A 144179-nucleotide genomic window follows, 5' to 3' on the forward strand; every position below is an offset into this window, starting at 1 on the left:
CACTGCATCATCTCATTGCCCCCAAATAAATCTTAGCTGGGAGCAAGAAAGGAACATTAAAAACCTCCACTATCACTAAATCTAAGAAGGGCATCTTGTTCAACTTGAGTTTGATCAGGATTGGAAACAGCCCTGACAAGTGGTCACCCAGCCCATTTCACGGCCTCTGGTGATGTGTGATGCATTCCCTGCTGAGGCACCCCGTTCCCCATCTGTAAACAGCACCAGCTATTCCTCCCAGGGCTATTGTAAAGCTCAGACGAGATAATGTCTGTAAAATGCTTTGCGAAACTTAAAGCACTCTGTGAGAGTGAGTTGTTAGTATTACCATTAAAATAACAATTATTATTACATCAAGTGTAAATCTGTCTCCCTGTGACTTCTACCCATTACTTCTAGCTTTGGTCTTGTATGGGTCAAGCAGAACTAGCTTAATCCCTCTTTGAAATAATCATGCCTCAAATATTTGAAGTTAGCTATCTCTCGTCTATGTCGGCCTCTCTGAAAAGTGCCTCATGTTTCTGTTTCATCACAGGGCCCAATGAAGGTTGCCCAGGTTGTCTCTCTCTCGAATGTTTTCAACATGAGTTAGTTTCTCTCTCTCTCTCTCTCTCTCTCTCTCTCTCTCTCTCTCTCTCTCTCTCTTTTTGTGAGGCAATTGGGGTTAAGTGACTTGCCCAGGGTCACACAGCTAGTGAGTATCATGTGTCTGAGGCCGGATTTGAACTCAGGTCCTCCTGACTCCAGGGCTGGTGCTCTATCCACTGCACCATCTAGCTGCCCCCAACATGAGTTAGTTTTAAGCAGTTCTTGCACTCCTCCTCCTCCTCCTCCTCCTCCTCCTCCTCGAGCCTGCTGCTGGCTGAAGGTACCCCCAGACACTCTGGATGGTCAAGGCAGGGGTGGGTCCCCTCCCCCCCATCCCCCCTTGCTAAAGTCCAGTGATGAGGCAAAAGCTTTCCTTCAGCTCACACAAAAAAGGGTCTTGACAGTCATAGGAGTTAGAGCACAAGGGTGACTCTTGGGGGGTGGAACTGTGAGAAAACAAAATACAACATGTTAGCTGGTTGGACTTAGTCCCTGGACTTGGGACTGGACCTAAAGTTGTCATTCATATGACAAGATATCAGAGCTGGGCAGATCTTCAGAACACAGCAAGGCTCCTTCTAGCTCAGCCGCTCTGCATTCTAAGGTCTCTCTCCTCGGAGATGTTCTGTGTCCTAAGGCTCCCTCTCAGCTCTGACATTCTATGTTCTAAGGCTCCTCCTAGCTCTGACATTCAATATTCTCAGGTCTCTCTCACCTCAGATGTCCTGTGTCCTAAGGCTCCCTCTCAGCTCTGACATTCTATGTTCTAAGGCTCCTCCTAGCTCTGACATTCACTATTCTCAGGTCTCTCTCACCGCAGATGTTCTGTGTCCTAAGACTCCCTCTCAGCTCTGACATTCTATGTTCTAAAGCTCCTTCCAGCTCTATAAATACGTTCTGAGCTCTGACATACAATATTCTAAGGACCTTTCCAGACCAGACATTCTATGTTGTAAAGTCCCTTCCAACCCTGACATTCTACCTGTAAGAGTCCTTCCGGTCTTGACATTATATGTCCCTTGCAGCTCTGACATTCTTTGTTCTAAAATGCTTGTGTTTTTTTTTCCTCCAGACTAGACATTTTGTTTTCTAAGGCCTCTTCCAGCTATGACATTCCGTGTTTTATGATCCTTCCTAGCTCTACATTCTATGTTCCATGTTCCAAGTTCTCATCCATCTCTGCCCTTTGTTCTAGGTCCTCACCTGGTTCATCAAAAAAAATCCCATCTCTTGCCCTTCACATACAGGACAGGAAACATCAGGAAGATCGTCAAAGACTTCATTTCCCCCTAATCTTCAGCCGATAAAGAAAAGGTGGATTCAGTATTTCTAAATGAGGCCCCGTTGGTCAATATAAAACCAGCTTCCTTGGAGCTGCTGAATAGGCTAGCTGGCAATAACTCAAAGAAAGGGCTCCACAGACCAAGAAGGAAAACAGTAATGAGAGAGAGGGTTTCCCAGGAAGGGTAACCTGGAGCAGGGACAGCAGAGAAAGCTAAGCAGAGGGGTTTGGATGGCCTTCTGCCGGGAAACACTCCTCCCCCACCTCCACCCCCCACTCAAATGAGAATGGCCCATCTCCCCTTCCACTGCATTTCTAGATTATGAGAACTATCATGTCTCAGAAGGGGCCTAAAGGTTATTTAACTTCTTTTTTCCACTAAAGCCTGTGAATCACTGGCTAAAGGGGGCCTGCTGGGTGAGTACAGAAGGCAGGATTCAGGAGTGTCTTGAAAAGATACAGTGAGTTGTGTATTTCTTGCCTTCTCAAAGGGTAGAGGAGAGGTGGGGGTGGGGGAAGGAAGAGAATCTAGAACTGAAAATAAAATAAAATTTAATTTAAAAAAGAAGAAAAATGCCCCACGAGAATTCTAGGTGGGAAAAGGAGGCATCTCTAAGAACCCACACTTTCCTGCCTGGTAGAGTTCACTAGTCTTTGGTAGTCCCCGTGTTTAGCACACAGTGCCCTGCACGCAGCACAGGCTTAATAAATGCTTATGGATTGACACAGCTACGTCAGGTAGAGCATCTTCCTACCATGTCACTCATGTGCCTTGGCCCAGTCCACTTCCCACTTTCTACCACTTAACCTGAAAGTAGTAATTAAATCTCAGAAACCACTCCTGGAAATGGCGTGTCAGTCAATAGACCAATGAGTCACAGGGCTTTTTCCTTCCCTTTCCCAGAACCAGGTCTCTAGCTCTCTTCCTGGACACCAGCTTCATACCACTTAAACTAGGGTGTATGTTCTGTCCCTTCCCAAGCCTCCCACCCACCCTTTCCAGCTCCCTTTTACGTATTGTCTCTCCAAGGGTGGGGACTTCTTAGCTTGGCATGGTTATCTCTTCCCAAAGTGCCTGACACAAAGTAAGTGCTTAATACATCCATCCATCTCTAGCTCTCATTCTCTTTCTATTATCTACCCATCTATCCATCCCCTTCAGTCTTTCGCTGACTTTCTGTCTTCTGTCATCTATCTCTTTCTGTCATCTATCTGTCTGACTCTTTGTGACCCTGTACAGAGTTTTCTTGGCAAAGAATATTGGAATGGTTTACTGTTTCCTTCTACAGTGGATTAGGCAAACAGGGTTAAGTGACTTGCCCAGGGTCACATAGCTAGTGAGTGTCTGAAGCTGGATTTGAACTCAGATCTTCCTGAATCCGGGCCCAGCTCTCTATCCACCAAGCTACCTTGCTGCCTCCTACATATAAATGCTAGCTACTATTTATATCTGTCTCTCTGTTCACCATTCTTGTGATTTACCAGACTCCCTTTCACCTGTTTTCATTCTGATTTTGAATGTAAGCTTCTTGAAATCTGTATCCCCAGTCCTTAGCACAGATATGAAAGTAATATAATTTTTTTTCATCCATCCATTCATCTATTCACCCATTTGTTCCTATTATGAAATAGTAGAAAGAACCTTGCATTTGGAGGCAAAAAGATCTGGGTTCCAGGCTTGACTCTGCCTCCTCCTAGCTGTGTGACTGTGGACCAATAGCTTAGCATCTCTGAGCCTCAGTTTCCTCAAATACAAAACTGAGAGGATTGGACTAGAGAGTGGACAGAAGAAATGCTCTGAGTTCCCTTCCAGCCCTCATTTTTTTCCAGTCCTGTGATTGAAGCTTCACTGTTTTCACGGCCGGCATCTCTAACTATTATAAGAAGGTCTTGAACCTGAAGGCATCTAAGGTCCCTTCCCATTCTATCACCCTGGTCTACCACCTTCACCAGGCACCACCTGCTCATCCAGGACCCACTAGGGACCCTCCCGCAGGCCAGGTGCTCCTTGCTTCAGAGAGACACGATTCATTTGGGGACCTCTATGGCTGTCCTTATTGTGAGCCGGAATTATTCCCCCTAGAACCGTGTACCCTATGGTCCCAGTCCAGCCCTCTGGGACCAGTCCCTGGAACTGCCCCCAGAAGACCTTCCCCCTCCTCTCCCTCCCACCTTCCCGTCTCAACTCCCTCCCTTCCTCCCTCCCTCTTCCTTCCCAGCTCCTCCCACCTCTTCCCTCTCCCTCCCCTTCTTCCCTCCCCCTCTCTAAGCCCCCTTTCCCCATTTCTCCTCCTCCTCTCACTCTCCCCTTCTTTCTTCCCCTGCCCCTCTCCCTCCCCCTATCCCTTATGCTTTCCCCTCCCCATCTCCATTCCCCCTTCCCCACTCCCCTCTCCCAGACCTCACCCAGAAGGGAGCTGCAGCCAGAGTCTCTGCTGGGTTCAGGGCCCCCACTTCCTGGGAAGGCAGGCCCTGGCTGCCTGCACTCCCTCCCCTCAACCAGCAAGGGTCTTGCTCTCTCTGGAAACCTCCCCCTCCCTTGCAGGGATGACCCTTGGGAGGCAGAAGGCCCTTGCTGTGTGACCCTGGGCAAGTCCCTCTCCCTCTCTGGTCCCTGAGTCACCAGGGAATCCACATGTAAGGATCAGAGAGTTGGAGAGGTCCTCATAGGTCATCCAGTTCAACCCCCTCTTTTGACAGATGAGGAAACTGAGGCCTGGGAAAGCTAAGCAACTTGCCAAGGTCACAGGAAGACAGGATTTGAACCAAATCCTTCAGTGCCACAGTCAGAATTAGAGGAAGTCACAAAACTGAGCTGCCTGGTTCCATTAAAAATATGTGTTATATAACTCTGAGGTACCACCTCACACCCATCAGATTGACTAATATGAGAAAGAAGGAAAATGATAAATGCTGAAGAGGATGTAGGAACACTGGGACACTAATGCATTGTTGGTGGAGTTGTGAACTGATCCAACCACTCTGGAGAGCAATTTGGAGCAATGCCCCAAGGGCTATAAAATGGTGCATACCCTTTGATCCAGCCATACCACTACTAGGTCTATAGCCCAAAGACACACACACACACACACACACACACACACACCACAATGGGAAAGGGGAGAAAGGGCTTATTTGTACAAAAAATATTTACAGCAGCTCTTTTTGTGGTGGCAAAGAACTGGAAGTTGAGGGCATCTCCATCAACTGGGGAATGGCTGAACAAGCGATAGTACATGATTGTGCATAAGAAATACAAGCAGGATGATCTCAGAAAAACCTGAAAAGACTTACACGAGCTGATGCAAAGTGCAGGGAGCAGAATCTGGAGAACGTTGTACACAGATAACAGCAATGTTACACGATGAAGAACTGTGAATGACTTAGCTATTCTCAGCAATACAATGATCCGAGACCATCCCAGAGTACTAGTGATGAAGCTTGCTATCTGCCTCCAGAGAAAGAATCGATATTGTCTGAATAAAGACCGAAGCATGCTATTTTTCTCTTCCTTCCTCTTTTATCTCTTTCTCTCTCTCTCTCTTTTCTTTCTTCTTTCTTTCTTTCTTTCTTTCTTTCTTTCTTTCTTTCTTTCTTTCTTTCTTTCTTTTTGAGTCTTCTTGTATAAAATGACTAATATGGAAATGTTTTACATGATTGCACATATATAACCTATATCTGATTGCTTACTGTCTCAGGGAAAGGGGAGGGGAGAGAGGGAGGGAAGGATAGAATTTGGAGATCAAAACTTTAAAAAATGTTAAAAATTGCTTTAACATGTAATTGAGGAAAAATAAAACATTATATATTGGGGAAAAAAAATGTGTTATCTCATCCCAACTATGAGATGCAGCCAAGCAATTCTTTTACTCCAGTCCATCCTCCTCTCAGATGCCAAAGTGGGTCATATCAGGTCACTGCTCTCACTGAATAAACACCAGCAGTTCCTTATTACCTCTAAGATAAAATATGACAACCTCTGTTAGGCATTTGAAACTCTTCACAACTTGGCCACTTTCTACCTTTCCAATCTCTTTTTTAGGCAATTGGGGTTAAGTGACTTGCCCAGGGTCACACAGCTAGTAAGTGTCAAGTGTTTGATCTGAGGTCAGATTTGAACTCAGGTCCTCCTGACTTCAGGGCCCGTGCTCTATTCACTTTGCCACCTAGCTGCCCCCTCCGATCTTCTTACACATCACCACTGTCCATGGATTCTGTGATCCAGTAATCCTGGACTACTCTTATTCTCGCGTATATAACCCTCCATTTCCTACCTCCACGCTTTTGCTCTGGCTCCACCTCTTGCCCCCAGAGACTTGTTCTTTTCTCTTCGTTTCTCTGCTTCTCGAAATCTCTGGTTTTCTTCAAGATGAAGCTAGAGCATCCCTCCCAAAATTTCCTTGGTTCATTTTGTGCTTATTATACAAATACGGGTGTGTGTGTGTGTGTGTGTGTGTGTGTGTGTGTGTGTGTGTGTGTATTTCCCTCTCCCTAAAGAATGGGAGCTCTCGAAGGCAGAAATAATTTCACTTTTGTGTGTGACTCTTCATTTCTTAGCAAAGCGCCTGGCACAGGACAGGCACTTGATGCTCTTACTTTTCCAGCAGGAGCTGTGTTTGGTTTTGACTCTGCTGGCATCATGCCACCCCCTGCATATGCTCATCATTTGAAATCTCATCTTCTTGCTTTTCAGCACCCCCCCAGTGACCTCTCCCTTTCCATTGGAGGGCTGGAGGGTGAAGCAATAAACCCCTCCCACAACCTTCCTTTATAGAGGGCTCAGAACTTTCTAGGAAACTTCATTCAAGCATCTAGCCCTGGCCTTGGTGGGGGGGGCTGGGTACCCCCGGTCCTTCCCTCCCACTTTTTCAGCTCCCTTTCATTTATCATCTCCCCTCCCCCAATTAGATTATAGCTCCCAGAAGGCAGAGACTGTCTTTCTTTGTTTTGTTTGTATCTGCAGAGCTTAGCACATAGTAAATACTTACTTAATGTTTGGTGACTCCTGAATAAATGCTTTTTGACCAATGGCTTGCCAGATCCTGATACTGACTATTTTTATTTTTGTTTGTCTGAAAGCGTGGGGTTTGGGGATGACTGAATCCACCTTGAATCCACCTTTCTCATTTTTCCACTTTCTCATTTTCATTCTGCAGGTGTGTTTAATTTCAATATTTGTCTCTTGCGTAAAGCTGATTGTCGGGTTTGTTTTCTTATCCCTTCTGTCTCTAGCTTGTTTTATTAGGTTGTTTATAATCCTTTCACATTCAAAGTTATAATTGTTAGACTTGTATTTATTTCTTCAATACATTTTTAAAAAAATCTCCTTCCCTTAAGTCTGTATTTTATACCTGTCATTTATTTTGGTTAAATTATTTTGATGTTAGTATGATCCCAGTGGTTCTCCTCCTTCCCCACTCTTGTTTGCCTCCCCACCCCCAAGTGCTTTGATTTTGTGTAAAATATTTTCCCCTTGTCTTTATTTAATGAACTGTTTCCCTGCTCTTATCTTTCCCCACTAAGTAGAGGGATCAGTTGAAAATCTTTCCCCACCAACTTACTTTTTAATGATATTCTTTCAATTTTATAGCATCTCTATTTGGCATTCAAAGCTCTGGGGTTCCCTCTCCCAGCCCCACTCCCACCCTGAAACATTCCTGTCTTCTTACGCCAGATTCTCCCCAAGGAGACTGTTCTGTGATATGAGGATAATCTCCTTTCTTTTCCTCACACAAGACAGCTCCATCTTCCAACTCCAGGCATTTTCAATGGCTGTGGCATTGTCTCTCATCTCTGTCCCTGGCTAACCCTGGGCTTCCTTGAATCCCAGCTAACCCCCCCACCCAACTTCTTCTACAAGAAGCCTTTTCTGAGCCCTCTGAATTCTAACTCCTTCCCCTTCCATCTGCCGATTATCCCCAGTGGATCCTGAATGCACATGGTTGTTTGCACGTTGTCTTCATAGTTACACAGATGCTTGTTTTCTACCTCCCCCTCCCTCTCACGCCCTCCCCATCGTGTGCAAGGTGAGGAGAATTTAATTTTTTTTCTTCACATTCTCATTGCTCAGCAAAGTGTCTGGCACATTTGTTGTTTAGTTGTGTCTGACTTTTCATGACTCTGTAGAGGTTTTCCTTGGCAAAGATACTGAAATGGTTGGCCACTTCCTTCTCTAGTGAATTAAGGCAAATGGAGGTGCCCAAGGTCACACAGCTAGTGTGTATGTGAAAACTGGATTTGAACTCAGGCCTTCCTGACTCCAGACCCACTGCACCATCCATCTAGTTGCCTCTATAGCTGGCACATAGTAAGTGCTTAAGAAATGTTTATTGACTGACTGACCCTTTTCTAAGAAGTTTTTCTTTGTTTCCTTCTCCTAATTGTTTCTCTTCCTTTCCCAGGATAGTCTGAAATTTGCCTATCCTTTTTTATTTTTCTTTATTATTTGTTGCCCTTACAAGGATAAAGATTCTACAGAATCAGGCTTGCGCCCTTTCCTCTGATTTCTGTTTTTTTGACTTTGTACAGCTTGCCCCATGCTCCTTCACTTTTAGAAATATCCATTTGTGAGGGGGGGGATTCAGGACAGAAGCGATGCTGTGTGGCAGAAGGGACTCTGCTTCCCAAATCCTGGAGCCCTGAGTCACTGTGGCCGGCTGCAGTAAAGGTGGCTACCTTTGGGCAGAGGACCCACGCATAAGCCTGGTTCTTGCTGCTGAAGACACATGGTGGCTGGTGGGAGAGGGTCCCGAGTGAAACTCTAAGTATTAAAGCATTCAGCTGAACTGAGCTATCTATAAGGGTTAACCGGAGAAGCAAAGTTGTCAAGAGGATTCCAGGGACTTGATGACTCAGTATATGAGGGTTTTGGGAGATGACCAGCTTCCTGGCTATATCTGGCCATGTTCAATATAATTCAACACATTTATTGAGAACCTGCTTTGTGAAGGTTACCGTGTTGGGCGTTAGGGGAGGTAGAAAACTGAGCTGAGATATATTTCCTGCCCTCACAGAGCTTGCAATCTTATAGCTAATAATGGCTAGCATTGGTTACAAAGGCGTTTTCCTTCCAGCATCTTGTTTGATAAGAATTTCCCAGGTATGCTCCAAGACTTTGAGTCCTAGAGTATCACATTTTGAGAGAAAAAAAGACACATGCCCCCCACAAGAAATAAGGATGAAAATGCAATGGAAATTCTTCTTATTATTATCGTTACTATTAATCATACCAGTGAGCATTTATATAACACTTTCCAAACATCTCAAAGAAACATAAAGAACATAAGCCAGGGAAGGGCTCCTATGCTGGCTCTCAGGAGCTATGGGAAAGGCTTCCAGGGCCCCGGGTAGCTCTTTTCCAGAAGACATGGGTGAGAATTTCTTACTGAGAGGGACGTGGCGTGGGCAGGGTCTCAGAGGTCACAGTTCTATCCCAGCATCTCCTGGTCTGACCCTGAGAGTCCCGAAGAAGCTCGCTATGAATGCCATTGCCACCGCTTGGACACTAGCACAGAGCGCTCTGTGCCCGCTCCCCAGTCTTTTATAATTGCATAAGTCTTGGGCACAGCAGGCAAGGTACCCGTCACCTTCACTTCTTCCATGGAATCGCTCCATATACGGGCACGTTTCTGCACAGTACTTGATTACGTTGTACTCGTTTTTATCTTGAATGTTAAGAGGGAAAAGGAAAAAAATGGAAACATCCTTAGAATTCCACTGTTTTCACACAGGACGACCCATCTGCTTTGACTTGTATAAAACCTTTTCTGGGCCACTTTCTAGTATAATGTTCCTGAAAGGAGAGGCTAACAATCTGCTGTACCTAAAACATACCCAGGCTGAGCACTTGAGACTTTAAGAACACCAGAGGCAGGAAGGACTTTATCATAAAGAATCTTAGAACACAGAAGTCAGAGCTAAGAAGAACCTTAGAACATGGACTGTCAGGGCTGGGAGGGACCTTAGAACATGGACTGTCAGGGCTGGGAGGGACCTTAGAACATGGACTGTCAGGGCTGGGAGGGACCTTAGAACACAGAACATCAGGACTGCGAGGAACCTTAGTACATAGATGACTGTCAGAGCTGGGAAGGACTTTAGATCATAGAATGCTGGAGTCGCCAGGGGCCATAGAACATAACATATAAGAGGGCTGGAGCTAGAAGTCCTCTCAGAACACAGGGTACTAGATGTAGAAGATACTTTGTTTGGATTCCATGGATTTCAGACTTAGGATTTCATTGGCATGGGAACTCCCAGTATGGGAATTCTTTTCACTGATGCAGACCAGTAACCCACCTAGAACTTTTACTCTAGAGAGTTGACCTGGGGACCCAGAGGACAAATGACTTGCACGTGGTCCCCCAGCTAGTAGGTGGTGGAGACAGGACTCTACTGTTAGCTCTCTATTGTCTACACTAGAATGCATTTCCCAGAAAGGCCTTTGAATGCAGAAAGCCAGTGTCTGAGAGGATATCATAAAAAATCTAGTCCAGTCCCTTCACTTGACTTGAGACATAGAGAAGGAAAGAGAAAAATCCAAGGTCCCACCTTGGGTCAGGAGTCAGGAGTCCTGGGGTCTCCCAGATCTGTGTTTTTTTCCACTCTCTAGGCACAGCCTGAACAACACTGTCCTAAGTGGCATCCTTCCATAGTAGCGTTGTTGATGATTCGGCCCCCCACCCCATGAAGTTGGGGCCTAGCTCACTCTGTCCCCACCTCTGAGTGGTGGAGGGCAATGAGCCAGACCTAGGAGAAATCAGTTACTGAACCTACATCTCCCACCGCAAAAGGGGAGAGAATTCAGCTTGCTGCCCACTGCACTCTCCTCTCCTCTTTTAAGATTCCAAAATGTTTCCAGCTTGGGATGCATGACCTCAAGGGCAATGTAAGGAGATGCACAGATGGAATTGTGGGGGCTTGAGGAACTGGAGAAGCTGGAATTGGAGAGGGAATAAGAGACAGCAAGAGGGAAAGGGGAGAAGGAAGAAAGGAAGGAAGGAAGAGAGGGAGAGAGGGATGGAGGGAAGGAGAGGAAGGAGAGAAAAGATAGGGAGGAAGGAAAGGAAAGAGGGAGGGAAGGGGAGAGGAAAGGAAGAAATGAGGGAAAGAGGGAGGGAGGAAAAGAAGGAGGGAGGGAGGGAGAAAGGAGGGATGAAGGGAAAGGAAAAAGGAAAGAGAGAGGAAGGGAAGGAGGGAGGGAAGGGGAGGAAGGAGAGAAAAGATAGGGAAGAAGGAAAGGAAAGAGGGAGGGAAGGGGAGAGGAAAGGAGGAAATGAGGGAAAGAGACTCGGAGGGAGAAAAGGAAGGAGGGAGGGAGGAAGGAAGGAAGGATGAAGGGAAAGAAAGAGGGAAAGAGAGAGGGAGGGAAGGAGAAAGGATGGGAAAGAGGGAAGGAGAGAAGAAGGAAGGGAAGGAAGAAAGGGAAGGCAGGAAGAAGCATGTGCCAAGTACTGCATTTAGCAGTTATAAATATCTCATTTAATCTTCACAGTTACCCTGGGAGATAGATACTATTATTACCTCCATTTTACAGTTGAGGAAATTGAGGCAAGCAGCAGCTAAGTGGCTAACCAAGGGTCACACAGCTACTAAGTGTCTGAGGTCAGATTTGAACCCATGTATCCTGACTCCAGGCCCACTGGGAAGGACCTTAACACAGAACAAGCTGTATGCACTGTGCCTCCTAGCTGCCTAAAGGTAGACTAGATGGAGTCTGGGGCCCTCACCCTGAAATTCCCTCAGGCTCTGATTCTAGGATTGTAGAATTTTGGAATTAGAACTCACTTCCCTTGCCCCTTTGAGCATGTTTCTTCATCTGGCCAATGAGATCAGACTTCATGATTAACCTTTTCAGTCCAGGAGCTCCATGAGATAAGGCCCCTCAGCTAAGCTTTTCTCTGCACACAGTATGTTCTTAATAAATGGTATATGAATGAATGAGGAAAGGGAACAAGAATTTATTAAGTGCCTACTGTATGCCAGGCACCGTGCTAAGTGCTTCTTACAAATATGGTCTTATTTGATTGTCACAACACCCCTGAGAGGTAGGTGCTATTATTATCCCCATTTTACAGTTGAGGAAACTGAGGCAAACAGAGACTAAATGACTTGCCCAGAGTCATACCAAGCTAGGAACTATTTAAGGCTGGATTTGAACTCAAGTCTTCCTGACTCCAAACCCAATGCTCTATCCACTGAACCCTCAGTTGTCTGAATGAATCAATGAATGATTAAGAAAGGAGGGGAAGAACTCTGGGATGCTGGTGTGAGTCTTTGCTCTGCCCACAACGAGCTGGGTGACCTTGAGCAGTTGCTAAAACTCTAGGGACTCAGTTTCCTCATTTTTAAAATGAAGTTAAACTATGTCATCTCTAGGGACCCTCCTCTGCAGTCCTGACAGCCTACGATTCCAATGAAAGGACACCTAGTTCTTGCAGGTGCACCTTCCAGATACATTTTCATTCTGATCCTCACCTACATGTTGTTTTGAACACACATATACACACGCATCCCCCTATACATTCAACCACTGGGCCTCAGTTTCCTTATTTGCAAAATGAAAGAGTTAGACTAAATACGTCAGACACTCACTAGCTATGTGAGCCTGGGCAAATCACTTCACCACTGTTTGCCTCAGTTTCCTCAGCTGTAAAATGGAGGTAATAATAGTACCTATCTCACAGAGTTTTTGTGAAGATCGAATGAGATAAATATCTGTGAAGTGCTTAGCTTTGCACACTGCCTGGCACATAGTAGGTACCACACAAATGCTTATTTCTCCACCCCCCTCCCCTCATGACTTCTATGATCCTATGCCCTTGTCATAATGGAAAGTACATTAGACTTGGAGTCTAGTTCTAAATCCCAGTTCTGAGCCTTCCCACCTGAGTGACCTTGGGAAAGTCACTGCCCTCTCTCTAGACCACAATTTCTTTCTATGTCAAATGGTGTTGGGCTAAATAGATGATCTCCAATATCTCTCTCTACTCCGATATTCTATGTTCTAGGATTTAAGGTCACTTCCAGACAATGGTGTGGGCCAGAGCCAGCTCCTACCAACCCATGGGAACTAATTGTTAAAATTTCAGTGTGGCTGCTTACCCCTCAGAAATCAGCAAATGCTTACAGATCAAGATTGGAGTTACTGTTTTGCTGATTGTTTAGACTTAAGAAAATCATGGAGAAAATGTGAATAATGGAGATTAAACTCAAAAGTGCATTGTACATACATCTTCCCCTTAGTGAGCCAGCTGTTAAATGTTTACAGCACATCACTGTTTCCAGGTCTAAAGCTCTGGTTTAATGTGAAGGAACGAGATTTGGACCCCAGGTTTGGAGCTGGAAGGAATCTTAAAGTTCAGTGGTGTCAAATTCAAATAGAAATGGATTCCCAAAGGCCTCATACCGACCTCTTGTTCAGTCATATCTGACTCTATGTGACTCCATGGGCTTTGTCCATGGGGTTTTCATGGCAAAGATGCTGGAGTGCTTTGCCATTTCCTTCTCCAGTGTGACCCCATTTTACAGACAAGGAACTGAGGCAAATAGGTTAAGTGGCTTGTCTGGTGTCACACAGCCAGGAAGCATTTGAGGCCAGATCTGAACTCCAATCTTCCTGACTCCAGACCTGGTGCTCTATCCACTGTGCCATCTAGTTGCCCCTCCTAGTGACTTAGAAAACCACAAATTCACATTATCTATGTCATATTGTATTATTTTCACTACTGTATATATTTTTTATTTATTTTGTTAAACCATTCTCAATCATATTTTAATGGTTCTGGCCTGATTTCAGCCTACACATGACACATCTGATCTAATCCAACCCCATTATTTTACGGGTGAGGAAACCAGAGTGCACAGACATTCTATGGTTTCCACAAGGTCATCCAATTGATGAGTAGTGGTGTTTTATATCACCCTTCCCTCTTCCCACTGGCCTACTTGCTCAAAGTCAAGCAGCTAGTATACGGGACTTGAACCCAGACCTTCTTGACTCCCACTCCAAAGTGTTACAGGCTACGACCATCACCACCACCACCACCACCACCACCACTATGATGTGACCATTCACGAGAGGGCTTGGGGATCTTCCCTGGGAATGGGGAATGCCCTTATCTGCACCTATCTGCCTGGTGCAAGCCCTGACCTTGGGCAAGGATGGCATGGAGACAACCATGGACAGGGAGGAGGGAGGGCCGGGATGGAAGAAGGGGAAAGTTGTTACCGGTCTGAGCGATCATGCAGAATTTTTCGGTAGGGGCACATGTCTGTGGTGCTTGGCACTGGAAGTCTCCCATGCACACGTGACACTGGAGGCGTACTGTGAAGCGAAGACAAGAGCCAGTGAAGAACGTGGCACTCAGGAAGCCTGACCCTTCCACTAGCAGCTGGAAGCAACACCCCAATTTACCCAGACCAATGACTCGGATGTCAAGCACTCCATCAAATGAACACCAAGGGTGGTGGCTCTTGTTCCTGTGGGGGCTGGCAGTTTACAGGGTTTCCCTTACTTCAATCCTGTGAAGTGGGCAATGGATGCCTTGTTGCGCCCATTGTACAGATGAGGATAGTGAGGCTCAAATGAGTGCACTGTCCATGGATATTCAGCTAGTGAGTGTTGGAACAGGGAGCCACATGACAATATAATGGAAACAGCCCAGGATTTGGGGGGGGGGCGGGGAGGTGTTACAGGACCAGGATTTGAATTCCAAATTCTTTATTGCCCTATATGACTTTGGACATGTAAATCTCCCTTTCTGAGCCTTGTTTACCTCATTTATAAAGGTTGTGGTTGTATGTGGTTTGTCCTTCGTTCTCGAAGAGGACCATGACATCAGAGAGATGATGACATGACTTGCAATTAACTTTGCTTTGAGTGAGGGAGGGCTGTGCAAGCTCACCGGCCTCACTTTCTCCTCCAGAGCCATCTGGGTTCAGGGGCCACAAACTGACCAGAACAACCGGAGATGGCCCAGCCTCGTTCATAAAATAAGGAGATCAGACGAGTGATCTCTACTGTCCCAGTCAGTCAATAAACATTTATTAAGTATTTACCGTGTTCCAGGCACTGTCCTACGCTCTGAGGATAAAAAGGAAGGTAAGTGACAGTCTCTGCCCTTGAAGGTCTCCCAGGCTAGCTAGGATACAACATGCAAAGTACAAATGAGCTCCACGCAGGATAAATTAGAAATAATCAACAGAGAGAAGCCACTAGAATGAAGAAGGGTTGGAAAAGGCTTCCTATAGAAGGCGGGATTTTAGCTGGCACTTGGAGAAAACCAGAAGGCGGACATGAGGAGGGAGAGCTTTCTAGGCACGTAGGGGGAAACCAGAGAAAATGTCCAGAGTGGACAGAGGCAGTGTCTTGACCTAAATGTCCCATGATCCCAGGTCTTCTGATTCTCCCTTTTGGGGCTCTTTCTTCTATGCTACCATGGCATCCCATTGTGAGGGACTCAGCTGCATTTGGCCAAAATATTGCAATTTGGTTGTTGGGGGAGGCGACAGGGGTCCCTGGAAAGAGCATTGTAATTACAGTCAGGAGCCCTGAAATGGAATCCTGGTTACGTGATTTGATCAAGTCAGTTATTTACTTTTTGCCTCAGTTTCCCTCTATAAAATAAGGGGGTTGAAGCTTCTGGCAAAGGCATTTACTTTAAAGTTTCCTACCAAGCCCAGCTCTCCCCATAATTCCCTCGGGAATGGTAAAGAAGAGAACCAAGAAAGCAAAGGATCTAGAAACCCAGAGAAACACTAAGAATGCCTTCCTCCCCATTCAGGATTGCACCAGGAGATAGGCCCAAAGTCACTTAACTTCCCAACTTTCACAATGGAACTTCCCTGGGAAACAGGCCTGAGATAGTATATCTTCTTGGTTGGAGGATAAATCAGGGGGAAGTGACCTGGTCCCAATTTTGGCTCCCAGGCTAGGATTACAATAGGAGGCTAAAACCCAGAAATGTCCAAGATCTCACTTTGGCTACCATGCCCAGACTGTTAAAAGGAATGAGACACAGAGACTGTTGTTTAAAACTCAACTAAATTATCCAGTATTCTTATCTACACCTTAGTGTTCAGACTGAGTCTACTAGAAGGGACAGAAAAGTAACATGAACAGGCCTGCTTTAGGATAAGGATTGAGAGCTGGCTAATTGTGGTTTCTTGCAGGCTTTTTCCTATTGTGGACTGAACTTCACCTACTCTAGTAATTGCTAAGCCCAGAGAACCTTGAAAAAAAACCACAAGGTGTTATATTTCCAAGACAGTCCTAATGTAGAAGTTTAAGAAATGAGTGACTAGCAGAAAACTTCTTTATATGATGAGAAAATACTACAGGTTAAGAGAATCCCAGGATAAAATCCCAGAAGAAACAAATCATTCCTCAATAATTTCAAGCAGAACCCCAGCTTAATTTTTAAAGAAAGACAATGGATTAGTCACAAGTACTCTGAGAGTGACTGGGGAAAATGAAGGGAGAATTGAAACAAGAGATAAATGATGAGTTGTTTGAAAACAACTAACTGGAAAGAAAAGATGATAGGATGAAATTTAAAATGTTAGAATACTTATAAATCATGACAAAATTGAAAACTTACATACTGTATTTCAAGAAATCATAAAAGAAAACTCTATAAAACCATCTGAACTAGAGGCTGAATGAAATTAGGTTACCTCTGAAAGAAACCCAACATTAAACACATTTAGAAATGTAATTATTAAACTCCAGAGATTGGAGTTCAAAGGAAAAAAAAGTATTGTGAATAAGTAGGAAGAAGCAACCAAATACAAAAGAATATCAGTCACATTCACACAAAATTCTATAGCAATTCTAATAAGGAAAAGGAAAATTTTAAATATGATATATCAAAAGGCACAAAGAATAATTCATTCTACAAAGCTGAATATAATTATCCAATGAAAAATGAGACAGCTAACAGAACAGATGATTTTAAAATATTCTTGCTAAGAAAACAGAAGGTGGATAGAATCTTTGAAATACAAATGCATGCGATGAGAGAAACCTAGAAAGAAAAATAAATTTGAGCAACGTGAAAGGGTTAAAATGCCTTGGACAGAAGAGGCTCCGGGTGCGATTTGTTCTTACTGTCATTCTTGCTCTGTTTTGTATCAAGAGACAAAAGAAAACAGAGGAGAAAAGGAATACACCAAGGAAGAAATAAGAAATGAGAGGTGGGAACTTATTCATTTACATTGTTGAGGCACATCAGAAGGGTATGCAAACACGAAGATGATATCGGGAAGAATAAGCATCTCATGAATTTCACTCTTACCTGAACCTGGCAAAGGAAGGAAGAACACACTCTTAACCACATAAAAAGTAAAATGTAGGAATACAAGAAGTAGAGAGGGAGCAAGTCAGAGCCAAGTAGTGGAAAGAGGGGGTTTTCAGAGGGAGGATAAAGTTGGGGAGGGAAGAGTCACAGCAAAACAGACTTCAACCTCGGAAGCCTAATTTTAAAGGAATGAATAAAGGGAGGATATGAGAGGGATCTGGGTACGATCTGGGTAAAGAAAGGGAAGATAGAAGAATGGAATCATTCCACTCTATTGTCTGTTATTTAATATAGTTCTAGAAATTCTAGCTATACAACGATAAACAAAAGAAATTAACGGGATAAGGATGGACAAAGAAGATAACATTTTTTGTAGATGACACGACAGCCTTACCTAGAGGCCTCTAGAGTCAACTAAAAAAACTCGAAGTTACTGAAACAATAACTTCAGTAAAGTAGAAGAATATAAGTAAATCCACAAAAACCTTCTTGTATATTGCCAACAAAAACAAGAAGAAAGGAAGAGAGAAAAAAATTTCATTTGAGGTAACTTAAGACTATGTGCCAAGACATACACAGAAATTATGTGTGTGTGTGTGTATACACACATATGCATATACACGTACATATGTATACATATACATACATATGAATACCATATGACTATTCTTTGTAGAATAAAAGAAGATCTAAATGATTAGAGAAATATTAATTGCTTGTGTTTGGTCTACGGCAATATGAAATATGTATTTTTTTGGTAAATATTACTCAAATTAATTCACATATTCAGTGCCATATCAATTAAACTACCAACATTCTAGTTTAGTACAAGAAAAAAGTAATAACAAAATTCACCTGGGGGGACAAAAGGTCAAGAATCTCAAAAGAAATAATGGGAGGGAAGTGGGAAGGAAGACAGCCTAATAGTTCAGATCTCAAATTTTACTCTAAAAGAATAATGACCAAAACTACTCTTTAGTTGTTTAACAACAGAAATGTCAGTCAATAGAACAAATTAGGAAAACAAGAAGCAACTGAACATAGATCCTAGTGTTTGATAAAACCAAGGACACCAACTACTAGGTTGAGGAATCCCTATTCAAGAAAATATGCCTGGAAAATTGGGAAGCAAAATGGAACAAATGGATTTAGATCAACATCTTAAACCACGTACTGCCATACTACCCAAAGAGATATAAGACCTAAGCACAAAATATCACAGAATTTTTAAAAATAGAGGAGAATGGAAGGCAGATTTCGTAATTAGGGTTAGGGGACGAACTCTTAAGTAAACAAGAAATGGAGGTGATCATAAAAATAAAACAAGCAATTTCAATTGCATAAAAATTGAGAAACTTTTTTCCTGAACAAATCAATGTAATTAGAGTCACAAGAGAAGCACTGAATTGGAGTGGGGGGGTGGGGACCTGTAACAAACATCTTTGGTAAAAGTCTGATATCTAAGATACGTAGGAATTGGTAAAAATATGTAAGAACGAGAGTCATTCCTCAATTAACAAGGGGTCCAGTCAATCAAATAACAACCATGTACCCAGCACTATGTTAGGTGTTACGAAGTCAAAGACAAAAATGAACAGTATTTACATAGTGTGTGTGTGTGTCTGTGTGTGTCTGTGTGTGCCCCAAAGACTGGAGAGGTTATTTGGGGCCAATCAGGAAAGACTGTATCTGGTCTTAAAAGTAATGGGAGGGACAGCTAGGTGGTGCAGTGGATAGAGCACCAGCCCTGGAGTCAGGAGGACCTGAGTTCAAATTTGGCCTTAGACACATAACACTCACTAGCTGTGTGACCCTGGACAAGTCATTTAACCCCACTGTCTAACCAAAAAAAAAAAATTTTTTTTGGAAAAAAAATTCCTACTGCGTGGAAAAAAAATTTATGGAAAAAATTTAGGCATGATGTGCCAGGGTGGTGGCAGCATCAGAGGAGAGAAGGGGGAATAAATGAGAGATGTTATAAGCACCTTCTAAGCGCTAGGTACTGTGCTAATCACAAGGGAGATAAAAAGAGACAAAAGACAGTCACTTCTCTCAAGGAGCTTACTATCTAATGGAGGAGACAACATGCAAAAATGTATAGAAAGCCAGCTATATACAGGATAAATGAAAAATAATTCACAGAGGGAAGATACTGGAGCATGCATTTTTCTTTTTTCTTTCTTTTTTTTTTTTTTGGCAATTGGGGTTAAGTGACTTGACCTTATAACATCTCTCATTTATTCCCCCTTTTCTCCTCTGATGCTGCCATCACTTTTTTTTAAATTTTGAGTTCCAAATTCTATCCCTCCCTCCATCCCTGCCCTCTCCCTCTCCCTGAGACAGTAAGTAATCTGATATAGTTTATATATGTGCAATCATGTAAAACATTTACATATTGGTCATTTTGTACAAGATGACTCAAATTAAAATAAAAGAAACAAAAAAAGAAAGAGAGAGAGAGAGAGAGAGAGAGAGAGAGAGAGAGAGAGAGAGAGAGAGAGAGAGAATGCTTCAGTAATGCCTGGATTATTTCAACAGACTGCTAGCTGGTCTGCCTGCAACAAGTCTCTCCCCACTCCAGTCCATTCTCCACTCAACTGTCAAACTGATCTTCCTAAAGTATAATCTGACCATGTCACCCACCCACGACCTCCATTCAATCAACTCCACTGGATCTTTATTTCCTTCAGGACCAAATCCTTCCCCTGGCTTTTAAAACCCTTCATCATGCCCACTCCTCTCTTTCCAGTCTTCTTACACCTTACTCCCCTTCACATATTCTGTCATACAGTGACATGGGCCTCCTGGCTGTTCCTTGCACCAGACACTCCGTCTCTGGACTCCGGGCATTTTGACTGGTTGTCCCCCGTATCTGAAATGTTCTCCCTCCTTATCTCCACTTCCTGGCTTTCTTCAAGTCTCAGTTAAAAACTCACCTTCTTAGTGCCTTCCTCTGAGATTATTTCCAATTCTATGTGTGTGTGTGTGTATGTGTGTATATATACACATACATATATCTTTTTTGTACCTAGTTGTTTGCATGTCATCTCCCACGTTTGACTATAAGCTCCTTGAGGGCAGACTGTGTCTTGATTTTCTTTGTATTCCCAGCCCTTAGCCCAGTATCTGGCACATACCAGGCTCTTAAAACATGCTAGCTGATAGGACTGATATCTGAAAGAAGACTTTCAGGCCATCGAATTCAACCCCTTATTTTTCAGAGAAGGTAACTGAGGCCCAGAAAAAGGGAGCTCGTCATAATATGGCAGAGCTCATAAGAATGTAGATTTAGAACTGCAAGGGAACTTAGAGGTCATTTAGTCCAATCCCCCTCATTTTCCAAATAAGAAACCAAGGCTCAGAGAGGCTGCATGCCTTACTTCAAGTCACACAGGTATTAACTATCAGAGCCAGGAATCAAGATCCTATGTCTCCAGATCCAGTGATCTGTCCCATATATCCTGGTGCACGTGATGATCTTCCCATCCCTCCTCCACATTTCCTATTTCTGTTGGGGGCACTACAAGCCTGTTGTAACCCAAGCTCAGAAGCCCAAAGTCCTCCTGGAAATTTCCTCCCTTCACCCCCACTCCCCTCCCCCCTCCACAGTCAATCAGTTCATCAGAAATTCTGGGAGGAAAGGGGCTTCCAACTGTAAAATGCCCCAGAGCACACAGAGTTGTATTCTGTGGACCTCTCCTTGCCTTCCACAGGATGAACAGCCCAGGGCCGTACATGCCAGTTTCAAAGCCCATCCCAGGTTGATCTGACCTAAACTTGTTGTAGTCTCCGTGTCCAGCCCCCTCAATCGGATTATGTTGGTATTATTCAAAGCAGATGATACGTTCCCATTAAACACAGGGACGAAGTCGGTGTATAAGATGGCCAACATTGTGATACTCAGTAGAATCTTCATTTTCCTCATATCTCAGCCTGTGAAGAAAGATTGGATCAGCCTGGATCACCACGTTTTGCAGTTACTTAGAACTGAAGTCGCATATATCTGCCTTTTTTTTTTTTACAGGAAATGGCCATTGAACAGGATCATGGAATCACAAGTTGTCAGACGTCTACTATGTGCCAGGTACTGTGCTAAGTGCTTTATAAATATTATTTCATTTGATTCTTACAACAACACCAGAAGGCAGGGGCTATTTTTAACCCCCATTTCCACAGTTGAGGAAACAGACAAACAGAGGTTAAATGACTTGCCCAGGGCCACACAGTAAGAAAGGGTGTGAAGCTGGATTTGAACTCAGGCCTTCCTGACTCCAGGGCAAGCCTTCCTTGGAACACTAAACACTGAAGTTCACAGCATGGCCAGAGAGGATGGAAAATTCTGCCTTTGACTGTAAAGGCAAGTTCCACACAGTTCTCTTTAGCAAGACACCCGGAGCATATATACCCTTTGAAAACCGAGGTACTATAAAGGACAAAGGGGGGAATTATCTTTCCTGTTTTATAGATGATAAAACCAGCCCCACAGTGGCCTTGTATATAAAAATACTTTAAGAATATTTATTTAAGTTGAATCACTTTTGTTCATGCCAGGAGACAATGATTAGAACCCGAGTCTCTGACTACCCACAATGGGGAATCTTTCAACAGCAGTAAATTCCTTGGATCTTTCTAGAGGACTATGAGATGTCCTCAAAGATACACTATGGAAGGAAATGTATCGTAGTGAATGTTGAATTTGGGCTCAGAGGTCGGGGGTCCAGGTTTCCTGCCTTCTCCTTTAGCTGTGTGACCCTGGGCAAGTCCCTTCCCTTCTCCAGGCCTCAGTTTCCTCCTCTGTAAAATGAGACGGTTGGACTAGAGACTCTAACAGGATTCCCAGCTCTGACCCTCAGGGCCCCGGGGGAGATCTTGGCCATCCCCTCCCCCTCCATAGACGGTCCAACCATACCTGGCACTGCGTTCTGCTCAGTCCCGTGGCGACCTGGTTCTCAGTGCGGCTCCCTGGGTTCCTACCGGATGAATCGGCTTCCTGCAGCCCGAAGAGGCAGCGGGTCCTGGGTTACCCCTTCCCCTCCCCCAGTCTGAGCACGTGGAGAGCTAGAGGAAGTCATCTGCAAAGGCCTTCCCAGGACAGACTCGGGGTGGGGGAGGGGGTGGGGGCAGAGCCAAGGAGAGCAGAGGATGCCGTGGGGACCCTGGAGCAGACAGTGTCGGGGCTGGTGCAATCTCAGATTCTAGGATATAAACGGGATCTCAAAGCCCACTTGGTTCAAACTACTCATTTTAAACGTGATTCTTGGCATTTCCGGATACCCGGAAGAACTGTATCTCTAAGTTCCTTTATTTAATAAAGACGATGGAGACTAGGACAAAGTAGGGAAACTAGAGCCATTGCGCCCTCCCCGAACTCACGGTTAAAAAGCACGCATTCGGTGGGCTCCGGGCGGCGGCGGCGGCGGAGGAGGAGGAGGCGGAGGAGCGACTCCTTCCTCTTCCTCGTGTCCTCCCTCCTTTACGGCACCATGGCCCCTGGGGCGGCTGTCTCGGAGGGGTGGTCAAGGTGTTCAGCTACACGAAGGTTCGCAAGTCCTCGAAGCCCGAGGAGGTGAAGCAGCGCCGGAGTCGCCCTGTTCTGCCCGAGCAAGAAGGACGTGGCGCTGCTAGAGGGCGAGGAGGTCCTCGTGGGGACGCGGCGCACACTAGCAGTGTGTCTCTGGCAAGTCACTTAATCCTGTTTGCCTCAGTTTCCTCATCTGTAAAATGAGATGGAGAAGGAAATGGCAAACACTAAGTATCTTTGTGAAGAAAACCCGAAATGGGGTCACACGACTGAAATGACTATACAGCAACAGATCACACACGAGGTCTATTTGGTCTATATCGGTCTTTTCAGGTGCTTGCTGGGCATCATTTGGGAGAGCTAGTCTACAACTTTTGCATCACCATTTAAACCTGAAGGGAGGGATGTGTGTGTGTGTGTGTGTGTGTGTGTGTGTGTGTGTGTGTGTGTTTCAAACAGTGTCTAAGACCCCTGCACCACCCCTGCCAAGAGGCCGTTGGACGAGGACGACTGCTACGCCCTACGAGGCCACCTACGAGACCGAGGAGAGCGAGAAGGAGGCCGGTGTGCATCTCCTGGGCCCCCGAGGCGAACCGCTCAAGAGCGAGATGATCTCCGCGAGCTACGAGCACGCGGTCGAGAAGAAACTGACGGCAGTAAACGTCACACGCAGGACAAGCCAGCTGTTAGGAGGAAGTGAAGGACTGCTGGACCCAGGCCGAGAAATTGGGGGGGGGGGGCAAGGCCGTGATCCCCGTAGAGGGGAAGCCCTCGTGAGCCTGGCTCCGCTGCCGAGGCTGCCCAAGCCCAGTAGGGAGCAGGCTGTCTCCCTTCCTGCCAGCCCCGAGGGGCTGGGAGGATCCTAGCAGGGAGGATGCCCCGGACAACGGACCTCCCGGACTTCACCCTGTGCACCGGCCTTCTCAAACCGCCTTTGATGTTCTCATTCTCTTGAGTTGTAGCAGACCAAGGATCCCCCAGGATGCCCAGATGAGGCCGGTATTTTTCACTGACACCCCCAGTTTTCCCCCTTCCCTGGTGCTGCCAACTTCTAACCGAAATAATGGCGATGTGTTTGCTGTTTAGTTTTGTGTATAATTGGAATGTTGTGGAAGACCCCCTCCCCCATACAGCCGACTCCCCTCCCCCCCCTCGTTACTCATGTGGCCAGTAAAAAGGAAAGTTCAACTAAAAAAAAAAGACAGATAAAGAAAAGATGAGCTGCTAAAAAAAAAGCACTATTCCTCTATGGATATTCTATTCATACTCAACTCTCTAAACTTAGGAGGCTTGAGTATTGTGGAATTTTTGTGGAAAAATTTTTTTCCACTGTTGTTTGGTTTGTGTGTGTGTGTATGTGTATGTGTGTAAATGTACACCACCAGTAAAGGCTTCCTCTGTTGATTTATCATGCTGTGGAATTGATTCTGGGTTTTCAAAGGCTCCTACTATGTGACAAGGCACATAGTAGGTGCTTAATAAGGGTTTATTGAATTGAATTGAATCAAAATGTCAAGAGAACTAGAGGAAGACTACCAGTTTGTTAGGTGGCCTTCCCATGAAGAATTATAAGATCATAAACGTGGAGCTGGGAGTGCACGTGTTGGCAAGGTCATAGGTCACTGAAGCATTGCCATGTAAGTACGCTCCCATGCTTAGGTAAATCTGTGACCTTTTTAATGTGGGTGTTCCCTTTGGTGATATAGATGAAAACCCACCTAAGCCCTCTCATCCTGTGTGACTTTGTTCTGTGACCTGTAATTCTTCATTGGGAATCTACCCAACATGCTGGTACCTGTTGACTGCCAGTCTCTGACGTTTCAGTTCAATTCAGTAAAGACTTATTAAGCACCTACAATATGCCAGGCACCATCAGTTATTCATTCTTCTCACTACATGACCAGCTCACCTTTTTTCCAATCAAACATGGGATGACATCCTTTTCCTGCCTCTCTTGTACCTAGTTTGACTGGTAAGATGTTGCAGATTTGCACCCATCACACACTTCTCCATTGCCCTTTGGGTGACCCTCCATTCTTGAGTGACTCTGATATTCCCTGACTAGCGGCTATGCGGCATCACTGAAAGGGTAGAGTTGTTTAGAAAGTCCTTTGTTTCAAGAAGAGGCTAGAGCTCACTGAAAACTCGCTTCAATTTCCCAAAGGAAATCCGCCTTGCTCTGTTCTCCCTATTTGATGCTGGGTCCCTAGACAGTGTCCCTCTAAGATGTAGGTAGTGATGGACACCCAATAGGTTGTCCATCCAACTGCTTATCAAAGTCTGGAGAACAGACGTTCTTCACTCAGTTGTTTATTTTTTAATGTGAATGGTTATGCCAAGCTCTTGAGTAATTCTAATTTTTGCTTAATAAACTTATTATGTCTTTGGGTAGAGTTTTTTTTTAGTGTTTTATTGCTCTCACTTTTTCTGATTTTCTTTTTTTTGCTGGATTTCTTATTTGGTTGGTTTTTGTTTTTGTGTTTTAGATTGGGTTTCCAACCGCTAATTGACGCAGGAGCTTTGAATTCTAAACTGCCAAGGAATTTGACATATCAGTGCAGGCCTTTGGGCAGATACCTACCTGATCAACTTAAGCAGATGCAGCTCAGAACTCCTGAGCACCAGTGATCTACCAGCCTTAGCCTTCCTGGCAATAGAGATTATAGGGGTGTGCCCCCACACCTGGTTATAACTTCCTTTTGTCTTCTATCATTTCCCGGCCTTATCCTAGATTAAACCCTTCCTGTGACAGAAACACACACACACACACACACACACATGCACATGCACACACCCCTTCAGGTTTAAATCGTGATGCAAAATGGTGATGCAAAAGGTGATGCAAAAGACAAGCCTAGCTCTCCCAAATGATGCCCAGCAAGCATCTGAAAAGATGATATAGACCAAATAGACCAGTGATCTGTTGCTGTATAGTTATTTCAGTCATGTCCAACTCTGTGACCCCACTTGGGGTTTTCTTGACAAAGATACTGTAGTGTTTGCCATTTCCTTCTCTATCTCATTTTACAGATGAGGAAACTGAGGCAAACAGGATTAAGTGACTTGCCCAGGGTCACACAGCTAGTAAGTGTCTGAGACCAGATTTGAACTCGTGACAGTGAAAAAGCAAACAAAAATAAGCTTCTCGTTCCACTCCAGAAAAGCATGAAAGATGACTAGGAGTCTACAGGGATGGATGGGGAAAGGAAACATGCTGGAGAAGCCTGAGCATGTTAAGGTAAATAAGGTGAAGAGATGTGTGAGTTCCTATGGATGGACCTAAACCCAGCCAGGACACTAAACAGCCAATGACAGCTCTGTTAATTGAGGATCCAAAGTTAGGTCCTGGTCCTGGAATATTAGAACAGAAGTAGCTCCTAAAGGTAACTGCACAGGGAGGGAGAATGTGGCTATATGCTCCTCACAGTACTGAGAGCCGTTGCAGGAGATGGGACCAGGTGGGTACCTGGGCTTCAGTTACAGAGAGATTGTACAGTATACCTTGAGATCAGCCTGATTCAACATCCCTCCAAGCCTCATCCTCGTCACAGCCGGGGATAGCACCAACTCTGAACTGGAGATCATGCAAAGAAAAGGCAGAGTCTGGCCAGAGTAGCAGGAGGTGGAAATAGAAGGCAGAGATGGAGGCAAACAGTAGAGCCTAATACCAGGCGCTCCATCTAGATTGATGACATCAGTGACATCCATGCTATAGATTCTTAGGAAGATATTGAAGTTAAAATTTTGAAGGTGGCTTTTATGAATAGAAGTCTAGAATCCTAGGGATGGAAGAGATCTCAGAGACCATGTAATCAAACCTTTACCTAAACTGAGTAAACCAAAATCCAATTAATTGGGTATAACCAAATCCAATTTGTCAATGTATTTCCATAAGCATAGAATCTGGACTCAGACCCAGTACTCTAGCTGTAGCCTGCCCAGGTCAGACAGCAGTGGAACTATGAGGGAATCAGAGAACGAGAGAATCTCAGATGGAAAAGAACCTCAGAGGTCATCTCTCTATCCCCTCTATCGTGTGCCCACCGAGTGGTCCTCTAGCCTTCCTCTAAAGATCTCAAGGGTCTGAACCAGGAACATACTTCCGCCCAAGGCATCCCATTCCACTTTGGAACACCTACAATTTTTAGGAAACATATAACCTAGATTTGTCTCTGTTAACTTCAAGTCATTGCTCCACATGCTGCCTTGTGACACTTCACCAAAAAAAAAAAAACCACCTGATGTTTTCTATATATTCCCTTTAAATACTTGAATAGATTTGTTATGTCCTTTGAAGTATTTTCTTCCCCAGGCTAACCATTCTCAGTTCCAATACTAGTAGAACATGTTCTCTATCCATCTCCTTTGCCAGCCTGATGACCACTCTCCTTTGTCTATGTCCTTCCTAAATTGTGGCACATAAGTGACAAAGCTGATGGTCACGTATCAGGCCAGCACCCAAACTCATATCCCTCTGCCAAGGAACCACTGGATGGATCCCTGGTCTCATGGGGGAATGACTGCTTCTCAGGGGCCTTGTTGAGGTAGCTCTTCTTCAGGTATGACTTGGACCGGACAGCCTTTCAAGTCCCTTTGTGCTCTGAGAACACCGGATTTCGTGAATTTAGAAGCAGATATGGGCATGGAAGGACCAGGGATCAGAACATCCTTTGGACTTACAAAATCACAAATTAACATCATCTAAGCTTTTTTTCCATATTTTTCATTCATTTTATTACATATCTTCCAAGGATTCTGTGTACATAGGCCAAGACTGCATAATTGACACCTCTGCTAAAGAATATGAATGAATTTGGTCTTGAAATCAGGATGTCAACTTGAACTCCAGCTCTGCCAAGGACTTTCTGCAAGGCCTTGGGCAAGTCTGTCTAAGCTTCTATTTCCTCATCTACAAAACTGGGAAAAATAGTGCTTGCACTGAATGCTAGTGATGGTTGCTATGGAGAAGGAGTGTTGAAAACCCAAAAGCATTACACAAACAAGACAGTCAACCAACAGGTGCCCATGCTGCTTCTTGCTGTGGTTTTGGTTACAGGAAAGGCATACATGGAAGTGAAAAATGGCCCCTGCCCTCAGGACTTTGTAACCTCATGGAGGTGCTAGGAAGGAGAAGGAAAGAAATGGGAGCTGTGGACAAATAGGCAGCAATGTTCCCAGAAATATTCAACAAATTGGAGGATTCAGAGCCAGAGGTTCTGGCTTGGAATCCTGGGCTTATCACTGAAGGGGTTGTGTGATCTTAGACAAGTCATTGACCTTTCTAGGCCCCAGCTTTCTCCCTTTAAAGTATTGCAGGATTGGACTAGGCAATCTGAAAGGTCCCCTACAGCTCAAATGGTCACTAATTTTTATAAGTTTTGAATATAATGAGATCCAATGATCTAAAATTTGTAAAGCACTGCACTAAGGGCCTGGAACATAGTAGGGTCTTACTCAATGTTTCTTCCCTTCTCGCCTGACTTTCCCTTATTTCCCCCCTAGAATGGCTTGTAACTGCACAGACTTTTGAAATTAGTAGGTGTGGGGCTTTTTTGCAGAGGCAAGGATATATCCCGTGGTTTGGGGTTGAGACAGGTCTCAAAGGAAATACCACCAAAGAAGGGGACAGAAGAAGAGGTGACTGGTACATCCCCTCAGGCACACGGAATGACAGCCTGGCAGCTGTAGCAGCCACAAGCCGTCCCACTCTTCAAAACCAACTCTCCTCCTGGGACATGGGAAAGGTGAAAGCTTAAAGGGGAATGAGAAAAGGGCTGCTATGGTGAGGTGGGAGGTGTCTCCTCCCTTATGAGAAGTCTCCTAACCAAGGCTGAATTACTGCTTATCAAGTATATACTGTGGGCATACTGATCCCAAAATGGGTTGATCTGGGTGGCTACTGAGGTCCCTTCCAACTTGGAGATTCTGAGGCTCTGTGTCAATCTAATGTCTCTTCTGACACAATGAAAGGAATTCCAGCTACCTCCCCCTATTATCATCAGGCACCACCACATCTCCCCTCATTAACCTGGACCTTCAACATTCATTATAAAGCACATTGATTAAGTGCCTAATGTGTACAGGACCCCATTCTTCTTATTGCTGAGGAAGCAAAGAGTTAATTAAGACACTGGCCCCTGCCCTCAAGTAGCTCATTGTCTAGCCAGAGACAGCTGTAGTAACTGACAGTGTGCCAAGAGACACGTGTGCCAGGTAAGGTGGCAAGGAGGACTTGGGGAATGAGCTCTCTGTGAGAAATGAGTGCTCCTGGTGTAGATCATTTCCTGAGCGACATTTAGCTGATCCTATCTCCCAGCCTCAATTTCTTCTCTTTCAAATAAGTGACTTGGCTTCTAGATCTGTTATTCAAGAGTATTCCAATAGGGAGGCATTGACATGGGAGCAATTGTAGGGTAAGCCAGGTGGAAGTCTGGAGCTTTTGCATGAGACTTTCCTCATTGGGACAGAGAATGATGAGTTAATGCATACATAAGGCACAGAGGTGGGAGGAGGGATCCCCCTACGTCTTTTCTCAGTGCCAGAAGGAAGAAGAAAGTTTCTTCTCTCCCAAGTTCTCAGATTAACTTTGCCCCCCTCACCAATGTTTAGCATCCAGGGATCATTCTCTCCACCAATAAGGAAGCTTGATGCAAATATTCCTGGATTTCGCCTGGATTACATGTGGATCAAAGGATTTAAAATGAAAAAAAAAAAGGCCATGAAGCTGTGACCCCCAAAGTTGAAGGTAGTAGCAAAGGAAATGCTCCAGGATCCTTAGGTGTAGACCTGGAAAGCACCTTAAAAGAGAAAGTCTAGAACAGAAGAATGGGAAGAGGCCTGAGAAGTGATTTAATCCAACTTCTCCATGGAATAGAGGTGATAAGCGATCCCAGAGATGTCACTCAAGGAGCAGTCCAGTGACACATGGCCAGGAAACTGCAGAGCCATGACCAGAAGCCAGATCTTTTTATTTCGAGTTCCACACAAACGCTAAGAGATTGGGAAACTCAGTCCAAGTTAGGCAACAAGGAATGAGACCAGGCAAGGCCTCTGCTTATGGAGGCAAGGCTGCAAGGTTAATTAAGGTTACGGAAGGTAAAGAGTGGGAAGGTTTTGGGGTGAAGGACGAAGCGATAGATCAGGTTCAGGTTGTCCTTACATAAAGTCTCCACCTGGAAATTTTTCAAGACCTGAAACAGATACATGAATTTCAAATGTATTGTCCCATTCACCCCCAGATTCTGGCTCCTAGAATCCTGGGGGTCTTCCCCTCATCTCTTAAGGAATCTGCTCCTTTCCTTTGGCCCCTGCTAACTCCCCTGTTTTCTCCTTGATGGGGTCAAAGCCCACTCTTTTCCTGTACCATATCTCTACAGGACTTCCTTAGAGCCTCCTAGAGACGCCCCCTAACCCTACTTCTCCTAAATTTCCAGCAATGTTTGTCTTGGATAATAGACCAAAGGGGCAAGTGAGCGTTGCCTTTTCATTTCTGAAGGGATAACAAGTATACCCCAAAGAGGGCTTATACCTATTTTGCATGATCTTAAGCAGTAGGACTTTGACCAGTGAGTAGAAGTCATAAGGAAGAACACTTCAGCTCAATAGAAAGACTTTTGTAAGAAATAGAGGCATCCTACAGCAAAATGGAGTGACTCAGGCTGGGTGGCAAGCTCCCTGTCCCTTCAGATATCCAATCAAAAACTGGACAATCATGGCTTAGAGATTCAAGCTGCTGTTGAACTATTTGACCTGTGAAAGTCCCTTCCAGCTCTGACAGTCTTGGCTTCTCTCCAAATGCCCCCTCTCCGTTCCCAAGCCCTTCACCCAGTGGGTGAAGTGCCCTCCACTCAGTCTACTCACATGGTGCAAGAAGAGGAGCATTTCTGTCTCAGCCACCCTGCGGCCAATGCACTGGCGAATTCCAAAGCCAAAGAACACGAAGCGGAAGTTGGAGACCTGATTGTTGCCCGAGTCAGAGGTGGGAGCCAGCCAGCGAGTGGGGTCGTAGAGTTCGGGCCTGACAAACACCTCTGGGCTGCGGCCCGTGCAGTAGAGGAAGATCTGGACCAGGGTCTGTAAGGTAGACAGGATGTTCAGGGCCTGGGCTGGGGTGCAATAAGATAGCTTGGGAGTAAGAAGATGATAAAGGGGGAAGGGGTAGGATTGGGTGGATTTCTCTCCCTTAGGACCCTCAGGGGTCTTCTTAGGGGTTTTAAGAGTCTGGGGTCCCTCCCAGCTATGATAGTCTATGTTTCTAGGCTCCTTCCAGTTCTGTGTTCTACAGGTTGAAGTTCTGTCCCCCAATAGAATATAAGCCCCTTGAGGGTAGGAACTTTTTCCTCTTTAAAGTGCTTGCTTTCATCTTCAAGATTTCCTTTCATCCATAGTAAACTGGCACTTTGCTAGGCACAAAGTAGGTGCTTAATAAATGTTTGTTGATTGAATTTCCAGCCTGATCTAGGTTCTAGATTGAGTTCTTTCCAGCTCTATTATTCCGGTTCGAGTTCTAAGGTGTCTTCTAGGTGTGATGTTCTGGGACTCAAAGTCAGGATTCTGAGAGTGAATGGAGGGCTGTGGATTGGAAGGTAGTCTAGAAGGGTAGGGAAGGTGGGGCCAGAGCGATGTTGACTCACGCCAGCAGGGACGTTGTAATTCTGCAGGACTGTGTCTTTGGCCAGGTAGCGATGTAACAGAGAGCCAACTGGATAAAGCCTGAAGAAGGGAGCAAGAAAGAGGGATCACTCATTCCCGCACCCTGCCAGGTTGGCCTGTGGCCCATCATATACTTTCCCCATCATTCTCCTTTACCAAGGTCCTAGCCCCCATTTCCTCTCCCATATTCTATCAGATCAAGTTTTCTCTAAAATCTGGGCTGTACCCTTTTCTAAAAGGTACCCCTTCCAGCCCCCTTAGCCATTCAGAAAATCGAAAACAAAAACCAAAACAAATAATAAGCAAGTTCATCCAGGGTCTGAGGGTATTTCACACAGATGAAAATGATTGAGGGCAACTGAGCCATTCAGCCCAGAATGGTCTCCACTGGCTCTCTTCAAATATGTGAAGAGCTGTACTTGGGCTGAGATAACAGATTGGTTCCGCATAGACCCAGAGAAAAGAAATAAGACCAAAAGAAGGGAAGTTACAAGGGAGTCAGGTAAAGCTAAAAATAATTTAAAATGACTGGGGCACTTCAAAGATATATGGGAACCCATCATGAAATATGGACTACCTCATGTGGTAGTAAGCTCCCTGTCACTGGAGGTATCAAAGAAGCTGAATGATCAGCCTTCAGGGCAGAATTAGGGGGAATTCCTTCCCTGGGTAAGGGTCTGACAAGATGACCCTTCTGGTATTCTACATCTCTTCTAAGGACTCTGAGATCATAGGATCATAGATCTAGAGTCTTTAGAAACCATCTAGACTAGCTCCTTTACTTTACAGAGGAGAAAACTGAAGCCCAGAGAAATTAAGTGACTTAACCAGGAACACCTTGCATCTTTTTCTGAAATCAGCTCTAATGGGAAATAATTTCATAGGCACTCACCTCCGGAAGCCTCCTTTCCCAGGTCAGGGAAAGAAAAGGGAAGTAGGCACTAGAGATGAAGTCACCTCCTTCTTCCCAGTTTGGCCATGGGAGCACACTGACTCTAGGTTTTACAGACAATCCCCCTCGCTTCTCTCCCTCCCCACCTTCCACCCCCACCCCACAAACCTCAGGGTCTCTTTGATGGCAGCACGAAGCAGAGGCAGTTCCTTGACCAATAGTTCTGGGTTCTCTTGGAGCCGTGCCCCTGCCTCCTTACTCTCTGCCCTCAGAGCACTCTGTAAGTCTTGGTTCCGGGCCAGCTCAAAGAGGGTCGATAATATAGGGAAAGTGGTCTGTGAAAGGAGTGGGGTTCAGGTCAAGAGAAAGAGACCCATGGAGCCAGGAGTTGGCATCTCCCCCTCAGACCAGACTGCTCTCTGAGATGAGGGAGCCATGCCTTCCCTTTAGGCCAAGGGGCTTCCTTGAGCTCATCACAATCATCTTTTCTCTTGAGGCCATTAGAGCAACACTGTAAAGACTGAGAGGGATGAAGGGGAGAAATAATGACTCAGGAGACAGACAGGCTGACAGCAGACAGGCAGGCAAGCAGGAATGATGGAAGGAAGACAAGAAGGCAGGCAAGTAGGCAGACAGATGAGACAAATAAGTAGGCAGGAAAATAAGCAGACAGGCAGGTAGACAAGACAGACAGACAGGATGGATAGATAGATTAGATAGATAGATAAATAGACAGACAGACAGAAGAGATGGATTGATGGATGGACAAATAGGAAGGAAGGAAGGAAGGAAGGAAGGAAGGAAGGAAGGAAGAAAGAAAGAAAGAAAGAAAGAAAGAAAGAAAGAAAGAAAGAAAGAAAGAAAGAAAGAAAGAAAGAAAGAAAGAAAGAGATGGTTAAGGAGACAGAGAGACAGATATACAGAGAAGTCAAACACTTATTAAGTACCTACTGTGTTTCAAGCATTGTACTAATGCTAGCGATATAAATACAAGCAAGACAGTTCCTGCCCTTAAGGAGCTTATGCTCTAATGGAGGAAGACATTCCATAAAGGGGGTCTAGAAAGGGGAGATAGAGGGAGAACGGTATCCATGCAGGAACAATGAGAGAGGTCAGAATGGACATGAGAGAAGATGCTAAGGACGTGATGGTCATTGGAGGGGGCATTCGGTATCTGAGTGGGCACTGGGTGTCTAAGTGGCTAGGAGGAGTGAGTAGTTCTGTGATATCACTGCTCAGTTGAGCCCTACCGTTTCCACACTTCCAGCAGTGAGTTCCGTGATGTTGGCTTTGATGGCTTCTAGAGAGAGGTCACCCCTCGCCAGCAGTTCAGCCATGATACCTGAGTATTGGGGTGAGTCATTCAAACACATCTCCTGGTAGATTTTATGAATGCACTTTTCAGCTAAAGGAAAATGGAGGTTAGAATAAAGAGATTGAAGGGACACCAGAACTGAGCCCTTTTCTCATGACCATGGGCATCTCACTCTCCTTCTTCCCACTAAAATAAGACTCTAGTCTCCTACCCCTCCTATTCTCCCAACCCCTTACCCTCTTCCTCTCTTCATTCTTCTGTTTCTTTAATTTAAATAGCCCTTTGAAGTAGATAATGCAAATATTATTTCCTTCATTTTACAAATGGGAAAACTGAGATTCCAAGAGATCAATTTAGCCAGAGTTTCACACTAAAGAAGAACCAGGTTTGGAATCCAAGATTTGAATTTCTGTTCTCTATTATGAGGCTCCTCCCAGCTCTAACGTTCTATGCCGTGACATGCACTGACTTTAAAATTCTGTGCTCCATAGTCTCATTTTCCCTCTTATTAGAAAAAATCATATATGTTCTATGTTCTAAAATACATCAGCACTAACACTTCCTTTCCTCAACTCCCCATCTTCCCACTGCTCTCCTCAGGCCCAGGGTGGGGGCCAAAAGATGCCCTCCTCACCATACTGGAAAATATCATCCCAAGCTTCTAAGTGCAGTTTCCATGTCTTGGGTTTGAACAATCGGCTTAGGGCCAAGGGTGTGTAGAGGAGCATAGGTGTGGAAGATAATATGTTGTTCATGGTCTGGATGAACTTCAAACCATCAGGGTTTGGGTTGTTGCTTATCAATCCCAGTCGTTCTCCGTACAAGATGTAGGTACCAGCTGTAGGACAGGGGTGGGGAAAGAGAGAAGGCTGAGTGGTGCCTCTTGCCTGAGTACTCAACCACCCAACTGCCCCTTTGCCCCTTCCCACCCTTGGTAACTTTGGTAGCTCTCCTTTTTTCTCGAGCACAAGTCCAATTTCTTCTTGACTCTGGCAGCTTCTGCTGCTATTGCCCATGCCTCTCCTCGCTTGCCTTAGGTATTGCTCCCCTCTCTAGCCTATTCATTCTCAGTCTCTTCTGTTGGCTCATCACCCATGTCCTGCCCACTCACTGTATGGTCTCCTAAGCATCTGTCTTCTGCTCTCCTTGCTTCTTTCTCTATACCTTCTCTTATCTCCCTTGACTTCATGAGCATATCTATACACACAACTCCAAGCTTATGTGTCTATCCTGCTCTTTCTAGTGGGCTCTAATGCCGCAGAACCAACTTAGAGTGGCTATCTCCACCTTGGTGTCCCATCGGCATCTCAGACTCAACATAAACAAAATAGAACTTATTACCTCTAATGTGAAACCTGCTCTATCACCAAATTTCCCTATTTCTGTAGAGGGCACCATTTTCCTTCCAGATACCCAGGCTTGTGACCTTGGAGCTGTCCTCACATATACATTTCCTTCATCCCTGATATATAGTCAATTGCTCAGTCTTGTCATTCCTGTCTCCTAACTTGGCTACTCATGCCAATTGGATGAGACGGAAGTCACCATGGCCACTCTTTCTGGTGAGGCAGAAGAACATCAAGTCTTACCATTTGCCCTACTACTGCCTATTCATATTTTCTGGTCCCTGCCATCTTTGCTCCCTGGACTCCTAGCACCATTATCTAACTCATCTAGCCAACTGAAGGACCCCTGAGTCTTGCAATCTGCCCCTTCGGACTGCAGCACCCCACAGACTTCTGGGCTTCCCATTTTCCCTGGAGCCAAACTTTTTTTCTATAATAACTTCCCCAATTAGAGGATAAACTCCTTGAAAGAAGGGACTGTTTCCATTTTTTTCTATTAGCATCTCCAGTGCTTATCACAATGTTTGTTACATTAAGCTCTTTTTTTTTCCCTGGCAATTAAGGTTAAGTGACTTGCCCAGGGTCTCACAGCTACTAAGTGTCTGAGGCTAGGTTTGAACTCAGGTCCTCCTGACTCCAAGGGCCAGTGCTTTATCCATTGTGCTACCTAGCTGCCCTATGACTAATGTGTTTTTTTATTCATTCGTTCACTTGTGACAATGCAGTCTTCTCCCTGCATGGCCAATTCTTCTCTGTGTCCTCCACTGGTTCATTTTCCCAAAATGCCAACTGGAGAACTAAAATCATTCTCTCTCTTCCCTGTCTTCTGCTCTCCCGGCTTAAGACTAACTCTGACCCACCTCCAGACCTGATGTCAACTCAGGCATCCTTAACTTCACACCCTGTACCTCCTTAGTCAGCAGATGCTAACATCTCTCCTACCTTAGGACCTCTTAAATAACCTCATTTCTCCATTCTCACATCCCTCTTTTTCCTTCCCTTCATCCCACCCAAACGCACAGGGGAGATCTCATTTCTCAGGATGCCAAGCTAGCAGGCATCTTCCACATTTAAAAGTCTTGTACAATACCTTATTTGGTTCAGCTGGAATGACCTTCAGTCACTTTGTATCCACTTCCATCTGGTTCAAAATCCTGCTCTGAGTTCACTTTCTCAAGGAAGTCTTCCAAGATTACTACCACCCCTCACAGACACTTCCCCACCCCACCCTTCACCCTCCTTCATACCTTCCATAGAGAATCTTAATACATAGGGGGAGATGTCGAAGGTGATAGACTTTCGAGTGTTCTTCTGGATTTGATCATTCAAGAGTTGGACAAAATCTTGGCAGACAGATGTCACCAAGGGGATGAACTGACTAGTACTCTTTATGGAGAGCACTTCCTGGTTCAACTTCATGCGGTAATGTAACCATTCTTTCCCATTCCTGGAATTAAGGGTTCAAGGGGACGGTCAGGAATTGAGCACACCTTGCTGGCTTGGGACATTTTGAAAGGAATGCACCCATTGTGGATAATAGACAAAATGAACTTAGAGCTCCTGTGCAGGTAGGAAAATTTGCTCTGACAGGTTTTATCGAGATTTCGTTGTGTGAGACTCTTGGCTGAAATATGACTCTGGAAGGGTATGTTGCACAGAGTGACTCTTTGTGACCCCATTTGGGGTTTTCTTGGCAAAGATACTAGAAAGGTTTGCTATATCCTTCTCCAGCTCATTTTATAGGAGGGGAAACTGAGGTAAACAGGGTTAAGTGACTTGCCCAAGGTGACATAGCTAGTAAGTGTCTGAGGCTGGATTTGAACTCGGGAGGATGATTCTTCCTGACCCCGGGACCGGCGCTTCCTACTGTGCCACCTAGCTTCTCTGGAAGAGTATATCTTAGTTAAAAAAAATTAAACACAGAATAAATAAAGAGGGCGGGTGAGGAAGGAAGTAGCATGTGTACTAAGCAGAGGAAATCATGGCCTTGAGAGATCCATGCGGGGAATGCAACAGTGAAATGGTTGTGAGAGCAGGAGCAAGAAGGAGACAAGGAGACAGAAAGCCAGAATCCCACAGCGAGGCTTAATATTATAGTAACTGGGAACTTCAGCTACTTTCATCTGCAGTTTCAACATCACTTTGTGCCTTCTCTCTTTCTCGCCGATAAAATCAAAGAAGCAGAAAAATTCACAGTTTGCCTTAATAATTGAATCCGTCCTTCTAAAGGCGGAGGCAGTGACAAGAGAAACTTCATTTGGGCATTTGAAGCTGACCAACAAAGAGAGAGAGAGAGAGGCTGAGCTCTAACCTGGTCCAGCTGTATCTGGGTATTGACTTACAGGTATGAACATTTTAGAAAGTAAAAGGACTGGGTGTGTGGGGTGAAGAAGAGGGGACGGTGACCTGGGAATGCTTAGCCTGGAGAAGGGAATTCTTTGGGAGGGAGCAGTGGGACAGGATAACAATAACAACAACAACAATAATAATAATAATAATAACAATAATATAGCAGCATTTATTAGGTGTCCGGAACAATGCTAAGCACTCTACAAATATTTTCTCATTTGATCCTCACAACCCTGGGAGATAGATGCTATTATTGGACCCATTTTACAGTTGAGGGAACTGAGACAGACAGAAGGGAAGTGACTTGCCCAGGATCACACAGCTACTTAGTATCAGAGGCTGGATTTGAACTCCAACCTTGCTGACTCCAGGTCTAGTGCTCTAACTACAGTGCCACATAACTTCCAGAGGGAAGCTTCTCTTCATTGGAAGTTTTCAAGTGGAGCTGAATGTTTGCTTTGTAGTGATAATGTAGAGACATTCTTGTTCAATATAGATAAGGGTTGTATTAGATGACTTCTCTTGTCTCTTCCTATCAATCAACCGACAAGATGAAGAACTTGCTATACGCAAGACACTGGGGATATAAGTATAAGGCAGCTAGCTAGGTGAAGCACTGAACTGAGGCATAAGGGCAAATCGTGCCTCAAACACATATTAGCTGAATGATGATGGGCAAGACATTGAGCTTCTCAGAGCCTCAGTTTCCCTCTCTGCAAAAAGGGGATAGTGATAGCCGTCACCTCATAGGGTTGTGCGAAAATTAAATGAGATATTATATTTGCAATGTGTTTGGCAAACCTGAAGGGGCTACAGGAATGCCAGGTCTTATTAAGTACAAGGAATCAAAACAACTCTGAGATTTGTGAGAATCAGAGAAGTTGATGTCTCAAAGGAGAAAGTCGGTAACTTCAGCCTAATAATAAATTGATCTTGAGAGACAGCCAAATTTTGTTTAGTCTCAGCCTCACGGGCCTCACTCAAGGCTCTGCCTTCGGCTCTCTGCCTGGATGTGTCTACATCGCATGCCCTGAGCCCATTTGGTTCCATTGTGACAATTCTCCCCACTGTGGGGTTGATTCCCACATCAGACCAGAGCTCCACATCTACTTCTGGAGCAAGTATGTTTGGATACCTCTTGAAATGTCCAAAAATGAGCTCACTCTGCCTTCCCTCCGTCCTCCTACCTCCCTGATGGGGACTTCTGGGAGGCGTCACGTCTTTCTCTTGGACAAGGGATTCTCTAGGACAGGACTGTTCCTCTGTGCCCCATTCCAGCAGAGAAGTGGGGTAGCCCCTGGCTGTCTCTGTCTGCTCTGGCCTCCCTCCTTCCCTGGGGACTCTGTGCTGCTCCCCAGCCCTAGCCAGGTACTCACAGGAGGAAGATGCCACGCTTGATGTTGCGGATCTGTCTGTGCCTCAACCAGGGCAACACCAGATTCCTGTGGGGAATTGATCCTTCAGCTTTCAGCACCTTCTCCACATCCTGGGGCATCATCACATTCACTGTGCTCAAAGTGCCCACTTTGTTCCTGCGGTTTGGGCAAAAGGACCAGGTAGGATTAAGGCTCAGCATTCACCCTGGCCATCCTCCAACTTCCCAGATGGCCAGCACTGCTTTCTCCCCTTCAGCCTGGGGCTTCTTGGAGAGTGGGGACTGTCTTCTCAATGCAGGACCTCTAATATGGAGCCCTTGTTGAACTCTTCTCCCACCTTCAAAGTCCAACTCAAACACTGCCCCCTCCAGGAAGGCCTCCCAGATCCAGCCCAGTTAGTAACATACCCCATCCTCAATTCATCCTTCCTTTTGTTTGCATCTCTCTAAAGCAGGCATAGTGTGACGTTGCATAGTAACAGTTTTCTGTGTTTCTTTCTTAACCCCTCCTTCTGGATTCTAAGTTTCATCATAGCAGAGACCACAGTTAGCAAAAGCTCTGTACCATCCTAGCAGACCACAGACCCTTAAGAAAAGTTTGTTGAATCATCAAACAAACAATCCACAAGCATTTATTAAGCACTTACTCTGTGCCAGGCACTGAGGGAATGCTTCTCATTTGTTCTGGAATCAAGCAGCTCTGATGGCCGGCAAGGTCATCTTTCCGTCTAACCTAAATTCTTCTCAGTAGAGCTGGAGTCCTCTGATTAGGATCTTTCTAGAAGAGAAACCCAGTGCACTGCCTGACTGCCTACCTGCCTGCAATAAAGAGTTCTCGAGCTTCCTTTCCAAAGATGTCATTTCAATGTTTTCACCTCCAGCCATGGTGTCTGAACTGTTTTTCCATGGGTGGAATGGGAGACAGTGAGCTACCGACCTTCCCATCCTGCTTTCCTGTGACCCACAGTTCATCTTCATGAGAACCCAGTTGGGCCAGGACTCAGTTTGGGCCCAGTGTTAAGAATCCATCCATAGGTTGGAGATCAATTGGAGATCAGTCTTTACCTAGAATTGGGGCTTACTCTATGATCAGGGTTAGAGTTTATCCATTCTGGGGCCCACAGGAAGAACAGTGATCAGTCAGATTAACTGAGTATTACCTGTAGATGGGTCCCAGCTTCTGAAATGTCTCCTGGGCCTCTAGATGTATGTTCTCATAGCCATTGTCCTTCCATATTCTCAGCATCTTGATCCAGGGGTTGCCCTGGCTCTGGGGAATGGCCTCGAAGGGTCTCACAGAACCAGATAGGGGCTCAGATTCCCTGAGGGGCTCCTGGAGAACCCCTGTCCTCAACGTCCGGCATCCTCCCAGCCTCCACAATAGGGGCTGTAGCAGCTGGTACCCTAACTCTGCTCCTTGCTTCATCTCCCACTGTCTGAGTCTTGGTCTGTCCCATCCCATAGGCTGTTTAAAAAGGAGATATCTCTAATTGAAGGTCAAGGCCAGACCTACATCATGAGGACAGGGCCCAGGGCCATGTAGAAACATGGGGTATGGGGAGAGAGAGAGGAAGTAGGGGCAATAAAAATAAGGAGGACATCCTATTAGATGACTCAGAAAGAACCTTAAAATCATCATAGGTCCCATTTTTCATAAATCACAAGGGAAGTGATTTGCCCAGGGCCATGGAACTAGCAAGTACTTGACCTGGAATTCATACTCTTGTCTCCTGACTCCTAATTCATGACTCTTTCCATTGCATCACTGACTTTGAAAGGACTGTCCCTGAGATAAGGAAAAGTCCTAGTGGCTGTCTGTTCCTGCGGATGTGCCTGCGTATATTTGTGAGCATGGGTACGTGTTCACATATGCCCGTACATGTTTGTGCTTGTGTCCATGTGTGTGCTGTGCATTGGCCACCATTCACATTTGTAGGCATATGGGTGTCTATTACAAAGTCACAGAAGGTGACTTGAAAAAAAACCCCTAAAAGTCCGAGATTCTGAGACTTGCTAGGTTAGAATATTAAAAAGATGTTGGGGGGCAGCTAGGTGGTATAGTGCATAGAGCACCGGCCCTGAAGTCAGGAGGACCTGAGTTCAAATCTGACCCTGGGCAAAGCACTTAACCCCAATTGCCTAAAATTAAAAAAAAAAAGATGTTGGGCAAGGTGGAAATGGGGAGGAGCTGGGAGAATGCTTTACCTCACATGGAGCAGCTGTTAGGTGTTTGAACCACTGTGGGGCTGACAGAAACAGGTGTGATCTGGAGGCTTCAGGGAAAAGCAAGTGCCTGCAATCCCACAGGTATATTATTAGAGAGTGCCATCCTGTCTTAGGATTGGTATTGGCTGTTTGGTGTTTGGGAAACTGGCCTTGCAGTAAGGGCCACATAGCTAAAAGGAGTACAAGGAGGAAGAAGAAGAGGTGAAGAAGAAAGAAGAGGAGGAGAGAGAAGAAAAGAGAGGAGAAGGAAGATAATGAGAAGGGGAGAAAGAAAGAAGAGTAAAAGAGGAAGAAGAAAGAAATAGGAAAAGGAAGAAAAAAGAGGTGAAGGAATAAGAGGGAGAAGAGAAGATAGGAAGAGAAGGGAGAAAAGAGGAAAGAAAAAGGAAAAAGAGTTGGTGAGTTTATTTTGGTAAGATTGTCAAGTGAGAAAAGTGTATTTGAGAATAAGGTGGCCCAGTGGATTGAGCACTGAGCCTTAAGTCAGGAAAACCTGAGTTCAAATCCAGCCTGACATGTGTGACCCTGGGCAAGTCAGATAACCCTGGTTGCCTCGGTTTCCCCATCTATAAAATGAGCTGGGAAAGGAAAGGGCAAACCACTCCACTGTCTTTACCAAGAAACCCAAAGTGGAGTCAGGAAAAGTCAGACATGACTGAAACAACTGAACAACAACAACATATTTGAGCAACATATCTCAAGAGTGAGTTCACAGTGAAGGTGGTCTCGGAGGCTGTGTGTAGACAGGTTATGAGGATAAATGAGTTAATGCTTGTCAGGACAAGCCTGGAGTCTGGGGAGCCCAGCTTCCCAATGACACAGATATGAGAAACACCAACCACGATAAGACTGTAACCTGGCCATAGATCTCAGCAGCCCTTTCCCCCTCCATGTAGTGGGTCACATCAGGTGAGGGTGATGCTGATGAAAACAGTTTAAGATCTAATTCAAGGGGATGCCCATCAATGGGGGGGGGCATGGCTGAACATGAATGTAATAGAATACTATTACGTTGTAAGAAATGATGAGCAGGCAGACTTCAGAAAAACCTGGAAAGACTTATGTGAACTGATGCTGAATGAAATGAGCAGAACCAGGAGAACACCATGCACAGTTAACAGCCATGTTGCGATGACTAACTTTGATAGACTTAGCCCTTCTCAGCAATGCAAGGATCTAAGACATCTCCACAGGACTCATGATGGAAAATGCTATCCACATCCAGAGAAAGAACTATGGAGTCTGAATGCAAATGGAAGCATACTATTTGCTCTCCTTTTCTTTTGTTGTTTTGTTTTATTTCTTCTTTCTTGTGGTTCCTCCCATTAGTTCTAATTCTTCTATACATCATGACTGATGTGAAAATATTCTTAATATGAATGTGTAAGTAGAGCCTATAACAGATTACATGCCATCTTGGGGAGGGGAGAAGAGAGGGAGGGGGAGAAAATTTTAAGACTCAAAATCTTGTGGAAGTGAATGTTGAAAACTAAGATAAAGAAAGAAAAGGAAAAGGAAAAAAAAAGATCTAATTCGCCCCAATGCCACATTGTCAGATTCTAGTCTCTCTCTAGCTCAGAATTTCTTCAATAGGTTTGGTTTCCTGGACCTCTTTGGTGGTCTGGCAAAACCTCTGAACCCTTTGTCTTTGACTTTGTTTCCAATTCTTTGCATCACACAAAAAAGTGCTATTACAAATATTTTGGTGTGTGTGGATACTCTTCTTATCAGTGATCTGCATGGAATATAAGCCTAGCAAGGCAATCTCTGGGCCAAATGGTATGGATGTTTCGGTCTCTTTATTTGCATAATTCCACTTTGCTTTCTGAAATGATTATACTGATTCCTAGCTCCCCCAATGATGCCCTAAGGTGTCTATCTTCCCACAACTCCTCCAACATTGACCGCTGCCATTTTTTGTCTTTGCCAGTTTGCAAGGTATGAGGTAAAAAGTGTTGTTGTGATTTGTGTATTTCTTCTTATTAACGATTTGGAGCATTCTTTCACATGGTTATTAATGCTTTGCAATTCTTCTTTTGAGAATTATTCATTCATAATATTGACCATTTGACTATTGACCATCATTTTGACCATTTATCTTTTGGGGTATGGCAGACAGCTAGGTCCATCTGGTAATTCCTTATGTAGTTTGGATACCAAATTCTTAGCAGAGAAATTTGATATAAAGATTTTTTTTTCACATTCCCTCCACTTCCCTTCTTATCCTAAGCACATCAATATTGTCTTGTAGAAGCTTTTCAGTTTCATGTAATCAAAGTTATCTATTTCATCTTTTCCAATTGCCTTTATCCCTTGTTTTCTGGGGGATACATTTTCTACCCATAGATGTGAAAGGTATGTGACCTGTTTCTCTACTAGTTTTCTTCATTGTCTGATCTTTAATAATATGGCCATGAATCCAGTAATATTTTGTGGGATATGGTAATAAAAATGTATTGGTCTAAGCTTAATTTCTGCTAGACTGCTTTCCAGTTTTCATCAAATAGAGGGTTTTCCAATGTTAAACCACCCTTGTATCCCTGGTGTAAATCTAACTTGGTCACAATAAATGATTTCTTTGATGACTCAATGTTATCTGTTTGACAGGATTTTATTTATAATTTTTGAATTGGTATTCATTCATGATATTGGTCCAATTTTTCTCTTAACTGGACTAGGTATTTGAATTATATTTGTCTCATAAAAGTATTCTGGTAGTGTGCTCTTTTCCCTCTGTTATTGGGACTAAGTTGTGTATTAATTGGGTATTAATTTGTTTACTAAGTAGATGCTAAATGTTCTTTCAAAGTTCAGTATACCTCTTGAATCCATCAAGATCAGGTGTTTTCCCCTCTTTGGTTATTCCTTCCATATAGGTCTACTTCCCTTTCTGAGACCCAATTATTAAATGTCACTATTTGATCTTTTGTCAGTTTGAGTATTTTAAACGTTTGAAGGTTTTCCTCTATTTCCTTTGTGTTCTCAGTTTGTCAACATATTGCTGTGCACAATATGTTCTGATTACTCTTTTTCCATCTTCTGATTTTGTTTTGATTTCACCTCACTCACTTGCTATTCTGCAGTTGACAACATTCTGCTCTTTCTCCTCAGATTGGGTCCAGGTTTATCATTTTTTATTAGTTGTTTTTAAAGAACTAACTTTGAGTTGTGTGTATCATTTCTTTAGGGAGTTTTTGGTTTTCAGTTTATTTTGCCTCCAATTGTTAAGATCTCTTCTTTTGCACTTATTTTAGGTTTATTTCTTTGTTGTCGTGGGCTGCTAGGTGACACAATGACCAGAGTGCCAGGCCTGGAGTTAGGAAGAGTCATTTCCCTGAGTTCAAATCTGGCCTCAGATACGTACCAGCTGCGTGCCCTTGAGCAAGTCACTTAATCTTGTTTGCCTCAGTTGCCTCAACTGTAAAATGAGCTGGAGAAGGAAATGGCAAACCATGGCAGTATCTTTGCCAAGAAAAGCCCAAATGGGGTCATGAAGAGTCAGACATGACTGAAACAACAACAAATTTATTGGCTTTCTCATTTTTATACGAGTCCTCATTTTTACGTCATTCTCTTTTTTCCCCAAAGGTGTGTTTATAGAGATATACTGTTCTCCAACACCCCCTACCAGTCGACTCTCACTGCATAACTTCAGTGCACGCTTTCATCATTATCGTTCTTTCACATCATTAGTCATTGTTCTGTGATTTATTCCTTGACTGCTCATCATTTAGAATTTCATTGTTAAGTCTCCATTTGGTCTTTTGTTTGTGATCCCTGAACTGGTTCTTTTTTGCTGCATTATGGGCTGTCAAGGATTTATTTACTATTTCTTCCTGTCTCTGTGCCCTAACACATAGCCAACATTGGTAAAAGTTGCATGTGGTGCTAAGTAGTTTTTGGCAGATCTCAGAAGGAAAGTATTTTGAGCCACACCTGAAAGCGTTCTTTCTACCATCATGCCAGGCTTCTCATGGGCAGCAAATTCAATGGAGCCGTAATATTTGTCCAGCAGAGCTCTATGGCTGTGAATCATAGAATACCACATTCTCTGAAGATTCTAAATTTCAAACCACAAGGACAATTAAAAGATGCTTAAGTAAGCTGTAGCACATTCCCAGGGATAGCCTTGTGTGTGAGAAGGGGTGCAGGAACCCTTCATACATGACGAGAAGAGGTAGGATAGTCATGCAAGAAATTCAGATGGCAGCCTGGGCGCTGCTACCTTAGCATCCAGTAAACATCAGGCAAAGACCACCAGGGCACGGAGAAGATCCTTTACGGGGCACAACCTTGGGACAAAAGTCAGGCATTGAAGGACATCCATATCGAGAGAATGAGGTATATCTGTACCCGCATCAGTGTGATCCCAGAGCTATTGAAGTATGATCGTTTCTTGACAGAAATGGACACTAAGTTTGTGAGAGGGGAAGCAAGTGGCCCACAGCATCACTGACAAACCCAGGACTCAGATTTAGGGATTTGTCCAGGTCCACTTCCTCTGTGCCCCATGACCACCCTCCCTGCCTGCCTTTCAGTCTGGTAGATTAGGTTTCTGAGACACCCACTCTGTACCAATTTTGCTCTACAGTACTAAAAGATAAACAGAGCCTCCCTTCTCCTCTCCCTTTCCTCATCTGGCCTCCCTCCCACTGTTCATGCGGAAGTTGTTCTTGCTGGATCAAATTTAGAGTATGTGTCCTTGGACTACGGAGTTATAGCCTTACCCAGAGACCCTAGTATTGGGGTAGGGGTAGCAGAGGAAGGAGGAGGTAGCATCATGCCTTGATGCTCAGACAAGTGTCTGTTGTGGCCCATGCATCAGAAGCCCAGGAGGATATAGAAGACCACTCTCCCAGGGTCTGCTGGGAAAAATGGGAGCAGATGATCCAAGATGGATTATTAGCCTGGCTCTATAGCCAGACAATGAGTACAGAGTCCAATCTGAGACTTAGGAGTTACTGACTCCTGCTCCGGTCCCCAGGACACCTGCTCTTCTTCCCAGAGACTTTCTGGGGGACCTGCCTTCAGGCTGCAGATTCTCTAACCACCTTCTATTTACAAAGACTTTCTGAGCTGTGAACCCTAGCCAAAGGCCCCAACTCCACTGTCCTGGCTCCCAAACCCACTTTTGGCTCAGGATCCTACTGTAACTGATCCCAAATCACCTGTCCCTTTTCTCCTGACGCCTCCACTGTCACTGTCTTTGGACACCCATGTCTAGATGTGACAAAGATTCTAAAAAGCTGATGGCATCTTAGACTGCATTAACCGAGGTACAGGATCCAGAATGAAGAAGGTGATGAGATGTTGATCCGGCCACTTTCAATTCCAGATGCCACATTTTAGAAAGGACATCAGGAAGGGGAGAGGAAAGAGGTTATTCAATTTAACAAACATGTATTAAGCACCAACTCTTTGCAAAGTGCCTTACTAGCGGGGGGGGGGGAGATATTCTCTGCCCTCAAAGATCTTACTTTTGCTTGGGTGATAAAACCATACCCAAAAATAAGTTCAAAGTAATTTTGAGATGGAGGAAGTGATAAGAACAACAGAAATCAGTATAGGCCTGAAGCATAAGGCAGCAACAAATCTGGGCTCTGAAGGAGGTTAGGGATTCTATGAGGTAATGATGAAAGGGGGGTATATTCCAGATATAAGAGGGGCCTCATAGGCAAAGGCATGGAGGTGAAAGATGCCTTGGTCATGGATGGTGAATAAGCAGTAAGCCAGACAGAATGTGAGAAAGTGATATGAAATGAGACTGGGCACTGCCTCTCCATACCTGAAAGGTCAGCCTTCACATGAGATGGATTCATCTTCCTCTTTGTGTTCCCAGAGAGCAGAAGAAGGACCAGGGCGAGAAACGAGGCATTAGAACAATAATCATGAAACCCATTACCTAGCACTCCAAACTCTAAGTTTATAGAACTGATTTTTTTCAGCAATTAAAGGGCTAGTATGACTAATCACTCCCTTTGGCTCACACTCCTAACAGTTTCTCTGAGAATCTCAGCATTCGATTTGTTCTATCCCCAGAGACAACCACCACCACCACCACCATCATCATTATCATTATTAACAACAATTACAATATAGTAGCTAGCTAGAAAGCACTTTACAAACAGCATTTTGTTTTATACTCACAACAACCCTGAGAGGTAAATGTTATTGTTCTCCCCATTTTAGAGAAAACTGAGGCAGGTGAAAGTGAAGTGACTTGCCCAGATCACACCACTAGTAAGTATCTGAGGTCTTCCAACCTCCAAGTTGAGTGTCCTAGCTCCTATGCCACCAAGCTGCCATCCCTCACACCTCCAAAGGCAGTCCATTCTGCTGCCGGGTAGCCCAGATTGTTGGGAAGGTATTCCTGACCCTAAAGCCAAAGTTTACCTCTTTACATCTTCCATCTATTCTGCCTAGTGACAGAGGCACAAGTAGTACAGTAGATGGTACACTGGGTCTGGAGTCAGAACACCTGAGTTCAAACCCCACCTCGTATAGTTGCTAGCTATATAGCTGTATGACCCTGGACAAGTCACTTAACCTTTGTCTGCCTCAGTTTTTTCATCTGTAAAATGGGGTTAATAACAGCACCTATCTTACAGGGTTATTGAAAAGCTCAAAGGAGATAATATTTGTAAAGCACTAAGCACAGTGCCTGGCTGGCACATAGTGTGTGCTTTAAAAATGCTTCTTTCCTTCCTAGTGGGATGGGACAAGCAAGAGAAAACCAAAATTCCTCTTCCATGTCACTGACAATCCTGAAAATGCTTGAGAATGCTATCGTGTGTTCTCAACCCACTCCCAACACCCAGGTTTGTAGAGGGCCGGCTTTGGGGAGTTGGAGGGCTTGGGCCATCCCGGGTCTTACCTGCAGCTTGTACTAAGCCTGACAGCTGTGAAACTCAGGATGTCGGCTCACCACCCCCCTGTTCCGTCTCTTGAGAACAGGATGCAGGAAGGGAGGAAATGGATGGGGTACAGGACAGGACACAGGAAAGAATGCAACAGACAAGGTACAAGGAAGTGAGGAAATCACTTAATTAGATTTGTACTTTTCATGAATAATAATGTTACTACTGCTTGATCCAGCACTATATAAGCCTGAGCCTTCAGATCAATAAACAGAGTTTGTTCTTCACTGCTCTCATCTGGCCCGTGATTGTTTCTCTCTTCACACTCTGCCGGCATCAGACCACAGCCAGGAGGCAGGCACTCCCAGCACAGGTTAACTAGCCCCAGCTCCTCCAACTAATTATCCTCTAGGATGAACTTTTTAAGACCCTTCAGCCTCCCAGTTCTAGTCCTTATTAATGTCCTTCCTAACAGATGATGCCCAGACTATGCCAGAAGAGGACAGTATAGCAAGATGGACAATATTTATTTCTTAAAATAGTCAAAGATTACATCTATTTTCTGGGCCTCCATCACCTAAGACCTCTATAATCCATTCAGATAAATTTGTACCCTATCCATGCTTCTCCCATTAGTGTTTTTAAATTGACTTTTTGAACCTCAGTGTAAGATTTTTATATTTGTCTCTCTCAATTTTCATTTTCATTAGATTAGACTCAGTGTTCTAGCCTCTAAAGTCCTTTGTGAATCCTGACTACCATGATCTAGGGCTAATTCATGATCCCTCCTAGCTCTGGGGAGCATGGGATCCATGCCTTTATCCAAGACAATGATAATAATGTTATTAGCTTTGTTAGTCCAGCAAACCTCCCTCCTTCTCTGAGCCCAATCTTTCTTTCTTGTGATGTGCTGTTATGGTTCTAAACAAGCATGCCCTCTACTTGGGACTCCACCTCCAGAATTTTCTTCAACTGTAATTTTCCAGGCTAGAAACTTCAATACCCCATGCTTTACTCCTGGTGCTTCTTTGCCTGTGATATTAGATATGGGAAACCAATTAGACAAGTCTGAGAGCTAGGAGGGGTCATGAGAGAGAGAGAGAGAGAGAGAGAGAGAGAGAGAGAGAGAGAGAGAGAGAGAGAGTCCAACCATCCTTAATAAAGCTCCTGACCCTTATCTACATTAATGAATTTACTTGATGTGAGGAGGACAAAATCCCAGGCATCCTCCATCCTGAAAAAGAAAGAACAGCAAGAATTTGGCATATTCTTATGGCAGAAACAGAGGGCATCCCCTCCCAGGATCACTGACTCCATTCCTCCTCTTGTCGTGGCTTGAAGAACATTGCACCAGGCACCTGCTTCCTGAGTTTATTCTGCATTGGCCTTTCCCCCTGAATGTCCCCCTGATTGCCCCTTCTAACCCCTAGATCTCCTGTTTGAGACACCATACCCTCCATGATAAGAGTTAAAATACATTAATAAAGGTCTATTGCTTTTAACCTCCCTCACTGGGCTTGCTTTTCCTTGAAAGACTCAATGTTCCCTCAGACCAAACATTTGACACTTACTAGCTGTATGATCCTGGGCAAGTCATTTAACCCCAATTGCCTAAAAAAAAAAAAAGACACAATGTTCTAAGAGTGGCTAGAAAAGACAAGGAGGAAGACCAAACAACAGCCCCTGGGCCACAACACTGGAGACCTCTTGCGATGTTAATGTCAAGGTGTTGTTACCCAACCAGGCCCAAATACATTTATCCTATCATCTAGCTCCCATCTCTCCAACCTTTCTCATGAGTCATATGAAAAGTTTTATCTGATGCTTCACCAAGATATAGGTAAATTGTATCTATAAGGTCCACTTGACATATGAGTAAAGTAATACTGTTAGAAGAGGAAATAGGATTAGTCAGGCATGACCTGTTCTTGATAAAGAACAGGTAATCATTGTAATCATTGCCTTCCTTTCATTAAACATCTCTTTAATAAAATGTAGGTTTTCTAAGAACAGAAGTCCAAACTCTAAAAACCTCATTTCCCCGCCTCTAAAAACAACAAAAACAGAATGCTTGCCCTTCTCCAATACTCTGAGAACATGCTGGCTCAGCAATCACGTCTACCAGGTTGGTTGATTGGTTGTTGTTGGGGTTTTTTTTTTCCAGTACCCTGCTATAGAACTCTTCAGGGCCAGGGGGCTTGAATCTTGATTCTATATCTATGATATTGAGATCATCATAATTAAGGACTTTGAAATTATCTAAGATGGGGATAAGTTGAAGGAAGCAGGAATGTTTAACACAGAGAATAGAAGGAGGCAGAAGAGGGAATATAATAGCTGTTTTCAAGTATTTGTAAAACTGTTGAACTGGAAGAACACGAAGGGATTGGACCATAAAGTAGATGAGAAAACCTGGACCTCACTATCCACCACTTCCATGACTTACATTAACTTCGTGTCTGATGAGAGAATGGTTTAACCATCAAGTAACCCCAAGTTTAAGATTTCCTTTTTGGGGAGAACTTTAAGGTAGAATGATGAATCTGCATGATTGTGTGAGTTCCAAGGAGGTGCTGGGGGCTAGACAAAAAGTGAAGAATTTGACTCTTCAGAAAGTATGGAATATCAAGTCTAGAACTGCCTTCTGTAGGCACCTTTCAAATGTTAGGGCGTCACTAATCATCTGGAGGATAATATCAGTCCCAGAAGAGTTTGGGGCTATCCAGAAGATAAGAAATCATAACCCTTATCAACCTCACATCTCTTCTAAGGAAATTGCAACCACTCTTAGATAGCTGATTTCTCTGCAAAAGAGAATGATCTTTGCACTGGAAATGACTGGCCAAAAATGATTACCAGGCATTTGATATCCAGAATAAGTGAGAAGGTAAAGAGAGAGCACCTAGTTACTCTTAATGAACCACTTGGGCCAGATCAACACATCCTCAGGTCTGGAAAGAATCGGCAGATGACCTTGCTGAGTCACTGCCAGTGATATCTGAAAGATCATGGAAAACAGAGGAGACACTACAAAATTAGAAGGCAAATGTCCCCGTTTTCATAAAAGTAAAAAGAACAGCGTCTAAAACCTACAGGCTTGTAAACTTCACTTTAGTTCCTGAGGAAATTCTAGAATGGATCATTAAGGAGATAGTTGGATTCTAGAAAAGGAAATTACAATTAAAAAGAACCAGCACGGCTTTATCAAGACCAGGTCATGCCAGACTACTGTCATTTTCTTTTTTTGACAGAATAACTAATCTATCAGATGAAGACGATGCTGAGGATATAGTTTACCTAAATTTTAGCAAAGCTTTTGATTAAATATGTCATACTGTTCTTTTATAGAAGATGGAGAGAGACAGATTGGATGATAATGTGTTCACATTAGATTGAATTCAGAAGAGATTGAATGGCCAAACTAAAATGTTAATGTGGTTGGAGGTCTCCAGTGGAGTATCCCAGGGATCTAACATTGGTCCTGTGCTATTTAACATTTTTTAGCAAAGACTTGAATAAAAGCATAGCCAGTAACCTCATCAAGTGTGCAGGAAGGATAGTTAACACATGGGATGATAGATCTTGACAGCTAGAACACTGGACGTATTCTAAGAAGAGGGAACAAATAGAGATCAATGTAAAGTCTTGCACTGGGGTATAAAAAATGAACCACACAAATGTAGGATAAGTGAGGTGTGGAGAGACAGAAGTTATTCTGAAAGGATCTGTTAGTTTTTGTCATTATCATCATCATCACCATGATATGATGCCACTTGATGTCACATGACATGACATCACTCTGTGCCTGAATAAGACACATGACCTATTTTGGCCTCAGTTTTTCATTTGCAAAATGGGAAAGTTGCACTAGCTGTCCTCTCAGATCCCTTCCAGCCCTAATTCTATGATCTTATAGTTATCATCATGAATTCTTATGACAAAATTATGTATACATGAAAATATTTTTATCTTTTTATTGTCAATTTAACAAACATCAATAAATGTATTAGAATTGAACACAAAAGGGGATTGTACATGAAACCTCGAATTTCAAAATTGCCTCATTTTGTAGCTCTCTGGATTTCTTTTTCTTTTCTCTGTGTATTTTTAAATGTTTTACTAATGCTATTTCCTTTCTTTCTTCCTTCCTTCCTTCCTTTTTTTTTTTTTTTGCATCTCTGTCATTATGCATTAACTCAACTCCCTTCTCCCTACTCCCAATCAACACAATATTATTCCGATATTGGTCAGGAATGAAAATGCATTTTTATAGGCCACTGCTTATACATCCCATCTTTGCAGACTCAATGATTGATCAGTGGAACACTGCAGCCAAAAAAGCTAATGCAATCTTGAGCTGCATGAAAAAGGACAAGACTTTCAGGGCAGCTAGGTAGCGCAGTGGGCAGAGTACTGGACCTGGACTTAAGAAGACTCATCTTCCTGAGTTCAAATCTGGCCTCAGACACTTACTAGCTGTGTGACCCTGGGCAAGTCACTTAACCCTGTTTGCCTCAGTTTCTTCACCTGTAAAATGATCTGGGGGAAGAAAATGGCAAACCACTGCAGTATCTTTGCCAAGAAGACCCCAAATGGGGAAATGAAGTATGTGACATGACTGAAAAACTACAGACACTGAACACAGTTGCTTTACATTCTGCCCTTGCCAGATTTGTCATAAATATTTCTTTCTTTTTATTAATTATATCTTTTCAGCATTTAGCACAGTGCCTACCACATAGTAGGTGCTTAATATATGTTTATTGCATCAGATTATTGGATTTCATCTGGAATACTGTCTTCAGTTATGGGACCATGCTTTAAGCAGTATATTGCTGAGCTGAAGAGTGTCCAGTAGAGGTTAATTAAGATGGCAAAGGGCCTGAGTTTATGGCATGTGAGAATTATTTAAAATAACTGGGAATATTTTGCCTGAAGACAAGAAAATTCAGAGGGGACATGATATCTACATTCAAGTATTTGAGGGGCTATCCTGTGGGTGAGGAGTGGTTTTATTCTGTTTGGCCACAGAGGTCAGAATCAAGAGCAATGTATGGACATTGCAAAAAAGGAAAATTGAGGTTGGCCATCATGCACAACCTTCTAATAATTTGAAGCTATCCAAACGTGGAATGGGCTGCCTGGAGAATTGATGGCCTCTCCCTCCTTGGAAGTCTTAAAATAGAAACTCAATGAACACTTGTCATGCATGTTATAGTGGGGATTCCTTTAATTATTGCTCGGGCCAGATGAATCCTGACGTGCCTTCCAGCTCTCTAATTCTGAGATTCTATGATTTTCATTTGAGAAGTTTGATGACAGAGGCCACCCAGGCCTTAGCAAAGAGCAGATGGACTTGCAGTGAATGACACCCATTTTCAGAAATGGCCAACGCATACACTTACTTTGCTTATTTGTTCCAAGGGAGGCTTGTGTTGAATTAGTGGATAATGATAGAGATGCAAAAATGGGACAGAAAGCCTCAGTAAAATATTTTAAAATGCATAGAAGAAAAGAAAAAGAAATCCAAAGGGCTACAAAATGGGGCAATTCTGTAACTGGCGTGTGAAATGTAATGCACGCGCGCACACACACACACACACACACACACACACACACCCTAAGTAACAGAGGTTCACAGTTTCATAGAAAATACCCTTATTTTTATTCTCTTAATGGGGAAATGTTCATGTTTACTAATTATGAATTTTGTAATAAAAAAGAAAATTTTAAATTTAAAAAATATATAAAATGTTGTTTTCCCACAGAATGAGAACTTAAAGGGATGTGAAACACCAGCAAATGCAATCCTCTCATTTTATAAGTGAGGAATTGAAGCAAAAAATGTCATGAAACCTACTAGAGTCACATAGTTAGTAGTAGAAGTAGCAGCAGTGGTAGCAGTAGCAGTAATGGTGGTGGCAGTGGTGGTAATATTTATATAACACTTCAACATTTCCAAAATGCCTTTTATATAGTATCTCATTTTATCCTCACCACAACTTTGTGAGGTGGGGGGTATTATTATCTACACTCTACAAAGGAGAAAACGGAGTCTAAGAGGTTGTGATTTATTTGCCCAGGGCCAGAAGGCAAGGCCCCCAAGTTAGGTCTTTCTGCCTCTGAATATGGTGCTCTACCCACCACGTGCCTCACTGCCTCTACTGTGAATATGAAGAATTCAGAGAAAAGATGAGTGGAAACTAAGAGGATTGAGGAATCTGTCACGTTATTTATAAAAATTAAGAATTAAATGTTCCGACAGTGTCCTTGGTCTGGTATTCTTGTATCTGAGACCATATCAAGATACGGTGTGTACTTTGTCCCCAAGAAATGGAGAAGTCAAAACAAGTGATTACATTAATTGAGGGAATGTTGTTGTTGGGGGTTTTTTTGCCAATTAAAGGAAGTGTCCTTCAGTGTCTCATGTACCAGGGTGACCTTTTTGTTTATATCTGCTATATTAAGGGAATATCTCAGTATTCCAGGAGGGCAGCTCTTACCCCAAGGGGGCTGCCATTTATTATTATTAATAATGATGATGATGATGATGGTGATGATAATAGCATGTATATAGCACTTCAAGGTTTTCAAAGAACTTTACAAATATTATCTCATTTGACCTTCACAACAACCTTAGGAAATGGTGCTATTATTATCCCCATTTTACAGATTGGAAACTGAGGTAGACAAAGGTTGAGTGATATGCCCAAGGTCACCCATCTAGTATGTGTCTGATTTGAACTTGGGTTTTTCCAACTCCAGATTCAGCACTTCATCCCCTGAACCACCATTACTACTGTTGATTTGGTAAAAGAGCAAAAATTATGTACTTTTGTGATACCCTGCTCTGGTGAAGTCTTCTTTCGTTTTGTTGCTCAGTCATTTCAATTCTGTCTGATTCTTCATGACCCCATTTGGGGTTTTCTAGGCACAAATTTAGGGTCTGCCCTAAACTGGAGTGATTTGCCATTTCCTTCTCCAGCTCATCTTACACATGTGGAACTGGGGCCAGCAGGGTTAAGTGACTTGCCCAGGGTCACACAGCTAGTAAGTGTCTGAGGCCAGATTTGAACTCAAGAAGATGAGTTTTCCTGATTCTAAGCCCAGTGCTCCATCCACTGTACCACCTACCTGCCTCTTTTGTTTTAGGATTACTATAAACTTTAAGTTGAAAATTGTTTGGGTCAAAGGGTTTTCTAATTAGCTGGAGAAATTCTGTTGGTTGGAATCTCTCCCAGCAAAATGCATGTATGTTAGTCAATTATGCATCTGACAAGTCCTAGTTAAAACATGGAGTTGAGACTGTTGCTCTCTCACAGTTCCATGGCACCACAACCCTAGGATTCCAATGCCCCAAAGAAGTAGGAGCAGCTAGGTGCTGCAGTGGATAGGGCACCAGCCCTGGATTCAGGAGGACCAAGTTCAAATCCGGCCTTAGATACTTAACACTTACTAGTTGTGTGACCCTGGGCAAGTCACTTCACCCCATTGCCTCACAAAAAAGAAAAAGAACAGTTTCCATTCCTTTTTTGCAATGTCCACCCATTGCTCTTGATCCTGACCTCTGTGGCCAAACAGAATAAAACCACTTCTCACCCATAGGATAGCCCTTCAAATACTTGAACATGTCCCCTCTGAGTTTTCTTGTCTTCAAGGTTGTTGTCTTGTCCTAGGGTTGTTGTGAAAGTCAAATGAGTAAGCATGGCTGTAGATGCTTACCTTAAAAAAAAAAAACAGGGGCAGCTAGGTGGTGCAGTAGATAGAGCTCCAGCCTCGGAATCAGGAGGATCTGAGTTCAGATCTGGTCTCAGACACATAACACTTACTAGCTGTGGGACCCTGGACAAGTCACTTAACTCTAATTGCCTCACAAAAAAAAAAAGCCAAACCACCTGGGTCCAGCTAAGGTAAGGGGGCTGTTGACATCTCTAAGAGACTTTTTCCAAAGACAGCTGTCTAGTCTCTCTGGCTCCTCCTTTAGGCTCATAGAATCTGATAATTTAAAGTCTGTCATACCCATCAAAAGGTGTTTTGTGCATACAGTACATGCATGTCCATGTATGTAGCCACCTTCTGTGTGAGCTGTAAGCTAGGCCAGCCTAAATCTTTCCTATGGTGTCATAAGTCCCCTGCGTAGTCAGAGACAAAACCTGTTTCATCTGCGCCAGACCAATTTCATTAGGGAAACAACTGAATGTGCTAAGAGCCCACCCCCACCCGCCCACACATACCACCTCCATTTCTTTTCATCTACCTTCTGCCATAGTGCTGAACAGTTCCCATGCCTGAGAGCAGCAGTATTCCCTGATCTTCTGAGAATTCCATGAACCACATGGCTTTGAGACAACCTTCCCTTTATCTTCCATGTGTCTTATATGTTGTCTCTCCTATTAGAGTGCGAGTTTCTTGACATCGAGTACCATGGTTTTGGCTTTCATTATATCCTTACCATTTAGCACAGCATCTGGTGCACAATAACTGCTTAATAATGCACTTAACAACGCTCCAAAATGCTTGTTGCTTGCCTGGCTTTCTGGCCAGGGTTTCCCAGCTAGCATCTAATTGGCAAATTAGCCCAACTGTCATGTAAGTGGCAAGTTCCATATTCCTCTCTCACCCTCTGCTACTGAGTGGCTTGTAGAGTGCGTCTGAACTTGTCCTGCATGTTTAGCTACAGACTGGTCATGGAGGTAAGTTGGCCAAGGCTATAAGAAATGCAGCACAACAGGGATAAGTATTCCAAGAATAAGACCAGGTTCACTGTCTTATGTATGAGGCTTAGACATGTGAGATCTAGATCAGAAAGTAAGATCTAGAGCCAGGTTCCTGCCAGTCACTGAGGTCTAAAGGCAGATAGCCTGGGGAGCAAAGTTTGGACCTGTCAGATGCTGGTCAGGCTGCTTGGAAGGCCAGGTTTTCCACTGTGCAGAACAGTCAGAACAGATGGTCCAATCGGAAAGGTGGGAGAGCCTTTTGAATGGGAAACAGAATCTAAGGGTAAGAATAGCTCTGTCCCAGGCACAGACAGTGCTTTCTACCTGCTTCCTCATTCCTCTACCCAAATACTTACTTGTTCTCGTACAAATTCTTAGAAACGCAGACTGGTTCCTGTTGAAGAATATCAAAAGAAGAATCCTCTGATCTGGATAAATCAAGGCACTTACTAATTTGTTACATGAACAAATAAATGCAAAGAAGGATTCATCTTTCACCTTTTTGAGCATATGGTGGGGGGGAGTGAAAGTATTCAGTCCCTACCAGGGCTGAAATCAGTTTTTTAAAGGTTTTTTGGGTTATTTTCCCCGCAGTGACTCTAAAAGCACAGAAGCCTCCAGAGCCCTTAGCAGCTTTATTTGGTGTTTTGAGAACTCTCAGTCTGAAGGCATTTGTCCTTTTTTTTTAATGATTTTTTTTTCCTACTTAGAGAAGCCTTTAAAAAAACACTTAGAAAATGGCATCAAGGAAAGAAATCGCCTCAGGGGAAAAACAAAAAGTTAAATATTTTGTGGGAAAGGCAGTATGTGATTTTTTTTCAGTATTATAGCTCATTTGTCCAAACAAATTGGCCCACTTGAATGATTTAGAATTGAATTACTTAAAATGTTAGAAGCAAAGTCACCTAAAAGGAGTTGGAGATAAAAAAGATAAGATTAGAAGGCACCAGATTACTGTTCTCAAGCAAGAAACTAAACCAAACAACAGTGTGTGTGGCAAAAGGCGATACTAGGCTTAAAAAACTGGTAGTCTTCCAAGTGGCCAATGTGATGGGATCAAGTTGAGAAATGTGGCAAAGAACAAAAAACAGCATTGAGAAAGACTAGAACTCACACACAATTGGGACATACAAAACATGATTCAGACTTAGAGGAGTATGTGGTTAAGAAATTAATTCTAACCAAAAAAATGAAATATTGAATCTGTATGAAAGAGAAAAACAGCAACTGAACAGAATTGGTCTAGGCTAACACTAAAAAAAAAAAAAGAAAGAAAGAATTAGAAGAAATTAAAAGGGCTCAAATTCTTAAAATCCAGCCACTGCTCAGATTCTTACAATCTAGCCAATAGCTCACTAACGTTCAGGTTCCTTAAGAGTCTGGCCAATGTGATGGATGTGCTAATAAACCTTGTCTTTGGCTGAAGAAAAAAAAAAGAAATTAAAAGGTAGCGTGAGTTGGAATGGTGTAGTCTTAAAGTTCACTTAAAAGTCAATTAAAATGTATAGAAATGTTTTCAATACTCAATGAAAACCATAATAAATGTTTCAAGGTAGATTTTAAAACACAACTAAGTACAGACCAGACAGTAATTGATCTACAGGAGTAGCTCCAATTTCTGATTTTCTAAAAACAGGGAGAGTTAGGGACTTTCCATCGACCCAACAGTCAGCACATGGGCTTCCATTTTGCAGCACCTTTAAAAGGCTCCAGCAAGGATCAACTGAAAAAAAAAAGCCTAGGGTTGCTGAAATGGCAACACAAATTTAAGAGAGAAATTCCTAATAGATTGTCATTTTCATCATCATCATCATCATCATTACTAACATTTATATGGGCTTTAAGGTTTGCAAAGCTATATATCAATAGATATAGATGTATCCATGTCCAATTCTTTGTGACCCCATTTGGGGTTTTCTTGCAGAGATACTGGAGTGGTTCACCATTTCCTTCTTCAGATCATTTTACAGATGAGGAAACTGAGGCAAACAGGGTTAAGTGACTTGCCCAGGGTCACATAACTAGGAAGCATCTGAGGCCCTCTTCAAACTCAGGTCTTTATGACTGCAGGCCTAGCACTCAATCCACTGCACCAACTGGCTGAATGGTAAGACCTTTGCTTAAGAAGAATCTCTCTGTCAACTGTCTAGACCAGGATGGGGAAAGACTGAAGGCAAGAAGCCCACTTAGGAGGTTGTTGCAATAATCTAGGCCAGCAATGATGAGGGCCTTGACCATAGAGGTAGATTGGTGAATAAAGAGAAGGGATCAGATTGTGAAGCTGTTGTGGAGGCAGATAGGCCAAGGAGGTTAGAAATCTACAGCCCTGGAAGAATAAAGGCATGGGGAAGTTTGGAAGAAAGTGGGAGAGACCTAAGTCCTGTTTTGCGCATGCCCCGGGCCAAAGAGCAGGTGGAGTTCTGGGGCAAAATGAGAACCCAGGCCTTCCTGACTCCATGGCTGACACTCTGTCCACCATGCAGCATCCCATGGTCGTGCCCTCCTGCAAGAAAACTGCTCTGTGATAAGTAGGGGATGCTTTCTTTACAAGAGGGGAAAAAACCCCCAGTAATTTCCAACACTGTCAAAGGCTTATTATATTGAGCTTATAAGGAGTTCCAGAGCTGAAAAAAGCCATGGAAAAGAAATTTAGGGTAAACCAAAGAAGAAAAGCACATTAAACCAGTGTAAAGAGGTTCAAGAATTACCTGGAATAGGAAACTGTTTCTGAAAGAAACATCCTTCTCATGGAGTTGGTGAGATTTGGGATTTCTAATGATTTTCATGTTTAATTTCACAGAATGATATGCTCCTAAAAAGGATGGGAGTGGGAAGTGGTTGTGATCATGGAGTAGGTCAATTTGATAAGCATTTATTAAGCTCCTACTATGTACCAGGCACTGTGTTAAGCACTGAGGATAAAAAGAAAGGCAAGAGAGCAGTCCCTGTCCTCAAGGATTCGCAGTCTAATAGGATAGACAATATACAAACAACCATGTGTAAACAAGATAAATACTGAATAAATAGAAGATAATCTCAGGCTTAAGGAGAACAGGGAAAGTCTTCTTGCGGAAGATGGAATTTTAGCTGAGATTCGAAGAAAGCCAGGGAACCAATAGTAGCTGGTGGTTAGATATTTGTCAAGTACTTTACAGATGTTATCTCATTTCATCCTCACTTGAGTAATTTAAAACTTGGTTTTATATTGGGTTTTGCAGATTACTTGGGGTCAATTATTATTAATTATTATAATATCATAAATTATGATAATCATATATTGTATATTAGTAATATATTATACATAATATGTAATATATCATGACACATAATATATTATATATCATAATAATTATATATTATCATCTCGTAAATTATATTAATGACCTATGTCTTGTATAGCAATTGATGGACAACAATTAGTATAGCTATTATATTAGTATATTATGTATAATCTGTTATTTTAATATATAATTATTAATAGTAACATGTTAGGCTCTGAATATATCTGGCATAGGATGTCAAAACTGGGAAATGCATCTATGAAAAAATGTTTTGTTTCCCACAGATCCAACCTCTTTGTTTTTAATGTTATCCTTCCACAAATTAGACCAAGATATGGGAACATAGTGCTCTTTCTGTAACAACTGATTTTCTACATATTTTAATGCATATGTCTTGGCATGCCTAGAGTTAACTTGGTTTTGGTAAACAGTGCTTAGGCAATGGAAAATGGAAATCTCATCAGAGAGTGTCTTGGAGATGGTATTTGAAAGGATTGGGAATATTTGGGGTGTAATCAAAATAGTTATATAGCTTGTTATATAGCAGTTGGTGAACTCTTTCCTAGCAATCTGAATCACATTTCTATAGTCTATTTTAATGCCTTCCATCATTTTCTTCCTAAAGTCCCACAGGTTGTAAAATTGTTATCATCGATGTTTTGTGATGGGGCAAAATCGCCTGCTGGCCCCTCTCAGGGATGATATGAGATATCCCAGTAGTAAAGTAATGAGCTGGTTCAGAAGAGTCATAAAATAAATTTTAAAATTCAGGTCAGGGACAAATTTTGCAACCTTTCATTTGTTTTGTTTGTTTTGTTTTGTCAAATGCACGAAACTCTATGTACAGTCATTATTCAGAAGTCTTATCCAAGGCCATATTTTAGAAATGGTCAAGTGATTTAGAGATAGTGCACCCAAAATGATTCCATAGCCAGTGTTGACTTTTTTTAACCCTTAAGTAGCACATTTATTACTTTTTTTTTTTTTTTTGCAGTAGAGGCTTCTTAGAGACCGATTTTTCTAGGCAGAGGAAGTCTCCAGGGGCCAACCAACTTGCATGGGCTTCTGGAAAATACAGTCCAATGTCACAGCAGACAGAGAGTCTTCCTAACCTGGGAAGACACAGAATTGTTATGAGGTTTGGATGAGATAGAATAGCACTTGCGTGGAGGGTTTTTTAAGTAGTCTATGTTAGGAATGGAGAGTGGGGTAACCCATACAGCAGCAGCAGAAACAAGAACAGAGGATACTTTGAGCGGAGACTGACCATGAATATGGGTAAAACCTTCTTTTGACCAGTCTCTGCTTATGGACAGAGTTCAGCTGGGTTTTTCACAGTAGCCCCAAACTGGAAACTGAGTGGGTTCCTATATATTGGGCAATAGCTGAACAGAGGATGGTGTATGAATATAACGGAATACTTTCATTGCCATAAGAAATGTCAAAATGGACACTTTCAGAGGAAACCTTCGAGGAAGACTTTTGTAAACCCACTCAGACTGAAGTAAGTAGAGCTAGGAGAACAGTACACAATGAGCACTTTCTTTAAAAAAAATTTTAACTTGAAAGATGTTAAAACCCTGGCCAATGTGATAATAAACTACCATGTCCCACTAGAGAGGTGATAGATTTAAAATGCAGAATGAAACACTTGTGTTTGGATATGACCAGTGTGGGAATTCGGTTGTTTGGTTTGGGTTTTTTTTGTTTTTGCTTTTGTTTATTTACTATGCATATTAGTTACGAGAGTTTTCTTTTCTTTTCTTTTCTTTTTTAAATTGTTCAATGGAAGGGAGAAGCAGCGACAGGAAAAAGAAATATCTGGCTGAACAAACAAATAAACGAATGAATAATTTGTTTTAAACAATACAGTTGGGGGCAGAGTGCAATGTGCCCAGCTCCCAGACACCAATGCTTAACTCTCCCTTCTCTATTTTATTACCACCTGACCAAAAGGCTGGTGTTTTTACTTCTAAGAGTGTTTTCCTTATCTTTTAAATTGCCTATTCATTGTTTACATAATACTTTAAAAGCTGCTTTTTCTATAGATGAATATAACATTCAATCAATTGCCTTCTTTTGCTGTTCAGTCATTTCAATCTCAGTCTGGTTCCACTCCTCCTGACCGCATTTGGGGTTTTCTTGGCAGATATTGGAGAGATTTGCCATTTCTTTCTTCAGCTCATTTTTATAGATGAGGACATGGAGGCAAGCAGGGTTAAGTGACTTGCCCAGGGTCACACAGCTACTAAGTATCTGCAGCCAGATTTGAACTCAGGAAGATGAGTTTTCCTGACTCTAGGCCTGGTACTCTATCCACTGCACCGCCTAGCTGCCCCATTCACTCAAGCTTCTTGAGAAAGGTACCTATATTCACAACCTCCACTTTCTCTCCTCTTACTTCTGCAATCTGACTTCTAACTTAAAATGTTCTTTCCAAAGTTATCAATGATCTCTTAACTGCTAAATATGGTAGTCTTTTTTTAAAAAAAAATCTTCATCCTCTTCCATCTATCTGCTGCTTATGTCACTATTGATCCACTTCTCCTCCTCTATATTCTGTCCCTCCCCCTGGGCTTTTGTAATGCAAGTTGCTAAACAGCCTTCCAAGGTAGATAGAGCATTGGATATGAAGTCAAAAAGACCCATGTTCAAATCCTGCCTCAGACACTTACTAGCTGTGGGACACTGGGCAAGTCACTTGACTAATAATAACACTTACCTCCCAGGAAGATCAGGTGAGATATATATGTAGAACGCTTGTAAATCTTAAAGCACTATGTAAATGCGAGCTATTGTTATAGTCTCTCCTGCTTTTCCTCCTACAGTTTGTCTTATTTCATCTTCTTCATTGTTCTTCTCCCCTCTCCTACTCTGTCTCTCTGTCTCTCTGCAAAAATGATATTATCATGTCACTCCCCTGCTCAATTAGCTCCAGTGACTCCTTCTTGCCTCAGAGTTAAAATGAATGATTCTGTTTAGTTTTTAAAGCACTTCATAACCTGGCCTTAATCTTTCTAGCCTCACTGGAAATTATCACCCCTCACACACTCTGTGATCCAGCCAAATTTGCCTTTTCTCTTTTTCTCTACATGACATTCCATCTTCCATTCCTGAAATGCACCCCGTCCTCACCTCATATAACTCCTCCCTTCCTCCACAACAAAGCTTGAGTACTGTCTCCTGAATGAAGCCTTTCCTGATCTCACCAATTGCTAGTGCCATCCCTCTCAAATGAAATTTTAATTACTTTGCATGTATTTGCATTTATTCTCTTCATCATGACATATTCCACTTTATATGTATACTTATTCTCCTGAATATATATATTATCATATATATATACACACACATATATATATATATATATCTTCCCCTTTATTAGAGTGTAAGTTCCTTGTAAGGAAGGATTATTTCATTCTTTGTAGTCCTATATTGAGCACCTAACACAGTCTCTGTCATACATAGTTGACATTTGATAAGATTTGTTTGGTGAAATGGATAAATATTTACAAAAATATAAATTGCCCATAATAACGGAAGAGTAAATAGAATACTTAAATAACCCTGTCTTAGAAAAAGAAATTGAACAAGCTATCAATGAGCTCCCTAAGATAAAATCCCCAAAACCAGATGAATTCACAAGTGAATTCTAACCAACATTTAAAGAACAATTAATTATGAAAAACTATTTGGAAAAATTGGCAAAGAATGAGTCCTTTCAAATTCTTTTTATAACACAAATATGATGCTGATACCTAAACCAGGAAGAGCAAAGATAGAGAAAGAAAATTATAGACCAATTCCCCTAATGAAAATTAGTGCAAAAATTTCAAATAAAGTACTAGCAAGAAGATTATAGCAATATATCACAAAGATCATAAACTATGACTATGTGGGTTTTATACTAGGAATGCAGGGCTGGTTGAATATTAGGAAAGCCATCAGTATAATTGACCATATCAATAGCAAAACCAACAAAAATTATATTATTATCTTTTTTAGTAATTAATTTATTTTTAGTTTTCAATATTTACATCCATAAGATTTTGAGTTTTAAATTTTCTCCCCCTCTATTTTCTCTCTCCTCCCAAAGACGGCATGCAATTTGATATAGTACTTATACATTCATATTAAGCATATTTTCATGTTAGTCATGATGTATAGAACAATTAGAACTAATGGGAGGAACCACTAAAAAGAAGAAACAAAACAACAAAAGAAAAGGAGAGCAAGTAATGTGCTTTCATCTGTAGTCAGACTCCATAGTTTTTTTCCTGTGGATGTGGACAGCATTTTCTGTCATGAGATTTTTGAAGATGTCTTAGAGCCTCGCATTGCTGAGAAGAGCTAAGTCTATCAAAGTTAGTCATCGCACAGTGGCTGTTACTGTGTACAATGTTCTCCTGGTTCTGCTCACTTCACTCAGCATCAGTCCATGCAAGTCTTTCCAGGTTGTTCCGAAGTCCGCTTGCTCTTCATTTCTTATAGCACAATGGTATTCCATTACATTCACATACCACAACTTGTTTAGCCATTTCCCAGTTAATGGGCAGCCCCTTAATTTCCAATTCTTTACCACCACAGAAAAAGCTATTATAAATATTCTTGTGCATGTGCGTCCTTTTCCCATTTTTGTGATCTCTTTGGGATGCAGCCCTAGAAGTGCTATTGCTGGATCAAAGGGTATGTATGCACAGTTTTATAGCCTTTTGGGCATAGTTCCAAATTGCTCTCCAAAATGGTTGGACCAATTCACAACTCCTCCAACAATGTATAAATGTTCCAATTTTCCTACGTCTTCTCCAACATTTATCATTTTCCTGTTTTGTCATGTTAGCCAACTTGACAGGTGTGATGTGGTTAGTTTTCTTAATTCCAATTTTAATCATCTCTCCTTTGGTTTTCAGAATTCCTACTTTGGTATTTAATTGGGGATTTTTAATTGTTCTTTTTCTAGCTTTTTTAGTTGCAGTCTAATTCATCAATCTCTTCTTTCTCTATTTTGTTCATGTAAGCACTTAGAGACATAAAACTTCCCCTAAGAAACCATTTTCGCTGCATCCTATAAGTTTTGGTGTGTTGTCTCACTATCATCATTCCCTTGGATAAAGTTATTGATTGTTTCTATGATTTGTTGTTTGGCCCACTCATTTTTTAGGATTAGATTATTTAGTTTCCAATTTATTTTTAGTCCATCTTTCCATGGCCCTTTATTACATGTAATTTTTATTGCATCGTGATCTGAAAAGGGTGCATTTAATATTCTGCCTTTCAGCATTGGGTTGTGAGGTTTTTATACTCTAGTACGTGGTCAAATTTTGCGTAGTGCTATGTACCACTGAGAAAAAGGTATTTTCCTTTCTATCTCCATTCAATTTTCTCCAGAGGTCAATCATATCTAGATTTTCTAAAATTCTGTTCATCTCTTTAACTTCTTTCTTGTTTATTTTGTGTTTATATCTATCTAGTTGTGAGAGGAGGAGACTGAGGTCCCCTGCTAGTATAGTTTTGTTATCTATTTCTTCCTGTAATTCCCTGAACTTCCACTCTAATAATTTGGATGCTATGATACTTGTTGTATATATGTTTAGTAATGATATTACTTCATTGTCTATGGTACCTTTTAGTAGGATATAGTTTCTTTCCTTATCTATTTTAATTAGATATATTTTTGCTTATGCTTTGTCTGAGATAAAGACTGCTACCCCTGCTTTTTTTTTTTACTTCAGATGAAGCATAATTATATTCTGCTCCAGCCTTTTACCTTTACTCTGTGTATATCCCTCTGCTTCAGATGTGTTTCTTGTAGACAACATATTGTAGGATTATGGCTCTTAATCCACTCTGCTATCCATTTCTGTTTCATGGGAGAGTTCATCCCATTCACATTCACAGTTATGATTACTATCTGTGTCTTTCTCTCCATCCTATTCTCCCCTTCCCCCATTTATGCTTTTTGCTCTCCTTTCTCCCTTTTTCTCCTCACTAGAGTTTTGCTTTCTACTACCACCCCTTTCAGTATGCCCTCCCTTCTATTAGGCCCCTCCCTTTTCTTCCCCTTTATGCTTCCCTCCCTTCTATTCACCTCCTCCATTATCTTTTCCCTTTCTCCTCCTACTTCCTATAGGGTAAGTTAGATTTCTATACCTAACTGATTATCTTACTCCCTGTTTGAACCATCTGATGAGAACAAGGTTCAAACAATCCTCATCTCCCTCCATTCTTTCCCTGTACTGTAATAGGTTTTTGTGCCTTTTCATGTGATGTAATTTACCCTTGTCTGTGTCCTCTTTTCCTTTTCTCCCAGTACAATCTGTTTTCACCACTTAATTAGATTTTTTTTATCATCACATCAAAGTCAACTTATACCCATGCCCTCTGTCTATGTATACCCCTTTTAAATGTCATAATAACAATACAATTGTCAAGAGTTACAAGTGTCATCTTCCCTTGTAGGGATGTAAACAGTTTGCCCTTATTAATATTGTTGTTGTTTTCCTGTTTACCTTTTTATGCCTCTCTTGAGTCTTGTATTTGAAGACCGAATTTTCTATTGAGCTCTGGTCTTTTCATCAGGAAGGTTTGGAAGTCCCCTATTTCATTGAATATCCATCTTCTCCCCTGAAGGATTATGCTCCATATCAGTGGGTAGTTGACCCTTGGTTGTGATCCAAGCTCCTCTGCCTTATGGAATATCACATTCCATGCCCTACAATCTTTTAATGTAGGAGCTGCAAGATCCTGCATAGTCCTCACTGTGGTTCCACGACATTTAAATTCTTTCTGGCTGCTTGCAAGATTTTCTCTTTGATCTGGTAATTTTGGAATTTGGCTACAATATTCATTGGTGTTTTCAATTTAAGATTTCTTTCAGGAGATATCAGTGGTTTCTTTCAATGACTATTTTACCCTCTGGTTCTAGGACCTCAGGGCAGTTATCCCTAATGATTTCCTGAAAGATGCTGTCCAGGCTCTTTTTTTCATCGTGGTTTTCAAGTAAACCAATAATTTTTAAATTGTCTGTCCTGGATCTATTTTCCAGGTCACTTGTTTTACCAATGAGGTACTTTACATTTTCTTCTATTTTTCATTCTTTTGTTTCTGTTTGACTGATTCTTGATCTCTCATAGAGTCATTAGCTTCCACTTGCCCAATTCTATTTTTGATGAATTGTTTTCTTCTTTTAGATTTTGTACCTTCTTTTCCATTTGGCCCATTTTACTTTTTAAGTTTTTCTCTTCAGTGAGTTTTTGTGCCTCCTTTTCCATTTGACCAATTCTACTTTTTAAGGAGTTGTTTTCTTCAGTGTATTTTTTTTTCCATTTGGCCAACTGTATTTTTAAGGACTTGTTTTCTACAGTTAATTTTTGTCCTTTTTCTAAGCTATTGACTCTCTCTTGCATACCTCTCATTTCTTTTCCCATTTTTTCTTCTACTTCCCTTATTTGACTTTTAAAATCCTTCTTGAGCTCTTCCAAGAAGGCTTTTTGGGCTGGAGAACAGTTCATATTCCCCTTTGGGGTTTCAGATGTGGGTCTATTGATGATGTTGTCCTCTTCTGAATTTGTGCCTTGATCTTCCCTGTTCCCATAATATGAAATCTATGGTCATTGTCTGTTTCTGTTTTTTGTTCATGGTGTTTGCCTATTTCCTGACTTTCAAAAAAAGTTGAGCTCTCCTCCTGGACCACAGGGGCCACTGACCCAAGCTTCTTGTGCTGGGAACCTGAGATCTGTTCACTGGCTTTGTGTGCTGGGGCCTTAGGTATTGGCAGTGGAGGTTGTAGGGTTCTCGCAGCTTACCTGGTGCTGGGCTGAGATCAGCAACATTGGAGCTCTTGCAGTGGGGGTGGGGAGTCTGGCCCCTGGGGGACACCTGCTCAGCTGGGCTTTGCACTCCTTTGTTTGGCTTCTGCTCACCTGGGTCTTGCACTTGAATGTTTGGCTGCTGGAAGATGTCTATCAGCCTGGAGCTTTGCCTCCTGGAGTTGTGCTTCCCAGAGTTGTACTGAGGCACTGGGAGATTTGGCTGCTGGAGAATGCCATCACACATGGTGGTTTTCTGAGCTGATGTCTACCAGCTGGGAACCCCTGCCTGTACTGAAGTACTTTAGGGGGTCCTGGTGCTGGCCCTTGCCTGCTTCACTACCCTGGGGTTCAGGATCTCCCCCTGGTATGCTGAGGTGGGGCTGGCCAATGGCTTGCTGGGACACCTCTCATCCTGTACTGCTCCCCCTCCCCCAGAGCAAGAGGGGCCTTTCCCATTATTCCCCAAGCTTCCTAGGCTACAAGGCTGCTGCACCCTGTCTTTTGGTTGGCTCAGTTGTTCCAGGGTTTTTCCTGGGGTGATATTTTCTGGGCTTTCAGAGATCAATAAGGAATGGTAAGAGTGACTTACTTCTTACTCTGCCATCTTGGCTCCCAGAAGTGGAAGTCCTGATTATCTTAATAGATGTAGAAAAAAGCTTTTGACAAAATACAAAACTCAATCCTATTAAAAGCATTACAAAGCATAGGAATAAATGACCTTTCCATAAAATGATTAGTAGTATCTATCTAAAACCATCAGTAAGCATTAACTGTAATGGGATAAGCTAGAAGTCTTTCCAATAAGATCAGGGGGTGGAGCAAGCTCATTATCACCACTCTTATTCAATATTTTTCTAAAATGCTAGTCATAGCAATAAGAAAGGAAAAAAACATTGAAAGAATTAGACTAGCCAATGAGGAAACAAAACTATCAACTAAAAAACTAATTAAACTAATTAAAATTTTTAGCAAAATTGTGGAATATAAAATAAACCCACATAAACTCTATATTTTACAAAGTCTATTAGGAAGAGATAGAAAGTGAAATTCTATTTAAAATAACTATAGATGATACAAAATACTAGAGAGTCTACCTGCCAAAGCAAACCCAGGAACTATATGAACACAATTACAAAACACTTTTCATACAAATAAAGTCAGATCTAAACAATTGGAGAAATATTGATTGTTCATGGGTAGACTGAACCAATATAATCACAATGACAATTATACCCAAATTAATTTACTTATTCAGTGCCATACCAACCACATTACCAAAAAATTATTTTGTAGAGCTAGGAAAAATAATAACAAAATTCATCTGGGAGAACAAAAGGTCAAGAATATCAAGGGATTCAATGAAAAAAAATGTGGCTTAGCAGGACCAGATCTCAAACTGCATTATGAAGCAGTCATCATCAAAACAGTCTGGTACTAGCTAAGGAATAGAGTGTAGATTAGTGGAATACATTAGATATGCAATACACAGTGGTAAATGACCATAGTAATATAGTGTTTGACAAACCCAAAGATCCAAGATTTTGGGACAAGAAATCACTATTTGACAAAAATTGCTGGGAAAACTAGAAAAGAGTTTAGCAGAAAAAAGGTATAGACCAATATCTTATAATGTACACCAATATAAAGTAAAAATGGGCACATGATTTAGATATGAAAGGTAATATCATAAACAAATTAGGGTACCATGAAATATTTTACTGGTCAGATTAATGGACAAGAGAAGAATTTGTGAACAAACAAGAGATAGAAAGAATTATGGCATATAAAATGGAAAATTTTGATTACATAAAATTAAAATGGTTTTGCACAAACAAAACCAATGCAACCAATATTAAAAGGAAAGCAGAAAACTGGGGGAAATTTTTTACAAGTTTCTCTGATAAAGGCCTCATTTTTCAAATATATAAAGAACTGAGTCAAATTTATAAGAATATGAGTTACTCTTCAATTGATAAGTGGTCAAAGGATATGAACAGGCAGTTTCCAGACAAAAAAATCAAAGCTAACTATAGTCATTTGAAAAAAAATTGCTCTAAATCATTATTGATTAGAGAAATGTGAATTAAAACAGCTCTGAGGTACTACCTCACACCTATCAGATTGGCTAACATGACAGAAAAGGAAAATAACAGATGTTTAAGGGGAGGTGGGGAAAATAGGGATATTAATGCATTGTTAGTAAAGTTGTGAACTGATCCAATCATTCTGGAGAACAATTTGGAACTATTCCCAAAGGGCTATAATGCTGTGCAACACCACTACTAAGTCTGTACCCCAAAAAGGTCAAAGAAAAAAGAAAAAGGACCTATATGTACAAAAATATTTATAGCAGTTCTTTTGTGGTAGCAAAAAATTGGAAATTGAGGGGCAATGCCCATCATTTGGGAAATGGATGAACAAGTTGTGCTATATGATTGTGATGGAATACTATTGTGCTATAAGAAATGACAAGCAGGATGCTTTCAGTAAAATCTGGGAAGGCTTGTATGAACTGATGCAAAATGAAGGGAGAAGAACCAGAATATTGTATACAGTAACAGCAATATTGTATAATGATCAACTATGAATGACTTAGCTATTCTTAGCAATACAATGATCTGAGACAATTCCAAATAACTCATGATGAAAAATGCTATGCACCTCCAGAGAACGAACTGATGGAGTCTGACTACAGATTGAAACATACTTTTAAAACTTTCTTTATTATTCTTCGTGTTTTTTTAATCTGTGTTTTGTAGTATGGTTAATATGGAAAGATTTTGAATGCCTGAAAGTGTATAATCTATATCAAATTTCTTGCCTTCTTAAGGAGAGGGGAGAAGAGGGAGGGAGAGAATATAGAACTCAAAATTTTTAAAAATACATTAAAAGGTTTTGCTTGCATATAATTGAGAAAAATAAAATAAAAATTAAATGTGTAAAAAGAAATAAAGATTACCTCTATATGATAAAAAAAAAGATTTTTTTTTGGTTGGATTGATATTACTTGACTGAATTCATTGGGTACTTTATAAAGCGTGAGAATTGATAGTGAATTATGCTAAAGAATGATGGCAGAGCCGGGTTAATTTCAGGAATTACTAATTTTAGTATTTCCAGCCCCTAGGTTAGAACCGGGGAAGCTATTGCATGCTCAAGGGTAAAAACACTGTTCTTGACCCAAAAGGGAAAGGCAAAAATGGCAGACAGCCAACAAGGACAACTCAGACCTTAAGTCCCCCTAGTGATCAGATGGGATATTACAGGGAGTTGAAAGTTGAAAGCCCAGTTTGGGACGATAACCTAAAAATGGTTCAGAAAGAGCATTATCTCAAGTTTAGTTATTCCAGACCCAATGACTAGATCTTAATCTATGATAGCTATTTTCCTGCATGTTTATGGGAAGTATCAGTAGCCCAAAAAGCAAACAAATGGATCATACCAAGCACTCAATAGCAGCCATCACGTCCCTCCACCTATGACATTTTCTATTCCTCCCTTAGTCCTTCAAATTCATTCTCCTATGGCATGATCTCAGGTCCTTATCACTATCCTGATCAACCTCTTCATGATGTTCTACAATTTATCAGTGTGTCTTCTAAAATTTGGAGACCAAATTAGATGCAATACTCCAAATGAGAAATAATGGGGTAGAGAGCAATGAGTCTATAATAACCACCCTTTGTATAGTACTTTATATTGCAAGCATTTCACACATACAATCTCATTTGGACCTCATAAGAACCCTGACAAGAAGGTGCTGTTACTATCCTCCATTTTAACAGATGGGAAACTGAGGCTGAGAGGTGTTAAGTCAGCATCCACTAGATAGTAAGTGTGTTTGAGGCAGGATTCAAACTTGGGTCTTCCTCCCTCCATGCTTCACCCTCTCCCTCTCCACATTACCAGCTAGCTGCCTGCCTAACTATCACCTCTCTAGCCTTAAACACAATACCTCTCTCGATTCAGCCTAAGAGCATATTAATGTTTTCTTCACTATATATCACACTACGTATTTATACTGAACTGGAAGTCCACAGAATGCAGATATTTTCTGTACTTGCATATGAACGTATTGTCTCCCTTGAAGGCATGCAAGATCCTTAGGAACTGCTCATCTTAGTTTAAGAATCTTCTGCAGAAGGGACCTCATTATGTCCCAAGGATTCAATTATCGTCTTTATGCTGATGATTATCAGATCTACTGATCCAGCCCTGACCTGTCTGCTAATCCTTTCCTGATCCACCCAGCTCCACTCCTGCCAAGTCATTTTTTTGTTTTGTATTGTTTTTTGTTTTGCATTTTTATAGGTCTTATGTAAATTTGTATCTCATTATCTACCTACTGTATATGTGTCTCTCCCAATAGCATGTAACCTTCTCAAAGGGCAGGCACTGTCTTTCTTTTTTGTCTTTGTAATACTAGCACCTAGCATAGTCCTTGACACAGTGTAGGGAATTAATAGATATTTATTGATAGGAAAATGTATACCTCACAGGTATGTCTGAGATCATTAGTTTTTAAAAGATCACATCTTTCCTCCTCTCTTATGCCTTGCTGAACTAGATCACGTCCTTTGCCATGTATCATGCTCCTTGCCCCAATATCACTGATATTGTCTTCCCAAGCCCCAGCCTGGGATTATTCCCACCGTCTGCTCCCTTTAGTCCTATTCATGTACTGCTAAAGAAAGCTGGAGAAAATGATGAAATCATGCCACATTTACAAAACCTCAACTGGGCCCTCACCATTGCAAGGCAATCCTTTCGTAGCTAATCCTAATCAATTCACTATCCTAATCTTCCAGTGGATTTCCATCCCTTCTCAAAGCTCTCATGACTTCCCTTCCTCCCTTTCAGTTGAGAACCTTGCTTCATATTTCACTGAAAAAAAATTGAGGCTATTTGGAGGGAGCTCTCTTTTCTCCCCTCCTCCCCCCATCCCCTCCCTGACCCCTGTCTCATATGAAAAGGAGGCCCTTCCCTTTCCCCAGACTAAGCCCTCTAAATGCACAAGTAATCCTATTCTGTCTCCTCTTCTCCAGCAGACTACCCCTTCTATGGTCCTCACTCTTTCACTTATCCTTAGTATCTCCCTGTTTACTGGCTGCTTCTCTGCTGCCTATGAATATGTCCATTTCTTCCCCATCCCCCCCAAAAAAAACCCTTCACTTGATCCATCCTTCCCTCCTTAGTTATCATCCTGTTTTCCCTTTTTATAGCTAAATTCCTCAAGAAGGCCATTTACATTCAGTGCTTTTTTTTTTTTGGCAGGAAATCTGATAAAGAGATTTCATTTCTTCTCTCTGTTTTGCAATCTGGTTTCTTTCTTCGTTGTTCAACTGACACTGCTCTCTCCAAAGTTGTTAGCAATCACTTAATTGCCAAATCTAATGGCATTTTCCCAGTCTTCAATCTTCTTGACCCCTTTGCTGCCTCCGGTAGCATCAATCACCCTCTTCTCCTTGAAACTCTCTTTACTCCAGTTTTTCATGACATCACTCTCCTTTGGTTCTTCTCCTACCTATATGGCTGCTCCTTCTCAGTCTCCTTTGCTGTTGGGCAGCTAGGTGACACAATGGATAGAGTGCAAGACCTGGAGTCAGGAAGACCTGAGTTCAAATCCAGCCTCAGACTCTTACTAGCTGTGTGACCCTGGGCAAGCCATTTAATCCCTTTTCCCCTCAGTATTCTAATCTGTAAAACTGGGGGAGTTCATTGCAAGGATCAGTGCCTGGCATATAGTAAGCACTATTTAAATGTTAACTATATTTGCTGGATCTTCATGCAGGTCACACCCACTAATCATGGATGTCATGGATGTAGGGTTGTCCTAGGCTCTCTTCTCTCTATACTGTCTTTCTTGGGGACCTCATCACCTCCCAAATATCCAATTATCAACTCTGCAATGATGATTGTCAGATCTACTTATCTAGCCCTAACTTTTCTCCTGATATCCAGTCTAACATCTCCAACTGCCTATGAGACATTTCAAACTGGATATCCCACACACATCTTAAATTCAACATATCCAAAACCGAACTCATTATTTTTCCCTCAAAACCTCCCCTCTTCCTAACTTCCCTATTCCTTTCAAGAGTACCACCATCCTCCCAGTAACCCAGGACTTCCACCTAGGTGTCATCTCTCTCTCCCTCTCTCTCTCTCTCTCTCTCTCTCTCTCTCTCTCTCTCTCTCTCTCTCTCTCTCTCTCTCTCTCTCTTACTTCGAGCCATATTTAATTAGTGATAAAGTCCTTCCCTTCCTACCCTTTTAACATGTCTCATATATGCTCTCCATTTTTCATCTGACATTGCAACCACTGGCGTTATCACCTTATAGCTGGACTTTTGCAGTAGCCTACTGGTTTGTCTTCATGCCTCAAATCTCTTCTCTCTCAAATCCATCCTCCTGTCTTCTTTAAAAAAAAAAAAAAGATCTGACCATATCACCTACCTATTCAATCCACTTCAGTGGCTCCCTATTACCTCCATGATCAAATTTTTATATTTTCTATTTGGTTTTCAAAGTCCGCCATAGCCTGGCCTCTTCCAACATTTTCGGTCTTCTTCCATGTTACCCTACTTCCACTCCCTCCTACTCCATGATCCAGCGATACTGACCTCCTCATTGCTCCTCAAACTAGATATTCCATCTCCTGTCTCCAAGCATTTTCTCTGACCACCCCCTAGGGTATGTTGGAATGTTCTCCCTCCTCATCTCTGCCTCCTAGCTCCCCTGGATTCCCTCAGGTCTCATCTGAAATTCCACTTTTGCAAGAAATCCCTCTTAATCTTAGTCCTTTTCCTCTGAGATTATCTCCAATTCGTCTTGTTTGTATATGGTTGTTTGTGCTTCATCTCCCTAAATAAATTGTGAGCTCCTTGAAAGCGGGGCTGGTGTTTACCTTCCTTTGTATGCCCAGGACTTCTCATAGTGCTTGCCTCAAACTTGGTAGGTACTTACTAAATATTAGCTGATTGACTGACTAACTTGACTTCCTCTGGGTTTTCTTCTAAACTTTGCCTTTTTGGGAAGTTTGGATAAAGACGAGAGAAGGACAGGGCTGGTGTCTCTCCCCTCAAAGTAGGGATTTTTCTCCCAGTAGCAATTGTGTGACTTGTGTTTGACTGAGAGCTCCCTGCAGGTGGAGGGCACCACCTGCATTTAGAGTTGGAAGGGTTCATACAGATCATTGACTCCGATCTCCTAATTTTACCAATGGGGAAACTGAGGTAAGGATAAGAAAAGTTGCTTGCCCAAAGTCTAACAGTGAACTAGTGGCATAACCTGAACCCAGATCCTTTCATTCTTTTCATTATCTCTCCCCTCAAAGAGAAAGGGATCAATTCCATACAACGCCTCTGTGTTGAGTGTCAGAGGCAAAGGAAAGGAATACAATACTAAACAGACAGGGTTAGAGAGCTCTAGAGAGCTTCTAGACCAGCAGGACACATCTCAGATACACAGGCAAGAGATGGCAAATTGCAATTAGCCCCATAAAAGAAGCACAAAATGAGTAGGATTCTCTCAAGAAGACCTGATTTCAAACCAGAAATATTTCCCATTTATTAACTTTTAAGCAAAAGAATAGAGAAGAGCCCAAAGGCCTGGAAGTCAGCATTTTTGGCTTTTGCTTTCAGCCCTCCTTCCCCTGTCAATGCCTCGATGGTGTGGGAGTGGGAATGGGAGTGGGGAGAGGGGAGAAAGCTACCAGATCAGTAGGACTCATGACCTCTCCAACAGGGCATGGCCTCACTATCAAGAACCGCTGCTTCTAGAGACCGAGTGTGGGGACCATTTCTAGGGCTTTGTGGGTTGGGGGATCCTTCAGATCACATTCTTACCTGGAGCAGGACAGGCAGGAAGCTTAGAAATATCACCAGCCCCATATTGCTGGCCCTGAGGTGAGCAATGCCTTGAACAGTATATTGGCTATAGATGTCTGTGTCACTCTCAGAGATGGAGGGGATGCCAACATTGCATAAATTCTCAGCACAACAATGGGAATAGACAAATGCATTTGGACCTTCTTTCTCATGTGAAAACTTTTGGTAATAGTATTCCAAAAATGGGCAGAACTTATGGCACTGCTTGGAAATGAGCAAGTAGCGATTGCTCAGCCCTGTGGGAAGAAGAAAGAAGAGGTGAATTTAAGAACAAGCCAAAAAACCCACTGCCCAATTGCTCATGGTGGTGATGAAGATGCAGATAATATAATAGGCAGTATGGAATAGAAGAGAGCAAGTCTGGGAGTCAGGAAGGCCTGGGTTCAGCTACTGCCAGTGGCCCACATAGGTTGTATGACTGTGAGCACTTAACCTTTCAATGACCTCAGGAAACACTCTTAAAACCAGAAGTTACAGGCCAGGTGCCAATCCACGTAAGTGGAGGCACTTTATACCCTAGGAGTGCCCTACATGTATGGAATTACAGGTCTGGACCACAATCATAAGAACGATAACCATCTGTGTGCTTCCTACCATACGATGCTGCTTCTCATTATCTGCATTAACTTCAGTAAGCATTTATGAAGTTTCTACCGCATGCAAAGGATTGTGCTAGATGCTAGGGATAAAAAAACAGTCCTTGTCTTCAAAGAGCATATAGTCTGCCATGGGGTGGGAAGGGAACATGTGATAATATCTCCCAGTATTTGCATGCACACACAGATGCATACAGAATCTAAAATTGGAAAGAACCTCAGAGGGCATCTGGTCCCACTCCTGAGTCCCCTCAGCATTATTGCTGGCAGGGTTGACTTCAAGTGAGTGAGAAACCACTACCTCCTGAAGCCTAGGGACACCTTCCATCATAAGGATGCTTTTTTGTTTTATTTTTTCTTGTAATAAACTGTAATTTGCTCCCTGAAACCAGCTCGTTGATCCTAGCCCTGCCCTCCGTGGTCAAGCAGAACTCAAATCTCTTTTGTATGTGACAGCCTTTCAAATACTTCTAAACAATTATAATGCCATTCCCCCCCCCAAAAAAAAAAGCTTTTTTTCTCCTAGCTGTCCCATTCCCTTGACTCTCCACAAGGCTGGGTGATTAGGAGGAAGAGCAAGATGGAACAGATTCCAAGACTTGTATGGTAGTAACACAGAGAATGCTCTCAGATTCCCCTTGTGCCTTTGATCAATTTTTATGTATGACACAGCCTCCAGTTCCACACCATTCTGGTTATCTTACCCTACTTTGTCAATATCTTACAAGAATCAGGTGACTAGGATGAAAGTCAGCTAACAAGCATTTATCAAGTGCCTGTTACTCTGTGCCAAGCACTGTGTTGAATACTGAGATTGGAGGAGGGGGGCATTGAAAAGAAAGGCCAAAATGACTTCTCTATCCTCAAAGAGCTCATATCCTTATGGGGAAGATACACTGTAAATAGAAAGGAAAGACAAGATATAGAAAAAGTTGAAATGGAAGGTAATTTCAGAGAAAAAATTAGAAGGCATGGGCAGGGGAGGGAAGAGAGGAGTGGTACAGGGTGAGGCAGAGAGATGACCAGGAGTACGCTTCCTGCTAAGGTGTGTTTGAGCTGTGTCTTGAAGGAACAACAAATAGGCTAAGCTAGCTGGATCACGGGGTCCATGGAAGGTGTAAAGTATGGGTTGATTGGCTTCTCAAACAGGACAGCACTATGTTGGAGTCAAGGTACAGTGTGTCCAACTGTGGCTGATCAGATCAATATGAGCTTGGAATGCTCTACCACAGGTCGGGCACAAATATTTGGTCCATATGGACATTTGAGGTAGAGAAAGTATAAAAAGACTGGAAGGGGCCAAGCTGAGGGGCTTTAGATGCCAAACAGAGGACTTTAGATTTGATATTGGGAATAACAAGGAGCCACTGGAGGTTATCATGGGATAGAGAGGTGACATGGTCCCACCTGTGTGTTAGGGAAGTCATTTTGGCAGCTGAGTGGAAGATGGATTGGAGTGGGGAGAGAGTTGAGGCAAGAAGACCAATTAGAAAGCTATTGCAATTAATTGTCTAGTCAAGAAGTGATGAGAGGACTAGATGTCTGAGTTGAGAGGTGTTTGGAGTGTAGAAACAAGATCTGGTTCTTTGTTGGAGATATGAGTGACAATGAGGAATCGAGGATGACACCAATATTGTGAGCATGGATTACTAAAAAAATATGGTCGTGCCCTTGACAGTGATAGGAAAGTTAGGAAGAAGGGAGGGTTTAGGAAGTAATATAACTAGTTCAATTTTGATGCCTACAGGATATCCACTTCAAGACATCTAAAAGACAGTTGATGTGGGCCTGGAGCTCAGGGGAAAGACTAGATCTGAGAATCCTCCGCATGGAGGTAATAACTGAACTCATGGGAGCTGATGAACCCAGCAAATGAGAGACTATGGAAAGAGAAGAGAAGAGGGTCCAAGAAGAGCCTTGGCTATTTCAATTGGAAGTCTGACCAGGAGCAATATTACCTTAAGGGTCCTGGATGAGACAGCTCATGTATTACAGAAATAATAGGTGAAAGAGTTGCCAAGACATAGATTTCAGCTTGACGTAAGGAAGCAGCTGTTCCAAAGTTGAATAGCATGCTTTGAGTGATAGCTTGTTCCCCTTCACTGCAGATCTTCAAGTTGAGGCTGGGTGACCCCAAGTTCAAGGTAAGGAAGAGGGGGTCTCTGTTTGGACAGGATGACCCTCGCTGGAACCTTTCCTCTCCTTCTTTTGCATGTTGTCTTCCCTATCAGAATACGATCTCTCTGAGGGCAGGGATTGTTTCAGCCTTTCTTCGTATTCCCCGGCCCTTAATACCATGCCTGGAATATAGCAGATCCTTAATAAATGCTCATGGACTCACTGACTGACAGAATCAAACAGTGCTCTGTACGCAGTCAGATGGCAGTTAATGCTTGTTGAATGCATGAATGAATATACAAATGAATGGAGTACTGAGTCTCAGTGCAAATGTGTCACACACCCAAAACAGTTGGGAGCATGGGGTCAGAGGAAAGGGTGAGCACTTAGCTTATCCCACTCCTCGAAGTTTTCTCCATTCCCCAGAAATACCAAGGGGTGAGTTACTTGTAGCTTGAAGGGAGGTCCCTGACCTAAGCCCATGCTTAATTAAATCTATGACCTGCCCAAAAGCCTTCCTGCATCACTCAGGAAAAGAGAGAGAATGAATGGGGGAAAAAAAAAAACCTTACTGGTACCCACGGTGATGCAGAATGCATCTCCTGCATTACACCTCTCTGGATTCCTGCAGGCAAAGCTGTTGATCTGCTCACACACATGACACATCAGAAATATTGTGTAGAGGAAGAGATACAGCCCATGAAGGGAAGATGGTGACACTCCCACGAATGTTTCCCAACCTTTCCCTGCCCTGAGATCTGCTGCCTCCTAACACCTCCTTCCCCTGATGTCTGCTCCTTAGATTTGCATCTTAAAACCTCAGACCTGGATCAGATGCCTAACCTGCCCCCTGATCCGGGATCTCCTCTATCATACCCAAAGCAGTGATCAAACTCCAATTTAAAGACATCTAGTGACAGTGCATTCACTTCCTGCTAAAGCAGTGCCTGAAGTTTGGTAACAGCCCTCCTTAAAGAGGCCTTTCATTATAGAAAGGCATCGTCTGCCTCCATCCATCACTTCTAGTTTGGCTTCTAGGAGTCAAGCAGAGTAAATTTATCTGACTTTCACAGGACATCAGCCAAATACTCATAGAGACACGGCCTGTCTCCCTCAATCTTACCTTCTTTTCTTTCAAAGCTCTTCCAAAACTTGTCCACTTCTAACCTTTCCAGTCTTATTACTCCTTACACCCTCTTATACCTCACATACTCTGTGATCCAGTGACATGAACCTCCTGGCTCTTCCTCACACTAGATACTCCATCTCCCATCCGTGGACACCCAATGAGCCACATTTCAAGAGGATCATAGGATTTGGAGCTAGAAATTATCAAATCCAACCCACTTATTTTACAGTGGGTGAAACTGAGGCCTAAAGAGGTTCAGTGGCTTGCCCAAGGCCATGCACCCAGTCAGCAGCAGAGCCAAGAGTTGAACCCAGGTCTTCTAACATCAAATCTACTACCTTTTCATCTACATCATGCTATCTCTCCTATTTAACCCCTTCTCTTGACCCTCAACAAATCCCACGCTCACTGACCAGCCTTCTAAAATAGCCTCTACCAACAGGGACCATCTAGGACTGGCAAGATCTGTTGTTTTTGTCCACTAGACCCACCCTGCCCTCCAGCCATCTTGTTGGTCCCATTCTTGTAAACCTCATCTGGTGGTCAGGACACTTTGAGCAATGAGGACTCACTTTGTTTCCCAGTCAGGGTGATGTTTGCATGGAGCATGGGCCATGCCATGGACAGCAGAAGCCCGAGGATCAGCTTCATTTTCCTCAGCAGCATTGCACCTGCCCTACTGGGAGAACCAATATAATATTCTGTTAAGGTTTGACTTACAAGCCAGTACCGACAGCTTAACTTTAGTTGTTCTATTCTATTCTATTCCACCCCATCCCATACAAATAAGATAGTATTCGTAAAGGACTGAGCACTTAGCCTGGCACATAATAGGTGCTTAATAAATGCCTGTTCCTTTCCCCTTCCGCTTGTCCTATCCCACTGTCAGCTCATCCCCATCCCATCCCATATGCTTCAACTTAACTAATTTCAACTTAAACAACTATTTAAGTGCCTATAGGTACTTGCCCCTCCATAGGGGTTGGGGCTACATCAATACATATGTCAGACATCCTGTCCTCAAGAAGCCTACAACATGAATCTATGATAGCAGAGGGGTGGTGGAATGGGAAAACTTATGCCACGGGGGCAGCGAGGTGGTGCAGTGGATAGAGTTCTGGCCTTGCAGTCAGGAGACATGAGTCTCAGACACATAACACTTATTAGCTGTGTGACCCTGGGCAAGTCACTTAACCCCAATTGCCTCACCAAAAAGCAAAAGAACAAATGAAAAACAAAAAGCACATGCCACATGTCCATAAAAAGCCGTAATATAGAGAGAGTGTAATCAAAGGATGTTTTTGGAGGTAGAAGAGCCCTTAGAGAAGGATTCTTTGTTGTCACCCCTTTGGCAGTCTGGTGAAATCTATGGATCCCTTCTCAGAAGAAGGTTTTTAAATTCATAAGACACAGGATTACCAGGGAAACCAATTAAAATGAAATACAATTATCAAAATATTCCTTTAAAAGACAGGTCCCAGGTTAAGAACATTTGCCTTAGAGATAGAAATCTACAATTCTCACTTTACAGATAAGGAAACTGAGGCCCAGACAAAGGGGGAGTGTTCTACCCAAGTCTTATTGACAAAGTTGAGATTCAAATCCAGGTTTTTTGATTGACTTAAGGGCAAAGACTGAACCAAGCAGAATGCTATGAGAAATGTTTTTAAATTAATTTATTTTGATTTATCAACAATCACTTCCATAAGCTTTTGAGTTTTAATTTTTTCTCCCCCTCCTTCCCCACCTCCCTCCCCAAGATGGCACACAATCTGATATAGGCTACACATATATATTCCTATTAAACAGATTTTCAAATTAGTGACGTTATAAGTAAGAATTAGAACCAATAGGAGGAACCACCAGAAAGAGGAAACAAAATACAACAGAAGAAAAAAATAGCAAATAGTATGCTTCAATCTGCATTCAAACTCCATAGTTCTTTCTCTGGATGTGGACAGCATTTTTCATCACGAGGCCTTTGGAGATGTCTTAGATCCTTGTATTTCTGAGAAGGGCTAAGTCTATCAATATTAGTCATCGCACAACGTGGCTGTTACTGCATACAACGTTCTCCTGGTTCTGCTCACTTCACTCAGCATCAGACCATACAAGTCTTTCCAGGTTTTTCTGAAGCCTGCCTGTTCATCATTTCTTATAGCACAATAGTATTCCATTACATTCACATACCACAACTTGTTCAGCTATTCCCCAATTGACTGGCATCCTCTCAATTTCCAAAGGATATAGTGCTTTGAGAAATTTAAGGAAGGAGACATCACCCTGTCAGAGGAGCTGAGCTAGGCCTTGGGAAACAGTGTGTAAATGCAGAGCCCAACCTTCTGATGGTAAATGTGTTTCTTCCTTGGGAGAAAACAACTTTCTTCTTTCCCAACAGAGGCTGACACTTCCCCCCTCCTCCCCCCACCCCAGACTGAGGTTTTCCTGAGGACAGACCTTGTACCATCTCACAAACATTAGGACCTGAGGGGAATACCAGCTGTTTGCCTCTCCCAGGTTGGGAGTCGGCATCACACTCTGCCCAGAGACCCCTGGCTTCAGAAGTCATAGCACGTGGGATTAAGAGCTGGAAGGGACTTTAGGGACTCTTCCTATTTTTCAGATGAGGAAACTGAGGCTCAGAAGGGCTAAGAGACTCACCTAAGATCACAGAGCTATTGACATGGGGAAGCATCAATCAATAAACGTTTATAAGCAGCATGTTAAAATGAGAAAGACTCTTTTAGGTGGAGTCAGTGAACCTAGAGTCAAACCCCCAATTTGCATTTCACTACCCCTGTGACTTTGGTCAAGGCACTCGACCTCTTTCTGAGTCTCTGTTTCCTCCTCCTCCTCTGTGAAAGAAGAAAGTTGGAACAGATGCCTCCAATCAATCCATCAACAAGCATTTATTAAGCACCTACTGTATGCCAGCCACTGGCGATCCAAAGGCAGAACTAAACAGTTCCTCCACTGAAGTTGTCAGCAGGCACTTCTTAAGCACCTGCTATGTGCCGGGCCCTGTGCTAAGCACTAGGAATTTGCATGCTATGGAGGAGACCACAGGTATACATATAAGTGTATGCAAAATGTACACAAAATAAATAAATATAGGATGATTGAGGAGAATGGGAGGCTCTAGCAGCTGGGGTGGGGGGAGGGGGATCAAGGAAGGCATCATGTAGGAGGTGGCTTTCGAGCTGAACCTTAAAGGAAATAGAAGATTCTAAGAAGTCTATCCTGGCTCTAAATACTCTAAGTGGAGGAGCCAGGAGTCAAACTGAGGTCCTTCCCCTCCAGATGAGGGCCCTGGACAGCATGCTACTGGTCCAAAGGCCCGGATTCAAAGAGGGCTGGGTCTGGGGCACTTACCTGCAGGGGTCAGGCTCACCAAATTCTCCCCAGCTGCTTCTTCCTGTCCTCCCCATCCTCAGCACAGCTTCCAGAAAGATCCTGCCAAGTTCAATCTCATGCACTTTCTGTCTCTGCTCCTCTGCCTGGGGCCAGCTGGGGGCAGAAAAGGGAGGAGAGGTGAGCTTAGGACAAGGACACGGGCTTCGGAGCTGGCAGGGCGGTACAGAGCCTCTGGTCCCACCCCCTTCCTCTTCAGGGGAAGGACCAAGGCCCAGAGAGGGCAAGGGGATTGTCTACTGCCACACAGCTGGGAAATAAATGAGAGTTCCTCTGACTCCAGTCCATCAGCAAGCATTTAAGTGCCTCCAATCTATCAAAAAGGCTTTATTAACATGCCTCTAATCCATTAGCAAGCATTTATTAAGTGTCTACTTGGTGCCAGGATATATATATATATATAATAGTAATATATTATTATATACACATAAATTATTACCTAAAAATTATATTATTACATAAATACAAATTATTATATAAAAGTTATATTGTTATATAAATATGAATTATTATATAATTATGCATAAATATATTATGGCACACAATATTATATAATAATATATAATTATATATATAATAACACTGATGCCTAGATAATGGAGATCCCAGTACCTGCTTCAAGGGCCCAGGAGCTTATCTTCCCTCATGAATGTGGATCCCCACTCCTCAATGTTTTTTAGCAGGTCACATGGTCACAGATTCAGTGCTGGAAGGGCCTCGGAGGTGATCCATTATAGGCTTAGAGAGGGAAAGCATTGCTCCAAGGTCATGCTAGGAACAAGTGGCAGAGCTGGATTTGAACTTGAGGCATCTACCTGCAAATCCAGGGATCTTTCCACCGCACCAGGTAGTGAGCTCTTGTCCTTGTTATCAGATTATTATCATATTAAATTTATCCCAGTGTTAAGATCTTACAGGGTCCTAATTTAGTCATTCAATGTGTTAACCACCCCTCCAAGCTTCATGTCATTTGCAAATTTAGTAAGCATACTATTTAAGCCCTCATGTGAGTCATGGATCACACTTGAACAGAAAAGGGTGAAGAACAGAGTACTGGGGCACTCCCCAAGAGACTTCTTTCTAAGATGGCATAAGCCTATTGACAATTGATCTTTGCATGGAGCAACTGACGAGCACTTCATAGGATATCAGAGGCAGAATGGATGTTAGGGGACCTCAGTGATCATATAGTTTATCCCATATCTGTCAAAGTTCCTCTACAACCTTCGACCAGGTCTGAATCGATCTAACTGTACTACCATCTAGTCCAGGGGTCCACAAAGAGACCGTGAGCACTCTGTCAAATGTTTTGCTCAAATATAGACCAACATCATCTTTAGCATAGCCCTGCTCCCCCAGTGCAATTACCAAGCCAGTGCTTTTGGTACTCTGGTGGGGTCTTGGAGGTCCTGAGGCCACCTGCAGGCCATGATGGAGCACTGAGGACAGACAAAGTGTAAGTGTGTTCCTGTCCGTGCATCTTCATCTGCACAATAGCATGTTGGTTGATTTCTCCACCTCAAATCTTTTCCCATTCCATTCCATCCTCCCCTAAGCTGCCAAAGTGATTTTCCTAAAATTTGGGTCTCACCATGTCACTCCCCTTCTCATATTCTACTATGCATTCTATTTATTTAATAAAGAATAAATGCCACCTACCAGAATCATTGGACCTCAAAAATCTCAGAGTTAAAAGGGACCTTAATGGGCAAGAAGCTCAACCTATGCATGAACAATATAATTCTCTCTACATCTCTAAGAAGTGCTCATTCTGCCTCTACTAGAATACTTCCAGTAACATGAAGCTTCCTACCCACATTCCTCTCTGAGATGGTTCTGTTTGTACAAGAAAGAGAAACCTTCTTTTTCACAACTTCCACTTATTGCTCTTAGCTTTGCCTTCCGGAGTCAAGCAGAACTAATCACCCTTCATATTGCAGCCTTTAAATATTTGAAGACAACCATGACATCCCCCCTACACCTCCTCTTCTTTTTTTTAAAATAGTATTCTATTTTTTCTAATTACATGGAAAGTTTTCAACATTCATTTTTATATGATTTTGAGTCCCAAATATTTTCTCCCACTCTCTCTCCCTCCCACCTCCCCAAGATGGCAAGCAATCCAACATAGGTCATACACATACAAACATATTAAACATATTTACACACTAGTCATGTTGTGAAAGAAGAATCTGAACAAAAGAAAAAAAAACAGGAGAAAGAAAAAACAAAAACAAAAAGGTGGAAATAGTATGCTTCAATCTGCATTCAGATTCCATAGTTTTTTCTCTGTATGTGGAGAGCATTTTCCATCATGAGTCTTTCGGATTTTCTTTGATCATTGTATTGCTGAAAAGAGCCAAGTCTACAGAAGTTGATCATTGCACAATGTGGCTGTTACTGTGTACAATGTTTTCCTGATTCTGCTCACATCACTCAGCATTAGTTCATGTAAGTTTTTACAGGTTTTTCTGAAATCTGCTTGCTCATCATTTCTTTTTTTATTAATTTATTTTTAGTTTTCAACAATCACCTCCATAACTACTCCCTTTTTCTTCTGGTCTGTTTATTGACATACTTTTGAGCAATTCGTGGTTTATAATCAATATTTCTATATCATATGAGCTCAGGGGAAAATACATCTTACAGGTAGAAAACTAAACCCTAAACGCTTGGTAGTACAGCCTAAGAAAGGACCTCTGGTATCTTATCTTGCCGGGTGATCTTCAGAATCTTCCTAAGACAATTCAAATGGAGGCAATTCAGTTTCCTGGCCTGGTACTGGCATACCATCCAGGTTTCCAAGGCATACAACAAGGTTGTCACAATAGCTGTGTAGACCTTCAATCTGATAGGCAGTCTAATACCTCTTCTCTCCCACACTGTCCTTCAGAAAGCCTCCCAAACACTGAACTACCTCTGGCAATACGTGCATCAAAATCATCATTTATGCGTATATCCTTGGAAAGTATGCTGCCAAGGTAAGTGAACTTGTCCACAGCAATCAAAATTTCTCCATTTGCTGTAACCAATAGTTCCATATATGGATGGTGTGGAGCTGACCAGTGGAGAATCTATGTTTTCTTGGTGTTAATTGTTAGGCCAAAATTAAAATAAGCAGCAGAGAATTGATCCACACTTTGTTACACCTCAGCCTCAGAGGCTACATTGAGTGCACAATCATCTGCAAACAAAAAGTCACGCACCAACTCTCGCTCCACTTTAGTTTCAGCTTGTAGCTTTTTCAAGTTAAGTAATTTACCATCAGTGTGGTAACTGATCTTGATGCCGTTTTCTGTCCTCGTTGAAGGTATCTGACAACATATCTGAAAGCTATGCTAAAAAGCATGGGAGCAAGCATACAACCCTGCTTCACTTCATTGGTGACTGGAAAAGTGAGAGAGCATTGCCCCTTACCCAGAACCCATGCAAGTATGCCATCATGAAACTGACGTACAATACTGATGATGACGCACAGTACTTTCCCAGGCAAACAGATTTTGCAATGATTCTCCACAAGCCCTCACGACTGACAGCATCAAAGGCCCTGAATCAGACCAACGAACATTGTGTACATACCTCTGTTCTGCTCCTGGCACTTCTCTCGGAGTTCGTCAGGCAGCAAGCACCAGGCCAACTGTTCCTCGGCCTTTTCTGAAGCCACACTGGCTCTCAGCTAGATGATCATCTTCCAGGTGAAGGATCAGCCTATTAAGAAGGACTCTAGCAGGAATCTTTCCAGCAGTGACTAAGAGAGAGACCCTCTTGTGATTGTCACAGGACAACCTATTTACTTTTTCTTTATGGGGATGGACAATGGAGGCATCCTTGGACTCCTGAGGGATAACCTCCTCTTGCCATATAACCCAGAAGGTTTCAGTTAGCTTTTATAGGAGGAGTGGACCCCTTGCCTTGTAAGTCTCAGCTGGGATAGAATCAGCACCAGGCACTTTGCCCCACAAGAGGAAGCAAATGGCATTCCAAACCTTACCTTCATTTGGAAGTTCAGCTTCCAGAGGGGGTCTGAGCACATATACTGTCAGTGGCATTAGCATTCACTGATGACAGTCTGTTGAGAACACTATGGACGTGTTCAGCCCATCTCTCCGAGAACCAGGCCTCATCACTAATCAATGTGGCTCCATCAGCACTGAGTTGCTGAGATGTACCATAAGTCTTGGGCCCATAGATAGCCTTCAGGGCTTTGGATTGTTACCATCACCGTAAAATTGAATTTCATCTGCCTTCTTACTGAGCCAAGGATCCTGCATCTCTCGAAGCTTTGCACTGCTCTTTACTTTTGATGGAGTTAAATGCTGCCTTCTTAGAAACGGATGAACTATCCCACTAGTAAACCCTGTGGGGTTTTGTTTTTTGTTTAGCTGCTTCTGAATTTCCCCATCATTTTTGCCAAACCAGTCTTGATGTTTGTAGGTGTTTTGGCTCAGATGTATAAATGTAGTTCTTAAGGAAGAGTATTGGGAGGGGAGGGGAAGTGGCAGCAGCAGTACCAGTTCCTCTGCCCTATAAGGTGTGCCAAGACAGTAGTATTAAATAAATGTTTAACAACTGGCTCTCCAAAAAATGTATCCGTGACACATTTTTAAATTTAATCTGCTTTATGAAGATATTTTTCATCACTTTCTGAAGTCTAGACAATTAAACAAAACAACAAATTGAACCCCTATTTGTAGTATTTTATGATTTGAGGGGTTTAAATGCTCCCACTGAAAATTTAACAATCAGCTTTTGAGAGTCTTTTTGAGATGCCTCCCTCATATTCATGTATGGAGAATAGGAAGGTGATGTAGAAAGGTGGGTCTCAAGGGTTGAAAGAGATGGAGCTTTGGGCTCAGAGAGTGTAGGTCCACGTCTCCTGCCTCTTATTTTAGCTGTGTGACCCTGGGCACTGGTCCCTTCCCTTCTCTGGGCCTCATTTCCTCCTCTGTAAAATGAGGCATTGGGACGAGAGACTCTCTAATAGGACTCCAGGACCATGGGAAGCTCATGGCCATCCCCTTTGATCCCCAGGATATGTCCCAAGGCAGTTCTTGCCCTCCCCTCCTTAGGTCTGGGCAGAGTCCATGATAGACTCAGTCCAGCAGACAGAACAGAAAAAGAAAAGGGGGAGCTATCTGAGGAGATGTTTGTGAGTGCACAAGTTGTTCATCAACTAACTTGGACTTTTCAAAACATATGTACAGTGGCTATTATGGAAATATGCTGCCTGTGACTTCGCCTGTATAATCAATATCATATTGTTTGCCTTCTCAAGGGAAGGGAATGTGTTAGGCAGTTTTCAGATATTTGGCATACAGCACTGCATTTGAAACCCAAATTTTTTAAAAATGAATATTATTTGGGTAGCTAGGTAGTACAATGGATACAGCGCCAGCCCTGGAGTCAAGAGGACCTGAATTCAAATCTGGCCTCAGACACTTAACACCTACTAGCTGTGTGACCCTGGGCAAGTCATTCAACCTTGATTGCCTTGGAAAAAAAAATGAATGTTATTTCTATATATTTTCAGAGAGAGAACTGATGAACTCAGTGCAAATTGAAGTATGATTTTCTCACTTTATTTTTCTTGCTTTTTTTTTTTTTTGGTGACGGCTATTGAAATAGCCCAGGCATGGGGTAATGAGTGTCCGTACCAGGGAGGGGGCTGTGAGTCTTATATGATAGATAGTGTGAAGGGAGAACAACAAGGCTTGGCAACAGATTGGATATCTGGGGTGAGAGAGAAGCTTTCACCACGATGATGAAGCCACTGGAGATCACACTTCATGAGTATTAGTTAAAGGGACCTGAGAGGCTTATCACGAAGAAGGGCAGATTGGGGCTGGAGGGGTGGGGAGGGTGATAAATATTTTCAAGTATTTGGAGGGCTGTCACAGGCAAAAGGGATTGCACTTGTTTTGGTGACCTCAGATGACAGAACCGGAAACAAGGGGTGGAAATTTCGTAAAGGATGGCTTAGGCTGGATGCAGGGGAAAGCTTCCTAGGAACACAAGCTACTCCGAGTAGAAAGGATGGACCTGCCTCCCAAGGTGGTTTCCCTGACACTGACGGCTTCAGGAAGAGGCTGGGTGATCATTTGTCAGGGATATTATCGAGGAGAGTCTTTGGCCAGGTCCGGGTTGAAGCCAGTGGCCCCTGAAGGCCTTTCTCCTTCTGCAATTGTGAGTTTATGTGATTAAATCTTACCCCCTTCACATTCACAGAATCATAGATTCAGAATGTCTCAGCAAATAGCTCAGTAAAGAGAGTTCTGGACTTGGAATCGGGTACGTGGGTTCAAATCCCATCTGACACATAGCAGCTGTGTAACCATGAACAAGCTTTCCATGCTCGTAACTCCAATATTATCTTTGGCTCTTCATTCTCCTTCATATCCTCATTCTCCCATACATTCAGCCAGATGGCAGATTTTGTCATTTCTACTTGCACAACATCCCTCCCATCTGACCCCTTCCCTCCACTCCTACAGCTGCCATCTTGGTTCAGACTGTCATCACCTGTCACCTGGATTATTGCACCAGCCTCTGGACTGGTCCACCTGCCACAAGCCTCTCAACACTCCAGTCCATATGCCAAGGCTGCCAAAGTGGTTTTTCTTAAATGCTTCCAGCAACTTCCTAAGGTCTCTGGAATAAAACATAAACTCTTCTATTTTGCTTCTAAAGCCCTGTCTCGTCAGAGCAGAGTCAGGGCACTAAGACAACATGTTGTGCATACAGTCAGATAGTGTCTCCATTAGATGTTTGTCCAAAAGAGAGCTCAAACAGGAAGAAAGGTGGGAAATGACTTGCAAGCCAGCCACAAAATATTTTAGCTCCAAAAATAAAAATAAAAGAAAGAAGGAAGGGAGGAGGTAGGGAAGAGAGGAGGGAAAGGAGGAAGGAAGGAATGAGGAAAGAAGGAAAGGAAGGAGGAAAGGCAAGAAGGGAGGACAGGAGAAAAAAAGGAAGGATGGAAGGAAGAAAGGAAGGAGGGAGGGAAGGAAGGAGGAAAGATGGGAAGAGAAGGCAAGAGGAAGGGAGGAAGGAAGCACAGGAGGAAAGGGAGGAGGAGGGAAAGAGGTAAGGAAGGAAAGAAAAAAGGAAGAAGGAATGGAGGGGAGGGAAAGAGGGAAACGAGGAAGGGAGAAATTGCAAAAGAGATCCATGATTACTTTCTTAAAGGCTCAGCCTAATTATCCACCCTGGAATTAAACTAAGTGAATGAAGAACGTCTGTTCCCCAGACTTTGATAAGCAGTTGGATGGACAACCCATTGGGTGTCCATCACTACCTAAATCTTAGACAGACACTGTCTAGGGACCCAGCATCAAATAAGGGAGAACAGAGCAAGGTGGATTTCCTTTGGGAACTAGCCATGTTTTCAATGAGGTGGAGCCTCTTCCCGAATCAAGGGTCTCTCTTTAAACAACTCTACCCTTCCAGTGATGGCATGGCCACTAGTCAGGGAATATCAGAGTCACTCAAGAGTGAAAGGTCGCCCAAAGGGCAATGGAGAAGTGGTGCAATGGGACTGAATCTGCAACATGTTATCAGCCACGCAACATACAAGGATGTCATCAGAAAACCATTTGATTGTAAAAAAGACGGGCTTTTCACATGCTGAGGATTGTTGGTATGGGTTCTGTGATCCAAAATAACAGAACTAGGGGAAGACTCCTCCACACTTCGGCAAGTTGAGTGGGCACTCTTCCACATGAAGAATTGACCAGAGGACATCAGAAAATCATAGGATGAAAGGGAATGGGTGGGCTGTGATCTGCATCACTGAAGGGAACACCCACATTAAAGAGGTCACAGTTACCTAAGCAATAAAAAATCACTAAAATAAAAGGGCACGGGGTAGCTAGGTGACACAGTAGATAGAGCACCGGTCCTGAAGTCAGGAGGACCTGAGTTCAAATCCGGCCTTAGACTAAACACTTGACACTTACTAGTTGTGTGACCCTGGGCAAGTCACTTAACCCCATTTGCCTAAAAATAAAATAAAACAAAATAAAATAAAAAGGCAGGCAGCTAAGTGGAGCAGTGGATAGAGCCCTGGCCCTGGAATCAGGAGGACAAATGCAGCATCAGACACTTACTAGCTGTGGGACCCTGGACAAGTCACTTAACCAAGATTGCCTCAAAAAAAAAAAATCTGTCCTATAACATGCATATAGGACAATGCTTCAAGGACATGTGACCTTCACAAGGAAGGTTCTCTGATGCAGATCATGACTCCTCTAGCTTGGAGACTTTCTATGGTCGAAAACCCCATTACTCTGGTGATAAGGCCCTTCAGTAAGCTAGCAGTACTTGAAACCTTTCTGGCTTGGTGATATCTACCTGAGCATGGCCTTCGAGAGCCCAGGATTGAGTCCAAACCATAATGAGTCATCAAGTTGTCACTTAAAATGAGTAGTAGCTTAGACTGAGACAGGGATACTTAACCTTTTTGTATCATAGGCCCCTCTGGCACTCTGACAAAGGTTATGGATCCCTTCTCGGAATGAGGTTTTTAAATGCATGAAATAAAATGCATAGGAAGAAACCAACTATATTGAAATAAAGATGTATTTTTTTCCCCATCTGAATTCACAGACCCTTGAAATCTTGGTTTGAGGACCCCAGGTTAAGAACTGCCAAACTAAGAGGTCTTGGAGTTCTATTAAAGTTTCGACATTCCCTCTTCTGAATCCTTAGACCCTTCCGGCTATGACTTATGTTAGGTCCCTGTCAATTCTGACCGGCCATATTCTGCAGTCCCTTGCAGATTGGACAGTCCATATTTCACACTTGTGACCCCTCCTGGCTCTAACTTTCTGTGTTCTGAGGTCCCACTGAGCTATGAAAGCTTATATTCTAAATTCTATGACCCTGTTCCAGATCCGTTCCTACCCTGTCTATAGCCTACATGCTGTGACAGGTCATAGTCCTGACACTGTCTGCTCCAGGGTCCCCACTGCATCCTCTGCTCTCAGGCCCCATGGCTCTGCCCCCACTCCTATCCCCACCCCCAGTCTATCCCAGGAAGGCCCTTCCAGCTGACTTCCTCTAGCTCTCCATGTGCTCAGACTGGGGGAGGGGAAGGGGTAAACCAGGACGCGCTGCCTCTTCTGGCTGCAGGAAGCCGATTCATCTGGTAGGAACCCAGGGAGCCGCACTAAGAACAAGGGCCCAGGTATGGTTGGACCGTTTATGGAGGGGGCAGGGATGGCCAAGATCTCCCCAGGACCCTTAGGTTTAGAGCTAGGAATCCTATTAGAGGCTCTAGTCCTCATTTTACAGAGGAGGAAAATGAGGCTCAGAGAAGGGAAAGAACTTGCCCAGGGTCACACAGCTAAAGTAGAAGGCAGGAAACCTGGACCTCTACCCAAAGCCCCATCTCTCTCAGCCCCTGAGGCCCACTTTTCTCCATCACCTTCCTTCCTGTCCTTCCTACTTGAATGTACTGGAGGCGGCCCAGGACTCTTTAGAGCTGATTGTTAAATTTTCAGCTGGATCATTTAAACCTCACAAATCAGAAAATACCACAAATCAGGGCTTCTATTGTTTTATTTAATTGCCTGTACTTAAGAAAGTGTCAGAGAATATCTTCATAATGCAGATTAAATTTAATAATGTGTCATGGCTACATGAATTTTCTGAGAGTCAGTTGTTAAACACTTATTTAATACCCTTGCCTTGACACACCTTAGAGGGCAGAGGAACTAGGACTGCTACTGCCACTTCCCCCCCACCCCTTCCACTCCTGTACCCCTTCTCAAGAATCTCATCTCATATCTGGGGCAGCTAGGCAGCACAGTGGATAGAGCACCGGACCTGAAGTCAGGAGGACCTGAATTCAAATCTGGCCTCAGACCAAACACTTGACACTTACTAGCTGTGTGACCCTGGGCAAGTCACTTAACCCCAATGGCCTTTAAAAAAAAAAAGAATCTCATCTCATAGATAACTAGGAAGGGCTCAGAGTTTTCTGGTCAAAGGAACTCCCACCGTGGGTAGTCAGAAGGGACTTCTCATCCCCGATCATCCCTGACTCCTGGTAGGGCTGTGACCAGCTCAGTTTCTCCAATTGCTTATTGTATCTACCACTCAATAGCCTGGAAGCTCAGTTTCCTCATCTGTGAAAGAGGAATTAATAATAATAATATTAATAATGATAATGATCCCTGCCCCCTACTTCCATCCCTGTAAAAGAAACAGCCCTGGATGATTCGGTCTAAGATGGCCTGGGCTTGGATCCTGTCTCTGCCCCTTGTTAATTGTGTCACCCTGCTGATGCTGCTTCCCCTCTCTAGACCTCAGTTTCCTTCTCTGTAAGAATGATGGTACGTCCTATGTCCTATATTCTAGGGTCCTTCCCAGCTCTGACGTTCTGTATTCTACGTTCAAAGGTTCCTTACAACCCTGCCTTCCCTCTCTTATTTACTTCTTACTTACCTCGTATATGGCTTTTTTGTACATATTTGTTTATATGCGTCTACCTCGTTAGACTGTAAGCTCCTTGAGGACAGGGACCGTCTTTTGACTCTTTCTGTTGGCCTGAGCTTCTAATATACTAATTGACTTTTCACATAGGTAGTATGTCTCAGAAACGAGACTAGAATCCGACTTCTCCTGACTCCCAGGCCAGTCCTCTGTCTGCTAAGGTATGCTGCCTCTCATTCCCATTGTACAGATGAGGAAACTGAGGTACAAAGGAGTCCGATGACTTGCCATTGGGAGTCAGAGGCAGAGTTAGAATCTAGTTCTCTCCTGACTTCAGCACTGTTTCCATGACTCCGCCCCCTCTCTGTAGTTTATGTTCTGCTATGTTCTGAGATCCCTTTGGGCCCTAGCAATTTTTGGTCCCACAATCCCATTTTAGGAACACACCCTGCTTTTAGAAATGTCAGTAGGCATGACTTCAGTTCTAAACAAAGCCAACAACCCCTTTGCCTTTCCCTCATGCCACTCCAGAACCCACCTCACCAGCCAGGTAGCAGGAAGACTCAGGTAGCAGCACCCTCCCCTTTGTCTTCCTTCTCCACACCTGGGCTGGCCAGGGCCCACGCAGGTGGATGAACTGCCCCTACCACTCAGAGGAGGTGTGAGTCATCAGCTCTGTTCTCTCTGGTGAGATGGACGCCTACCAGCCCAGCCCATCTTTGATGTCTCTATACCCTTCAGACACTGGAACCTGACCTTCTGATGAAACCTAAGGACCACTGGGTCTTTCCTGACACTGTACCCTTAGATATCATCTTCTCATTTACAGTGAGTGTTGTAAGAGCAGACTATCTCAATATTTCTATTTCTATGCCCAGCACTTAACTCATACATAACAAGTGTTTAATAATCTTTCTTTCTTCCTCCCTCCCTTATTTCATTCCTCCCTTCCATCTTCTTTCCCTCCCTCCCTTCTTTCTTTCTTTCTCTCTTCCTTCCTCTCTCTCTCTTGCTCCCTCTCTTTCTTTCTCTGTCTCTGTGTCTCTCTGTCTCTCTCTCTCTTTTTCTTTCTTTCTTTCTTTCTTTCTTTCTTTCTTTCTTTCTTTCTTTCTTTCTTTCTTTCTTTCTTTCTTTCTTTCTTCTTTCTTTCTTCTTTCTTTCTCTCTCTCTCCCCCTCCCAGGCTGAACCACAGGAAAAATGAAGGCTCTCCTGAGTATCATAATGTTTGTGGTCCTATCTTATTGTGATAATGATACCCCTTCATATGCAGACGTGAACAGAACGACCACAACTTCCTATAGTGAATCTAGGCCTATTAATATGACGACAACTGAAATTACAACAACTGAAGGTCAGGTTGGTCATCCGGGGGGTGGTTTTTTGAACCTTGAAAGAACGGGCTGGACCTGAGTGTCATAGGGAAAACAAGAAGGAGGAACTCACCAGGTGTCACCTTGGGGAATGTCAGGAGCTGAAACGCTCCAAATAGCCAAACTGAAGAGAGTCGGAGGAAGACCCCTGGTGGTTTATATTTTCTAGGTAACAATAGCACCCATTTCTATAGCAGCCTGCCATTGGAAAAGCTCTTTCCTCACAATTCTTCTGTGGAGGGAGGATGGATGGTACTTGACCCCTGATTGGCCATAGAGGGGGAAGGTGAGGGAGAAGAGACAAGGTATTCAGGAATTCTTTGAGGCTGTGAGCCTGGGTGACTGACAGGATTACGGCGTCCTCAGCAGAAATAGGAAATTTGGATAATGAGTGGGTTTCATGGGGAAAATGGTAAGATACACTGGGGCATATTGAAAAGAACATTGGATTCTGAGCCATGAATTTGGATTTGCTACTTACCACCTGTATAACCAAAGGTAGCATATACTAAAATACAGTTACGTAAACTACCTCTGGCCCAGTTTCATCATCTTGGGCAAGTTTTTCAAAATCCCAAAGTTTGTTTCTCAGCTCTTTGACTAGATGACCTCCCAGGTCCCTTCAAGCCCTTAAATCTGTGATCTCTGCTCCGTCAATCAAGCTCAGGGCTCGAGTAGCCTTCTCTGCTTGAAAAAAAAAGAGTATTGAACCAGATGACATCTAAAGTCCATTTTAACTTTAAATTTCATGGACCCTTAGTATCACCTAACATATTCCTTTTTCTCAGAGCAAGAAACTGATTTTCCAAGGGTTAAACTATTAATTAGGGTCATAAACAAAACTAGACTAGAACCCAGGTGGCCCATCTCAGAATCATAGAATTTCTGAGTTGGGAAAGAACTCAGCAACTATCCAATCCAATCTATCCATGCGACAGAACCCCCCTCACTACAATGTACAAAACAAATGGTCATCTGGCCATTGCTCAAAGACCTTTAGTGAAGGGGAACCCACTGCCTCTCAAGGAAGTTCATGGGTGGGAAGTGAGAGGTGGGGGGAGGGTAGCTCAAATTGCTAGGAAAATTACTAAGAAATACTTTTCAAGTTGTCAAGCCTCAACTGGCCTCTTTGTATCTTCCATCCGTTGCCCCTAGCTCCTTCCTCTTTGGCCCTCTTGAGCCAAACAGAGTAACTCTTAACCTTAAGTGTCCACATGAAAGTTCTTCATACACTTGGAAATAGCTATCTTGCCCCTCTGTTTCTTTTTCTGTCCATGGGATTAAGAATCCACACTCCCTTCAATCAATATTCACTAGAATCCAGGATTCTTTCTCTTAAATAACATCTCTCTTCCTCCTTCCAATAAGAACAGCTAATATTTGCATAACATTTTGAGGTTTGCAAAGCACTTAACATGTATCATCTCTGATTTGATTTTCTAAACATCCCCATGAGGTAGGTGCTATTGACATCCCCATTTTACAGATGAGGAATCTGAGACAGAAAGTAAGTGACTAGCCAGGGGTTATACCGCTGCTAAGTGTCTGAGACAGGATTCAGATGCCTGTCTTCCTGACTCCCGTGCTGGTGCTCTATCCCCTATGTCACACTCTCCTACTGATTCCATATTTAATATTTTAGCTGACTATTGCACAAGTGGATGAAATACATGCTTTTTGTAACTGAGTGCAATTATTTGAATGTGTATTCATCCTTTGTAGATTTACTGAAGGCAATCTTGTCGTTCAGTCGTTTTGCAGTTGGAGAAGATTCTTTGTAATCCCATTTGGGGTTTTCTTGGCAAAGATACTGGAGTGGTTTGCCATTTCCTTCTCTAGCTCATTTTACACGTGAGGAAACTGAGGCAAACAGGGTTAAGCGAGTTTTTTTTGCAAATTATCATTTCTTTTTATCCTCACCACAATCCTGGGAGGTAGATGCTATTATCTCCATTTTACAGTTAAAGAAAGAGAGGCAAACAGGTCAGGTGACTTTCCCTGCATGATACCCCTAGTCAATGTCTAAGGATGGATTTGAACTCAGGTTTTCCTAATTCTGGATTGGTGGCACAGTAAATAGGGTGAGGAGGACTCATTTTCCTGAGTTCAAAAAAATCTGGCCTCAGACACTTCCTAGACATGTGATTTCATCAGCGTAGAGAATCCCCAGCACAGCAACTACCCCCCAGCAATACAGATGGCCACTTCTCTGCAGCCAAGGGTTTTAGAGAATTGTCCCAAGCTACTAAAACATTGACTGACTTTTCACATAGGTAGCATGTCTCAAAAACGAGACTGAACTCATGGTTGCTCAATACATTGACCAAAGTTTTTAAGTCTTTCAAAGTTATTTTTGTTTACATTGTTGTTGTTCAGTCATTTCAGTATGTCTGGCCCTTTGTGACCCTGTTTAGGGTTTTTGTGGCAAAGATACTAGAGTGGTTTGCCACTTCCTTCTCCAGCTAATTTTACAGATGAAGAAACAGGGTTAAGTGACTTGCGTAGGGTCACACAGCTACTAAATGTCTGAGGTCAGATTTGAACTCTGAAGGATGAGTCTTCCTGACTCCAGGTCTAGCACTCTATCTCCTACAGCACCACCTACCTGCCCTTATGTTGTTGTTGTTCCCAAATAAAGTTGTTCCCTGGCTTTGCTCACTTCACTTTACATTTGCCCAAACATCTTCCAGAGTTTCTTCAAAATCATACCATTTCATCATTTTTTACAAAACAATAAGATTCCATTATATCCATATGTCATAATTTATTCAGTCATTCACCAATTGATGGACACCTCCTTTGATTCCAGTTCTTTGCTACAAAAAAGCTACTAAAATATTTTTGCCAATGTGGGTGTCTTCTTTCTTCTTTCTTGATATAGCTCTGACAGTGGTATCACTATACATGTATCTATGCACATATACATACATATACACACGTTTAAATGATTTTGAGGGGTACAATTCCAAATTGTTTTTAATTCATGGCTCCATCAATGGTATGCCTATTTTCCCACAGTCACCCCAGCAACTTTCATTTCATCTTTGTCAGTCTGTTCCATGTGAGGTGGAACATCAAAGTTGCTTTCATCTTGTATTTCTCTAATTATTAATGATTTGGAGCATTTTTCCATTTGACTATTGTTAACTTGGGTTCTCAAGGGAAGAAACCCTCGAAGAGTGCTTCTTCATATCTTTTAATCGTTTATCTAATGGAGAATGGCTATCATTCTTACAAATTTGAATCCACTCTTTATATACATCTTGGCTTTCAGGCCATTATTAGAGAAACTTGCTATGAAGATTTTTTCCCCCATTTAGTTGTTTATCTTCTCATTTCAACTGCATAGATTTTAGCAAAAACTTTTCAATTTCTATATTTAATTGTCTAGTTTTATCTTATTTGTCCTTTATTTCACTTGTGTGGTCATGAACACTTTATCCATTGTTAGAAAATGTGTTTTATTCCTGGTTCCTCAAATTTGTTTATGATGTGACCTTTCACATCTACATAATTTGGAGCTTATTATAGCATGTGGTGTGAGATGTTAGTCTAAGCCTGATTTTTGTCAGGCTGTTTGGTGGCAAATTCTGTAGAGCCAAAGGCAGAGCCAAGGAATGAAGCATGGCTGGCCTGGGCCCATTCCCCAAATGGAAGCCCTGGAAAGAACTCACCAATGATGTGATATGGCCAGCATGGCAAACAGATATACCAGAGTGATAAGGTTTCAGGTGAAATTCTAGACTTACAAAGCAACTGAGTCATGATGTCTAGATCTATAGACTACACAAACAAAAGGGAAATAAAGCATGAACAGGACAAAATAGGCAGTGAAATTGTACTTGGGGATTTCAATGTAAGCCTCTCAGACCTGGATAAATTCAACCCAAAGACAAAAAAAGTTTAGGGCTTAAATAGAATTTTAGAAAAGTTAGATGTGGTAGATTGCTACAGATTGTTGATTAAGAAAACAAAAAGGACTATATCTTTTTGTCAGCTGTACATGACATCTTTACAAAAATTGGACATGAACTAGGGCATAATCTCTTACCTCAATTCTTCCTTCATTTCTCCCATCCAGGCTCACAGTTTTTGTATCCAATCCACCCAGGGTGGGGGGAGAGGGAAGAGAGAGAAGAGTGGTAGTGAAGAGGATTCTTCTTTTAATTATTACATAATTGGTTTTTTTCTTGGATTTTATCTCAGAATTCTTGTAATAATTCTTAATGCATAGTATTTCTTCATTGTATTAGGGATATTCCTTGATTGCCTCATTTCTCCAACCTCACCACTAGGGCTATCTGTCTTCTCTCTTTGATATTTCTTACAATATCCTCATGTCTGCAACTACTAGTGTATTTTCACTCTGGTCCCTCCATACGAGATCAAGAAGAGGGGTGAGGGCTATGAGAAATCGTATTGAGTTCTCAGTTCTCAACATGAAAGAAAACATCTAACAATCGTGGCTGGTTACAATTTCCTCTAGCAGATTCAGTCTGGAACACTGAGGCATATGTGGATCATGGTCTTGGATAGGGTGGTTGAGCTTGGGATCCTGCTCATCTTGTCTTATTCTATCCCACAGTCCTAGGAGGGAAAGCAAGCTGAGATCTTGGTAGTGTCCGGGTTTCAACTCCAAGTCACAGTTCCCATACCAACCCTTTGTACCAGTTCCAATGTCTGCCTCATCCTACAACTTTGGATGGGATGTCTAGACCCAGGTTCTATCCTGCTATAGTAGGGAACAAAATGAATTGCCTAAAAGACAGGTTTGGTCATGTCACATCTCCCTGCTCCTTTGCAGACCAGATACACACAATCCTGGATGGAGGGGCTGGGTCCTGGTCCATCCTAATCCTGCTACCATTGTCCGTGTCTGGGATGTTGCATGGGGTCTGGTCCAGTCTCTTTTGGCAATCCTGACCTGTGACCAGGTCCTACACTCCTGCTTCGGTCTTCAGGAAGACGCAGTCTCTCAGATTTTCCCCCCAGTAAAGTTTTTAGTCTGGAAGTCCAGTGGCATCAGGACCTATCTCCTGGTGCAGTCCTAGATGGGATGGAAGCATTTACTGGTGTTTCTCTGGTTTCTTGATCTTCTGCTTCTTTGTTACTGTACTTTACCATTCTTGAGGTGTTTCTTGGAAGAGGTGGCCTTGGTAGGAAACTTTTAAGTCATCGTCCTTGGTCAGAAACCTCAACTCCTTCATCTTGCAGAAGTGGAAACAGATCCAAAGAGAGGCAGTGAATTGATCATCAACATAAAATAAGTCACTGGTAGAACTAGGAATTAAACTGGAGTTTCCTTATCTTTCCATGAAATCCCACTGCCTCCCTCAACATCCAAATTCCAATATTTTGCCCAAATCTAATTCACTTGTTTACCAGTGATGCTTTGGGGTATGAGGTCTAGCAGAAAGAGCCCCAGTCTTACAGTCAGGAGAACTAGGATTGTAGGATTTTAGATTCAGAACTAGAAGGGGCATTAGAGATCTCCTAGTCTTGTTCCTTGTTTTTAAATTTTTAAAATATAAACAAAGAACCTGATGCCCAGAGAGGGAGAATAACTTGCCAAAAGTTAAATCCTGGCTTCATGACTCCAAATTTAGGGCTTTTCCCCTTATATCACCACATGGCCCCTGATTTAATATTTGCTAGCAGAGTGGCCATAGGCAAATCAGGCCCCCTTTCTGAGTCTCACCTTCCTCACCTGTAAAATGGAGACTCATGCATTTTATTATACAACTCATGTGCTCCCTACTTCTCAGGGTTGTTGTGAGGAAGATTCTACCACAAACTGTGAAGCATTACAGAAACGAGTGCTTTTGTTATCTTTGTTATTGCAATGGGGTGGATGCTTTAGTTGTTCAGTTGGGTGAACTGGGATGATGCTTCCAGCAGGAGGATGAGAGTAGATGTTGGGTTAATGGAAATGTCCAGCTTCCTGCCGAATGTGCTGTGGGCTAACCCTCTATATTTTCCTTACAGTCATTCCTCTCTCATGTCACGTGTGCAGTATTGATTACCTGTGTGAAGCCCCAAAAACATGTAAGCTGACGGACAAATACTGCGTGATTGTGATAAACGGTAATGACCCCCAGCGCCTCCTTACCACCCAGTTGGTTGTTCCTTGTTTGTCTCTGTTCCATCCTTGCCAAATGTCAGAGTTTTTGTGTGATGCTGGGGAAATCCATCCAGACAAAAGAGTTCATGGATTCTAGGCAATCGCCAAGCACTCACATAAGGAGGCCTTCATAACATATGGTGACATTGAGTAAATGGAGCAGTGGAAAGAATGATTGATGCCTGGGTCCATGATCTGGTATGTATGGCCTATGTAACCTTGGACAGATTACATAATCTCTATGGACTTCACTGTCCTCTCCTACAAAACAAGGGCTGGGCCACCTCCAATCGTCCTGATCTATATTTTGCCACTGGCCCCAGATGGCTCTGGAGGACAAAGTGAAGCTGGTGACTTTGCACAGATCTCCTTCACTCATATCAAAGTCAATTGCAAGTCATGTCATCAACTCCCTGATGTCATGGTCATCTTTGAGAATGAAGGACAAACCACACACAAAATAAGGAGACTGTGTTAAATGACCTCTCAGGTCTTTTCCAGCTTTAAATCCAGGATGCTGAGTCTTTTTACATAGAATCATAGAGTTTTATATCTGAAATGGACCTTAAAACACAGAATATAGAATGCCGGCGCTAAAAAGAAACTTAGGAACATGAACTGTCTGAGCAGGGAGACGGGTTAGAGACCATCTAGTCCAAATTCTTCATTTTACAAATGAGGTGGTTGAGGCACAGAGGTTAGGTGATTTAACAAAGATCACACGGCAGTACGTGGAAGAACTGGGATTTGAATTAAGGGCCTGCCTCATCCAGTGTTTATTCCCAGGCAGAAAGTCCTGTCTTCAAAGGTCTATTCATGCCCCTTTAGAAATGCTTATTTCTAACAAAAACAAAAGCAAAGCAAAGCAAAACAAAACCTATCTTCTACAAGACCAGGTGGTGCCTAAGCTTTCTAAATCTAATTTTTAGATCAAGTTCCCAGACCCACCTGATCTTTCAAAATCATCTCTAGGCCAAGGAGCCTCATGCTTCCTCATGAAAGCTCCAGGAACAGATGGCACAATGGATAGAGTGCTGGACCTGGAGACTAGAAGACCTGAGTTCAAATCCAGCCTCAGACACTCCTTAGCTGTGTGACTTTGAGCAAGTCCCTTAATCTCTGTTTGCCTCAGTTTCCTCAACTGTGAAATAGGGATAATAATAGCACCTACCTTGAAGGTTGCTGTAAAGATCAAATGAGATAATATTTGTAAAAAAAAAAAGTAGTATTTAGCATAGAGCCTGGCACATAGTTCGTGCTATATACATATGTATTCCTTCCCTTCCCTAACTCCTGGATACCTAATAAAAATAGCATCTCTCATTTTCTTAATAATATATGCAAGTTTAGTTTGGATTTATCCACCTAAGCACAGTGGGTATAGCTAACTGGTCCATGCTTCAATTCCGTGCTCGCTCTCAGCTAATCCACAAATGCCTTGGTAGATCTTTGATTTTGTCCACGTTTCCCATTAATGACTTTACTAATTCCCCCATCCACCTACCAAGAGAAAACCCAGCATATAAAAAACAAGATTAGACAGTGTTTCTCATCACCTCAAAAAGAAAAAACCACCAGAATAATTTTATCCCATCCAATGGTCGTGCACAAGATTAAAAAAAGAAACCTTTTCTTATAAGTCCCCATTCCATCTCCTCTTTTTTTGCCTTTACCTCCACCTTTCTCCTTCCATGATCCTGTCGCCATGGTTCAGTAGGAAAATCTACAAATTTTGCCTGTGTCTTCTCTGCCACTAGTGTGACCTTGAGCAAGAAGTACTCTGTATTCTGTGTTTTAAAGTCCCTTCCAGATAGAAAACTCTACGATTCTATGGAAAAAGACTTAGCATCCTAGATTTTTAGAGCTGGAAAATATCGGAGAAGTCATCTAATACAATCCCTCATCTGGGCCTCAATGTCCTCATCTGAAAAAAGGAGGACTTTGGATTACATGACCCAGAAGGTCCCTCCTGGGTCTAAATCCATAATCCTATAGATTCTACGAATCCGATGATCTATGATCCTAGGGCATTTTCTCTCTGATGTATTTGGTTTAACCATGCATCACTGTGAATTAATGACAGAGACAGGTCCTTCACAGGTCCTGTTCTTAGCTGTCTGTGCTTGTGTGTGTGTGTGTGTGTGTGTGTGTGTGTGTGTGTGTTTGTGTCTGTGTACATGAGAACATGCTATGGCATACATCAATGTGGTGGGATAAGAATCAATTCATGTGTGTGTATCTATGGTTATCTCAGAATTTGTGTGTCTGTAGAAAAATGTCTATGAGAGCTGTGTGAAGATGAAGAAAAGGAATACAAAGGATAGGCTGACCTGTGTATGTGTGTGTTAGTAAAACGATGTTTACCTGAACTGTCCCCTTAGGCAATGGGTGGGTTTGGAAAGGGCCTCCTACCAGAAGAACTGGACAAAGACCAGCTCCCAGGGAGCGACCAATTCATAGAATCCTAGATTACCAGGGTTATAAAGGGGACACCTTAAACCTCATTTTACAGATTAGGAAACAGAGTCCCACAGATGCTAAGGAATTTGCCCAAGATCACACAGGTGACCTTAGGTCTGAACTTTACTCATTCAACACTGCTAATAGCATACTGTGTACAGGAAAAAAAAAAGCTTAGATAACATGTGGTCCCTTATTTCATGGACTTCCTCTAGTCATGTTATCTCCTAAATTGGAAGTGGTTAGTTATTGAGGCTGACACTCTCATTTGACAGACAAGAAATCTGAGGCCCAGATCGGTAAGGGAAGTGAGTCACCCAAGATCATAGAGCCAGTTAATTTCTTTACCAGAAACTTGCCCCAGTTGCCCTAAGGAGTAATTATAATGAGAAGAAAATAGCAATCTGAAGGTAATCAAGTCATACAGGACTGAAAAGAAAATGAGGAGCTTCTCTCCTTTCCTCTTCATTCTTCCTTTTCCCTTGTCTCTCCTTCCTCCCTCTCTGTTCCCAATTTCTTTGCTCTCTCAATGACCCATGGTGCAGCTCCTCCATTCACCATTAACATTCAGCATGAATAATCTCCAGAGTTTCTATGGCTGAACAAAATGAATCCCCTAGTGACCAATTTTCTGGTACCCACATCTAGTCTCAGCCTCCAGTACAGACACCTAAGTCTCTATCCAAAGCCCATTCTGATGGGCATGCCCTAGCAGAGCTTGCCACTATGCTGGCAGGGCCTTTGAGAGTCCAAGATCCATACCAGGTGCCCTGGAGGAAAATTCAATGAGAGTCTCTCTCCATTTCTCAGGCTAATTCACCATGAAACTCATTGACTAGTCCTGAACGTCGCACATTCCAAGTTGGAAATATTTTTTTTAGTCTTGCATTTTTAACAACTTCAAGAAAAGTCTAGCCCAACAGTGATGATTTGAAAATACAGGAGTCACTTAGTTCTCTAGGAATAGTCTTCCAATGCAGAGATAGAGTCCTGAATCATCAAACTTCAAAGGAAGCTTAAAATAGGAGAAGAGGTGGCAAAAATCAGTGGTCTGAGCTCAGAGGAGAAAAGAGATGATTCTTTCTGCTAGAAATTCTCTTCTCTCCCAAGGTATGGCTTGCCACTTCCCTCAGGCCTGCCCAACAACAATTTCATAATTGACCTCCACCAGCTGAATGTCAGGGATAAGATGGGCTGGCCACCATCCTGGAGAAGGGATTTAGTGAGAAGTGATTAACAATGCTACTGTGAAATGATGTCAATTAGTACAGTGCTGTGGGGATTATAACTAGAAAGTGGTCCAAGATGAGAGGCCTGTGTTTGAGATCCAGTCACTTCTGTCTCTGACCCACTGTGACCTTGGGTAAGTCTTTGCCCTTCTCTGAACCACAGTTTGCTTCACTGTCAAATGAGCAGATTGGAGTAAATTAGTTCTGAAGTTACTTCTAACTCTGACATTCTATGTTCAAAGATCCCTGAGGGAACTACAGTGGAATGTAATGAATAGAGAGGCATTGAGATGGGATGAATATGATAGGAGACTAGACATTTTCACCAGTCCTCAAGACCAATGAAACTTTTTCCAGAATAGAATTTTTGGGTAAGAGGCAAAGGGATTTTAGCTGTCTCCATGATCTAGGACTCCAAGAACCCAAATGAAATGACAATTCAATGAACTAACAATAGAGAAGGAAAGTAATCTTTCATTCCTAATGGGCTGACTCAGCACCCCCCTCCCACTGCCCACCACACTCTTGGCAGCAGGGCTACAAAGATAGACTGGGCTTGCAACAGAATTCAACTGAAAGCCCTATCTTCCTGCCATGCCATGGAAACCCAAATGGCAAATGTTGGCTTGGGTCACAACCATAACACACACGGCAGCCCTTGGTATCACAACAGAGCTCAGTCAGAGAATGACCAAACAGAGGGAACTGGGACATGGCATATGTCTGTGGCTTAGTGGTGCTCCACTCAGTTGGTAGAGCCTGTCATCCAACTGGGGTCACGTCTACCCTCCCAGATGTCATTTGGGGAAAAGACTGAGGAGAGAAAAATGTGAATTACCCAGTGTCGATGGAGGCTGAGATACCTTTGAGGTCCAGGCCCCAGGGAAACCACACTTAAAGAAGAAGGAGTCAGAAAGTAGGAAATTGTGGCATATAAGGGGGGGAAATGAAGTTACCAAAGATCTCAGGAGGAAGAAAACTCAATTAAGACCTTAAACAGAAGTAGATAAGCCAAAAGGAAGGGGAAAATGGCCTCCTGCTCAGGTTAAAAAACCCAAGTATCTATGAATAAATATTTCAAGACAAAAGAAAATAAATCAACATCTGAGGAGGCAGAGGAACCTGTGGATTCCCAAGAAAGTATGGAACTACAGCAGATTATTCCTGAGTGGCTTAAGAAAGAAACAAGAATTTTAAAAGCAGAATCTACGGCCTGCATAGCAGAAATAATTGACAGAATAGAAAAAATTTGAATTTGTGGTGGCAAATCTCGCCAAAGAAAAAGAAGAGAGAATAACTCTAAGTTAGAATTTGGGGTGGCACAGTAGATAGAGCACGGGTCCTTAAGTCAGGAGGACCTGAGTTCAAATCTGACCTCAGATCAAACACTTGACACTTACTAGCTGTGTGACCCTGGGCAAGTCAGTGAACCCTAATTGCCTAAAAAAATTTTTTTAAAGAATTTGGGAATGCAAATGCATGAAGGATAATTTTGAAGAAGTTAAACAAAAAGCAATAATGTTAAGAGAAAACATTATCTCCATACAAGCATAGCATATTGATCTTGAAGACAATGTGTATAGAGACAACTTAAGGGTTATAGGTTTCCCAGAAGAACATGACAAGTCAAAAAGCCCGAACATTATAATGCAAGAACTACTACAAGAAAAATTCTTAGGACTTCTGAATCCAGAAAACAAATTGCCAATTGAAAAAAATTACCTCCAGAAAAAAAAACCTATTGTTGCAAATTCCAAGACAAACAGTGGTTGAATTTAACAATTCCACTGACAAACAACAAATTCTGCAAGTTGACCAAGGGAAAGATCTTCAATTATAAAGGAAAGGAAATTCAAATAACACAAGACTATTCTGCACCTACCAGACATCCCATGAGAGAATGGAACAATATGCTCTGAAGGGCAAAGGAGCCTAAAGTGCAACACTCAGTGTCCTCCCCTGCCAATATGATCCGATTCATTAATGAAAAGAAAATGGACATTCAACAGAAAGAGGCATTCAAATCATTCCTAGGAAGAAAACCAGATCCAAAGAAATTATTTGCTTCTCTAACACTCTAGAAATACAAGAGTAAACACATAACAACCAAGGATAACAACAATAATAAAATGGCAGAGGGACCATTAGGATATCTCTTTCTAAATGCACAAAGGAAACCAGGATAAGAGCAGAAGCTAAATAGGAGTGACGGAGAAACAGGCCTGAGAGAAGGCCAGCTACAGAGTCAGGAAGCCATAAATCAAAATCCTGCCTCTGACACATACTAGATTCATGACCACAAGACAAGTCACATAATTTATAAGTGCCCCAAGGTAATTATGTAAGCTCGTTATTACAAATAAGTTGCTGACTGGTATCAACATATGGAATTTCCATGCTGAAAGTTTTCTCACATCAGTGAAATCAAAGATACACACACACACACACACACACACACACACACACACACACACAGAGGACCCTTCTGTCTCTGACACTCTATATTTTAAACCCCCTTAAAATTTTGATATTATATCTTCTAAAGACTCTCCCAGCCCTGAAAGATTGTGTGCTATGTTCTAAAGTCTCCAGCATCAGGAAAGGCTATGTGGCACAGTGGATAGAGCACCAGCCCTGAAGTCAAGAAGACTTGAGTTCAAATCTGGCCTTAGACCAAACACTTGACGTATACTAGTTGTGCAACCTTGGGCAAGTCACTTAACCAGCATTGCCACACCAAAAAAAAAAAGTCTCTAGCATCTCTGTTGTTCTTCGTTTGAGGTCCTTTTCAACTGTGACATTTTGTACCCTAAGGTCCCCTCCAGGCCAAACCTTCTCTGTTCTAAGGTCTCACTTCATTCTTAGAGTCTTAGGTCTTAAGATTCTTCCAGCTCTGACACTCTGCACTATATATTCTAAAATGCTAAGTTATCAAATCTCTCCCAGCTCAGGTGTTCTCAAATTTTATCAATGCTTACTGCAGTGGGTAGTCTCTCTTTGCATTAGGAACTTGTCAGTTATTGGGGGTTTGAAGAAAGACAAAAACAGAGTTCCTGTCCTCATGGAGTTTGCATTTTAATGGGGGAAACAACATTCAAATGACTAGTGTAGACAAGATATATATAGGATAAAGTGGAGGTAATATCTGAAAGAAGGCACTAGCTTAGAGAGGGACTAGAGAAGGCCTCTTGCACAAGGTAGAATCTGATCTAAGTCTTGAAGGAAACCAGGCAAGGCAGGTGGTAGAGGGAGAGCCAAGGAGGGAGAATATTCCAGGCACGGAATAAAGAGAAATATCCTGTGAGTTGGGTAGGAGCAGCAACAGTGTACATATTGGGGAGTATAGTGTAAGAAGACTGGAAAGGTAGGAGGGGGACCACATTGTGAAAAGGTCGGCTTTAAAAATTCAAAGAGAGGATTTTGTATTTGATCCTAAAAGTAATAAGGGGGGTCTAGAAATTGCCTTATATGTACTGAAAAATGTTGTTTCTGTATTAAAACTGTTGAATTCCAAACACGATTTTAATTTTTTTTTCTTTTCCCTTTTATGGCCAAGTGGATGATGAAGCAACGTCTGTACTCAAGTATTGTTCAGAAACTTGCCCATTCGGTGAAGGACTTATAGGAAGACAATTCCGAAATTATTATACAGGCTGCTGTGTTACCAACTTATGCAATTTTGGAAAGATAGGGGAAGGACACAAGATGGGAGCCAATATTCCAGTGGTAGCAATGGCATTAGTAGCATGTTTCACCGGGGCCTTCCGGATTGGGCTGTGAGATGTAGAGAAGAAGTTCTCACCCTCCCCAAAGACCCTGGCCATGTTGCACTCCCCATCTGGCAATAAGAAATCCACATCCATGTCTCCCCATAAATCTTTCCAGAAGAAGCCAGTGAGTGTTCTGGAGGCCTTCCTCTGGTTCTCACTAGCCTCAGAATGCCAATATATAAGCATATATGAGTATTTAAAGCACTGTATAACATGCTCTCACTGTCAAATGTTTCCCTTCTTTTCCAAGCACGTGTGTCTGTCATAGTATCTCTGGAGCCATTTCTTACAGGCTAATCCACCTTGAAAGCCTGTTGTGGCCTGTGTCTACTCCATCATCCCTTTCCATTGTCCCTTGGCTTACTTGCAATTTTGAATCTTTTCAGATTGGGGTGTTTCAGGATTTACCACCATTGAGTATCCCTGGGAGACAAACCTCAAATGAGAAAATAGAGGTGAAATGCTTAGCAAACCATGTCAAGCCATTATTAGCTATTAGACTGGAAGCTCTTTGAGGGCAAGAACTATGTCTCAGGTAATCTTTATATCTTTCCCAATGCCTAACAAGGTAGATCCTCAATACACATTTTTAAGTGAAGTTTGCTATTATTCAAATAATTCATTATTATTTTATAAGAACTAAATACCTGTAGGCTCTGAGTATATTAGATCATATTTTATACTGAAAAAATTTTTTAAAAAACTATCCTTTCTCCCAAACTAAAACCACCTCATTATCCTTTGGCGAAAGCCAATTTAATTCTCTCTCCAATGTGTGCATGCCCCTTCTGTCCTGAGTGCTGTCATTGCTACGGGCCCCATTTACTTTGCTTGATACTGGGAAAACCCATCCATTGTGACCTCCCTGTATGGCATAATGGAAGGAAGGCTGTATTTAGATTCAGGAAACCTAAATACCAGCCCTAGCTCTGCCATTTACTGCCAGCACAGCACCAACAAGTCCCTTCTTCTCTTTGGGCCTCAGTTTCCTCATCTGGAAAATGGGGAGGTTGGGCTCAATGTGCTCTAAGGTCTCCTCCTGCTCAATCTAGGACCCTATGAGCCTAGAATTCCTTCCACACCTTGATGCTTCTTTTAAGCTAGGAAGCTATGAAGGGGACAGTGCAATACTGCAGAATCCTCCCAACATTGGGAGTCAGAGGATTGGCAGTTCAAATCTTGTCTCTTTTACTTATTACCTGCGTAGGCAAGTCCCTTCTCTCTGGACCTCAATTCCCCTACCTCTAACACCAGAGAGTGGAAGAAGGGTCTAAATTAGGGGTTCTTAACCTGGGGTCCATAGAGATGGTCTGTGAATATTTGGTGTCTGCCAGGCACTGTGCTTAGTGGGAATACGAATACAAGCAAAAAGAAAGATAGTCCCTGTTCTTAAGAAGCTTACATTCTGATGGGGGAAGACAAGACATGAAAAGGAGCTTAACCCCATTCCCTCCCCCCAGAACCAGATTAGCTTAATGTCTTTGTTTTCTAGATAATAAGAGAACTACCAGTGACTGGCCGAGATGGTGTCAGAGGAGTCTGACTATGAGAAGGGCAGGTTGAGACATCTTGCTTAACAGATTCCTTCCAGAGCTGCTTCTGCTATTGCCTAACCTTGGACCATCACCAGGAATTCTGGTGCATGAAGCAAAGTCAAGTGGGGATGAGGTGGCAGTAGAGTCACATGGCCACTCCATTGCATGAGAAGGCTGAATCAGGACCTACCTTTTCTTATGGGATGGATGGGGAGCATTGAATAGAATCATTATAGTCCCACAGTTCCCTACCTTGACTCACCTCCAGGGGTCAGGATTGACTTCAGCTGGGATTCAGTCCCCTTTTCTTCAGGACTAACATAGCTACCCATAGCGCTTCTCACCATTCTTCCCTCTGGTGGGTAGAGTAGAGGAGATAAAGCATATGGAAACTGAGGAGGTTGAGGAACTTCCTCATGGAATGGGAATCAGGGAGGCACTGGCACGGATAAGAATATGGGAGGAAGTGGAAGGGAGTGGGGGGAATGACCAGGAAGCCTATAGATGATAACAATAAGGACTGGATGGGGTGAACTCAGGTGGTTTCTGGGGGACATAGCAGAGGAAAGGTCTGTAAGGGGGCAGTGAGGAACAAACATGTTGACAGCACCTCCTCCTGGCCCTGTGCGTGTGTTGAGGGAAGATGAAAGAAAGAGGAGTCACACTTGCAGAAGATGCTAAGTATTATGATGTCTTCAGAAGAAAACTAAGTTTCTGTGAGCACCAGAAGATAGAACCAATACGAAAGGAAGAGATTGGGATAAGGGGGAGTCTGTTATCAATAAAAGAACATAGGCAGAGTGGAAAGGGAGGACTGAGGACGGACAGGAACTAAGGAGGACTAGTGTTGACTTGGGATAAGGATGACAATGTGGAAAGGAATTTTGAAGTGGAAGGGGAGAAGGTGGGGTGGAGCATCAGGATGGCCCAACCAAGGATGCAATTGGTGAGGGGAGAGTATGTATCTCATGCCCTCCCCCTTCCCCCGGGCTTTCTTACCAGTAACCTCACTTGTTCTCACTTCCCCTCTAATCTCGGCTAGGGCATCATAAGGTTGGTTGCCATACAACAGGGAGAGGGGACCCTTCCCCTCCAGCTACTTCTACCAGCAGGGCCCATATTCTCCCCTAACTCCCATGGTAGAGAGAGGAGGTCACATTTAGGAGGAATACTATAGTTACTCAATCAACAAGCATTTATTAAACACCAACTCTGTGCCAGGCAGTCCTTGCTTTCAAGCTCACCTTCAAGGAGCTAACCAGAAAGATTACAGATTAGTGTCTTTCTAAAAATATATTCACACACACACACACACACACACACACACAAACACACGGAAATATGTGTCAGAGCTGTAATAATCGTAGCTAAATTCAACAAAGACAGAACCTCAGGGCAAAGTTAAAACCTTTAATACGTACGGATTCAGTGCCTCTTTCCTACCAGCCACCCAGTTTCAGGGCCAATGAGCACAAGTGAATTTTCAGGTTTGGGCCTGGGGCTCCAGGCCTCAGATGGGGAGATATACTTCTGCAATGACTTTGCAGAAATATCCCGACAGTACCTGCATCATGTGAGAAGCAGCTGGAAAAACGACTAATCCTGTCCTTTGGCTCTCACCTTTAAACTGCACACCATGGCCTACCATGGAGATGTGTCTTTGTGATACAGATGCCCTCTGCATAAGTGGATAGCCAATCCTTAGAGAAGCTGGTATGTCAGGTTCATGGCTTCCCCTTGATAGCTTTTGTTTTAAAGGGAGAATGTACCTTCATAATGATTTACTTGGGTCCATGCTAAAATACCCAGAATAGATATCAGTACCTAAGAAGTGAACAAGAATGCCCTTGAAGGTCAGGTCTTCTACCTGTCTTGATTTAACATTATTTTTTAATGATCTAGATGGTGAGGATAGCACATTAATCAAGTTTGGCCAGCTCTGGGAAGAAATTCATCATCATTTGGAAGAAGCACACATAGCCCCTTATCTCACAGGACCCTACTCTCTTGCGCCATTTTGAATGACCTGAAAGCATTATTCCTTCACATGTAGACTGAATAGACCTTTGATTCCATTTTTTAAAAAACGAACAGTGCCAGTCTTGGCACTCTTGAATGGCTCCTAGTAAGGTCTGACAGCTGAACTTCCTTCTTCTGCTCCTGTCTTCACTGATTACACAGGAAGGAGCAAAGGGCTCAAACCTCCAAAGGCTTTATACCAAGCGTGCTTGGTCTCAGGCATGAGGGTATTGGGAGGGGGAAGAAGAGATTACTATTACCTCAACATTGACACATTCACAACCTCACTGATGATTTCAGTTATAATCTCTTTCTTGACCTCTCATCTTACATTTGTCTATTGGACATCTCAGACTGGATATCCCAACAATTTCTTAAACTCAACATGGGCAAAACAGACCCTTCATCCGCCCCACCCCTCAACCAAGTCTTCCCTGTTATTGTGGAAGGTAATATCATCCTCTCAATTGCCCAGGCTCACAACATAGGTGTCTTCCTTGACCCCTCATTCTCACTCCCTGTATCCAACAGTTGCCACATCCTGTCATTTCTACCTTCAAAATATCTCTGTTCTGATTTCCCCATCACCTCTTACCTGTACTATCACAATAGACTGTTGGTTGTCCTCCTTGCCTGAAGTATCCCTCCACTCAGCTGCCAAAGTGATCTTCCTAAAACAAAGGTCTGACCACCTCCTCAGCAAACTCTGCTAGTTTCCTATGACCACTAAGATCAAATACAAAATCTGCTCTTTGGCTTTTAAAGCCTTCTATAACCTGGACCCTTCTTACCTTCCCAGATTTCTTATCCCTCACTCTGCTCCGTATACTCAGCCATCCAGTGACACCAGCTTTCTTGTTGCTCCTCATACAAGACCCTCCATCTCCTGATTCTGAGCATTTTCTCTGGCTGTCCCCCAAGCCTGGAATGTTCTCCTTCCTCATCCCCACCTCCTGGCTTTCCTGGCTTTCTTCAAGTCTCAACTAAAATTCCATCTTCTGCAAGAAGGCTTTCACAGTCCTTAATCATCCTCAATTTACCTTATCCATCTTTTATTTGTACATAGAGGTTGCATGTTGTCTCCCCTCTTAGAGAATAAGCTCCTTGGCAGCAGAAACTTTTTTTTTATTGGAGTTTTTGGGTTTTTTGTTTGTTTGTTTTTGCTTTTTTTTGTTTTTGTTTTTGGTGAGGCAATCAGGGTTGTGACTTGCCCAGGGTCACATTGTTGGTAAGTGTCAAGTGTCTGAGGCCAGATTTGAACTCAGGTCCTCCTGACTCCAAGGCCAGAGCTCTATCTGCTGTACCACCTAGCTGCCCCATACTTTTTTTTTCTGTCTTCAATACTTGGCACAGTGCCTGGAACATACATGTTGTGGCTGTTCAGTTAAGTGACTTGCCCAGGGTCACACAGCTAGTAATTGTCTGATGCCTGATTTGAACTCCAGTCTTCCTGACGTCAGCCATAGCACTATGTCCATTTTGCCACCTAGCTGCCCATACATACATAGTAGGAGCTTAATAAATGCTTACTGAGTGCCTTAATGCATCGTAAAGGATGACCTTGATACCTGTAGAGACAGCATTCATTTCCTGGCCAAACAATAAACATAGATTATCAGCTGCTGCAGCAATCTGGTCATTATAAATTGGTCAAATGTAAAATATGTGTGGGGAAAACATACACTCCCACCCCAAAAATCAAAACATTAAAGATAAGGCAGCTAAGTTTCTATGTAATGTGTAAAAATAAAATTAATTTTCTGAATCGAGACAAGAAGCTGGTGGAATTTGGGAATTCTGGGAAAAAAACACAAGACTTTTCCTTTTCACTTGAGAGGATCCCCAGGATAGGCAACAAGGCCCTCACATTCACTTTGTACATTTCTGCTAACTGCTAAGTCCTGCTCTTTTTATCTTTTGTCTTTTTTTTGACTTATCCTAACCTTTCCCCACAGTCATTCAAGGACCAGATGACATTCTGCACCACACTGCTTATGCAACCTGCTGTCAAATTAAATTTACTGTTTCCTCCCATAATTTTGGACTGAAAATAAACTCTGGCTCCTTTCTGTGAACTACTGCTGATAAATTATTGGAGAATCATTATTGGAGATACATTTTTTGGAGATTTCTATTGGCCATCCATTTGTCAAAAGCATTTTCAAATAGCAAACCAAATTCTATGGAATCCAGTTCAGGGCCCACATCATCTCTCATGATGGACTATTGCAGTTAGCCTCCTAATTGGTCTTCATGCCCCACGTTTCTCCCTACTCCAACCCATCTTTCACACAGCTGCCAAAGGAATTTTGTAAAGTGTAGGCATGGCCATGTCAAAACTCTACTTATTAAACTCCACTGGCTTCCTGTTACCTACAGGATCAACTTGTAGTCCTTTGTTTGGCATTTAAAACCCCTCACATCTTGGCTCACTTTCTACCTTTCCAGCCTTCATATACTTTATTCTCTTCCACAAATTCTTGATCTAGCAGTTAAATTCTAGCCAGACTATAATAGTTGGTTTTCCTTACACACATCACTTCATCCACTATCTCCATGACTTTGCACTAGCTGTCCTTCATATCTGGAATGCTCTACCTCTTCACCCCCTCGTCCTCAACTCTCCATCTGACTTCAAACGGCACCTTTTGAAGCAGGTATTTCTTGTTATGCTGCCTTATCTGCTCCACCATCCCTCTAAGGCCATCTTCCATCTACTCTAACATTATTTCCCTAATTAGAAAAGCAGTACAGTACAGTAGATAGCAAGTTGAGCTCACAGCCAGGAAAATCTGGTTTCAAATAAACATCTGTTGTCAGCTACTTCAGCAATCTGCTCTTTGCAAGTTGGTTAAGTGTAAAATATATGTGGGGGAAAAGACACTCTCCTGCCCCAAAACCAAAACATTGAAGATAATGAAGCATTTCTTAAGTGTTCTACAGAAATGTGAAAACATTATGTTGAAAAATAAAATGAATGTTCGGGAATCAAGACACGAGTGTGGCCATGTGCAAATCTCTCAGTGTCTTAGACAGCTCTAAGACTGGCAAGGTACCCACTTGAATTGGCAAAAGAGTTTCTTCATCCAGGATTTCTCTATACCAAAGAAATCACAGGTCCATTCCCTAACCCCTATCCTGTCTTCCCAATTACAATGTAAATTTCTTGAAGTTAGGGACTGTTTTTGCCTTTCTTCATATCACTAGTGCTTAGCATAATGTCTAGCACCTGATAGACACTTAATAAATGTTTGTTGATTGGTTGATTGATTGATTCTTGGGATAGGATTAAAGTATCTCAGGTTCTTGTTGAGCACATAGATTTCTCCATTAGGAAAATATAACCAATAAAGCAGTAGACAAACAGCAAACTCTTTTTTCCGGAGAAGTTTAATGTCAAGGATCACAGAGATAAGCAGTATGTAATGACTGGCTGGAAACTTCCTCTTGGCAAAGCCATTTGGCCTTTGAGATTCTGAGAAGAGACTGGATCTGGCCAGGGGTTAATTGACTCAAAAAAAATATTGAGGAGAGGAAAGGATGAAGGGGTACTTGCGTGGGCTTAGGGGCAATCTGTAATGTTACGTAGTTTGCTGCAGGGATAAAGAAAATCTGCCCTGAAGTGAATGCTGACCCAGCTCCCTTAGAAGGCTGTCCTAGCCCCGTGGCCAAAAATAACTATGCCAAGTGCTTAAATAATAAATTCTACAAGTTTTCTAGTGCCCTTGGATCTATTCTTCAGAATGGGATACAATGCTTTTATTGAATTAAGGCCCAAAGAATATTCAACCCAATCTCTGAAGAAAAGGTAGAGCCTTGTTATGGCTTTGAGAGATCAGTATTTGAAAAAAATTTTTGAGAGATACATTAGGTTGCAGAGCTCTATAGATACCTGGGATAATTTTGAGGCATGGGAAGTGAAGGCTTTCGTATCTCAGATAAAATCCCAGATGGAAGAGGTCTGGATACTGCTTTCAGTTCCTGGTAGTAGAAGAAGGGAGGAATGGAAAGAAGATGTATTAATGGAAGATTCCCCTCACCCCGACTCCTGCACCCCCCTCTTCTCCAGCCAGTGAGTTCATCCCTAGAACCCAAGCCAGCCGCATTCACTCCTTTACCACTCTTCCAGTTCTACGTGGGATTCTTCAGACTTCTCTACTATACGCCTTCTCCTCCTCCCTTTTGTGTGTAACTTTCCCCATTAGAATGTAATCTCCTTGAGGGCGGAGACTATCTCTTCTTTTTGGTTGTATTCTTGACACTTAGCACGGGGCCTGGAGGAGCATGTCTTAATAAATACTCTAATGCTTTGTAGGAGATGAACTTGGATGTCAGAGAGCACAAGCATGGGCTGGAGAACATGAATGAACAACGGTACTCGCTCTCGAAATTGATGATGGAGGTATATATATTTGTGGACATGGCCAATGAGGGAATTCGTTCTGCCTGACTACACATGATTGTAATAGGGATTTTGTTGCTTTCTCAATTGGAGCAGTGGGAAAAGGAGGTAGGGTGGAGAGAATTCAGATATAAAAATAAAGTAAAATTTAATTTTTTAAAAGGGATCTGAAAAGGGAAGAGGACTTCCTAAAGATAAGGTTTTAGGGATGGGAGACTTTAGAACATTGATTATATCTCCCTATAGAGGGTTTGGGGAGTGAAATAAAATGATGCTCTAAAATGCTTTAACAAGTCTCTTCTCAAATCAAGGGGGTTAGAGCATGTGTCACTGTTCTGAGCTCCTTCCAACTCCAAGGGTCTATGACTCTATCTTATATAAGTTTCAATACACCCTTTATGAGGAAAGGAAGGTAATATTTGTAGTCTCCATTTGGTAGATAGAGGCCGAAGCTTAGAGAGGAGAATTAGAATTAATCACCAAAAAGAAGTGATTCAAAAGAGAAAAATAAATTTGGGGAGTGACTAGCTGGTTAATAAGACAGCTTTAGAGAAAGGAATTTTGTATTTCCAAACCACAGCTTGATATAAAGTAATCAGGCTACTGGCCAAGGATGGAGTGCCTCTAACTGGAGCTGGTAAGAAGGTTTTGCAAATTTGATGAAAAGAATTTTACCATGACCTCTAAAATTCTATGATTCTGAGGAAAATGAAAAATACCTGGAATTCAAATTTCGCTTTAAGGCTTGCAAAGTGTTTTACTTTCTTCATATCATTTGATCCCCATGGTAACCTGTGAGACTGATGTTATAATTATTTCCATTCTGTAAAGAAGGAAACTGAGGCTCAGAAAATAAAATGATTTGTCCAGGGTCACAAAGCTAGTAAATGTTAGATGTTAGATTAGAACTTGTATCCTTTTTTTCAGTCTGATAACTCTTTTATTTGTTGCTAAATGACAACCATTTCTTTTTTCTTTTTTTATTAATTTATTTTGAATTATCAACAATCATTTCCATATGCTTTTGAGTTTAAAATTTTTCTCCCCCTCCCTCCCTACCTCCCTCCCCAAGACGGTGCACAGTCTGATACAGGCCACATGTATACATTTCTATTAAACATATTTTCACAGTAGTGATGTTGTAAGGTAGAATTAAAACTAATAGGAGGAACCACCAGAAAGAGGAAACAAAACATAACATAAGAAAAAAAATAGCAAATAGTATGCTTCAATCTGCATTCAAACTCCATAGTTCTTTCTTTGGATGTAGATAGCTTTTTCCATCATGAGGCCTTTGGAGATGTCTTAGATCCTTGTATTGCTGAGAAGGGTTAAGTCCATCCATATTAGTCATAGCATAACATGGCTGTTACCATGTACAACAGAACCTGTATCTTTTTGCCTTGGATGGATATGTTCCTGAATTAAAGTCCAGCACTCTATTCAGTACTCCTGGGCTGCTAAGTGACACAGTGGATAGAGCGCTAGGCTTGGAACCAGAAAGATTCATCTTCATAAGTTCAAATCTGGAATTAGATACTTACTAGCGTTGTGATTCTAGGAAAGTAATTAAACCCTATTTGCCTCAGTTTCCTCATCTATAAAAATGTTACAGAAGGAAATGGCAAAGCACCCCAGTATCTCTGCCAATAGAACCTCAAATGGGATCACGAACAGTCAGACAAAACTGAAAAATGATACATCAACAGTTCAGTACTCCAGACTGATTCAAAATAGAGGTGTAGTAGCATGGTCTCATAAGAATAGTGTTAGGACATGAATAATGTGGAAATATGTTTGATGAGATTGTACATGCATAACCTATATTAGATTGCATGCTGTCTTAGAGAGGGGAGGCAGTGTGAGAAAATTTAAAACTCATAATCTTATAAAAGTGAATGTTGAAAATTAAAAATAAATAAATTTTTAAAAAAAGAATAGTGTTAGGAGTGTTAAGTCTTAGAAAGACTTGAGGCTAGTTGGGAAAGCTAAGGACAACAAAAAAGATTTTCATTTAGTCATATGGGGAAAAGAACAGAATCAAATAAGAGCTAGAATGTCTATTCGACATGGATAGGGTAGTAATGGCCAAAACAGAGAGCGTCCTTGACCAACTTACTTTCCTTCTGTTTTCTTTGCCAAGGAGAATGATCTTTGGATTAGGGGGGAAAAATCATACTTGCTAAGACAGAGTTATACCCAAGAGAAATACAGAGCTAATAAGAGAGTCGCATGCTGTTTCCAAGGAAAAGATGGTTAAACGTGACAGTCTTGAAGGTCAGTGAATTAGAAATTCACTGAATTATCTTGGAGGTAGGAAATTCTTTTAAACTCCTATTAAATCTCTAATTCAGTGTCTGCATCACAAAACTTATTTCAGAGACTCTGACCCCAAATAACTGAAAGCAAATATGCTGGAAATTGGGGCAAAGCGCCTCATAAATACCACCTTAATTGGCATGATATAAAGCTAGAGCAAAAACAAAAGCGTAAATGAGGCAAGCAGGGCCATTCCTCTGTCCCTGGTCGATATTCTTTCCTTTATTGTGCATATCTGCCAGCAACAAAAATCTCTAGTCATAGCTAACACCCACTTCACTTGTCTTCCTAAACTCCCTACTTCTGTTTCCCAGATTTCCTCATCTGGATAGATCTTTTTTCTTTGTAGGGACTATTTTTGTCTTTCTCTGTACCCCCAGCACTTAGCACAGTGTTTGACACATACTAGGCTCTTAATATATGCTTGTTGACCGACAGGCTATAATGTTACTATTCCCTTCTCCCCATCTCCTTTTTTTTCATCCTTTCATCTTCCAGTTCTGGTTCTCTCCTAACCAGTGTCAGTGATGCCTCCATCACTTAGCATAGTACTTGACACATAATAGGTGCTTAATAAATGGTTATGGATTGATTGAGACCTGTGAAGTTAAATTCCCCCCCCATCCATTATTTGGTTTGCTTTGATAATTATCTACACATTGCATCTGGGTTTATGTTTTTTATTCCTAGAATCATAACTCTTAAATGTGGATATTTAAGTCTGGCAACTGACCTCTCACATCCTTCTCTGGATGCCAGCAAGATTGCCTCTTGTAGGAAGCGCAAGAGGGGAGATGAAGGGGCGTGCCATCCCATAAGCTCATCTGTTCAGTTATCTCCCTTTAAGAAGCAAGAGTTAAAAAGTAGACTTTATCATAAACAATTAGTGTACCCATACATACAGCTGGATTTGAAATTAGAAGACATGGAGTCTAATGTCAGATCTGCCACTCAAAGCCTAGGTGACCCCAAGTAAGTCACAAATTCCTCTGGGCCTCAATTTCCTCCTCTGTAGGATGATGGGTTTGGACTAAATGATCCCTACGTTCTCCTTTTGGCCCTAAAACTACGTAGATGAAAAAACAGAGCCATTTAAATGCCCAACAACCCTGTGAAGCGGTACTTGCTAGGATTCTTACCCCTATTTACAGACATGGAAACTGAGGCTCAATGGGGAAAGCAGAGGGATGGAATGGAAAGCCCATACAATTTGGGATGAGAAGACATGAGTTGGAATCTTGGCACTGATACTGACTAGCAGTGGGAGTGTAAGGAAGCCACGTCTCTTCTAGGGGCCTTGGTTTACTGCACAGAAAAGCGGGAGAGGGGGTAGATTAGATGGTATCTAAGGTCCCTTCCTTCTCTAAATCCCATTATTTATTTTTCCAGCAATTTTGAATAATCTACCTTCAGTCACATGATATAAAAGGAATTCAGAATTAGGGTAAGTCCGTGGATTAAACCAGCCACAAACCAGTATAGGGTCACTATTTCTCTATCCATTACATAAAGTCATTTCTGGTAGTTACAGAGAATAATCTCGTTTCTGTGCTTCCTGACACACACACAGAGCACAAATACCTGCACTCTGCTTATAATCTCAGATTCATCCTGCATACTTCTTATCGGTCCACAGCGGTTGGCATGCTGCCTCTTCCATTCAGCTGTGAGCTCTTAACAGAGCAAGCCCGGATTTTTGTCTTTCTTCTCACCCCCAGCATCTGGCACAGCGTCTGGCACCTCGATAAATGCTTGTTGCCTGGCTTGACTTGTGAATATCTTCAAGCGGAATCTGGTGGAGACAGACAAGAGACTGTCTCTTTCTTTACTGATTAAATTCTGCGATTTCCATGAGGGCAGGCACATTGTCCCATCTCAGCTTTGTTATCTGAGGCACCTGGGTGGTACAATGGATAGAACATTGGGCCTGGAGTCGGGAAGAACTGAGCTCAAATCTGACCTAAGAGACTAAGTTCTATTATTATATAAATGCTAGCTGTTATTATTATCATTGTCTCTCTTGTAAATATTATATAAATGCTCCCTGTTGATATTATGGGAGGCAGCAAGGTGGCTCAATGGATAGAGTCCTGGGACTGGAGTCAGGAAGACCTGAGTTCAAATTTGGCCTCAGACATTCACTAGCTGTGTGACCTTGGACAACTCACTTAACCTCCGTTTGATTTAATATGCAGGAGAAGGAAATGGCAAACCACTCCAGTATTTTTGCCAAGAAAACTCCATAGACAGTATTGGCGTGCTATGGTCCATGAGATCATAAAGAGTCAGATAAGACTGAACAGCAATTATTATTATTATCTCCCTTATAATTACCAAATCAATGCTTGCTATCAGTATCATCTCTCTTGTAAGTGCCACCTAGGGAAGCTAGGTGGCACACTGGATCGAGTACTGGGCCTGGAGTCAGGAAGATCTGAGTTCAAATGGGGCTATGTGACCCTGGGCAAGTCACTTGACCCTATTTGCCTTATTTTCCTCATCTGTAAAATGAGCTGGAAAAAGAAATGGCAAACCCATTGCAGTATGGTTGCCGAGAAAACCCCAAATGGGGTCATGAAGAGTCAGATACAACTGAAATGAAACTACAAGTGCCGTATAAACTCTAGCTATTATTATCATTATCTCTTTTGCCATCTGGGACTTCAGGAGGCAATTGGTCCAACTTCCACCTGGATGGATTCCCTTTTCTACAGCTTCCCCAAGAAGTGGTGGTCTGCTCTTGAGTGAAATACCTCCGAGCACAGGGAACTCACTACCTATGGGGGCTAGCTCAGGTTGGGGTAGGACTGGCTTCTATGGCCAAGGCACTTTCCTTCCCCAAGGTCTCATGGCACAGGCCGCACCCTCTTCAGGGCTCAAGATGGTGGATCCAGAGCCGGAAAAGAGTCAATTCCCTGATTCTGGGAATAAAGAAGCAAAGGCTTGGAGTAGGGAGCAAACTTTCCCAAAGTCACACAGCTAGTAATTAGTAGTAACATCTGGATTCAAACCCAGACCCGGAGACTTTAAACCCTCCCCAAGGGGGGGAGGAGCGGTCCCTCCCTTCCTGCTCCAGCCCCGCCTCCCCACGGGCTGCCTTTCCCTTTGGTGGGAGGAGGGGGCACACTTCCAGTGGCCGCTGTGGCTCTCTAGCACCCCCTAGAGGCAGAAGGTGGGCATCTCTCCTATCCCGGGCTTTTCTCAGACAGGTAGGTCTACCTGAGAGCTGGGCTGGTGGGGAGGGAGAGTGCAGGGCAGAGCACTCCCTGCCCAGGGACCTCGACCTCTGCGGGAGGCAGCCCCACCCCCGCCCCCCGTGGTTAGGCCAGCCAGAGACAGCTGAGGTCATGGAGCTGTGCCCCTCCCTTACACGGCCAAGGAAGGCTGCAGTCGGAAGACAGCACCTCAGACCACTGACTGCTGAAAGCCAGTGGGGACCTTAGACAAAGGACACACAAGTCAGGGCTGGGGGGCCCGGAGGGTGAAGACCAGAGGGGCCTAAGGTCAGGGCAGTCAGAACGTCAGGGCTGGGAGGGAGCCTAGAACCCAGGATGTCAGACCTGAAATGGGACCCCAGAGCATGGAATGTTAGAGCATAGAACGTCAGGGCTGGGAAGGAGTCTAGAACCCAGGATGCCAGGGCTGAAAAGGGACCCCAGAATATAGGGTGTTAGAACATAGAATGTTAGGGCTGGGAGGGAGCCTAGAACCCAGGATGTCAGGGCTGAAAAGGGACCCCAATATATGGGATGTTAGAACATAGAATGTCAGGGCTAGGAGGGACCTAGAACCCAGAATGTCAGACCCGAAATACGACCCCAGAGTATGGGATGTTAGAGCATAGAATGTCAGGGCTGGGAGGGAGCCTAGAACCCAGGATGTCAGGGCTGAAATGCGACCCCAGAGTATGGGATGTTAGAACATAGAATGTCAGGGCTAGGAGGGGGCCTAGAACCCAGGATGTCAGGGCTGGGAAGGAGCCTAGAACCCAGGATTTCAGGGCTGAAAAGAGACCCTGGAATATGGGATGTTAGAACATAGACTGTCAGTGCTGGGAAGGACCTTAGAACACAGACTATCAGACCTAAAAAGGGACCTCAGGACATAAAACATTATGACATAGAATGTCAAGGTTGGAAGGGACCTTAAGGAGGGAGCGTTAAAATGTAAGAGGTCAGCATTGGAGGAGACTTTAGAACATATAATGTCAAAGTTGAGGGACCTTAGAACACAACACCAGAACATCAAAGTTGGACTGCGCCTTAGAGTTTATCTTCAATGCCTTCTAGAGTCCAAAAAGGTTTAATTGACTTATCCAAGACCGCCTAAGTCACCCAGCTGTAGCACAGCTAGTTGAGGGCAGAGTGAGTAAAAGGCCTTCAAGACAGTGGTAGATTGATACAACAGCAACATAAGACATTATCTAAACCTAACCCTTTCCTCTTACAGGAAGGCCCCAGTTGTGCAAAGTGGCCAAGCGTATTTGAATTTGTACTATTTGAAATTATAATTATATAAAATAATTTGATTGTGAGCTCCTTGAGGTCAGAGACTGGGTTTTGCCTCTTTTTTTTATCACCAGTGCTTAGCACAATGCCTGGCACATAGTAGGCACTTAATGAATGTGTATTGATTGATTAAAATATGGTCATTGGTAATTGGTTCCAGCCCAATGGAAATATGCAGCCCTAGGTCAAATAATGTGAATGCTTCAGCACTTTCATTACAGCTATTTCTAAATTTATATGAACAAATGAATCCTCTGAAGTGATCCCATATATTTGAATTCACCCTATTTGAAATTATAATTATGTAAAATGTGATAATTGGTTCTAGTCTAGGGGAAATATGCACTGTGAATTCAAATAATCTTCACAGGATTCATTATTCATGCTAACCATGAATCTAGCTAGAGTCAAACTAATTATGACCTAGAGAGAGAAACTATAACTATAGAAACTGAGACCCAAAGAGGCCAGTGTTCCACCTGTAAGTCTTTGGTTAAGGTGTGTCATATTTCTAGGCCCAGGTTTTCCCCTATGCAAAGGGATGCTGCTAAACACAAAAATCAATAAGGTCCCTCTTAACTCTAAATCCAATGATCTCAAGTAGTTTGTCCAAGGTTAGCCAGCTGTTTAGGCCCTGAGCAGAATAGGAACCCGTGTCCCCTAACTCCTCTTTTCTACTACACATTTTCTGCTCCCTTAAAGAGGTCTCAGTTCTCCTGGGAGAGGGAGAAAGAGACAGAGACAGAGACAGAGACAGACAGAGAGACAGAGAGAGAGAGAGCTTAGAATTCAGTAGAAAAGAGAGATTCGTCCTCAGGGTCAGAATAACTCAGGGCTCTGGCTGGATGTCAAGGTGCCTACTGGTCCTTATTTCCAACTGAATCCCAAGTTCAGGGCTCTTCTGAAGTGGGAGTGTCTCTGTCTCAGTCTCATCTGGAAGCAGAGACTGGGGGCCCCAACAGAAGCTTATAAGATCCTAAGAGTCCCTAAGAGTCTTGGTGACACAAGGGTACTTCATCCTGGCCTAGGAGTAGGATCTAAGGAGACCGGTCCAAGAAGGAAAATTAATTCTCAGGCCAAGAAGGAAAATTAATTCTCTGGGAACCTGAGAGAAAAGGACCATGGTTGGAGAGAGGACGCCCTGGACGTATGGATGTAGGTGTATAATTAGGGAGGGACTTTATGCAGGCCTCCACCTCTCAGGAATCTCTTGGAGAAATGCATCTCCTGAGCTGGTCAGAAGTGGTCAGTGAATCTCTGTGTGCCTAAATCTAAATGAAGTTTTGATATCATCCCTTCTCAGGCCAGGACATCAGAGACCAGGCAGAGTTTTCTGAAGACTACTTCCCCAGAAAAATAGATGGGAAAAGTAGGGCATTAACTTCCTTGGGAAAGAACGCTAACCTCGGGATTCAGTTGGCAGTAAAGACCAGTAAGACACCTTGACATATCTGACCCAAGCTAAGCACCTGGACACCCATCTCTAAGCACAGACCAACGCATGCACAGGAATATTCTTTCTTCCCAAGAGCTTTGCTCCAATGGGTTGGTTTTTTTGTTTGTTTTGTTTTTTTTGTTTTTGGCTAGGCAATGGGGTTAAGTGACTTGCCCAGGGTCACACAGCTAGTAAGTGTTATGTGTCTGAGGCCAGATTTGCATTCGGGTCCTCCTGATTACAGGGCCAGTACTCTATCCACCACACCACCTAGCTGCCCTTCCAATGAGTTTTTCATCACTCTGTCACTGTAGGGACCTCCTTTATTGACCCAATGTGCTCCTCTGACAATATAAAATGAACGTACTGGTGTAGATGATTTCTGAAGGTCCCTTCCTACTCCCAAGTCACTCAGTCAGCCAGCCTACAAGCATTTATTAAGCATTCACTATGGGTCAGGCACCATTCTAAGCAAGAGGGATGCAAAGGAAAGTGAAAAACCAGATCCTGCCCCCAGAGAGCTCACACTCTAATGAGGGAGAGAGACAAGACAGAAGTAACTAAGTCTGTACAAGACATATACAGTGTAGACAGAAGGTAATTTGAAGGAAGGCAATGTCACCTGGAGGGAACCAGAAAAGGCCTATACAAGATGAGATTTGAATTAAGAAGCAGTAATGAGGACAGAGAGCATTCCACATGTGGGGGGTAACAAGTATAAAGGCATGGAGCTGAGAGAAGACAACTGCAGAATCCATCCGAGGAGGCCCATACAATATGCAATCAATCAATCAATCAATATACAAATAGGCGGAAGAGAAAGCAAGGGGAGGGACCGCATTTTCATTTCTCTTCTTTGTAGCCAAACATCCTCATAATTTCACAGGATTCATTTTCGGTTGTTCTGTTGCTGTGGTAGTTATTGTATACGCTGTTTTTATGGCTTTGCTTACTTCACTTTGTACTGCCTCATGGGTCTTCTCATTCTCTCTTCATCACGTTCATCGTTTCTTACAACACAGTAATATCCCTTTACATTCATGAACCATAAATTACTCAGCCATTCCCCAGTTAATGGGCACTGACTCCGTTTCCAGCTCTTTTCAATGATTAAAAAAAGAATTGCTATACGTATTTTGATGCATACTTTTTATTCTTTCTGGCTATGCCTCACAGCAGAATCTCTCTGGCAAAAGGTATGGGTGTTTTAGAAACTTAGCATGATTCTAAACTGCTTTCCAAAATGGTCAGACTACTTCAAAGCTCTACCAATGGTGTATTAGTATGCTGGTATATACACTGTCATTTGTACGTTTGCTTTTCTCATCCTTATCAATTTTCTATATGTAAAGCAAAATCTCAGAATTTATTTACATGTATTTTATTAGGTATTAGATCAACCTTTCATTTGGTTCTTTTTTAACTATTTTTTTTTCATCAGTGAAAATCCACCTTTTCTTTCACCTGCCCTGCCCCCACCAATTGAGAGTGAAAGAAAAACAAAATCCCTGTTACAAACATGTATAGTTAAACAAAACGAATTTCTACATTCTACATTTCTCTCTCTCCTCTCTCTCTCTCTCTCTCTCTCTCTCTCTCTCTCTCTCTCTCTCTTTCTCTTTCTCTGGATGGAGGTACATAAATGGATATAGAGAGCCACTTTCTATATTTATACATATATGGTATATATAAAGAGATGTATATGTATATATTATATATACATATATAATGTCATGTCCATATATATGTTTATTTGTGTGTGTATATATATGCAATATAAATGTGTGTGTGTGTGTGTGTGTGTGTGTGTGTGTATCAGGAGGTGGTTTCATTATTAGCTTTTTAGAATACTGGCTGGTCATTACACTGATCAGATTTCCTTATCCTTCCAAAGTTGTTTGTCTTTCCCATGTTGTTTTCGTTGTCTAAATTATTCTCCTGGTTCTGTTCATTTTACTCTGTATTATTTTATAGAAGTCTCCCCAGGTTTCTCTAAAACAATCTCCTTCATCATTTCTTACAGCACAGTAGCATTTCATCACATTTATATACCATAACTTGTCAAGCTAATTCCTAATTTATGAGCACCCTTTCAGAAGATGCCCATTCTTTGCCACCTCAAAAAGAACTAGAATATTTTTGTACATCCTTAGAGTTTGTTTTACTTAGAACAAATCCCTCCCTTAATCTACCTTCCCTCTAATTCTCCCTTCTCCTCTTTCCTTCCTATTTCCCAGTTGAATAAAATATATTTCTGTACCCAACCTCTGTGTGTGTGTGTGTGTGTATTCTTCCCTCTTATGACCAGTTCTGATTACAGTATGATTCACATGCCATTCCCCACCCCCTCCCTCCTCCTTGTTTGTCTAGATGTCTGTTCCCACACCAGGATTTTGAGAGATAATTTTCCCTAATCTTCCTTTCCCTTCCACCTATAGTGTATCCCTCTTCCCCTCTCTTTCCATTCTTCACTTAAGATCTTCAAGACACAACAGAACCCCTTCCAAACCCTGTCTAATTGGACTCTGTCTATGGACTCTGATGACAATAGGGTTAAGAAGGGACACATACATATTCAAAGGGGACAAATATCTCTCCATATTTCAATTTAAGCACTTTATCCTGGTCTAGTCCCTTATGATTGTTCCTTCATATTTGCCTTTTTCAGTTTCTCTTAACTCTTGTGTTTGAAAACTTCAGAGTTTCTACACAGCTCTGATCTTTTCATCAGAATGCTTGGAAGTCCCTTATTTCATTAAAGACCCATTTTCCCCCTCTCTAGCATTATATACTCAATTTTGCTGGGTAAGTTATTCTTGGTTATAATCCTATATCTATTGCCTTCTATAATATCATATTCCAAGCTCTTGCTCTTTAAAGTGGTGGCTGCTAAATCATGTGTGATCCTGACAGTAGTAGTTGAATTCTTTCTATAGGACTACTTTCATTATTTTTTCTTTGACTTGGAAGCTCTGTGTTTTGGCTATGATGTTCCTAGGAGTTTCATTTGGGTGTTTCTTTCTGGAGGAGTGACAAATGGATTCTTTCCATTTCCACTTTGCTTTCTGGGTTCTAAAAGATCTGGGCAGATTTCTTGAAATAATGCTGGCAAGACTTTTTTGTTTGTTTGTTTTGGCATTCAGGTAGCTCAGTGATTCTTAATTTTTTTTCTCCTCAATTTGTTTTCCACAGCAGCTGTTTTTGCCATGAGATCTCTTGTATTTTTTTTCTATTTTTTTGAGTCTTCTGATTTTGTTTTAATATTTCTTGTTGTCTCATGGAGTCATTAACTTCTATTTAGTCCATTCCAATTTTTAGGGAGTCTAATTGCATGGGCAAGGTTTATCTCTTGTGCCAAGCTGTTAATTCCCTTTCTGATTTTTTTCTTTTTTGATTTTTTTCTCTAGTACCCTGAATGAAATCATTATAATATAATAAAATATATTATTATATGAATTAATGAAATAATGTAATGACATCATTAATTTAAAAAATTTAACTTTGTTTAGCTATTGCTTCATCTCTTCCAGGAATTCTAGTTGAATTTGTGCCCAAGCTGTATTTTTCTTTAAAGCTTTGCTTTTAGATATTTTGGAGCCATTCTCAGCTTCTGAGATTATGTCTTTAGTGTCCTTGTCACTATAATAGCTCTTTATGGTGAGGTTCTTGTTTGTTTGTTTGCCCATTTTTCCAGCCCATCTCTTGACTTAGACTTGATGCTAGTATTGGGCTCTTCATGCTTCTGGAAGGAATGTCTGGGTTGTTCTTCATCGTGCTTTTTTGTAAGTATTATGTTGTATTATCCCAGGATATCAGAGACCCCTCAGGCTGGAGAACTTGCAAGCTTTAAGTGCTCAGTGCTAAGCCAGGGCAAAGTCTGATTGCTGCCTGCCCTGATCTGACTTCTGCAAGTTCCTGACCTGGGTTTGGGTCTCAGCAACAGTAGACTGCTAATAGATTCAGCCCCTACTATCCACGTGGGAAAATCCGCTGATTCAGAGTGGCAGAACTGCAGGTTCCCCTTTGTCCTGGGATTTCTGCCCTGATTTTTCCTCTACAGGCTCTCCTAGAAGCCGGAACCAAGATCTCACTCTGCTCCTGGGGTTTGTGCCACACTGCTGTTCCTTGTTGCTGACCTTTCTGTTCTCTCCTGTATAACACCTAGGTTCTTCAACTCATCCTTACCCTTCCTCAGTCTTCCCTTGACCTGTGACATGAGAGTGGGTAGTAGATGATAAAGCCACCAGTGGTTCAGGACGCGTCTGGAACCATTTTTACCCTGACGTACAGCCTTTCCCTGTGCTGAAATGCTTCATTATCGAGTTCAATTTTTTTCTGATTCTTCCTTAGCTAGTCTGTTCCACTGATAAATGTCTATATTTTTTAACCAGTGCCAAAAAGTTTTGATGACTATTGTTTTACAATATAATGTGAGAACCAGAAGTGCTATTCCCCTCTTGTTTCCTTTTTTCTTTCTTTCTTTATCTCCCTTGAAGATTCTAGAACTTTTATTCCTTCAAATGAATTTTGTCATTATTTATGTATTTATTTATTATTTTTGTTTATATATATCATTTCTATTTATATATAAATTTATATTATATATATAATTTATAATTATATATATATATATATATAAAATTATTATTTACTGGACACAATTAGCATCTGTAACTTCTTCAAGAATGTGGTGCCTGGGGGCAGCTAGGTGGCACAGTGGGTTAGAGGCCCTGGAGTCAAGAGGACCTGAGTTCAAATCCGATCTCAGACTAGATAATTGACACTTACTAGCTGTGTGACCCTGAGCAAGTCACTTAACTCCAATTGCCTAAAAAAAAGAATGTGGTACCTGGGGTGGTATTTTGGCATCTCTATGGCATAGAGGATTCCAAAATGGACCTCAGGCTAGCTCGTAAATTTGCTTGTGTTCCTGTCATAGACACATACATGGTGGCTAGTGGGGAAGTGAGTGTTCTAAGTATTAAAATTCTCTACTGTTAATTCATAAAAGATTTTACCTCATCACAGATTCTATTATCACTTTCTTCTTCTTCTCTTCTTCTTCTTCTTCTTCTTTCTTCTTTTTCTTCTTCCTTTCTTTCTTCTTTTTCTTCTCCTTCTTCTCCTCCTCTTCCTTCTCCTCCCCCCCTTCTTCTTTTTCCTCATCTTACTTCTCCTTTCTCTTCCTCTATATCAGGCATATAATTCTTTCTGGGGTGGAGTTTAGGGGAAGAATTGAAGAGATTTGGAGAAGGTGATTGACATTATGCTAGTCATATGACCTGTATAATTTTCTGTTTTCAAGATAATTCTGGAATTGCCTCCCAACTTGCATCTACACTTACCTCCCTGGCTAAGAGGTCAAAGACGACAACCTATTAGTCCTTATCCAGTGGCTTAAACTCTCAGAATTAGCACTAACTTTGTCTGAACATTATATAAATCTGCGTCCTGGTCAGAAGTAGGACTGTTAGCACGCAACCCTCGTACCTCCCAAGAGAATTCCACCGTGCCCAGACCTGCATCACCCAAGAGAATGGTCCACAGTTGCAAGAAGATTATGCTTACAATTCTGATATGTTGTGAGGTGTATTTATGTTCAGGTGAGCAGGTAATGGGAGGGAGGGGACACTGGGAGATAAAGGATCCAGAGTGTGGGTGGAGAATAGACCAACAGAAAGCCCAGGCCTGGGGCAGAGGAAAGGGAAGTGGGCAGGGAAGGGAGTCCTCTGAGGGTTCCTGTGTGAGTGACTGGGAGTACGGCAGTCATGCTCAAGAAACTGCCTGGATCCACATGGAGGCAAGATCTGAGAGATGAGCAAAGAGGAAGTGAATGGAAGGTCTTGGGGGGCGAGAGGACTGGCATGAACCAAGTGAGGTGGAACCAATCAGGGAACCGGGGAAGGTTCCCTGGCTTAGAACCAGATTGTAAAGAAGGGCCAAACTCAGATTTGTGCTATAAAAATAGTTATTATTTCATCACTCAAGTCTTACTCCAACTTTTATTTTGAATTTTTGGATTTCATTTTACAATTTCCCCGATGGGTCCTTCATTTCTTTTCCTTTGTATGTGTATGAGAGAGAGAGAGACAGACAGAGATGGAGACCAAGTCGAGATGGGGAGGGGTGGGGGCTAGAAGGGAGTGGCAGAGTCATCAGTTTCCGCATCTCCAGGGACTAATTCTTTTGATGTATTTATTATCTAACTAAATTTTTCATTTGGCATTTTTTCCATCCTGTCCACTGATACTTCAATATGAATTTCTAAAGTAATTTCATCTCTAAAGATTGCAGAAATCCTTTATTGACTTGTGATAGGGTTTTTCTTCTATTTCTTATTCTTTTTGGTTTGTTTGGCAATGGAAATTGGGGAAAGGGCACTCTCAAAAATTCTTCCTAGGTATGAGATGGAACTGCTACCAGAGAGTGAGAGATTTGAGTGATTTGGTCAGGCTGAAGGATAAGACAGCTGGGCACCCCCAGTGTTTGGATCGTGGTAGGAAGGAGAAATAGAATCCTTGCAGTGTTGGGAGAGATGTATGAAAGTATGAAGGAGCTTTCCAGAGTGGAGAGAAGAAAAGTTTGGGGCTTACAGCAAGGTCTCAGCATCCAGCAAAGATGTCCAACAGGCATGGGGTAGTGTCGGGCTTTCCAAGGGGAGCTTTGTTCTCCCCCCTCCTCCTCCCCCACCATCACCAATGCTGCTTTCTTTCTAAAGGCTGGGGCTCAGAGTCAGGGACTCTCAGCTCCTGGCTAGGAGCTGCTTTGGGCAGTAGGGCTGAATTTCAGTTCAGTGGGAGCCAGGTAAGCCAAGGAGCTCTCAAGGCTTTGGTCAGCTGAGGAGCAGTAGGGTTGAGTTGGCCCCCTGTGCTCAGGCCAGACACTAACTGAGGAGGAGGAGCCAGGAAGTAGTACCTACTGCTCTGCTAGGGTACCAGAGACCTCCCTGGCACTTTGAGTAGGCTCTGGGGGCCTAGCCATTTGACCAGGTGAGGGACACTCCTCAGCTCAGGTTGAGCGTGGGGGTCTAGAGACTAGACTTCCTGGGCTCTGTTATCAGGAGAATCCTGTGACTCAACTGCGAAGAGGGGTGGGAAAGAGCCAAAAAAGTGGAGGCAGCAGATGGTCCTTGTTTGGGGTAACAAGGGAAGGATCCTTACCCATAGGGTCAGTGGAAGCCGTGAGCCTACAAGGTAATAGCATGATGGCTCCTTAGGCCAGCATGTAATTGTAGTTACAGTTTCCACATCTCCAGGGATTTTGTTTGTTTCCAGTTATTTTCCTTTGTCTGTTTCCATCTTTTCATCCCTCCTTTTTGCCACTAGTGGGGAAGGGAGGGAACTGGGTATAGCTTCTTAATTGGTGAGGCCATCTGGAAAATACTCACTTCCCTAGCTTCTTACTGCTCTTCCATAGGGATGGTATTTGCTCTTCTCTAGTCTCTTCTGTTCCCCACACTTCTCCAGACATCAGTTCTGCGGGCTCAGCAGTCCTGGAACTGATACTCATCAAGGTTCATCCAGTGTACACTTACCATCTCCTTCTTGTCTTCTTGTGTTTCAACTCCTTGTTCACCATTTCTGTTCCATCTTTGGCTTGATGGACAGGGACAACAGAAGCAATCATTCTATTCAGTCAGGCAGTCATCCTATCCTTTCTCCAAGATGACCAAAAATCGAAAAGAAAGGGAGGAAAACATCTGTGAAGGGAGAAAGGCAGACAGGAGAGAGAGAGAGAGAGAGAGAGAGAGAGAGAGAGAGAGAGAGAGAGAGAGAGAGAGAGAGAGAGAGAGAGAGAAGGGAGAGATCTTGAGATGGGATAGAGGAAATAGAGGAGCAAAGAAACCAAGGAAGGATGGGAAAACTGAAATGATGAGAGAGAAATGAGGGGAGGGAAAAGGTAGGGAATGGCTAAACAAGCTGTGAGACTCCCTGAGGCTAGATCTGTCTTCCCAAGTGGGTCTGTATCTGCACAGGTCTGGGTAAAGAGGGTCCTCGGGAAATGTTTGGGGACAGGTGGATTTAGAGTTGAAAGTTGATGGGGCCCACACTTCTGCTTCTGTCTCATTCTCTCCCTAGGCCAGACTCTGATATGTCATAACTGCAACGACAGTGAGGATTGTACCCACCAAGAAACCTGTGCAGAAAATGAAAATGTCTGTATCTTGGAGATAATAAGTGAGTGTCTACTCTCCCTCTCAGCAGAAGCCCCATCACTGACCATATTCCTATTCCCCTTCCTTCTCCCATTCCCCATCTTCAAATATCCCAGATGTATGCTAAGCCCCAAAAGCCTTTGAGTTTTATGAGGAAGGATCCTAGCTGAAGGCAAGGCCCAGAACAAGGAGAACAACTCCGCTCCAAATTAGGAAGGTGACAGAAAGGGGTACCAGCCCCAAACAATCAGGAATTGCAACTGAGTCAAGAACAGAGGAACTCTATGGGGTCAAGACTCTGGGGCCTTTTCTTTGTGGGATAGGGTCACCCATGGAGGCTGGAGCCTTCCTCTGTGGGCCATGGTCCTTCTCTGTCTATTCCAGAAATGCCAAACCATACTGAAGTTCTTAAGAAATGTTTCACAAATTGTGAAGACTTCTTTGAGGAAGAGACCTTTGAGAAGGAAGACACCAGTACTACAAATGTACCCATCAACTCAAGCACAGTCAGAAAGGTACTACAAATGACTGATAAAAAAAACTTCCTGTTCAGACAAAAGACCTCCATGGAACATTCCATTCTGTGCTGTGATAGTGACCTGTGTAACCAGGCCAGAGTCCGGGGCCCAGGAGATACACATCTCGTCTTTGGGTTTCTACTCAGCTTTGTGTGGCTTATCCACTGTTCAGTTCTGTGACACCTCTGCCTACACCCTTCCAAAGACAGTTTTCTAAGGTAAAAATTTAAAAGCGCATTCATGGTCATTAAAGTAAGATTAATTAACGTAATGTGAAATGGTCTCTATTCTATTTTCCGAATGAATTTTCAGGTTCTAGAAGGTTAATCAGAGGAGTTCCTGCTCAATTTGCTGAGCTGAGAAGGAGGTGATCCTCTCTTTGGAATTCTGTAACTCATCCATTGAGGTTGAATTGGTTGACTCAATCACTTTGATCATTGGCACAGAGACCCTTCTGTCCCCTCACCCCCCAGGAACTGACTAACCAGCCATACTGCTATCAGCCCCAGAGGTGATAAACTGTTATGTCTGAACTATGGTAAAGTACTCAGAGTTCCTGGAAACTTAGCTCCTGTTCTGAGTACCTGAGCACAGCCCTAAAAGTCAGTGTCAGGGGCATGGGGCAGTCATGCCTTGTGGTTACCTTTCTAAGAAACTCATGGTTAATGGTTTTTATTTTTTATGCATATTAGTCATTTTGTACAAGAAGACTTAAATAAAAGAAAAAAATGAAGGTGAAAAAATAGCATGCTTCAGTCTGAATGAAATCAATATCAGTTCTTTCTCTGGAGACGGATAGTATGATTCACCATTAGTCCTTTGGGATTGTCTTGGATTGTTGTATTGCTGAGAATAGCTAAGTCATTCATAGTCCCTCATCAAACACTGTTGCTGTTCCTGTGTGCAATGTTCTCCTAATTCTGTTCATTTCACTATTCATCAGTTCGTATAAGCCTTTCCAGGTTTTTCTGAAATCATCCTGGTTGTCATTTCTTATAGCGCAATAATATTCCGTTACAATCATACACCACAGCTTGTTTAGCCATTCCCCAGTTGATGGGCATCCCTTTGATTTCCAAATCTTAGCCACCACAAAAAAAGCTGCCATAAATATTTTTGTACAAATAGATCCTTTTCACTTTTTTTGTATGTCTTTGGGATATAGACCTAACAATGGTATTGCTAGATCGAAGAGCATGGCCAGTTTTATAGCTGTTTAGGCATAGTTCCAAATTGCTTTCCAGAATGGTTGGATCAGTTCACAACTCCACCAGCAGTGCATTAGTGTCCCAGTTTTCTCATATCCCCTTTAACATCCAACATTTTCCCTTTTTGTCATATTAGCCATTCTGATAGGTGTGAGGTTGTACCTCAGAGTTGTTTTAATTTGCATTTCTCTGACCAATAGTGATTTAGAGTATTTTTTCATATGACTATAGATAGCTTTAATGTCTTCCTCTGAAAACTGCCTGTTCATATCCTTTGACCATTTATCAATTGGGGAATGACTTGTATTTTTACAAATTTGATTCAGTTCCATATATTTGAGAAATGAGGCCTTTATCAGAGATACTGAATTTCTCACAGTGATACCACAGGACAAAATTTAAGTATTTTCTTCTCAATATTGTGGCTTTAGTCCCTTGCTGCACCTCTAGTTGCAGAGGTCATCTTCTTGAGCCACTTTTTCACAAGAAGCTAGTGCTACCCAAGAACCCTGTACTCTCTTTCCCCACTCTTCTTACTAAAAAGCTGGTTCTAAAACCTATTAACCGTTAGGAGCTATTTTGCCCAGTTACATGCCACTGAATTTGACAGTCTAAATGAAATGGATAAGTATCTACCAAAAAAAGAATTACCCAGAGTAACAGAAGAAGAAATAAAATACTTAAATAACCCAATCTGGGGGAAAAAAATGAACAAACCATCAATGAACTTCCTAAGAAAAAACCCCCAGAACCAGATGGAATCACAAGCAAATTCTACTAAACATTTAAAAAACAATTAATCCCAATACTATGTTGGAAAAATAGGCAAAGAAGGAGTCCTACCAAATTCCTTTTATGATACAACATAGTGCTGACACCCAAACCAGGAAGAGCCAAAACAGAGAAAGAAAATTATAGCCCAATTTCCATAATGAATATTGTTGCAAAAATTTAAATAAAATACTAGCAAAGAGATCACAGCAATGTATCACAAGGATCATACACTATGACCAGTTGGGATTTACAGCAGGAACTTAGGGCTGGTTCAATATTAGGAAAATTATCAGCATAATTGACTATATCAATAACAAAACCAACAGAAATCATATAATTATCTCAATAGATGCATAAAAAACCTTTGACAAAATATCAGTACCCATTCCTATTACAAAAAAAAAAAAACACCAGAGAGCATAGGAATAAATGGAACTTAACTTAAAATGATAAGTAACATTTATTTAAAACCATCAGCAAGAATTATTTGTAATGGGGATAAGCTAGAAGCCTTCCTAGTATAATCAGAGGTAAAGCAAGAATGCCCATTATCATTTACAGATTAAACCAAACCACTAGCTTTACAGACAGATAAAGAGATCCAGACAGGGAAGTGACTTGCCCCAGCCATTTCTTAGATTCCAAATCCACTGCCCTTTTCTACTGCACCACACTACCTCCTTTCAATCATAGAACCTTTATTTAATATTGTACAAGAAATGTTAGTGATAGCAATAAGAGAAGAAAAAGAAATTAAAAGAGTTAGAATAGGCAATGAGGAAACAAAGCTATACTCTTTACATATGCTTTGTTATACTTAGAAAATCCTAGAGAATCAACTAAAAAACTACTTGAAATTATTAACAACTTTATCAAAGTTGCAAGATACAAAATAAACCCACATAAATCATCAGCATTTCTATATATTATCAACAAAGTCCAGCAGTAAGAGATAGAAAGAGAAATTCCATTTAAAATAAATTTAGACAACATAAAATATGTGGTAGTCTACCTGCTGAGACAAACCCAAGAACTATGTGAACATAACTACAAAACACTTTTCACACAAATACAATAAGATCTGAACAATTAGAAAAATGTTAATTGCTCATGGGTAAGCCAAGCCAATATAATAAAACTGACAATTCTACTTAATCTATTTATTCAGTTCCATACCAATCAAACTATCAAAAAAATATTTTATAGTGCTAGAAAAAAATAATAACAAAATTCGTCTGGAAGAACAGAGGCTCGAGTATATCAAAGGAATCAATGAAAAAAATGTGAAAGAAGGTGGTCTAGCCGCACCAGATCTCAGACTGTATTACAAAGTGGTAATTATCAAAACTGGATATCCAACTTCTTGAAATGTGTTCAGATCTGGCTTCAGACACTTACTAGCTGTGTAACCCTGGGAAAGTCACGTAACTCAAAAATGGGTATAATAATAGCACCTACCTTCCAGGGCTCTCCTGAGGATCCAATGAGATATTTGTAAAGTGCTTAAGAGGGTCGTTGGCACATAGTAAGCACTATGTAAATGCATATATCTTACCTTCCTCCCCATCTCTGAAGATACAAGGAAAGTAAAGCATGGGTGTGCTTCAATATAACCCTTTGCTACGTGTGTGTGTGTGTGTGTGTGTGTGTGTGTGTGTGTGTGTGTGTCTATGCAGGGTAAATGAAACACATTTAACGAATGGTTGCCAATTATTGTTGTTGTTGTAGCTCAGTCATTTTCAGTTGCATTTGACTCTTCATAACCCCATTTGGGAGCTTCTTGGCAGAGATACTAGAGTGGTTTTGCCATTTCCTTCTCCAGATCATTTTATAGATGAGGAAACTGAGGCAAACAGGGTTAAGTGACTTGCCCAAGGTCACACAGCTAATACGTCTCTGAGGCCAGATTTGAGCTGCATGAAGATGAGCCTTCTTGACTCCAAGCCCAGCATTCTATCTACTGTGTCGCCTAGCTGCTCAATGGTTGTCTCTGCCAGTTATGCAATGTCAAATCTAGCAGCATCGTGTATTAAATTTGTAGTTCGAGGATCCATGATTTCTTCTCTGATGATCCTCTGATACAGACAGCCATCATTCCTTGACTTCACGTGCAGTTTCATGAGCAAAAGTTAAGGATTTGGGTGGGACTCTGCATCTATATGATAACAAATGTTCTGTTCATGATGTGAACTGGAAAGTGGGTAGTAAGGGCTGGAGGAGTCTGTGGGTCTCCTCCTTGACCTCCCTGCTTTCTTCTTGCTGACCGCTGGCAGATTGGGGCATGGGAGGGAAACCTAGTCTTTGACTACCTGCCAATGGGACAGTAGAGGTGGCTAGTCCTCAGTGACAGGCTGACAAGGGGGTTATTTGATCTCAAGTCCTTAAATGTCCTTTCTGACCCTGAGGTCCCATGATTCAAAGAAGGTGGTGTGGTGCCGTAGAAAAGAGTGGATTTGGAGTCCAAGGACTGGCTTGGGCAAGTGACTTCCCTGCCTGGATCTCTTTATCTGTAAAGCTAGTGGTTTGGTTTAATCTATAAGACATTTTGCATTGCTGTTGTAGAGTCCTGACTTTTTGTAACCTCACTGGAGGTTTTCTTGGCAAAGATACTGGAGCGGTTTGCCATTTCCTTCTCCAGCTCATTTTACAGAAGAGGAAACTGAGGCAAACAGGGTTAAATAACTTGCTCAGGGTCACCCAGCTAGAATGTGTCTGGGTCCAGATTTGAATTCAGGTCTTCTGGACTCCAGGCCTGGCACTCTATCCGCTGCACCACCTCACTGCCCTACCTGACATGTGTGAGTACAAGGATCCTTCACTGTAGGTGAAGACTCATGTCTCCTCCTTCGTCTCCTCTATCCATCCCCAGATACTGCTCACAGGTTACCTTGACCTACCCACCCCAAGGCCAGGCATCCTCAAGACTTAGAGCAATAGTTCTCTCTGTGTCTCAACATATCTGCCAAAATTCATTGTCTTTCACTTGTGTCGTCTTTTTCATCTTATATGGATAATAAGAAGAATGTACATCCCTGAAGCCCATTGGCATGGGACTCTCTCACATTAGTCAAGATCACTGCTTTGCACCTGCATGTGGGGCAAGGGAGAGCTGGGGGAGAGAGAGAGACAGAGAGAGAGAGAGACAGAGAAGAGAGAAGGAGACAGAGACAAAGGAAAAAAGAAAGAGGAGAGAGAGAGAAGAGAGAGAGACAGAGGGAAGTTAGGGGCAGAGAGACAGAGACAGAGAGAGAAGGGAGAGACAGAGAGACAGAGAGAAAGGAGAGCTTCACTCTGCATTCCTTAGAGTTTTCTGAAGCACCTGAGTCTCTTCAGGCTTTTCAGTCACTTCTGGCTTCCAGCTTTGAAAGAGAAGACAGACAAGGCCCAGCCCACTTCAGGTTGCAAGAGGAAAAGATTCTGAGAAGCTGCCATTAGAGGAGCTGTGAGTCTCAGTCATTTCACCATCCCCAGTTTTCTACATAAGAACCTTTAGGAATATCTCCCCTTGGGTAGGGCCTGGGCTTCTGTCTCTTAGATGAGCTGAGCTATCTCAGTCCCAATGGGAGAGCACCTTCACTCTGTATTGTCTGGTATATATATTCTCCTATGTATATTTTCTCTGCTTTCTGCTTTGCTATTAGACTTGGATAAACACTACCTATGTGTGCTTATTTTTTAACTGGCATTTAGTGGGAAAGGGGTCAAACTTCAGCTATAAAGCTTAAGGTCTTGCTTCCCCTATTTAATGAAATAGTGATCAAAAGTTAATCTGAAAAAAAAAAAGAAGAAGCTAATTTGAACCTGAAAACCATATCTCCTAAGTTAACAATATTAAGAGGAGCAGATAGATGTAATTCTAGCCTAGCACCTCCCCCTTCCCCCTGAGGAGAACAGAGTTCAGACTCTGGCTCCAACCTCATGCTTCCCTTCCCAGAAGGAATTAAAGTCTCCCTTGGAGAAGGTTAGGGGGGAGAAGAGGCTAGAGGTATCTATTCTGCCTCCCATCAAGCCACACAATGACACCCCCATGCTACATTTTGGGGGTAGCACTGACAATAATGATAATAATAATGACAATAATAGACATTTATATAGCATCTACTACGTGCCAGGTACTGTGATAAGTATGTTACAAATATTCTTATTTGTCTTTTGTCTCTTTAGTATCTCCAGAGCTTACTGTAGTGCCTGGCAAATAGTAGGAACTTAATGTTTATTTCTCATCCTCCCTCTTCTCCTTCTGTAACAACCACAGGAGACAGATATTTATCCCCATTTTATGGAAAAGGAAACAGAAGCAGACAGATGTTAAGTGACTTGCCCAGGGTCACACAGTTAATAAGTATCTGAGAACAGATCTGAATTTAGATCTTCCTGACCCCAAGACAAGTGCTTTATTCACTGCTCTACCTATATAAAAGGGCTTCTAACACAGCAGAGATTTGGTATTATCCTCCACATCGCCATCATCACCATCACCCCTAATTTAGCTCCCAGAGAAAGGGATGTCTCGACCAATGTTTAGGAATCCCTGAAGGGCTAGTGGCACAGGGCAAATCTTGATATTGACACTGGCACCAGAAGAGACTGCATGCAAGAGAGTAATGACCTATTAGGTGCAGGCAATCCTGACTTGTGATAAGAATCAGTAACAGAGCTAGAATTCTCATTGTTTCTTCTGTGGCCCTGAGGTCCCTGGTGTCATCCCTTCTCCTTGTCACGACTTTACATTCGCACCCACCATGAGCTGCTAAAGCTCTCCCATCACCCAGCACATGGACTAGATTCTTAAAATCTGGGACTCCATCCTTCTGAAGGGCAGAGGTGAAGCCTAGGCTTCCTGGTCTCCACTTTCCTCGTATTTGTCTACTCCTTCAGGGAGCTATTAACATTGTTTTGGGGTTGTTGGTTTTGGTTTTTTTTTTTCAGCCAAAGACAAGGTTTATTAGAACATTGTTATACTGGGCAGACTCTTAAGGAGTCTGAACACGAGTAAGCAGTGGCTAGATTATAAGAATCCCAGCCCCTTAATGGAGACAAGGTGGACCTTATATACAGAAAGCCTGTGGGAGGGATCTAGGAGTGGCCAAGTAGTTTGGAGTGATGGGGGGAGGGGCCTAAGGAGATCTGGATGGGAGTGGCCAGTAAACTGGGGTGAACAGAACTCCTAGAACCTGGATAATGGAGATTAAGTGTGGGAAATGGCCAGGGGCCATGGGGAGGTAAGACAATGGAGGGGAGATTGAGTATAGCCACAATAAAAGGCCAGTTGATGGGATTATAGCCTCAGGTGAATGCCAGAGATTTGGCCACGGGAAAGTCCAAGGTTTTTGCTTTCTGGGGCCCAGATCCCAACCCCATCATTTCCCCCTCAAACAAATAGGAACCCAAATTCTTTTGCGGTAAGGGGGCAAAGGTCTCAGCTTCTGAAACTGCTTCCTGCTGGCAAAGGGCATAGAGCTGTCCCTGCCTGGAGGTGATCCCAAAAAGGAGGTTGACTGGAACCGAGCAGAATCTAAGCAGTGGCTAGATTTTAGGAATCTGAGCAGTGGCTGGATTATAAGAATCCCAACTGGTTGGTTGGTTTTTGAAATTTCTTTTTTCCCTTCTGCAATACTACCTATGCTATAATTTTCATATTCTGGAGATGAGGGGTGTCTAGTGGTAACACTAAAGCCATTTAGGATAGCAGGTCCTCTAGAAGAACTTTAGGATTACCACCAAGGGATGGAAGTGATAGGAACAGTATCTATCAAGGTCCCTTCCATGTAGACCAGGTTATTTTTCCTCCTGAAAAATCAAGGAAATTATCCTTGAGACTTTATTAGACTAGAGGTCTATAGTTTAAGCTATTGACAGAGCTACCCAGTCACCAAAGGGCATAAAAGAGGCCATCCTGTGAGAAGTCAATTCTGTTCAGACTCTCTGAGTGGACCATACCTTTGAGAGTCTCCGCAGCCTCTTCCCCTTGCTGGGGGGGCTTCATCTATCTGAGGTAACTGTATCTTTGCTGTGCATCTATCCCATTCTGTGGCTAAGTAAACCTCCTTTTGCTGTCAAATGGACCACAAATGTCTCATTTTGTTCCACTCTGCCCTTAAGCTACCAACCTGGCCTGAGTCAGATCTGGCCTACAATACTGAACTCTTCCAGCCCAGGTGAAGCATGAGCCAAGGGCTGCTGATTCTCTGACTGGTTCAAAAGGATCTCTAAGTGTTCGAGACATGACATTCAGAAAAGGGGAAATCTAGAGAGGGCATATGCCCAGCAGACACAACACAACAAGGGTCTTTGGGAGAGACTAGATTGGGTTCCCATTCTGGCATTCTTTAGAATACAAAAACTGTTTCTTTCTAATCTGCTTTCATCTACTTCCTGCAGTTAAATACTTGAATGGAGAATGTGGAAAAGGTGAGGAAAAATCTCTCCTTCACAAACTGAGTGTCCAGGTTTGGGAGCTATTGTCTGATCAAGTAGTATCTTGGCATAATGGAGACTGGCCATTGAGGGCTTACTCCTAGAAACAAACAGCTCTGTCTGCCGATAACCCTATGACAGGGGGAGGGGTGGGAGAAGAGCTAGTAAGTTAATCAATCGATAGACATTCATCAAGTACTGATTCTGGCAGTGCACGATGACATGGAATAGAGGGTCCCTGATCCTTGGTTCAGAGCATGCATCGGTATTCTGTGACTATTTCCTGTTTGCTTACTGAGTGATGTTTAATAAAAGGTACTAACCAGTCAAATCATTCATTTTCTGCCCTCCTTATACCAACGAGGTATAGGGATAACTCTCAAGTTCTGGAGTTCTGATAAGGGGAAGATGAGAGGTAAAAAGGGAGAGAGGGTGTCCTTCCCCCCACCAAGCTGGTCCATGAGCAAAAACCTGTGTCTGGTTAAGTCTATAACTGGTTTGGGGTTACCTCCTATATGTGCCTTCTTTCCTTCAGTGAGAGGTTTTGTGAGATCTCGAAAGGGCCACCAGAGGTGCAGCGGCTGAGCCTGGTGAGGACTGCAGCCCCAAGGAATGACCCACAAGATCCAGCCCAGCATAGGAGCAACCTGGTCACTAAGACAATGTGTTCTACAGTCAAGTAATACCTTGTCCACAGGCTAGGCCACATGCAGAAGTGAACTGTCCCCAGGGCCCAAGGTGGGAGAGGAGAGGAGATGCTTATGTCCTTCTGTTCTTGCTATATCTTCTCAGCAAATATCCCTTTGTGGAAACTAATTGATGTTAATTGCTTATTGATGACACTCTAGAATGAGGGCTTGAGCAAAGAGAATTAGAAAAACATCCCCCAACCTTTCTAGGTCACTCCTAGAATCTGAGAGGATATGTAATCAGCTGCAGTCTGGGAGGTCCATTTGCTAGTGGAGGAGTTAGGATAATAACCCCACACCCACCAGTCTCACTCAGTTGGGTTTTCTCATTACGCATTTTTAAATGTATTGAAATTCAATGGCTATGGAATCTGTCCATCACTCCTAAGTCAGACAGGCTTGACTGGTCGTCAGGGGACCCTGATTGTGCATGCCTAGAGAATCCATTTCTGAAGCAGCTAGGTGGTGCAGTGGATAGAGCACAGGCCCTGGAATCAGGAGGACCTGAGTTCAAATCCCTCAGACATTTGACACTAGCTGTGTGACCCTAGCAAGTCACTTAACCCCAATTGCCTTGCCAAAAAGAAAGAGAAAAAGAAAATTCATTTTGTCCTCCTTCATTCCCAGAAACTCACTAACTTTCTAGAGTATGACTCTTTCAACCTCCACACTTATGCTGCTACCTAGAGAAAAGGGAGGCAAGGAGAAATGGCTGCTTACCTTGCTCACTTAACCACCTCTATGACTGATTTTTATTATACCAGGAGTGGCTCCTAGAGATTATTCTTTCTCTCAATTACCTCTCATCTCTTTGAAATGTGTGACTCTGCATTCCCAACCATTTTGCGCTAGCAAAATGCAAATTGGGTTTACAAAACTTCAATAATTTCGATGTCCATCTCTCCTGTCTTTGTTTTCCCCTCTGAAAAATCTCCATGAATACATTAAAATAAGCATAATGACCATAGTTGTGACAGCTATTTGGTTTAAATAGTTTTAAATGCATAATATGAAAATAAAAATAATTCATTTTAAACAATAATGACTAAAAGCCAGCTGGTCAGTTTGTAACTGAAAGGGGCTTTCTCCCCATTCCTGCCCCTTGACTCTGTTCACATGGGCACATAAAAGTTTTCAAAGGGAAATTTAGCAAATAAATCAGTAGATAAGCAGAGAAGTCTGTCAGCAAACTGCCTATTTATAGGGATGTTTATGTCAAGGATTTTTTTTATAAATAAGCAGAATGTACTGACTAACCAGAAACTGCATCTTAGTAAAGGAATTTGATTAATAAAGGTCCTAGTCAATCAATTGTCAATAAACATTTATTAAGAAACTACTTTGTGCCAGCCACCATGCTTAAGTACTAGTGATACAAGTAAGAAAAAGAAAAAAAAAAGGTCCCTGCCCTCAAGGAGCTTATAATCTAATGGAGAAGGCAATATACAAAGGAAGATGAAGAGGGTACAGCCAGAAAGGGGCATGATGTTGATGGAGTCAAAACCAAGCAAGGAAGTTGATGGGGAAAAAATTGGAAATTCTGAGCCCTCTATAAAGTGAGGCTTGGGGAGAAGTTTTTGCTCAGCCCTCCAATCAGAGGGGAGAGGTAATTGAGATGTTGAGTACCAAAGCTGAAACAATCTCCATAATGATGAAATTTCTGGTGATGAGATTGGGGGGGGGGGTGACATTCATGGGGTCAAAATCAAGCAGAACAGCATGGGGGTGGGGGTGAAGAATTGTGTCCTAGGATATAACCGGATCTGGCCAAGGACTGGCTGACTCAAAGATTAGACAGATGAAGAGATGACGAGGTACTTGTATAGGTGGGCTTGGGAATGTTATATGGGTTCCTGAAAGGATAAACAAAGTCAGGCTTGGAGTATACACTCAGTTCCTTCAGAACACTGTACCATGAGTGGTAAAATAGATTAGATAGATAGATAGATAGATAGATAGATAGATAGATAGATAGATAGATAGATAGATAGATAGATAGGTAGATAGATAGACAGAAAGTGATAATCATTTAAGATCAATTGAGCTCCAATAAGGGCCAAAAACCTGAATCAACCTTTTTCTCCCTGAGTGAACTAAAAACACCCCTTCCTGTGTCAGCAATTTCCAAGACCAGATGGAACTGACCAGCATTCTTCCTGTT

General features: G+C 42.5%; 3 protein-coding genes and 1 long non-coding RNA gene across 8 annotated transcripts; 1 reads left to right on the forward strand and 3 right to left on the reverse strand.

Annotated features, from left to right (window-relative positions):
• Window positions 1-9054: 9054 nt before the first annotated feature.
• LY6K (lymphocyte antigen 6 family member K) lies at window positions 9055-22718 on the reverse strand. Of its 2 annotated transcripts, XM_020994986.2 has the most exons (5): window positions 22543-22718; window positions 22079-22159; window positions 20941-21102; window positions 14100-14195; window positions 9055-9534 (listed from the first exon to the last, which is right to left on the reverse strand). In XM_020994986.2, exons 3-5 carry the CDS (start codon window positions 21092-21094, stop codon window positions 9290-9292), a joined length of 495 nt encoding a protein of 164 aa, XP_020850645.1. In that variant the 5' UTR covers window positions 21095-21102; window positions 22079-22159; window positions 22543-22718; the 3' UTR covers window positions 9055-9289. The 2 variants fall into 2 exon arrangements, with proteins under 2 accessions (XP_020850645.1, XP_078009922.1); XM_078153796.1 differs by lacking the exon at window positions 22543-22718 and having other exon boundaries at window positions 22079-22242.
• A 228-nt stretch (window positions 22719-22946) lies between these two features.
• Window positions 22947-25382, forward strand: LOC110214215 (uncharacterized). The gene is made up of 2 exons (XR_013486353.1): window positions 22947-23685; window positions 25177-25382. It is a non-coding gene; the product is annotated as an uncharacterized LOC110214215 (long non-coding RNA).
• A 4255-nt stretch (window positions 25383-29637) lies between these two features.
• CYP11B2 (cytochrome P450 family 11 subfamily B member 2) lies at window positions 29638-40107 on the reverse strand. Of its 2 annotated transcripts, none has more exons than XM_020994975.2 (9): window positions 39780-40107; window positions 38621-38776; window positions 36143-36342; window positions 34184-34387; window positions 33485-33639; window positions 32403-32569; window positions 31324-31402; window positions 30551-30763; window positions 29638-29880 (listed from the first exon to the last, which is right to left on the reverse strand). In XM_020994975.2, exons 1-9 carry the CDS (start codon window positions 40079-40081, stop codon window positions 29767-29769), a joined length of 1590 nt encoding a protein of 529 aa, XP_020850634.1. In that variant the 5' UTR covers window positions 40082-40107; the 3' UTR covers window positions 29638-29766. The 2 variants fall into 2 exon arrangements, with proteins under 2 accessions (XP_020850634.1, XP_020850636.1); XM_020994977.2 differs by lacking the exon at window positions 39780-40107 and adding an exon at window positions 39267-39391.
• A 20530-nt stretch (window positions 40108-60637) lies between these two features.
• On the reverse strand, window positions 60638-82768 carry LOC144457042 (uncharacterized). Of its 3 annotated transcripts, none has more exons than XM_078153798.1 (4): window positions 82616-82768; window positions 79816-79919; window positions 75359-75636; window positions 60638-60812 (listed from the first exon to the last, which is right to left on the reverse strand). In XM_078153798.1, exons 1-4 carry the CDS (start codon window positions 82669-82671, stop codon window positions 60786-60788), a joined length of 465 nt encoding a protein of 154 aa, XP_078009924.1. In that variant the 5' UTR covers window positions 82672-82768; the 3' UTR covers window positions 60638-60785. The 3 variants fall into 3 exon arrangements, 2 of the variants coding, with proteins under 2 accessions (XP_078009924.1, XP_078009923.1); XM_078153797.1 differs by having other exon boundaries at window positions 79816-79922; window positions 82616-82766; XR_013486350.1 differs by lacking the exon at window positions 75359-75636 and having other exon boundaries at window positions 79816-79922; window positions 82616-82765.
• Between the last annotated feature and the right edge of the window lie 61411 nt (window positions 82769-144179).

Source organism: Phascolarctos cinereus, unplaced genomic scaffold (genome assembly GCF_003287225.1).
Source record: "Phascolarctos cinereus isolate Bilbo 61053 unplaced genomic scaffold, phaCin_HiC Scaffold_4;HRSCAF=312, whole genome shotgun sequence".
NCBI lineage: Eukaryota > Metazoa > Chordata > Mammalia > Diprotodontia > Phascolarctidae > Phascolarctos > Phascolarctos cinereus.

Bases quoted from the DNA above. Each gene is read 5' to 3' on its own strand.
- LY6K (XM_020994986.2), bottom strand. From the start codon at position 21,094: ATGAGGAAAATGAAGATTCTACTGAGTATCACAATGTTGGCCATCTTA. The intron at 14,196-20,940 runs GTCAGATCAACC...TTCGCTTCACAG, and splicing joins GGAGACTACAACAAGTTTAG to TACGCCTCCAGTGTCACGTG. The intron at 9,535-14,099 runs GTAACAACTTTC...TTAACATTCAAG, and splicing joins CTGCATGATCGCTCAGACCG to ATAAAAACGAGTACAACGTA.
- CYP11B2 (XM_020994975.2), bottom strand. From the start codon at position 40,081: ATGGGATGGGACAGACCAAGACTCAGACAGTGGGAGATGAAGCAAGGA. The intron at 36,343-38,620 runs GTGAGTACCTGG...CCTTAATTCCAG, and splicing joins AAGCGTGGCATCTTCCTCCT to GAATGGGAAAGAATGGTTAC. The intron at 31,403-32,402 runs GTTTGTGGGGTG...TCCCTTCTTCAG, and splicing joins GCCATCAAAGAGACCCTGAG to GCTTTATCCAGTTGGCTCTC.
- LOC144457042 (XM_078153797.1), bottom strand. From the start codon at position 82,671: ATGGGGAGGACAGGAAGAAGCAGCTGGGGAGAATTTGGTGAGCCTGAC. The intron at 75,637-79,815 runs GTGAGTCCTCAT...TTCTTCCCACAG, and splicing joins CACCCTGACTGGGAAACAAA to GGCTGAGCAATCGCTACTTG. The intron at 60,813-75,358 runs GTAAGAATGTGA...GTGTCTTCCCAG, and splicing joins TCCTGCCTGTCCTGCTCCAG to GTTAGGAAGACTCTCTGTCT.